Below are 141803 nucleotides of genomic sequence, written 5' to 3' on the forward strand. Positions count from 1 at the left end.
GCATTACCTGCTTGGTGGTACTGCTGCAAATCACAGCCTGACCTGGAAGAGCAGGGAATTCACCCAGTCCTCCCTCATGCCAAGGAGTGAGGACTGGTCCTGCGCAGGCTGACAGTGAGTACATGCAGATCTGCTCTTGCTGTCATTTACAGTTAATTTATTTTTAGATTTAAAAATGTTTTTATTTCTCATGCACACAGAATTGGCACTGCTTTTTTGGGTTGTAGCTGACTCCATTGTCTTCTCCAGTTATGCCTCCCCTGCAGTGCCGAAATGAAAAATTCCAGTTACATATTGTACAGGGGATGGGAGCTTGGAGGAACTGACTCATCTCAGTTATATTTGTCTCTCAAAAGGGAAGATCCTGGTTGAGGGTTGGTGAGGGAACAGCATCAGTTATCTCCCAGCCAGTACAGCAAATGTGACGCTGTTATCGGGGGTCCGCAGGGTACAGGTCTGAGTGCCCTCTGCAGAGGCACCAGGCATCCTTGCAGCATGAAGCTCCTTGTGTTGATCAGACAATCTGGGCAGCAGCGAATGGCATGGGTTGTGCTGTTCCTCAGAAAAATAAATGACTGTGGCTCCAGCGTGACAGAGGCCACAGTGTGCCCCCCCATGATGAAGGCCAAGCCTTGGTAGGTAATGAGCCCTGGCCCTGAAGACATTTCCCACCCACAGGGCTTCGCTGAGCCCTTGGAGGCGCTGGTGTTGGTCCTGACGTTGGTGTCCTGCTCCCTGCTCCTGGCCATGGGAGGCTGATGCAGGCAGGGCAGTGGCCCCTGTGGTCAGGGTGGGTCCTGCTCCAGTGAGCAGCAGCCACAGCCAATGGTGCCTGGTGGAACGTGGCTGCAGCCTTGCGGGACTCCCAGAACCCTCCTTTGTCAGTGATTTTGAGCATTTAGTCTGAACTATTTGCCAGGCAGAGTGTCCCAGCTGGAGCACAGTGCTTCCCTGGCACTGCCCGGGGAGGTGCTGCGCTGTCTGCCTGGGACAGACCTTGGGAGAGCACCGTGGGGCATGAGGAGAGGGCGGCTGAACAGGGAGGTCAGTGCTCCGCCAGGGTTTGTGCCATTCACCCTCATGCTGGGGCCATGATGAAGCAGAAAGGGAAGATGCCGCAGGTTCGCGATGCAGCAGCTCTTTGTGCAGGGAGAGAAAGCACAATTTGTGCTGTACGTGAGCTTCTGCACCACCCCCAGCTTGCTCTGCACAGAGGTGGTGCTTAAAACAACAGCCGGGACAGGGGGCCGGCCAGCCCCTCACCCCGAGCCAGGACACTGCTGCGTCAGCCGGCCTCCGTGCTTGGTGCCCGGTGCCGTGGCTCAGTGCGCGGCGTCGCTGTGTCCGTGGCCCCGCACAAACCTGCGCAGTGCCACAGCCGGGCTCTGCGATGCCGTGGGTCAGGGTTGCTGTGCCGGGAGCAGGCACTGCTGGAGGAGGCGTGAAGGAGCTGTGCTGCGCCACGGCCAAGGGCAGCTTTCCTCCCCTGGGCACCTGCGGGGTGCAGCTGCCCCCTGCACAGCCGCTGCACGTCACATCGGCGCTGTCATGTGCAGCCTGCCACATGGGCTCCTTGCGTGTCAGAAGGGAGCTGGGAGCATGCCGGGGGATGTGATAAGGCTCCAGCACGCGGTGGCGTGAGGACGGTTCTCCTGCGCCGTCCCAGCAGCTGCAGGAGCCGCTTCCACTTCCTGCCCGGCCCTGCCTGTGCTGCACCGCTCCGTGCTGTTCAGCAGCTGCCGCCCTCCATCCTGCTTCGTGATGAAAGGTGCTTTATAAGCGGAAGAACGTTATTATGATCAGGAGCAGTAATGTACAGTCAGGGCTGGTGACAGGGCTCATCCCAGCCCCAGCCTGGGGGTGGGTGGCAGCAGCGGGGGGAAGGATGTCCTCGGGGTGAGAACCCTTCCCTGCCGCCGGCCTGGGGGAGCTGCGGGGCTGAAACACGCAGGGGGTGTTTGCTGTGTTATTGCCGGCTAGCTCAGAGCAGTGCCTTCCCAGCAGCATGCTGACATCTGTGACCCTGACAGGGCCAAATCCCCTCTGCCAGTGGGGCTGGGGGCCTGGGGGAGGCTGGGCTGGTGGGGGTGCTGGGGGTGACCCCTGCTCTCCTGCGTGAGGTGGGGGTCCCTGCTCCAGTCACGCTAGAAAGCCCTTTGCAAGCAGAAGCGTCAGGTAAAGGGAAGGAAGCCCAGGCCTACAACTTGCATAGGAGCAAATCAAACTTGCAGTAAAGGCATTAATCCAGTGAGGCTGCAGACATGCCAGCATATTGAAGATAAGATTATTCAGGACATATTTACTGATTGGAACAGATCTCCTACACTGCCATATTGCATTTAGAAACCACCACAACCATGGAGACGTTTGAACAGAGGGAAAAATGAAGATTGTCTGCTTTTGTTTGTTTGTTTGTTTTTTTTTAGGTAGAAGAGAAGCTGCTTTTCTTTCAATCCTGTTCCTTTCAATCATAGACTACAGTTTGTGTCCTGTTGGGTTGCAATTATAATCTTTCAGATCAGACACATAATCATTGGGCTGGAGAGCAAAAAGTACCTGGGTAATGTGCTTAACAGAAATTAACCTGGTTACGTTCATACTCTATTGAAAATGAGAAAGTGCTGATGGTCAAAATCAATTCCTCCACAGCCAAATTACTGCAGGACTGGCTTAGGGTTTCAGCTAAATGCTCAACCCTCAAACAATGATCCTAATTGTATTGAATTAGGCTCCTGATCACATAGTTGAAATGATGGCAACGGTTTGTGTTTAATGCTAGTAGTGGGTGGTGGGCAAAATGGCAAATTCACCCCATTTCTCCCTGAGACTGCTCAGGGGTCCCGCTGGGTGTCCCTGGTCCCAGCCCTGCCGTGGGGCAGGCAGTGGGGTGGGGGGGATCCCACAGTTTTGCCAGATGAGGGACAATGGGTGAGCTTTGCCCAAGCCTTTCCTCTCCATGTTACACCCTATCAGTCCAGTATTGTAGCTCAGGCTGGGATGATAGGCTGGGGGATGCATGGGGGGGTTACTTGGGATTTGCAGCCCTAGGGGTGAGGGGAGGAAGCAGCAACATGTCCAGACACAGCTCCTGCCACTGCTGACCCCACACAGCCCACTGTGACCCCAAAGTGGCACACAGAAGGAATTTCATCGCTTCCTCCCAGAGCGATGTGCCCAAAGCCTCAGTCCTGCAGAGGTGACAGCCTGGGCACCCCGAGAAGCTCTTCCCTAGCCCCCTCCTTGCTGAAGATCACAGCCGTCCCTTGGGGGTGAGGTTTCTTTTGGAGACTTCTTAAGTGCCTGGAGAGCGGGGCAGCTCTCTGCAGTGCTTGTCAACTCCTGCCTGGTTACATCTTTTCCCTTAAAAGCCGGAACCTCACAGAGTTTCCTGGATGAGAGCAACTCGGTCATTAACTATGAATTTCAAATGAAGCAGATTTACAGTATATATCACAGAAATATGCTGCTGTGAGACAGCGGGCGAGCAGCCTGGGGTGCTCACCTCGGAGTTTCTCACTGTCCAGGCCCTGGCTGATGTGCAAGTTTGCCCCTGAGCATCACCCGCTGGCAAAAGATGCAGCAAAGATGCCCCTGAGCATCACCCGCTGGCCTTCACCACCCCGTGGCATGGGGCCATGCCCGTGTGCAGCCGATTCGGGAGGTGCCAGCCTGGTTCTCTGCGATGGGCCCTGCCGGTCCTGGTGGGCTGGGGATGTCTCTGAGGCCCCTCAAACCCAGCAGCAGCAGAGATTGATTGGTGGGGGCAGATGCTTCCCCAGGGGAATGTGACAAGTGGCAATTAATTAGCTGCCAATAACCAGGAAGGACGGGACCCGTGGTCCCCCTGTCGCGATTATGAGGGAGGAGGCTGGTGGGAAGCTGCCACGAGCTGGGCAGCATGGAGGCGACACCACTGGTCCTGGCACGAGTCACATCGACTCTGCAGCACTGTGGGGCCTAGGGCCTGCCCTGAACACCAGGGGTTTGCTCCCCTCCCTGCTGGGGCTGCTTCGCCCTCCATTCCACAGGAACCACTCCTGCTGTGGAGCACGAGCTGCAGCCCCTTGGGCAGATGCTGCAGATTCACCTCTTACTGCCGTGGGCAGTAGGCAAAACCAAACATACACCAAAATCTGCTTTTGGAATCACCCTTGCAGGAGGCTAAGCCCTGGCTGGCACTGAGGTGGCTTTGGAAACGTTCCCCAAGATCTCATTTTTGAGAAGCACCCCAAGGATTTGGGATCCTGAAGATCCTCATCTTCCCTCTGCCCTGGATGAAGCCCAAGCCTGGCCCCAGGGATCCTCTCTGCTGAGGGGCTGAGCCTGTGGCACCCTGTCCCAGAAAATGGGGCCCGTGGCAAGGGTGTCGTGCTGGGCGCGTCCCAAAGGACATACTGGGACGGACACATCCCCAGTGGGCAGTGAAGCAGGGGGTGCTGCAAGGGAGATGCCTCTCCAGGCACAGGGGGCTGGTAACATGACATTTTTCCCGATCGATGAAGATTTTGGTTTGTGAGTTATTAGCCCAGTGTCATAAACTATCTCAAAGCCGCAATGGTAAAATACTAAACCTCCATGTTTACCTCCTGTGCGTTGTTTTTAGTACCAAAGTCCCTCCAGTCACCTCTTCGATATTGCATTGGCCAAACTTAAATACAAATCACAAAGACAATGCTGTATTTTGGAGAATATTAGTCAATCTCTGCTGTTTTTCAGCACTTGATGGCATCCAAGACCACTCCTGTGGCATGAAACTGCCAGAGCTGTGGGGCAAACATCGACCTCATAGCGAGGCTTAGTGGGGACAGGGAAGCGCTGAGCGAGGACAGCGCCGCAAAAGCTCCTGGGGTGGCATCCAGGTCCCCTCAGGTGCTTTGGGTACCACTGCCCCTGATTTGTTGTTCTCCCCCTGCCCCCCACAGCAAACCAGGCAGGGTGGAGCAAGAAATTTCATTTTGATGCTTTTTTGCCACCACTGAGATTGAGCAATTCCAGTCTGAGTATCACTTTCTTGTAACCCCGCATTGAGCCCCCCCGTGTGGGAAGCACACTTTAGCTGTCATTAAATATTAAAGGACCGCCGGTGCTCGTAAACAGCAGGCACCTTACCCCCAAGCTGCGCTTCATCATCAATGCAGGGTGGGGACAGGGGCCAGATCTCCCCAGTGCTCCCAGTACACTGCCCTAGGTGCATATCCAGAGGTGCTGTGGGTCTGTGGGGTGCCCACTGCCAGCAGAGGGGCTATACCCCTCTTATCCCCATCCTCTTCCCAGTGTCCTGGGGAGCCCAGAGGTGCCAGGGTGTCTCCTGATCCCTCCCAGCCTCAATACTTCTCCTGCCAGCCACAGGTTTTCTTTTTAAAGATGCCTCTGCTGGCTCTTCCCAGTATTTTTGTCTCCTGGTTGCAGCCGCTGCATCCTCCCTCGTCATTAACTGGCTGGGTTGGGTTGCTCTGTGGTTTTCCCCTATCCCAGTGATCTCCCCCTCATTACCCACCAGAATAAACCTTTTAAAGAGGAAAAAATAACAGTAAAGGCTATTTCAGGCAGAGCCAGAGGGTTCCCCTCCGCAGCGCTGGGAGCTAGATCCAGGCAAAATTCCCAGCTGTAGGGAGGAACCTGCCTGGTTGCATTTGGGACCTGGGAGGGAGAAACGAACTGCAAGGACAGCAGAGGCCGGTCGGGGACATGTGAGCTTGCCCCAGCACACTGTGTGGCTTTGGGAAGGGAATGCTGGAAACCACGTCTGTAACCTAGGTGTGAAGCAATTAGGGCTGAAGTTTGCCAGCTTTTATGAAGGAAGTTCGGAGAGGAGTGATGGGGCCGCTGGCTGCCTTTTCCAGGGACACACGAGGTGTGCACTGCGGCCCACGGCAGAGCAGGGAGCAGCCCCCAGGGGGGCACACTGCGTTGTGGCACGGGGCTGTACGGGCACTGCTGCCCAGCACCTCTGCTAACAGGGCCCTGTCTGCAGCCCTGGGAAGGAGCTGGGGCACAGGCTGCTCTCCGGAGCTGCCCAGCAGCCTCCCAGCCCCGCTCGCAGACACTCCTTGCAGAGCAGCAGTTTTAAACACACGGTTTCCCGTCTCAGCACCTGGTTTTCAGCAACCCCCCATGCTGTTCAAAGCCAGAGGGGGAGAGGAAGCTGCCCCTGTGCGGGCCATGCCCTTCTCCACCTGCAGAGACCCCGCCAGGGCCAGCCTCTGCTGCCCACCCACGCCCCCAGCCATGCATGTCCTGCAGAGCCACCCCATGGACAGTGCAGGATTCAGAGGCCTGGGAAAACAAAATGGAAAACAAGTGAGAGCATTTCCAGAGCACAGAGCTGAGGTCCCCAGGCTCCCTGACCCCCAGCTGTTCCCTGTGGTCTCCCCAGCCACTGGAGGCATCTCCTAGCAGCAGGATGCAGGCTTGTGTCTGAGGCACTGCAGCACGGTCCTGCTACTACAAGGGGCTTTTTTTTTTTGTGGTTGCAGAGTTGGATTCTGCTCTGATGCAAACAGGTGCAGCTTATTGGATTTCTTCTGAGGGATGATTTTGGCCTCTAAAGTGTTAAGTGAGTGCTAAGCCTTATAAAATTACCCTTTCAGCTACTATTTCTGCACGAAAGGCTTTCAGCGACAAGATATGCCAAAGCATCTGATGAAGTAATATGTCTATTCTCATTTGTGACATTTATTATTAACAGGAAAAAAAAAAAAAGAAAAGAAAAAAAAAAAAAAAAAAACAGAAAGAACTCTTAATTGAAGGACTATTGTGCCGTGGTAACTGCTATTAAATTAATCTGATGCATTCCTTTCCACCCACACACTTTAAAACTTCCTGGTTATAATTAGAACCATTTAAAACCAATTTGACACTCCTTGGATGATGCAGTTCAGCTGCTTAATATGGTGAAGCTTTGGTGAAAGGAGCAGAGAGGGGCTGTGAGCAAGCTGGATTTGTTTGACTCTTGCAGAAAATCAAACCTGGGAGCTGTTTCTTGTGTGTGGGGAGGTTTTGTCCTTCAGGAAAATGCAAGCTCAGGTCTGATCTTCTCCAGTGCTTCAAGTCTCCCAGACCGTAACCTGTCTTAAATCTTCTGCAGTCATCCTGTAGGAAGTGCTCCTGTGAGAGTTGCTGAGAGCATCCTTTACCCCAGGCACCCATGGGTCCTCGGCAGGCTCGGCAGCACTGGTTTCTGCTGGGGGGATGCAAATTTTTCCTGCTGTTTTGGGAGGTACCTGGAGTGGTCACTTCCTCCTTTGTGCATGATAACAAATGCACCAAAACAGAAAACGCAGTGATGCAAAAACATTTGGTCATTTAACTGCAGGAGGCCTTAGAGGCATGCTGATAGCACGCACCTTGCACCAGCACTCTGCCCTCCTCAAACCCTTGGCCTGGGCCAGGAAGCCCTCAGAGGGTGCTAATCCCAGGCGGGAGTCAGGAGCCGCTCCCAGTGTGAGCCCTCTGGCTGTGCAGGAGCAGGGGCATCTCTGGTGGGAGAAAAACTGAGAAACCATGAGGCCAAGCCGACAACCAGTGCTGAGCCCCAGAGGGTGTCACTTCTGCAAATATGTTCCTGCTCTGCTGCCTTTATCTGTCATTCTTGTAACCACCTGGGTGGCATTTTGATGGTATCTGTGGGGCTGTGCACAGCGCTCCAGCACATCCCCGACCACCTCAAGGCAAAGCCAGTTCCTCTAACCAGCCCTGGAAGATCCCTTTAGTCACGGTATCTTTACTGTCACCTTCTGTTTCCTTCTCCATTTGGCTTTCAGTTTTGCGACATGTGTTAACCAGGACTGCATGCCGGATCCCAGCCCAGCCCCGCAGCTTCCTCGCATGCCGCTGGGACGATTTCCTCCTTCTGTGGTACCGGGCGCCCACCTTGTGCCGAGGGGTGCCGAGCCCCACACCTAAACTTCCTGTGCACCAACAGCTTAAATTCTCACATTTTGAGTGAAAGCAGCATTTTGTGCTCTGTGCCCTCTGTTGTTACATGTGTTTTTCCCGTCAGGAAGGGCCGTGATTGGAACCTCATGGGCTTGAGCACTGCCCCTGGCTTCCCTCTGCTGCAGCTCGGTTTTGGATCCCATGCCCAGCAGCTTCCCCGGTGTCCCCAGTGGTTCCCCAGTCCTCGTCTTCCATGTTCCACTCCTTGTTCCACTCGCTGCTGTCACAGCTTTCCCTGGGCTGTTTGAGCAAGTGCCCTATGGGCTTCTGCACTGACCACAGCTCCAAGCCCTCACTTGCTGGCCAGCCTTACTTGCCCTCCTTTGGTGCCAGTTCCCTTCCTTTCCATGACAGTACTTTTCCTTTAAATACACCTCATTGCTTTCCCTCTCACTAACATTTTACATCTCTCCCAGATGCCCTTAACTGTTCTCAGTTCATCCTCATTTCCTTGCTCCCTTTGCTGCCTACTTGGGACTTGGCACAATGGCATGAGGTGAAGATGTGTGCTTGCCTGGCTGAGACCCGTGCTGAGGGAGCTGGCAGGGAGCAGATCTGTCAGGAAAGACGAGCAGAAGATGTGTATTTGTTCATCCAAGTGGACCCCAGCTGCGGGGCAGGGCTCCTGGCTGGGACTGGCAATGAGGAGCTGCTGCCAACGGCCCATCTCCATAGGGCTGCTGCATGATGGGCTGGCGTCACTGCTTTTGTGTTTGTTTTTTGGTTTGTTTATTTTTTCTTTAAAAAAAAAAGTACTCTAATATTCTGGATTTTGATTTTTTTCCATCTTTCTGTCCTCTCCTTTCTGCTCTGGAGTGCGATCAACCCCCAAAATCAGAGTTTATTTATGTGTTTGTCTAATATGTGTTTTTTTTTCCTCTCTTGCTACTTCATAATTTTTTTCCCAACTTTGGAAGCACAACAGAGTGGCCAAAGGAAAAACAAAACGAGTATATTTCTGCTACCCTGTAACTTTGCAAAAATGCTGCGTGCTTGCGCTGCTGCTCTGCAGGAGGCGTAACAAGAACCAGTGGCTGCGAGCTCCGGCCAGACAGAGTAAAATTAGCAGGCAATGCCACGCTGCCAGGAGGAGGTGGGAGAGGGGGAAACAAATATGGCCCTGGAAGCTTTTGGAGCCCAAGGGGGCTTATGTGGAGGGGACTGAAGGGGAGGGGAGGGGAGTGCCTGGGGCAGTGTGCAGTAGGCAGAGCACCCCGGGGAGCATTGCACCCTCTGCACTCACCCCTCATGGGGCTGAGCTGAGCCTGAGGTGAGCAACAAGTCCCTGCTGAGCGGTTAAATGTGCTCGTTGAAACATCCCCACCTGTCAGCATTCGCTATCCCTCCTCCCTTCAGAACCAGAGCGTCTCCTGTTTCCTTCCAGGCCCAGGCTTTTCTGTGGTTTCCTGACGACGCCGGGAGGAGCGGGGCTTGCACGTGGCCCTCGCCGCAGTGGTGCCCGGACAATTTCCTGCTCCCGAGGTCCTGGAACGAGCTGCGCGTGGAGCAGCCACCCGGCCCGGCTCCTGGCCTGCTGCAGGCCGTGGGGACACCGTGTGCCTCCCCGCTGCTCCGGGCAGAGCTTTCGCCTGCCGCTCGCAAGCCGCCTCTTGGCAGGAGGTGTCGGCAGCGATCTGGGGTTGTCGACACGCCTGTGCCCACAGCTCTGTGCAGCCGGCAGCGCTGCTCCCACAGCCGTCCCTCTGTGTCCATATGTGCCTGTAAAACAGAATGAAGCACCTTGAATTGTGCTCTTCAGGAAAAAAAAAAAAAAAAGAGAGAGAGAGAAAAAAAAAAAAAAGTAATCCAGGCAACATTTTTAGGTGTAGAAAGCCAAGCATGGGGCTGCACTGGTCCCTGGTGCTTGCTGGGTGCCCTCTAAGTATTTCTGAGAAACATCACGGGCTGGACTATAATTCATGTACATAAGCATCCATTAAAGTAACTGTAGAGATCAGGACATGGACAAACGTGATTAAGGAATCGATGCTGCCAGATCAGAGGTCCTGGCAGAGGACTTGGCTCGAACTTGATTTAGGCATCAAAGGGGATAATTTGATAGAATAAAAAGCCAATGCTTATTAGCAGGAGAATGGTAATGAAGACACACGGGTCCTCGGGCCAGCACAGGGCTGGCACCACATCTGCTTTGATGGCAGCTTCTTCCAGACATCCTTGAATCAGCCATCCATGTGCACAGCTGTGATTTAGGAAGGCATCATCCAGCAGGCTCTTTGGGGACAGTACAGGGCTTGGTGCAACAGTTAGCACTGTTGTCGTGGCAGTAGCATCCTTTCGTGATGTGGCATAAGAACTTTTAAGAAAAAATATTTTTTTGAGCTGAGGGGTTGCTGGGCTCAGCTCCCCTACACCTGTTGAACAATGGACCCAGTGTGTACGAGTACATTAGGAGGAAATATCAACCTGGCAAGATATGAGCACAAAAGTAGGAGCAACAGAGAGTCGCTTCACTTGAAAGCTTGAAATGCTGAAAGCAGCTTCTTGATAAGTCAGCAAGCTGGGTGCAGATGTGGCAGCAGAAGCAGCGCAGGCATAGCACAACTCTAGCTTCCTTCCTGGGAATGGAAAAGAGGGGTTGGTTGAAATCAAGGGGGGTGTAACAAGGGACAAATCTCATTAAAGATCACTAGAGCCCTGTGTCCTGCAGGTTCAGAAATGAAGCCCAGGCCCGCAATGTGGAGCTGGCATGGTTTGGGGGATGATAAGGTGCAGCATAAAATACCTGGCACCTGAGCTGCCCCTAGGGCGGCACTGACAGGATGGAGGCAATTAGGGATTAATTAGCTGCAGGTGGTGGGAGGGGTGGCAGCTTGTGACTGTGGCTTTGCTGCACCTGAGCATCTCCCCAGAGATCTGGTGAAGGGGTGAAGGGGTGGAGGGGGGGGGGAGAGTTACTTGCTCCTGTGCTACAATATGCAGAGCCTGCTTTGAAAAATCTAAGTCTTGGAAAGCTGTTGTTGCTCCTTGGGGCTGTTGTGGTGTCAAAATTTCTGATGTACTGTCTGTACCATTCCCAGGGTGTCTAGCCCCTGGGACAACCAAGGGCTGGAAAGTAGCAAAAAGGTAAAATTTGGCCTGGCCTGGCCTGGCCTGGGGCTGCTGTTCACGCACTGCAGGAGGAATTGGGTTGTCCTCTGTGGTCTTGGGGCTGGCAGCTTTCAGGAGTCTCCATCCCTGTCATTGTTCCATATTGTGCTGGGGATAGGGTGGCTGCTGGCTAACCTTGCATTTACCTCTCTGGAAATACCTACAAGATCATTCAGCTAATCCACTTAGAAATAAATAAATAAACAACAAAGTATTTTCTTCTGAACTGTTTGGAAAAGGCTCCTGGCCAGATTTAAAAAGCCACTAAGGAACATTTCTAAGCAGAAAACAAATAAACAAAAAACCTTTCCCATTAAGAAGGGGGAGTGCTTTATTTTGAAACACTGGCATAATGTGTTTGACAGTTTTGACTTTTAAGATGATACTTCAGGAAACGGAATGAAACTTGCATAGCATTTTGATGTCACTCAATGTGCAGGTTTAGCTGAGAAGCTCTCGCTGGAGGAGCTGCCCATCTGCTGCTAGTATGTGGGGCCGTGGCGAAGCTGAGCTGCTCTGACGGCTTTGTCAGCTGTCCAAATGAAGGGGAGAGAAATATCATGGAACCCACTCATTTGTTTGAACAAACCTCCTGTACGGGAGCAGGCTGCTGGAAGGCAGGTTGGGCTTGTGGGGGCTCTGCGGCTTCCCGGCCTTTCATGAGTTACCCAAATTCTTTATTTTCGATGCAGCAGTCATTCAGCTTTCCCTGCCCTCCTGCTGCTCGGAGCCTGTGCATTGGCTTTCTTTGCTTGTCTGCTATGCAATTGTTCCTGCAGGCCTCATTTTTTCTTTCTGTCTTCCCTTTCTGCATTTCTTTAAATGCCAAACCTGGTTATTTTTCATGCTGGCAGGGCGTTGGTGGGAGCTGGAAAGCAGCAGCAAATCTTTTGGACGCTGTGGGGAGTAACTCTGTGACGTGCTTCAAGGGGAGGAACTTCCCCCCTTGCCTCCGTAGCTTGGCTGGTCCCAAAGGTTGTCACCCAGCACGGTGACACTTGAGCACTTAGTAGCCTGCTGTCAGCCCCCAGACCAATTATTTCTCTTCAGTTTTCTTGAGTTGGATTCTCTCCATCTGATCTATTGATTTAAATCTTAAGTGGGAGGGATAATGGTATTTTATTATTATTGTTATTTTTTTTAATTGTGCTGTGCTGGGAGATGAGGCAGGGGGTACGGCTGCTCGCTGCCCTGCCGCAGCTGGGGTGGGCACAGCTCAGGGCTCCTCGGGGAGGTTCAGCCTTCGCTGCAGCCCAGCAGCTGTGGGTTTGTGTCCCTGGCTGGAGGAGAGCAGGGCAGCGGTGGCAGTGGGACGTGCAGCCTGGCCACGGTAGGTTGTGAAGGTGTTTGCAGAGGTTGGATGAGCTCCTTCCCAGCGGGAGCCCATGCTGCACGTCCATAAATCCATCTCGTCCCACATGAGAGCAAAAGAAGCAAAACCTACACAGTGAACCTCTGTGTACCTTGGATCACTCTGGCATTAAATATATATGGATAGAAAATTAGCTTAATCAAGTCGAAGTAGAATCAATTAATATTTTAGTAAAAACGTCAAACTTCAGTTTAACACACTGGTTAAGTCTCAGCTGGAAAAACCACTGTGGTTCTCCACTGCTTTTTTTTTTTTTTTTTTCTTAAACCCAGGCTGGTTTCCATAGCCTCATCTCTGCCTGTGGGGGCTATTGAAGCAACCGACCTCCAGTGGGGTTGCTGGAGAGCATTAGATGCACACAGATCGCCGAGCTGTTTGCCCTTTATCTGAACAAATAATTAGTAGCGGTTTAAAAAGGCCCTTTCTCCCCCTCCCTGATCCCTTTTATAGGTACAATAATCAGATAAAATATTTCTGGAAGACTATTTACAAACTTCCCCATACCCATCAATCTTACCGTTAAGAAGGAACAGAGGAAGATATCTAACCTCAAGAAGCTGCTAATGCAACCAAGCTATTTAATGGTGGGGTAGATTTTTTTTTTTCCTGCTGCCATTACTATGGAATACATAATAACATCAATAATTAAATATAAATTGGATTTAATATTTTATGCTGGCGACATGTAATTTACACTCTACCCGAGAAATCAAAAGGTCATGTCTGAAGTAAAGGCAAGAAGTAGGGGGAGATGGACTCGTCCGTGAAATGAGTCCTACTGACTTCGTGACAGGCTCTAACCCTGGTGAAAGGGAGTCTCAAAAATTTCTCCAGGGAGGGAAATAAGAGCTCTGTTTCATCTAGAAAAGGAGAGCTACTGGTCTGATTGCTGTTAATGTGGGTTTTGCATGATTTTTCCTGTTTTCTTCAGTCCTGGATCTGATTGCTCTTGATCCAGTAATGTTCCTCTGCCCATGCTTGCTTCTACCCACCTGCCAGTGGCGATGGCACTAGGGCTGGGCTTTAAGGTGAGCATGTGCTTGTGGGACTGTCCCCATCACTGATGTCTTTGAGCCTCCTAGAAGAAACACTGTTCAGGAGTCCAAGAAAATGCATAAATTATTCCAGACTGGTCGTGCTATCACTGCATTGATTTTTGTGAGATTATAGCAGATTTCAATGGTGTGCCAGTGGAGCAGACTCCATTAATGGAGTAGTAATTCAGGAACTGCTCGATTTATTTCTGGAATGTTTGAAACATTTTCATTTTTTGTTTTTCCCCCCTTGGGTCAACCAACACCTCATCTAATTTTCACATTTGTACATGGGAGTTCGCATCAGCTCTGGGCCTCAGCAGCTCAGGCTCTTATTGCTGTTCATTTTACATCTGCAATTACTTAAAAGTAAGAAAAATCAAACATCCCTTAGGCAGATGTGGGGTCTTAGAGCTTTCCAGTCCCTGTTCTCCATCTCTTCCTTCATTCTCTGGGCTAGGAGGTGGCTGGCACTGTTGTGCCGTGTTTGCATCATGACGGCTCTCGTAATGAGACCACAGCAGCTGGGTGGGTGCTCCTCACGGCTCGAGCAAACCTCAGGCCTTCCTGGGGGCTGTGCACGGGGCTGTGCTGTGCTCAGGGAGCTGCAACATGGGGAGAGAACATCCCCGTCGTGGTCGGGATAAATTATTGCTCAAGATTGTGGGCAGGGAGGTTTGGGGTTTGTCTGAGCTGCCCAGAGCAGGTTTCTCTGCAAGTAGGGCTTCTGCTTTTTTAAAGGTTGTGCAATGCATCTGGGCAAAGCAATTCTTGATTCTTCTTCTTCTTCTCCCCAGAGTGGGTGAAGCTGCTGTGTGAGACAAGGAAGTCGTCAGAAACCAGCACAGATTGTGGCTGCTTTCAGTGTCTCACCTGGCACGAAGGTGGGGGAGGCAGGTAGTGCTGGGACGGGGCTGCCAGGGGCACTTTGGGATGGGGTCTGCAGGGAGAGAGGCAGCATGGGTTTCTGAGTTTTGATTGCTGTTTGCTTGATGTGAAAGATTGGGACCTGAAAAATAAAATCTGAACACTCGAGGAAAATAAATCCCTTTAGTGCACTGGGGGACAGTCGCAGGGAGCGGCTGGCTGAGTGTTGGCTGTTGCCTTTTCATGCTCGGTAGAGTTCAGGTGTCCTTTACGCTAGGGCAGGGCCAAGAGCGCGTGCATGAACACGTGCAGGCTTCGAGGGAAGGGTCTAGGGAGAGCGCGGCTGGGCGAGTACAGCCCACAGATGCATGGGCACCTGTGTGTGGCCCTTGCTGGCTGGGTGAAGGTGGCCAAGTCTGTCATGCCACCACTTGGCTTTCCCTGTTGGGGGCCTGAGATGCAATGCCAGGAAGGCCTGGATTTTATTTTGGGTATGTTTTGTCCGGATTTAGCTACTACCATTGAATCAATGAGAGGAGCATGTCCAGCAGAGTGTGCTGTGTGTAGCTGAGGTGGAAAAATCCTCCCTGATGCTTGTGTTAATTGAGCAAGTATTTTATTTTTATTTTATTTTATTTTATTTTATTTTATTTTATTTTATTTTATTTTATTTTATTTTATTATTTTATTTTATTTTATTTTATTTTATTTTATTTTATTTTATTTTATTTTATTTTATTTTATTTTATTTTATTTTATTTTATTTTATTTTTTATTTTTTGTCTCCATGGCCAAGTTAAATAAAAGCCTCTGATAGCTGACTTTCCAGACCCTCCAGGAGTTATAAACCCCCATTATAGTAGCTCAGAAGTGGGAATAAAATTACCTGTTTAATTTGGCAAGCTGCAGATGTGGCCAAAATGTCTCTGGCTTCTCATAGAGCCCTGCCAGAGAAAAGGACTTCAGAGAAGCCAAGCTCCAATGGAGGCATTTTGCAAACTGTGCGGGTGGGAGGGCTGGATCCTGCCTCCAGGCCTGGATCCACAGCCGTGGCTCGGTCTGCTCTGGCATTTTGCATCTCCCAGAGGGTGGTGGTCTCTGCCTTCAGGTGCGCTCCCGCCGGGCACAGCAGTTCCAGGACCTCATTGGATGCCACAGTCTGAGCCAAGCTGCCTCCAAGTACACTTGGGGCTGAGGTTTATAAGGTCATTCAGCTTTCAGCATCCTTTTATGAGTCTTTGGAGTCTACTTGGAAAAAGAGCTACTTGTTTTTTGTCTGGGCTAAATGGTTTTGATCAAAAATGTGGTCTTTTTTTTTTTTTTTTTTCTTTTAGTGCCTCTTTCCCTTGTACAACCCATGGTTCAGATCAGCACCTGCCCACTTGAGGAGGGAGGATCTAATGAATTCCAAAAGGATGCAACTGCACTTTTTTTTTTTTTCAAAGGGCTATGGTTTAGTTGCCTCCACGCTATTTTTTTTCTCCAAGTCAGCTATGGAAAATCCATATAAATGTCCCATTCTTGCAGCTCATGGTGCCCCTGAAAGTGAAAACACCTGGTTTCAAAGGGCAATCCTGACCCCAAATTGCTCTTAATAGCAGATTTTGATTTTATGTACACCATAATGCAACTTGGGGCCTTACTTGCTTGCCTGGCAATGGAAACACTAGTCTTTCCTGATGCTGTGGAGTGTGAGTTCAGCAAGGCGTTTGGTAGAGGAGGAAGCTTACTGGTGCAGGAGTAGCCAGCACGGCTGTGTCTGTTTGGCTTTCACTACGACAGCTGGCGAAGGGCATGAGATTGACTGGCAGGGTGTGTAGGTTTTTTGTGTGTTTGACTTCTGATTTTTGAGCTGGTTTTGAGAGGGGTCCTGGATGATCCCAGGTGCAGTAAAACATCTATATTTTCAAAGCAGTGGTGATGAGCTTGTCTGAGTGCAGGATTTGTCTTCCGCTGCCTTCTGCATGCATCAGCTTTGCTGCTGCTCAGTGGGGGAGCAGGAGGATCCCCCTGAAAGTTTGGTCCTTGGCCCCAAAACTTAGGAAACTGCGTTAGCAATCAGGCCCCTTTCCCACACGCCTCTGTCTCTTGTACAGGCTCCCCAGCTTTGAGGGGACATGACCATGACAAAGTCCATGGGGATAGGTCAGAAGAAATCTTAGACTAAAAATTTTTCCACTTTTAATGCATCAAAATCCAGAGGCATCTTGTGCCATTCCTGTTTTGAAGGGACAAGCAACTTTAATTCTTAAAAGATTAATACAGCAAAGTTGCAATACCATTGATATACTATTATTTTCCATCTTTATTCATCCCCAGATGCAGCACGAATGGCTCCCTTCAGGCCATTCATAATTGGAAAATGCTTTTAAGACCTTTAACAGTTGCATGCTCCATTTTGTAAGGTGCCTAGTTTATTGTCTGGAAGAGTTGCCCTGATGAATTACTTCACTAATGTTTTGCAAGGGACCAAACTGAGTGATTGATGGACAGGATTCAAGTCACTGATAGCCAGTCACTTAATCTACAATCAGTACTGTCCTGATCAATTTGAGAGGCAGCAAGCTCATGTGCGGCAGGGAAGAGATGTGAAGATTTACCTTCACTGCAGCAGCTATCAAAGGACTATTGCCCAGAGAAATAGGCAGCCAAAATCAGGGCCAGGTCATCTGTGGGAGTCAGTGAGATTAACCCCAGCTGAGGACCTGGATTGCCTCTTGCATTTAGCCTTAAGGATGCCCTACTATGCCTTTAGCTGTGCCAGCAGCACTGCTCTCTTTACCTGTTCCTCGTACTCTTCCCAATATCCATAACTGTCCTTGCCCCAGGTAAAGGCTTTTCTGTCACTTCTGGGAACTCCCCTTTGCTTTGCAATGAGTCCCTGTGTACAGCATTTTGTCTGCTCTGTTGCTGTGGAAAAATACCTGAGATGAGATGAGAGGGACAGGGTGCACATGCAGATCAAATGGATGGGCTCGTGCTCGTGCTGGTGGGTTTTCATGTTGGTTTTCGTAAGACCACATTACAGCGGTTTGGGGACAAATTCCATAACGCAGCACCAATGTTTTCTCTCATCTATTTTTAATCAAGCCTTGAAATCAGTTCAATTTTCCCAGAATCCTTTGGTATAAAAGCTAGTGTGTGGTGCTGGTGTAGGTGATGTGACAGCAGGCGTAGCCCAACCTCTCCGCTGCGGACAGATGGCAAGCCCCAGGGGCTATGGGGAGATGAGCGAGGTGCAAGCCTGCCCCAAATGCTGCTGCAGGAGGCATTTGGTGCCATAGAAGTAAATGCCATGACACTATCACAGTGCAGACACACATCCTGGAGGCTTTCTGATTTTGTTTAATTGTTCTTCCTCCACTGTAAAGGGAGACAGTCCCCCTGGCTGGGACTGCTCCCAACAAGAAAAGTTTAACAACTCATTGTTTCACCAAAGCAATCTTTTGAAACAGAAAGCAATTATAGCTAACGGCTCTAAGGTTTTACTTACCCAACTTGATTTGCCTTGTCACGTCCCATTAACTTCTAATTCAGCACTAATCCCTGCCCTGAAATATATAATGAAAGACATTCAAAATATATCAAAATGGCATTGGTATTGATTTATTAATGCTAGGGAATGCTGCCCTAATTGAATTTAGATCCAGGAAGTAAGTTAATGCAGCTGACAGTGATACAGGAATCCAATCTCCCCAGTGCACAGAATTATGACTTTTTTTCTCTCTTTGTTGTCAGTTGGATAAATAACAAATCAATTTAAATTTCAATGAGATTGCTAAAAACAAAGCAGCACCTGCCTGGGCTAATCACTCGGGCAGGGTTTCGGCTGCCAGTGAAGGTTAGGGAAGTTCAGAAGGGGATGAAGGACATCCACAGTTCTTGCTGGGGTTTCTTGGTGCTAAGCCCCTGGGGTCTGTGTTTCTTGCATGGGTCCGGTTTGGTGACTTTGTTAGTGAATACTGTTGGGACTGTAGGTAACTGCTGTTTTTCTAAGCCAGAGGACTTGAAGCCTTCTTCTTTAAAACCCACTTGGCAGGACGTTGTAGATGCTGACTACATGGACAGCAGCTGTGGGGCTGTGCCAGGGCAAAGTGGTCCCCATCCCTGGTGTATGGGATCATCTCTATGGTGGGCCTGCCCAGAAACTTTTTTTTTTTTTTTTTTTGGGGGGTGGGGGGAGAACAGTCAGATTTCCATGAGGCAGCAGGAGCTACCATTTGGTTTTGCCTCCTGGAGGTGCCGGAGGGGTCCTATGGTTATACCTCGAGTGTTCACTATCAACAACTGTGCTTGTCATTAATCACTGTCAGCTGTGTTCATTGACACTTGATTCCACTGCAGAATAAAAAAAAAGACATGAACAATTGTTGTTTATCATGCTTAGGATCGAGCAAAAAATATTGCCATACCTGTACACTCTGCTTTGCTGAGACCTGCAGTAACTGTGTGGCAGTTTGGGTGCTGACCTGGTGCCCAGGTGGCTCCTTGCTCCCTTCCCTGTGCTCTGGAGAAAGTGCTCTGCAGAGACCAGTTGTTCAGACTTTTTTTTTTTTTTCCCCTCCTCTACCTGGAGATAAATTTGGCACTTTGCTTCCCTCAGTATCCCTCACTTTTTGTAAAGGAGAAATACTCAGGGCTTGTGTTTGAAATCCAGCCCTGCTGGGGTTGGTATGGTCAAGAAGGCAGAGGAGCCTGAGTTAATTAAATCAACAACTAACAGTGGAGGTTACCCACAAAAGTGAACCTTGGTGCCCCTAAAACCACTGACCAGAGAATGGCTGGAAAAAAACAAAACCACAGTTGGAGTGAAATGGAAAAAGAATTCTTCAGCTCTATATCACTTCAGCTAGCCACAGGTATCAGAATATTAATTGCTCTTTGACTTGATTTTGTTGTGGGATTAAGGGCACATTGTGGCTTATGAAGATATTCTAGGAGCCACAAGGATGGATGCAAAATCCATCTGTTAAGCATTTCTTTGCCTGCTGAAATCCAGGGTGCTACTGCTGTAGCTCCAGCAAGAGCCTCCTGCTGCAGCCGCTCTCCTGTTGCAGCTGGCGCTGCTCTCCCGGGTTTGTGTTCCCCTCTGGCAGCTTGTAGTTCCTTGCCTCTGTGCAGGGAGATACAGTGTGAAGCATAACCTTCCCTAAGATTTAGGACACAGTATTGATCTGCTTGCCTTGCCTGCAGTGAAAACTCTCATTGGTGGCAGCTGCTGCAGGGTCATGCCGCCTCTCTTTATTCCCAGATGTGCAAATCCCTGGTGGATGGACCAGCATGGAAATCTGCAGGGAGGTACCTGTGGCTGGGAAGGTACCCATGGACTATAAAATGCATGGGACAGTTTGAGGCCAGGGTGAGTTACACAGTGGATTTTTAGCTCCCCTGCAGCAGCATGTCCCCACCTCCAGCACTGGCTGGTGCAGCCCACTGTGCCTTATGTCCCCATGCAGTGCTGGAAGACCTGTCCCTTCTCCTCGGGTGTCCCTGCCATGCTCTGCTTCATTCCAGCCACCCTGCAGAGAGGTGCTGATGGATGGACTCAGCCATCGCAGCCAGAGCATCACTCGGGCAGTGGGGAGGTTTCCTGAGGACAGAGCAGCACAAAGCTTACTGAGCTGGAAACCGAGCTGCCTGTGAAATGCCGATCGGATCCTTGCTCCTGTTGTCCTCCCCACAACCCCTCCCTGCTTTCCGCTCTCTCCCCTTTGTGCTCTGTTGCACCCGTCCTGGTGCTGTGCTTTGACCATTGCCTCTTGGTCCATGTTGTTGTGGGGAAAGGCAGAGGCAATGCTGCAGGTGGTGGTGCCCAGCCCCGCATGGGGCACTTGGGCAGAGGTGTTGTGGCTGGGACAGGATGGCTCTCCGTCCTGCGGCTGTGGCTGAGCTGACCTCTCCATTGGTGCTGGGTGCCCTGCGGCTGTGTTTTGCTCCCTCCCCATCAGCTCAGCACGTGGCCTGTCGTCACTGTGGCACTGAAAGAGTCGCTTGGTGAATTTTTCAGGCTCATAAATCCAGGAGATCAGAGCAGGGGAATCCAGTCCAGCCCATAAGTCACAGGACGTCAAATAAAACCGCGGACGTTAAAACTTTACTAGACTGAATAGTTTTAATTTCCGGGGTATAACAGCTGTTTTGACACTAATAGCAGATGAAAGCTGCGATTTCCTGGTCAGTCCAACCCCAGCCTGGACAGGACACAACCAGGAGCGCAGGCTGTTAACAATGCATCTTTTTATCCCCTGAAACTTGGATACGTTAACTTCAGAGATGTTAATTACAGCAGGAATTACCCGTGAAAGACCTTGCTCAGGAGCCTGAATGTTTGCAGGCGGCAATAACTCCCTGCACCCCCTCCCCCCTTTTTTTTTTTTTCCATAATGCTGATGAAATTAGTTTGGTGGGGGTTTGGAGGGTTTCTTTATTTTTTTTTTCTTTTTTCTTTTTTCTTTCCATTTAAAAAGCCAGCACACCCAGGGGCAGTGCAACCTGGGGCGTCCGCTGGCATGGCCGCTCAGCTGCCTGGGCTCTGCCACGGCGTGGTGCTGCAGGAGCTTGTGGCTGGGCTGCTGGGCCAGGGCTCTTTGAAAGAAATGGAAAATCTCCAGCCAAGCAAGCCAGTCCCCAGCCAAGCCTTATTTCCAGTCCATCCACTGCTTCGTTCTTTTCTCTGGGGTGGGGAGATCCTCCCAGGCCAGCAGGGTGATGAGAGGTGAAATGCCTTCCGGGAAGACGAGGCCAGCAGCAGAGGCCATATGGGGAAAGACGCCACTTACGGAAGTGGAAGAAGGGTTGAGGTGCTAAAGAAGAAGTAGGACACCAGCAAACCACCTTTTCTGGCTTTGTTTCAGAGTGCAACCCCGAACGGCAACTGTGTGGTGGGTGACAGCACAAAACTGTCCCTGGAGCATGGCGCAGCCGTGAGCCGCAGCGTGCGCTGAGCCGGCAGGGCTGGGGGAAGCGGTGGCTGGAGGATGGGTTTTGGGTTCACGATGGCCCTGTCCTGCCCTTGTCTTGCTCAGTAACCTCAGGCAATGCTTGGGGCCAGTTCCCCCATGCAATGGAGCAAGAAGCTCTTTGCAGAGGTCTTGGTGTGTTGGGGTGCCCACGCAAGCTGCTCTCGCTGTTCACACGTGCAAAAGGAGCTGCTGGGGACTGGGAAGCACCTGTGGGACTGGGGACTGGTATCTCAGGCTGGGAGCAAAGGGAGAAGTGGGGAAAGGTGACCTCATGGGGGGGGTGACCACTGCTGAGAATGGCCGCAGTATCACCGGGGGCAAAAGAGAAGTGAGGAGACATTATGCAGCTGTGAGAGCTGCCGAGACCTGGTCCCAGCACCGCAGTGCTTTGCCCCCTCCAGCAAACAGGGTGCAGGGTCTGGGACAGCCCTGGGGCTGGGCTGAAGCCATCCCATCCTGGGGGTGCTGACTTATAGTCCTGGGGCTTACCACTCAGCCTTCAGCCCTGCTGAATGAGCCTGATCGCTTTTTGTGGCCCAGGGGAGAGGGACATTCCTGCCCCTCTGTCGAGCAGTGGGAGAGATGGAGTAGAGGCATAGAAGTAGAGCTGTTGTCTAATTCTTTTTTTCTTCTTTGCTCTCCCATTGCTGCTGGATTTTCATGGTTGATATTTCCCCTGCAAGTCCCCTTGACTCAAAAATAGTACTTGCTGAGGATGCAAAGCAGAGGTGGTGATGTGCATCCATCTCCTCCTGAGCTGCCCTTTGCAAATGGTTCTTGGCATGGTAGCAGGTGTTGCTGTTTCACATCAAAATAATAATTAATGACGAGGGTCCTGCTAGCTCCTGGGAGAAGACTATGATATGGACCCTGAAGGGACTTGTGGTTCTTGAAGGTGAGGAAGAAAGCATTGGCCCAGACTGCACACACACTGCAGAACGGGACCATTTCTTCTGACTCTCATTGCTTTGGTGAATCAAGGAAATTCTCAGTGTGTATGAGCAGACTGACTGACATACCTGATTGTGTTTCATATGATACTACCTTGTTGTTGGAGTAACTTTGAAGCTGGTACTCTGCTAGTTGCTACTCTACCTTCACTTGTGGATGGAATCTGCTCTGAACCCCCTGATGCCAAAGGACATCTCCCTTAGTGAGCATGAGTCTGACCCCAGTTGCGTATGGCTTTGAGGCTCCAGGACAGAGGTGCCAGTGCTGGTCTGTACTCTGCAGAGCCGTGATGTCTCCCCCAGGAAGGATGACGATGTAAGATCCCAGCCCCCGAAAAATCAAGGGGGGTAAATGTGCTGATGAATGCACTAGCAGAATGGACCAGTGTTCAGCTTCACCATGCAGAGCTGCACTGGCTAAATTATCAGTGACTGTTAATTTAAGGTTATCTGTATGCTTGGATTACAATGACAGTCGTGTGCCTGAGAGGTGAAAAACGGAGCCACAGCATGGCATGGATGGACAGGACAGCAGTGGGGCTAGGGACAGAGGCAGGATAAGACTTTTGCCACTGCCTTGTGCGATTGCCTCATCCTCCTGGATGAGCCAAGTGTGGATGCTGGTGCCTGGTAAATAATTCCTGGGGATTTGGGGTGGTTTTAAGGTGTCAGGGTGATCCCTGGTACCATTTGGGCTGGGGCAGCCTCGTGCTACCCGTGCAGTAGTCCTTGTGGCTTCTGGGGGGCAGGGCAGGAGAGCCCAACTTGTCGTTTTTGTTTTGGTTTGGTTTTTAGGCATTAACATCTATGACTGGAGAGCCTCTGGAGAGCTCGGAGTGGAAAAGATTGTGTTCCTCATCCCAGCCCACCCCTTGCTTAATGAACGCATTAACAACAGGCCCCGGTTTATTTATATCAATTTCAAAATCTCCAAAGACGCTCCTATATATAAGCAGGGCATCAGATCCCATCCCTGTAATGGGTCATTAATGTATTTTAAGGGAGAGAGACGAGTTTGCATTGGCAGAGAAGAGGATTAAAAATGCTTTTATAGCAAAATGACCAAGAGTGCCTTTTTGATTGCCTCTAAATTCCCAGTGAATAAATGAATAATAGAAAAATAAATGAATAATAGATATATCAGCGGGCTGGATACTGTAATGCAAGGATAGTGAGTCCCCCTGTACCTCTGCCAGAACATTTGTTTAACAAGACAAACTGGGAAAGTCGATCCGGAAGGTGTGGGACGAGGCGGAGCTCCCCCGGCTGCCCCGCCGCAGGACGCGAGCTCCGGGCGCTCCGAGCAGCGGCTCCGGCGGCCGCCGGCCTCTGCTGGGCCCCGCTCCGCGCCGCAGGGCGGCCAAGGCCGGGCCGGGCCGGGCCGGGCAGGGCCAGGCAGGGCAGGGCCGGCACCGCCGCCCTCTCCCCTCCGCAGGCCTCGCCCCGGAGCAGCGCCGCGGGCCGGATTCCCCCCGGGCGAGGCCTGCGCGCCCCGGGGCTGCGCCGAGAGCCGCGGAGCCGCTTCGGGGCGGCGTGCGCTAGAGGGAGACAAAGCCCCGTGCTGCCGGGCCCCTGGCCGATGGGCGTCTGGGGCCCTCGGTGGCCACGGCCGGCAGCGGCTCGAGGCTCTGGGACGCCCGCTTGGGGCTGCCGGCGCCGTCCGCGGCCCAGCTCCTGGCCCAGCTCCCCGCCCGCCCGTCCCCGCCGCGGCTGCCCCGGTGCCCCGAGGGCTGAAGGCCCGGGGGATGAGGTTTCTGCGTGGGCTGTGGGAGGCAGTCCCGTGCAAGATGTTGTCCCTAAGTAACAGTCAATAACTGCTCCTTCCAGGGGATGCTCTTTCCCTGGAGTATAAGGGTTTTATTCTGAATAAATGTAAAGGGCATGGATGAGAACAAAAATATCTGTTTTCTCGCTGTAATCCGTCTCCACCTGACACTTCCCTCTGGTGCAGCAAGGCTGTTACCGCTTTATGAGCTATTTAACACTGATTGTGTGTAGATTGTGCAATTAAATGTCACTTTATCTATTTATACCTTACACCCACCTCCCCTACCCACCCCCCTTAAAAAAAAAATAATTACTCAAAGTTACTCAAGGGCATGGTGTTTGCCACCAGCCTTCCCTGCTGCATCTCTTAGGGATGCAGCTGCCCGAACAGCCTCGCACAAAGCACTCCTGGCCACTACCACCTCACCACTCCGAATGTGTGCATAAATGCAGCTTCAGCTAACAAAATGTGACATTGCTTTCTTGTCTTCAAGGGGTTACACTGATTTCTGCCAGCTGACGACTTCGCCTGATGACTGTATCCTTTACTGGTAGCCTTTACATCTTCCCACTGATAGGTTAACCAGAGCAGTATTTGTTGGAAGCACATTTCAGAGCATGCTTTTTGAGGTGTGAAGTGTGTCTGTGGAGATGTCCACCTGAAGAAAACACGGGCAGGCCCTCAGCCTTGCACATCTTCCAGGCCGTGAAAGAGGAGAGCTGGCATTAAGGAGCTGGTTTCACTGCTCCACGGTGTTTTTTCACCGTTGGGAAATGGTTCCTGTGCGAGCTCGGGGCAGCTGGGATGAGAGGGGTGTTGATGGAGCATGTGATGAGGCTCTCTCCACAGGCACGGCAGGATAGTGTTGGAAACATAATATTGGGAATACTTTGTAAAGCTTGAGCTGAGGAGGCTGAAGTGCTGGGGGGGGGGGCTGTGATTCAGGCAGCCAGGGACAAAATCCCCTCAGGCTCTCAGCTTTGGGGAAACTGTCCCAGCTGGTATTTTGTGCATCAGGGGCAGGGGATGTTTGCCCTGTGCTGTTCGTGGTGTGGCAGCGTGGAGAGGGCTGGGCCTGAGCCTCATGAGCTCAGGACCCAGCAACTGAGTCTGCTCTGAGAATGCCTCTCTGGAGTGCAGGATCAGTTTTGAGCCTCTACCTTGTCTGAGTGCTCTGCTTCAGTGCTTTGTTGTTGTTGTTGGTTGGTTGTTTTCTTGCCTTTTGGTCTATTTCTGCCCAGTAGAGAACACACTTTCTCTAACAGAGATTGCAGCATTGCCACCCTCCATGCTCAGCCACCCAGGGATAGCCATAATAAAATAAAATAAAATAAAACAAAGTCACCCAAAAAAATAAAATAAGCAGGCTTTTTTATTAGTATTTTGTTGTTGTTGTTAGCCACAGTTGAGTCTTTTCTGTTCATTTTTTTTCTACTCTTTGCCCATGACTGCGGGGCTGGACACTGGCTTTCACTTCTGAACCATCATTAGGATGCCCATTTGTCACCTGAGCTGGTGCCCATGGGGTCACAGCGGTTCTTGCATTCCCAGCCCTTCCAGTGCATCTTTTTTTTTTTGCAAAATCCTACTCTGCCAATTTAGGCATTGGGTTGCAGTGGCTCTGCTTAACTTGATGCAAACTCAGCGTTGCCACTGGTGCTTTGCTCATGCAAATAATTACAGCAACAAGCACATCTTCTGTGCTGCAGCGTCCGGGCAGGAGAGGTGGAAGATAGCACTTGGCAAGTTTTTGGGGGCAGGTTTTGCTGCCGTGCTTGATGGGTGCTGTAAGAGGGCTGGTGTGTGGGACATGGGGTTGGCACAGCAATTTTTGCTACTGACAGTAGAGTTTACCCCAGGTGTTAGATGCTGTCGCTGCATTTCTGCCAAGAATATCCTCTGCGGTTTATTTGAGGGCTGAAGGATGCAAATGAGCTCTTGCTTTAGTTTGTTTATTTGTTTAGAGCAATGGTCTGTCTTTTCTGGCTTCTAATTTGGACTCATCTGAGCAGTCTCATTTGTTTAGCAGGCCCATCTGTACCAAGACTCCAAAAAAATCCTTTTTTCTAGCACATTTTTCCTAGTCACTGAGATCACCCAGTGGAGCTCTCAGCTTCTGCATGCTCAGGGGCTGGCAAGTGGCGGCAGGGGAAGGCACTGGCTGCAGTGCCTCCACTGTCTTCTGCACCGGTACCCTGGCACCTGATGTCAGCGGTGATTTGTAGGACACAGAAAAATCCTATGAAAGCCCAGAGGCCCTGTGGCACACAAGCAGTCCCCCTGGCAGCTATCTGGTGAGAGGATAGGGGAGGGCAGTAGGAATAGGAACATCATTAAGACACCTCGTTGGTCACAGGCAAACACAGCACTCCCCAAAGCAGCCTGTCTCAACCACGCCATGTCCTTGTGCCCCTCTGGCCTTGTCCTCGGGACCCACCAAGCTGTGACATTCGCAGGTGCCATCCTGAAGCCTTTCCTGTCACTGATGTACTGGTGATAGCATCAGGGAGGGTTTACCTTGTGAATTTGAGTAATGATGAGGTTTAACTCTGTGTCTCTGTAGGAAAGAGCTCCTTCTCTGCACGACCTCGAAGTGTCACATTTCATTTCAAGAAAAAAAAAATCCCTGCATTAGGTTGGGGGAGAGGGAAGAAGGCCACAGTTTTTTTGTTTTCTTAATAGTTTGTCTGTATGCTTGATGAAATGGCTGTGTCATTAGAAACCACAGGTTCCCCACTGTTGACATTTCCATTAATGAAGAAATCATTTCTATTTGCAGGTCAAGAGCTGTGGTTTGCAACCAGTTACGCTAATGAAGACTGTGGCATGCCCAGCCTCATCTGGCTTTACACCAGCACCCGTGGAGAATTTGACCCACGCCACTGAGTGCTTTGCCCAATTAAATGGTGCGGCAGCGGGACCGGCGCTTCCCCGTTACCTCCTGGCAGAAAGGCTGCAGATTGCAGCTGGGTTTCTCACAGCACCTGAGCACCTGGTGCATCCTGAGCCATGCAGCTGGGCAGGCTGGCTTACTGGCCAGAAGCTGGCAGGGAGCTACTCTCGCTGTCCTGGATGAGATCCTCAGTGTGCCACCAAAGGAAGAACCTCTGGGGTAGGCTGAACCAAGGAAATAACAAAGTGCTGCCAAGTCTGCTTTTGAAGGGCTTCCCCTGGACTTTGTGGCCAGGAGGTGGCTGTGGCAGCCTCCTTGCTCACTTGGTGCTTGGCTTGCTGCGGCAGCTGCGTGACCCTGCCATGGCACTGGTGTGGAGCTGGGACACGGAGACCCTCCCCTGCTGCTCTTACCACCAGTGCAGCAGAGCACTTTGCCTGCAGGATGCCTTTGTGCTGGCCGTGCCATTCCTCTACAGGTGAGCTCTGTAGGTGGTTTCCTTTAAACATCCTGTGTGTGTTAGTGGCACAGGGAGACCTCCATCTGAACTCCAGCTAGGAATGAAAGTCAGCCTCATCCCAGTGATTTTAAAAGTTTGTTTTAGTATGTTGAGGACTGTTAAACCTCTTCTTCTTTGCTCCTCAGAGGTGAAGCAGAGCAAGCCAGAGCAGGTCCAGGAGCCTTCAGACCTCCCCTCGCAGGCAGCCCTGGTGCAACATTTCCCCAAACTGCCCAGATGTCCCTACGTGAAGCAAACCACAGCCTGGGAATTTGGATCTTAAATACTGTTGTGGCTGTGAAACCCTGGCTGTGGGGTGTCCTGCAGGGGAACGTGTGTGCCAGGGTGTGGATGGGTAAGTGGCAGCATCTGGCATCCTACATCAGTGACGTCTCCTCTGAGCATCATCCCAGCAGCGCCCTGATGCTGAGACCTGTCAGACCCTGGCTCATCCTAATGTCCCCTCAGCCCCTAAGGCACTGCTTTTCCTTGGCAGAAGCAGAGCAAAGCCTTGACCGTGCTGATAATTTCTTCTTCTGGTGAGTAATTTGGGGCAGATCCCTGGCCCCTTATGGGAAAATTTCTTCACACCACAGGGCTGTCAGTGGCTTGGGGGTGGGGAGGCTGGGAGAAAACTGGGGGGAGGAAACAGCTTTCTCTGTTATATCAGAGAATATAATTACGCAGCTTCCACCTCCATTTCTTAACGCAAAGGAGGAATGTGCAGTTATGTGATCACAGTTTGCTGCAGTGAATTATTTAGTCAGTCTGTCCCGGAGCATGTTGTTGAGGCTAATGTTGCTTGTACTAATGTAGGAAATCATTAAAGATCAATAAAGAAATCATTAGCAGTGTGACGCCCTTACCGAACCGCCTGAGCTACAGATATACCACTTAATCCGGCCATAAAAACGGCACCATGAGCTCATTTTAATGGGTGTCAGCAAGATTGATTGGCTGAGGGCAAAGGTTATAACAGCAATTTGGAAGCAGGACCGCTAATGCACTTGTAGCTCTTCGGTACACTTTAATGCAAGTTAAACAGAAAATGCCCTAGAAACCACATAGAGTCCTTTTGTGCAGATGGTTTAAAAGACTTTCAATGTAATGCAAGATTTAGGAATAGAAATAGCACAATAACACAGATGGATTTTACTTAGTTAAAGCAAAACAAGCCATAATGCCATGCATTTGTTCAATAGAGATGACTCCAAGCAGCCTCTAGCGGGTCTGCCAGCCGCAGGGGATTCTGAGCACTCCCTCAGTGGGGCTGGGACTCAGGGCTGCTGGGCTGGGCTCAGCCCCTGCTCCAGTCCCTGCTTTCTCAGCAGCATTAGGGTTTTGCTTGGTTTGCCTGGTGCTTCCCAAGGACATCTTTGGGCTTTTAGCTCTGATTGCCTTAAAGGCATTTGATTTTCCACAAGCGCTGGGAGCACCCAGGAGTTGCCCTGATTCTTTGGTGTGCTTTCACAGCTTTTGCCTTTTCCCAGATGAGAATTGGCCTGTGGGGTGACCATAGGTGGAGGGTGATTCCCTACCAGTCCCTCAGTTTCCTCATCTGAGAAATGTGAGGTGTTGAGCTGTGTCACCAGCGGGTCATTATAGCCCCTTATTGCATTGGGGAAACAGAACTGGGAGTCCTCCAGGCCTGATGCAAGGAGATGTTTTCTGGACAGGGCTGTCTCTTGAGCTAAATGCATGGCTACTTGATTCTGAAGAAATACTGAAGACTCAGAAAAAGTGGTATTTACATATCAAGGCTGCATCTTTCTACAATCCTGATGAAGGGCATTGGATTAAGTAGACAAATCCTAGCAATGGAGAGGGGAAATTGTGGTGGTACCAGAAGAATGCTAAAGCAATTAGTGGGCAGTGGTGCTGGGCTCCACTGTTAAATTCTGTGGTCACTCACATTTATTGAAACCCCATCCCAGCAAAGACACATCTGCTGTGACCTCCTCATACTTCATGCTGGCCACAGGAACACCACAGTGGTATCAAGAGCGATTCGAGGCATTAAGGAAAATTACTTATCACAAGACAGCATGCTCATGAAAAAACACATCCCAACTGACCAAACTTAGTGAGTCTGAAATAATGGGAGTGTGGTTTTTCTTTCCTCGCTCATCAGGTTTAAATTATTGGCGTTGGATGTAGGGATGAAGCCATCTGTTAATTATTCTTTTCATTACAGTTTTCCTCCTTCAGGGTGAGTGGCTGCTTTGGGAGATTCTGTGTCAGTCTGTGCTATACAGGGATAAGTCAAGGCTGTGATATTCCTAGGGATAAGGCTGTGGGTGATATTCCTGCTACAGTTGATCATAGCTGTATCAAACCCTCACTTCTGGGGCCAAATTTCACAGTAGAAATTTCACCTGAAACCTTCCCAGTGAGAATCCAATCCCATCATTTCCCTTGCTAATGTTAGCCATCTTCCACCCAAAGTCAGTGGGACAGCAGAATGCGGCACACTTAAAATCCCCCTGGCAGCAGCGTGAGGAAGAGCACAGCCCCTGCTTTCAGCCGTGTCGCAGAGCCCCGCTGCCCGGCAGCAACACAAGCTGTGGCTGCACTGCCTCCACCTGCAGGCGCTGCAGCGCTTGCAGCACGTGTCCACTGCAGGACACTTCTCCAGTCCCATCTGCCTGCGCCGTGACTGCTGCCGCTGCTTGCTGCGCCGTATTTCGAAGCATAGAACACTTAATTATAAATGGCATAACAATCCCTCGCTAATGAAGTACAGAGCCCTCGGATCCAGTGGATGCAGCTTGCATTAGCTGCTGGTCGCTCATGACGACTTAATGAAACACTCGTTATCTGCTACCAGACGGGAGAAAGGTTAGATCCCCATTTAATAAGTAATTCCTAATGAAGTTTGGGGATGGTAATCAAGGAAATGCACTAGTTGTGGTTTGAAGTGCTTATGAGATAGGGGTTTTCTTGGTGAATTATTCCTAAGGTGTTTGTGCTGCAGTGCCTGCAGCCACCCGTGTGAGCCCATTGCACGGGGCTCAGGGCCCAGCTCTCTGCCTGGGGAGGCTGCTTGTGTTTGCTGAGGGGAGATCCTACTTGCAGGGAGGCTTGCATCACCCCGACTGGGACTGGTCCTGAGAGAACAGGAGACTGGGGGCGGCCCTGGCTGTGGTCTAGTGGTGTGTGCCCAGAACTGCTTCACTTGGACTCAGAAAGCAGCGAGTTTGTCCTCACTGCAGTGGCATGGCTGGCCCTGCCAGGGCCAGGGGGCTGGCAGCAGAGGTGGCCCCCAGTGCCCACCCTTCCCTCTGCCAGCTCTGGCAGTGCAGCACTGTAAGCAGAGTGCCCAGGCTTGGTGTGCCTCTCAGTTTGTAAACCATCAAAAACTCTCATTTCAGCTTTGGTTTTGTTACCTTGTTTTGTAGTAGTGTTTTTTTGTTTGTTTGTTTGTTTGTTTGTTTGTTTTTCTTTTTCTTTTTTTCTTTTTCTGTTTCCAAGACAGGGCTGATTTGAGTTTTGTTCTTTCCCTCTGCCTGCAGAGCAGCCCAGCACGCTGGACCTGTGGTCTTGGAGCAGCGCAGCGGGTTGGGGTTCCCCTCCCCATGGCCACCACCCCCACCAGGCTGTTGCTGCCTGTGGCACCTTCACAGCCCTGCTACGTGCTGGGGAAGAGAGGAGCAAAGTGCTGAGAGATGGTAATTCAGCATAAATCCTCACTAGAAAGAAAGAAAAACCCCGGGTGGGGTTTGCAGTGCTGGCTTTTCTTCAACCCCAGAGAGCTGCAGGTGGAGGGGCACTGGAAGTCACATCTCCTTCCCCTCCTGCTGCCCCCTCGCAGCCGGCCCAGCACAGGAGGGGCTGCAAACAGCCCTGGGGCCACCGGCCACAAGCGACTTCCCCAGCGCAGCACAGACTTCTGCTTGGGGAGCGCAGCCGTGGCCACGGTGCGTGAGCTGCTGCGCCACAGCCCCCCCGGCACCGGAAGCTGCTGCGTGTTGTGTCTGCTGCATCGCTGAGAAAAGGCAATTTCATGACTTCATGCAGTGGCTCTGTCTGCTGGGGGGGGAAATGCCCTCCTCCGCTTCCTCCTGGCTGTGAGTGATGGCAGGCGACGGTGAAGGGTCCGCCTGCATTGAGGAGGCCCAGCCCCGGGGTCCTGTGTGCAGCCTGGGCCTGTCCTGGGGATGCTCCCTGTCCTGCAGCAGCCTCTCTGCCGCCCTCACCGTGGCCCGGTTTGGGGGCAGAAATGGTGAAAAGCCATCCCCGAGCCAACCTGGCTGCTCAACACCAGTGCTTCCCCGGAGAGATGCCTCCGGCGAGGGCTGGGGCTCCCTGCAGCCCTCCTCATCATAGCAACTGCATTTACAGCCAGAGGGCTGGGACGCCTGTCGGGGTCAGCCTGGCTCTCGCCAGGGAGCAGACGCAGCGGGCGTGAGCCTGAGTCCCAGCCGGCCCCTGTGCAGCAGTTATCTGGGTCACAGATAAGGTGACTTCTGGCCCATGTCTCTGTGTCACCACAGGGTTCCTGCTAAGTTCAAAAGTGTCTGCGGGCAGCACAGACTGCCGGGTTTCAAATCCTTTCGAGCCGTGCAGAGCCCAAGCCATGGTCCCTGTGCTTGCATGGTGCCTGGTCCCTGAACCTCTTCGACAGTGCCCCCAAAATCCCGCTGCAGCACCCCTGAAGTGCCACCGGGTTTGCTCGTCCGTCCCTGCCAAGGGGACAGTGCAAGCAAAGCACAGAGTGCTTGCAGTGAAGGGTTTGGATTTCTCTCTAACTTGGAGAGACATCCTGAGGGGAAGTAGATTCAGTACGATAAGGTTTTACTTTCTAAATTAAAACGTGAGAAAAAATTGAGCCTGAAATGAAGCATTTCCTCCCAAACCAAATGCAGACCTTGTTTTATTTTTTCCCCCTTTCTGATCCATTTTGTTGGGTTTGGACTGTTATATTTTCTCCTGCAGCTCTCAGTAATGCCCAGGAGCATTTTTCCTGGACGAGGACAATCCATTCTTCTGGGAGTGCCCCTGCTCATGGCCAGATCCACACCCTGCACATTAGCAACGTGATCAGCTGTGGTCAAGGGACATCCCTGTGTGCTGCTACAGAAATGCCTCCCTGCCTCTGCAGGAGAGGTTTCTTCAGTGTTGGAAACTTCTCCGCCCTTCATTTCTAGTAGTGGAAGCATTTGGGATGCATTCTTGAACCTGGAGCAAGAATCCAGTGCCTGTTTGCTGCCTCTGCCCTGGCTCGGTGCTGGAGTCACCCGCTGCTCGTTGCCCGCTGCTGAGAGCTGTTGGCAGCACGAAGACATCTATGCCCTGTTCCCCAGACTGCTGGTGCATCTCAAACATGAATGAAATGTGGTTTTGTGATTTTTATTCTTTTTCCTCCCAGGTTGAGTCACCTGCAGAGGCCATTTGAAAATGATTCAGAACAAATTACAAGAATTCAGAACTTCAATCTCAGAGCAGTTTCGTTTCACGAGGAGACCTGACGCCTGCAGGGAGGTGCAACCCCCCCCCCCAAGCCGTGTCTGCTCTCCCTGCACACGTCAGCAGCGCTTGCTGAAGCCTCTGTGACCCCACCATTGCCTTGGTGCTGACATTTCCCGTGGGGAGAGCTGCCTCCTGGTTCTCGGCGTTCCTCCTTTGTGGCCAAACACCCCTTGGTCCCACTCAGGATCTGGAGCCGAGGGAGTTTGGAGGACCTCGCATTGCACACATGATGACATTGAGAGACCCAGAAATGTGTATTTTCACATGGAAAAGTGCCACTTCAAAAGCACGAGCTACTCCAGGTTAGGGCAACCCCAGGTTTATAAAGATGCTGCTAACCCACAATGAACAGGGGATGTGTGCTGGGCTGTGCCTCAGTTTCCCCCATTGCTAGGACAACTGCAGAAGAGGCGTACAACTTCAGGACAGAGAGAAAGGCCTTTTGAAGTGCCCACCAGCCTCGGACCCGCTCAGCTCCCTGCAGCATCAGGGACAGAGCTGGGCTTCTCTGGGGCCACCTGGGTTCCTCCTCCTGGGGGGCTAACCCGGGGCCAGGCTTCCAGGGCCCCTCCCAGGGGACAGGGTTGCGGCTGCTCAAACTCTACAGACACCTGCAGGCCATAGAGCTGCCCAGGGCCCCCTCGAGGTTCCCCTTCAGGCCAGAAGTGCCCTCGGTGCCACTCCCGCCCTCCCCAGCCCCAACACAATTTTAGATAAGAAATTGTGGCTTTTGTTTGTTCGTTTTTCTTTTCTGGAGGCAGGGGCCTCTTTTCTTGTTGGAGGGAAAAGGAGAAAAAACAAACAAACAAACACAAAACTCTTTGGAGCTTTGTCCTCCTAAAAGATCTGACCTTGATCCTCTGTGCAGGAGGCAATTGGGCTCTGGGTCCTCTGAGGCAGAGGCACTCACTGCCACTGCTGGGGTTGTGGGTTTTTTTATTTTTTTTTTTTATTTTTTGTTGTTTTTTTTGGTCACCCCCCGCTTGCTCTGCCTGTGACTCACCCGGCACAGCGATGACACCAGTCCCTCAGTTTAGAGAAACCGCACGTCTGAAGAAGTTTCCCACGGCTGCTCTTTAAATAGGCCCCAGAAGCCGTGGATTGACCACGCCGCCGCTCGCGCTCTGCTTCCCCGGCCGCCTTCCCCTTCCCTTCTTCTTCCCTTCCCCTTCCCTTCCCCATCCCTTCCCCACCTGCAGCAGCTCCGTGCGGGGGCGCAGGGCTGAGGTCGGGGCACGCAGGCCCCCTCCTGCCGGCGAGCCCGCTCCTGCCACCTGTCCCGCCAAGCCACCTGGGCGCAGAAGGTGAATCTCAAGTGTGTGCCTGGGGGGCATTGGTACCCCCAGCAGCCCCAGCAGGTCCCCCAAGGCCCCCGGCCCCTCGCAGGGCACCGGTGTGGGGCTGAGGGGCCCCGGGCAGGGCTGCACAGTGACCCCACATGCTGAGAACTGTCTGTGAGCCCCCCAGCATCGCAGCGCTCTGCTGGGCTCCACTGTCCTGCCAGGACAGGGGCAGCTTGGGGAAGGGCTGATGGGCCCTAGGGGGGGGGGATCGTGTGTGGTCAGCCTCTGGGGTGTCACAGCTTATATGGTGTCCCAGGAAAAGGGTAGGAAAAGGACAAGGGGAAAGGAAAAGAAGAAAGAAACTTTCCTCATGCTGGCTGCAGTGAGATGACAACAGTAATATTAATCACAATTTAAGCCACAGATGACTTGACTTGTATTTACAGAAGGTGAAATTTGGAAGACTGTGGCCAAGTGCCCCCATCCTGCTGCAAACAGGTCTCTACCTTCAGCGTCACTGTGTCCTGGTCACTGCTCAGCAGGGATGATCCTTGTACCGGGCACATCCCTGTGAGCTGGCAGGAGCCAGCCAAAGTTCCACTGCCTTGGCATCCCCCAGCTGACAAGACCTAGGTCCCACTGCTTTATCTGCAGCTGGAGGATGCTCCTCAGGTTTGAATCACCTCCTGCATGTGTTGGTGAGTCTCCATCGCTGTCAGCAGGCTTGCTGCTACTTTATACCAGGGCAAGTGGCAGGGATTTGATGATTGCTTTCCCCAGTGCCAAGTGAAGGAGTCTGCAGAAGCCCGCGGCCAAACAGCTCGTGCTGCACTCAGGTGCCACGCAGGAGGGCTGTGTGCTCCGTGCTGGGATGTGGCACAGCTGGTGGTGGGGTTGCCTGTCCTGGGCAGCAGCAACTTTCCACCCGCTCTGAAACATGGGGCCAGCCAAGGCAAATGTCGCCAGCCTTCTGGGCACGTTCCTGCTTTCCTGCAAAGTGACAAAAGGCTCAGAGCGCCCGAGCTGTGTCTCTCTGCACTCACACCGGAGGCCCTGGGGCTCCCCAGCATAGGTGGAGTTGGGTCCTGTGGCTCTGCAGATTCAGAGCAGTGAGGGGGCAGGCTGGGGGGAGACGGGCCAGGCTGGCATTGCTCCCTGCTCCCGTTACCAGCCCGTCTTCCCTTGGAGCTGCACATCTCCCAGGCTTTGGGCTCAGAGTTTTGGCCCTTCCTCTTTTCCACCCTGTTCTGTGTCAGTGGAGGATTAAGTGCAGATTTGCTACAGATGTGATAAAGAGAAACATCTGATGGAGGAGGGTGGGAGGGAGGACAGGAAAAGAAAAAAAGCAAGAAACAGAGGCAATGATGTTATTTTGTTTAGGAAAAGGAGTGTTGTGTGAATGGGAACAAAACGCTGTGGTTTGAATCCTTTTAATTTTATCCCTGCTCTTTAAGCCATTAGCCCTTTTGGTTTGAATCTATTCTCTCTGGAGGAAAGCAAGTAACTTGGTAGTAGTCCTAATAAAGATTTTTGTCTTTAAAGGTGCTTTGGGGTTGGAAGTTGAGTGGGTGCACCAGGTGGGTGCAGGCAGCTGGGCTGGGCTGTTGTACTGGGTCTGGCTGGAATGTTAACTTTCCCTGCAGCAGCCCATAAAAAACAAAAACAAACAAACAAACAAACAAACAAACAAAACATTTCACAGGAGTGCAATTGGTCTTAAAAACCTCCTTTGAGTGACTATGTTGGGAGCGATATTCTCACCTGCCCCCCAGTGAGCTGTCCCTGGGAGCAGAGGTGTGAGGGAAGGAGGCCAGGGTGACAAGAATTGATTGCGAAGGGTCTGAGAGGCAGCTTCAAACTTGAACTACACACCCAGCGAGCACCTGTGGGCTCCCATAGAGTCTGCAGCTTTTTAGGGTGTAAAAAAATCATTTTCAGCTTCTGTCTGTTTTGTGTCTATCGCACGTGCACAGCGGTGGCTGTGTTTCTGCCCCAGGTGAGTGCCTGAGGCCCAGCGCCGGGCCGTGTTGGTGAGAAGGGCTCTGCTGGGGGCATGACACTGCCCTGGGGCTGCGGTCACTTCCACTGCCACCGGCAGGGCCCTAGCGGGGCCTGCAGGTGTGAATGAATTTTATGTGACTTTTTTAAATTACTTGAGCTATAGCTATTTTTTTTTTAACTTAACAAAAATAACTTCTGTTCTTAGTTTAAAAACAGAGGTGAAACTTTCTACTTAAAAGTGAAAGAAATTGGGATGGAGGTTTTGTATGTGGGGTAAAAAACAAAATCAAACTACAACCCATGCATTTTTCTAAATGAACTATTTTCAGCTAAAAGTTTTTAATGAGAGAAAAGATTTGTATCTTGTTTAGGGAAATGCTCTGTAAATGCAGGTAATAACTCCCACTAGAACGCTTACAAATTTTGTTCAAATCCAAAATTATATGTATATATGTATCATAAGTAGGGTCCTGGTGTCTCCCCCAGATCTCTTTTTGACAATTCTGTAACAATATTGATGTGTTTTCTACTAGCTGTGACTGTACAACATCAAAGAACTTCTGAGCACTTTGCCTTTTGATTTAGTAGTGGATTTTGAGAGTACAACAGGATGAACGCCGTGTGTGTTTGGGGGTCCCCTCTCTACTGTATCCTTGATGCCCTTCAGGGTGTTCAGGGGCTGTGATTCCCACCTGCTCCCTGCAGCTGTGAAGCCTGGGCTCATTACCCGTGCATTTTGCACAGGGCTGCCTGTCTCAGGGCAGTACAGGAGGTTGGTGCCACAGGAAGGTGGGTGCGCAGCCCCCTCAGAGGGTGCCTTCACCTAACAGCTCCACTGAGCTCCTCCCTGGGTGATGATGTGTCAAGTCTTGGCTTGTTTCCATTCTCCTTTCTTCTCTTCTTCCTCCTTTCTTTTCTTTCTTTCATTCTTTTTTTCCAAGGTGGAAAACATCTTTGAATCCACCGCTACCCACAGGCTGTGGGGTTAATACTCATTTTTCTAACTGCTTCAGAAGTTGCCTGGTAACAAACTGCAGCCCGCACTTGCTCTCCTGTGCTGCCCGCTCACAAGGGCAGGGCAGCAGCAGCTGGCTGTGAAACGCAACCCGCCACGTCCTTTGGGGAACTGGGGTTCTTGGTAGGGTACAACCAGGAGGCTGACCCTCCTGGTGGCCCCTGCCTTCATTCAAGCCCCAAATGCACGTGGGAGGAGCAGAACGGAGATGCAGAGGGATCGCTGCTCTTCTCCTTCCTCTCAGGCGCCGGGTCAGCTGGCCAGCCTTGCCCTGTGGCTTCGCGTTTTGGTAAGCAGCTGTTTTTATCAAAAAGGCACTGGGGCTGGATCAATAAAGAGCTGCCCTTTCCACCAGTGTTTGCAGACTTATACGATGCCAAATCCCAAGCGGAACCTTTTTACCACTGGCTGAAGTGTCTGGATCCATATGACACACGTGAGCCTTTGAACCCGACACCTCCCCATGTCTCCAGCTCTGCATTTGAAGCACGACATGGTCACGCAGCTGCTTCACTGCTAGCAAAGCTGTGCTCTCCCTGGGGGTGTGTGTGTGGGTGTTGGTGTTGGGTTTGGGAGTGTGTGTGTGCAGCACCTTTGGGCTCATTTTATCCCTAATTTAGACCTCGTGTGTCCCACCATATTGATGCAAACAGGGCACATGGTGTGCCTGCATATCAGCAAGCACAGTGGGGCACAGACCTTGGGACTTCTCCCATGGTCCTGGCCTCCTCCATGCTGGGGAACTTGGATTTACTCCTGGTTTGATCATTGCTGAAGGGAGATCTGTTAAGTGAGAATCCACCAGCAACTGTCTTGGTTTCCTTGGCTTCTGCAGAAAACTTCTTGGATAATGTATGCTCCGAGACCACAGACCAGACACAAAAATTTGCGTTGTTTGCCATAAATTATTTGTTTTTGCATCACTATTTGTGAGAGCAGCAGTTAAAATGGAAGGGTGATTTTGTATGTTCCCATTGGCATTTCAGAATGGGTAGATTTCTGAAAAATCAAAAAGGAAAGGGAGCTTCTTTGTGTTCTGTAGACAAATTGAGGTTTGGCATATTTTTAGATTCTCTGTTCCTCTGTGGGGCTGGATGCATCGCCAGAGGAAGCAGCCCCGAAATGCCCATGGCCTTTAGGTGCTGCCAAGCCCAAGGCATGGCTAGTGAGTTGGAGCCCACATTGGAGATTGGAGCCAGAACTAACTCCAATCCTACTGAAATTAACATGATTTTTTATTTATTTATTTATTTATTTATTCATTTGGGGCTATGACTTAGTAGCTGAAGTGGCTTTGCCATCACCTGGGAGTGTGATTCCTTCTGAATCTAAAAGCTTCCCCCTCGGGGGGGTCTCGTCCCCCTCCAAGTCACCCAAAACACCCTCTGTTGCAACTCTGCTGCTCAGCTCCTAATTTCCACTTTGCTTTTCCTTGAAGTTACTGATGTTTGGCCTCACAGCTGCACCTGTGGGGGGCCTGTTGGCCACAGCACTTTTTTGCTCACTCCCAGCAATGCACAAGGGCTGGGGCTTGTGTGGGCTGGGGCACACAGCAGGATGGGGCCGTGGTTGCCAGCTGGCCCTAGGGCTGGTGTGATTCTGCTGTGCATTGCACGCTCTGACAGCCTCGGGGTCCCACAGGAGCAGGAAGGAGCACAGCCAGCACAGCCTGTCCCTCTCGCCCTGTCTGGCACTTCCCTAGAGCCCCTCCAGGCTCCAGAGATCTCCAGGTGGGCACAGTCTGTGCTCTGCAGAAGCACCAAGTTTCCCAGTGCTGCCTCTGCCTTGCAGTCCCTTCCTAAATTTGTATTATGTATTTCTGTTATTTTTGTTTGTTTCCTTTTCCCCTTTACCCCAGGGCTGTGGTTACTTCCGTGGACAATCTCCTGGACCGCAGCAGATTCCCTCTGCCTGCAGCTCTTGGGATGCTTCTGCCATCACCAGAGGCAGCTCAGCACTGCCCCAGTGCCCTGCAGCTGCTGCAGGGGCACCCGCAGCTCCAGAGCCTGGGTGCTTTCCTTTGCCCCCATCAGACACACAGGGAAAAGAAGGCAGCAGAGATGGGAGTGATCGCATGGCAAGCCTCTGCTCCGTGCAGCAGGGATCATTCCCCTGGCGCCAGGTTCATAATGCCAGCATTGTGCCGCTCGGCCACAGCCGCGTGGCAGCACACTGCTGCGGGCAGAGGTCTGGGCAGCAAGCACGGGGGTGCGCAGAGCACCCTGGCGCCAGCAAGGCAGTGCCGGGGTGAAGGCTGCACACAGCCTCAACTTGTTTCCTGGGCCTGGTAGGTTTTATGGAGGCAATCACATGCCTCGTTTCCCAGGGCTTTAGCCAGAGCCAGCACAGGCTGGGTGAGGCAAGGAGATGCTGGGGCCGGGATGTGCTGTCAGCGTTGGCGGCTCAGGCAAGTGAGTCCTGCCTTGGCGGGGCACAGCCGTCAGCCCAGGGGGCTGGAGGGGGCCATGAGATGCACCGCAGTTTCAGGACATGGGGGTGAGGCGCTAACAGGTATTTTGGCTAAAATACAGCATGCCAAAATGATGTGGCACATTGCAGATGTGCAGAGCTTTGAACTGTTAAGGACATGTATTTATTTGCTTTCAGCCATCTTCCCAAATTAATATATGTTTTAATCCCCACTGTCCGGTCTCAGTTTCCCACATATACCATCAAACCACCATCCCACCTCCCTTCCTTGCAAATAATGACTCTGGGAAACACCATGCGTACTGCAGTGGCTCTTCCCATGGACCAAACTGGCAGGTGCTAACACCCTGAGCTCTTGCTTTTCTCGGGTGCCTGGATGCTGGTGCTCAGGCTGCACTCGTGTGCACAGCAGATGCTGGACCCTTTGCCCTGCACCTTGGGAGCAGAGTGTGGCTTTGACCTTCCCAGAGGCCAGCATTCGTGGCACAGGGCACAGTGGGCAGCTGCAGACAGGCGCGGTTTTAGCTGCACCAAAGAGGAAGTCATTGAGCTGCAAAGCCCCTTTCAAGCGAGCACACAAAAGCGTGTGCACTTACAACAACCTGTTAGCACCAGTGAATGTCAGTTATTTCCGAGTAACAGCATTTTCTGAGGGTAAAAGCACTGGGTTTGCTAACCCAGAAATGCCTTGCTATTCCTGAGGCTTGCAGCAGTGACAGCAGTGGCTCTGGTTGCCATACCCACACTTTGTTTGGGAAGGTGCAACTGCAGCTGGGCTTGCTTGATGGTGGGGCTGTGTTTGCAGGGAGGGCAATAAAGGCTCAGTGGCTATCTGTGGTAACATGGCTAACAAAACAAAACAAAACAAAACAAAAAGACACGTTTTTGTAAACAGATAAACAGATGTAATAGAGCAAAAATTTAATGTGGGTTTTGTCCTAAAATTGCTCTGGAGCCTCTTAGAACTTTGGGGAGGAATTTTGGATTTCCATGAGTACTGGCAAGCAAGCAGAGTAAGTCATTTGGGATGTTCATTACCCTCACGTGGATGCAAATAAACGTGTGTAATGAAGTGTGATGCCTGAGCTCATTGTTAATCTTCTGGACACATGCTGTGAGCACGGTGTAGGTGCCGTGTATAGATAACACATGGAATACCCATCAGTTTGTAGACCACATAATAAACCCTTACCTCTGAAGGAGCAAATTGGAGTGTTTAGATGTAAAGATACACTTGTGGAAAAAAAGTGCTGATTCAGAAGGGCTGAAGGAGAAATTTTATGATAGAAGCTGATTTTGTGGATTGCATGAGGACAACGGCCAAGTCCACAAGCCCTAGCTGTGCCAAAGGGGCTTGGTACCACGTCTGTGGGGTTGGTACAGCCATGATTTAAGGAACATGAGGCGGTGGGAGGGTGACCAAGAGGAGAAGCCCCATCCAGAGCCTCCTCCAGTTAGCAAAGCTGAAGGATGTTTGCTCAGCTCAGCGGAATCAGAGCTCCAATCAATCTGGCACCTTATAGTGGGGAGGGTGCAGACACCTTAAAAGTACTTCCCCCTCCTCTTCAGTGTGATTCTTCTCCCTTGATGCTAGTGGGACTTAAGCCAGATAGGAGGTGAAACTTCCACACATTTCTCTGTATGGAAGGAGATGCAAAAAAAAACCAAAAAGGGCCTGAAACCTCTGAACATCACCCAAGTGGACATGCTGTGCTGCTGAGCTAGGCAGGGATGGTGAGTAGGGTACTGTTCCCCTGCTCCCTTCTGGGCTGTGCTGGGGATTGGGGGCTGCATCCCCCTGCTGCTGGGTACCTAGAGGGAGCAACGCCGCTGCTCCAGTGGAAACAGCTTCATTGCCCATAACTCACATCCTAGGGCTGAAGCTGTGGTCACAGGTGGGTATCTGGCAAGGAGAGACAAGGCGATGCTGTTTGATAGCATAGACACAGCTCTTTGTGGTGCTAGGGCTTGCATCAGGTGTTTTCCAGGCTGGGCTGCTTTCCTCTTGTACTGGTATTTGCACATCGTCTGCCACCTCCAGGAGTCTGAAAACAGTTTTTCCCACTCTCTGCTTAAAAGTAGAAAACGGGCTGGTTTTCAGTTGCAGCAAATATAAGCAGCTTTTTTTTTCTTTTTTTTTCTTTTTTTTCTTTTTTTTTCTTTTTTTTCTTTTTTTTTCTTTTTTTTTCTTTTTTTCTTTTTTTTTCCTTTTTTTTCTTTTTTTTTCTTTTTTTTTTCTTTTTTTTCTTTTTTTTTCTTTTTTTCTTTTTTTTTCTTTTTTTTTTCTTTTTTTTTCTTTTTTTTTCTTTTTTTTCTTTTTTTTTCTTTTTTTTTTCTTTTTTTTTTCTTTTTTTTTCTTTTTTTTTTTTTCCTCCCCAGCCTGTAATAATGCTGCAGGAATCTGTAATGCCTTGGATGATAGCATCTTCAAACATCTGACTGTCAACATCCATCGGATGAAAAACTCAACTGACAGCAGCAAGTGGCAAGAGGAGATGAGTGCCAAACTATAAATACCTTGAAATTGTACTCGCATGCCCTGATGCTCAGCCAGACCCACTGCCTTCTTCTTGTCCTCCTGCTCCTCCTCCTCACTGGCCTTTCCCAGGAGTGATGGTGGTAGGTCCCTCCTCTGCAGAGAGCAATGTTTCTTCTACTGTATGTGCTTCATATTTCTACTTAATACTAATTCACATAAAATCCCTGTGAAGAACCACCCATCTACACATATGGAAACAGTCTCAGCACACAGTACCAATAATCCGTAAGGGCTGAAATTCAGAAAGTCGTGTACAGCTAAAAATTAGGATACAGAGAAGTGGTGTATGTGTGAGAAAAGGCAGTTAAAAGGAAAAAAGCACTGAATGTAAATGGGTTATTATTTCAATCACCCAATTAGAAATCTACAGACTCTTCTCCATTTCTTCTAAGGCAACGTTATAATTAATTAAAGAAAAATGTCTCTGCGCTCCTCTGCTCCGCTCCCGTCTGTCACTCACCAGCGAGTCCGAGTGAGTTGCACAGGCCTCCCATGAACCAACAAATACAAACCATAAAATTATTAAGAAAAAAAGTCAAAGCCACAGCGATATCGCCAGGCCCATTGACGCCACGGATCAGGTGACGCTGCTCTCCCACCCAGCGGATGCCGAGCTGGCGGCTCTGCTGAGCCGACCACAGAACCACGAGCGAGCCAGAGGCTACCTGCACCGCCGGCGGGGTTTTCCTCTTCCTCCCCCTTGCTGCTGCCTCTCCCATCCCTCCACCTCCTCCTGCCTGCCTCCAGCTCCTAAGGGGGAGCCGAGCTGCGGGACGAGGGGATGGCTTCCAACAGCATCTTCGACTCCTTCACCACCTACTCCTCCACTTTCCTGCGCGGTGAGTACAGATCGGGCTGCCTCATTCCACGGTGGCAGGAAATGCTGTTGGGTTTTGCATTTATTTAGTTATTTTTTAAAGAAGCAAGCCAGCAGCAGGCTGTGATGCAGTTTTGCTGGCACATCTCTTCTCACTGCTCCTCGCCACGGTTTTCTGTTGGGTCTGCAATGCTTTGATCCATCGCTGTCCTTGTGTAGGACTGGTGTGTGATTTCCTCCCAGTAGTTCTTTTCCTTTTTCCCATGTGGTTTTGTTGCCAGCCGTGCTGGGAAGGGTCAGTGTGGTCATTGCAGAGGGTCAGGACTGACTTGTGCTGGGACTTACTTGATGTTTTTTCTACTGTCCAAGTTGTTACCTGGGCATTGGGTGTTGTGGGCTGGATGCTGTGCAGGTACAGCAGGAGGTAACCTGCAGGGGGAGTAAAAATCTGCAGAAGTGTAAAGAAATTACTTCTAGGGAGAAGCTGCTCTGCAGGTGGAAAAGGGCTTGTGGGGAGGTTAGAGCTGCATTCAGGCTTAGACTTTTGTATGTTTACTTCTATGTAAAAGTATAAATGTGAATACACACAGCAACTGTACATAGTGCTTCACCAATTATGTAATTTCCTTGGAAAATGGATTTATTCAACCTGTTCTTACTGCCATGGCCTCTCTGCAAACCCTGGGACATAGTGGCTTCATTCCTTGTCTGCCTCAGGACAGGCACGTTGTCTGCTCAGTGCCTGCTTCTCTCTGGGTTTCTCCTCTGCAGGGTCCCAGCTCCCAGCCAGCAGTGCCTGCTCCCAGGTGTGGCACTGGGAGGAGCAGAATTGCAAACTGCCACTGTCTGTCACTTTTTCAGGCCATTGGTGCATGTCATGTTTTATGACATGCGGTGCATGTGTGCGAGCACAGAGACACCCTGAATGATTTATGTTGCAAAGGGATCTTTCTTCAAGAAGGGGGATAGGGCCTGTAATTCCTGCCGGCTGCAGTGTGCTGGTCCCTGTCTCTTCATTGCACACTGGTGGCTGCAATGCCTTCAAAATGCTTCTCACAAGAGCATACGTACTTTGCAGGTAAGCTGCATGACATGAGCCAGGTGATTTGGCCTGTCCTTGTTTCTGCAGGCTGCAAGCGGTACAGCTCTAAGGCATATGATGACACCTTTTTGGGAAGAAGCTTGGTGCTTGCTAACGAGTTGGGCAGAGCTCTGCGAACTGCTGCCGTCTCCCTTCCTGGTTTTGCAGCTGCAGTTAGGGAGCGTCAGCCGAAGCCTGAGCTGATCACAGCTGTAAAGACTCAGGTCCTGAACCCAAATGGATAGGGGCAGGGTGATCCTAAATTGAGCCCTACTTCAGGGGCAAAATAGAGCAGGCTGCAATTCTTTGGGGCTTTGCAACTGCATGACCAGAAATGGATTAGCCATAGTTTTTTGCCTATTTCTGAGAATGCAAAGGTTATGTGTACTTTTGAGGCAGATTGATGGTGTCAACTCTCATTGCTGTACCTGGGGGCTTTGAATTTTCTTCTGAACAGAGGACGTTGGATAGGGAGCAGAAGCCAGAGCTGGTTTGGGGTATGGGAGTGTGAAGCTGGGTTGGCTCCCCTGACCCCAGCATGGCTGCACCGTGCCAGAGGACAGGGAGAACAGGCAAAATATGCATGGTTGTCGTAATGCCCTCTGCTCAGGGACGGTGGCATTACAAATGTGTCTTTTGTACTCCATGGAGCTAATTAAAGGCAGTTCCATGGCAAGGAAATAAGAGAAGTTTATAAAAAACATTTGCATGGTTCTTTTTAATCTATACTTCAGCCTCCACAAGGCAGATGAAGAAATGCCGGAGTTTAACTGTGTTTGCTCATTTAAAAATAAAAAGAGAGTGAGAAACAGAAATATCACGTCTCGTATGCAATTTCCATACAAATAGGAACTCATAAAAGCAATAAACATCTTTGTTTCAGACATAATTTTTATTAAACGGGGGAGAATTAAATGATTGCTCCAAGGGTGGAATATGGCCAAATGGTGAAACATTTGTTTAGTATTAGGACAAGAAATCCTTGTTTTCTTTACGGAGCTCAGTGTGTCTTCTGCACAGCTTTGCGCACAGCTAGATTTGGGTGAGTACAGTAAAACATTCATGAATGTTCATTTAAATTCTTCATGGCTTTTTTGGATTCAACTGTATTCATATTTTTTGTTTGTTTTTCTGGGCATAACCATGAAAATGGATGTTTGTTTGCACAAACATTTAAGGAATGAAACAAAAAATCCCAAAGGTATTCACTAGTTAGTCTGGAAACCCTTTTTTTAATAGAAAAAGTATTTTTCATCTCTCCAATGGGGTAGCTGAAGAAGTGCCACATGGTAGAGCTGCACCAATCGCCAGTCAAAGGAGTGAGGAGGAACTGCTCATATTCACAGCTGAGTAAAAGATATGGTAGAAGCTCAAATGAATTTGCTTTGAGTCCATGGCTTTTTGGATATAAACCCCGTGTTTTGTAGGGAGAGCAGCTCCATGGGGCAAAGAACTGTCAACAACATGTGGTTCAGCCGATGTTCCTCATGCCCAAAGCAGGCACAGCTCCTTATGATGCTGGTGGTAAAGAATTATGATTTTTGCTCAGCAGATCAGCTCCTGGTTCCGACCATGCCCTCCTGGGACCTCATGAGTCACCACCCTGGTGGCAGCAGGTTGCTGCAAAGTTGTCAGGCCACTCATGTCACATTAGCCCGTTGTTAGTGATGGCTGTCGGGACAGGAAGGCTCAGCGAAGACCTCTGCTTTCTTCACAGCCACCACTGCTGCTTCAGTAGAAAACGGCTCCGTTTGCAGAACTCTCTGGCGGTGGCTGGGCTGTGACACCGTGGCGGGGCCACGATGGGTGACCGGGGCTGCCAGCACTTGGCTGCGGGTCGTGAGGGGCTTGGTGCTGGGGCGAGCCCTGCCGAGGCCTGCTGGCAGCGGCATGGGCGACTTGTCTCCAGAGCTCAGAGCGCCCATGTTTTGTGTTTTCCCTTTGCCTTTGTAAATCTAAGAGCACGAGGGAACAGCTCCTGAACCAGCACTGTGCTCCCCAGTGAAACAACAAAACTGTGCTATCTTGTTTTTGCATCTTTCTCCGTCATGTTGGTGTCCTTGTGGGCAGCTGCCCTCTCCTTGCCTTGCTGGTGGCTTGACCGGTTTTCTGAAATCCCACTGAGAAAATTGGCTGCCCCAAAAGGGAAGAAATGAGCCACATTCCCACAGGGCACCATCCCCGAAATGCAGCGGCTCACACAGACGAGTTAACTTCTGTCTCCAGGGGTGGCCAGTGGGAGCTCTGCCTGCTCTCCTGCTGCTGGGGGGGGGAGGAAACATTGTGGCCACAGGTGTCAAAGGTGTTGCTGGTCACCTTTGGCTTCTGAAACTGGGTGAGGATGACAGCCCCCGTGCAGTCAGAGGCTATATTTCTTCTCTATCAGGCCGATGCCGTCCGCATGTTGCCAGCAGCCTCAGGGAGCCCACGAGCACAGGTTACTCAGAGGTTTCACCATGACTGGCTGCAGTGGCTGTGCCCTCAGGGCACCTTTCCCTGTGCCCCCAGGCCCCGTACAGCCCCTTGCCGTCCTCTCCCTTCCTCCTTCCCTCTACAGCTCTCGCCAAGTGCAGCAGGTCCGCTGCTCCTTCCAGAACCACTTTTCTTCTCGTCTTTTTGTCATGGACCACACATGTTTTTATAAAATGACCGGCTCACCTCACGTGCTTGGCAATGTCCCCGTCTCTCCCTGGGCAGAGGTTTCTTTTTCCAACCTTCCCATAACTCGCCACCTCAGGATTTCCCCTCAGCAAACTGCCTTTTAATGGCTTTCTGTGTTTCTTCCTAACCACAGAAAACTGTAACCCTGGCAATGTTTCCAGCAGTTTTTCCTTGTCCTGCCTCACCACGCTGTGGGCAATGCCTCTGGCCGAGGCTGGCATGAGCAGGCACCACACATCCCCACGTACGGGTAGTGGCAGCACTGAGCTTTGCAGCTGAGTTTCTCTAAATGCAGGTGCTGTGTCTCATCCTGCAGCACTCAAGGAGATTTTTTCTTGTTTCAAACATGAGAGCAAATGCAGTTCTCCCCAGCACGATGGCAGTGTGCACCAGAGGTCTGCAGCAGGGGTGGGAGGCAGGAGAACAGGGGCTGTACCTGCCCGTGGCTGGGCACCAAGTGCGGCCGTGTCTGCGGGTGGGAGAAGCAGGGCAAAAAATCTGGATGCTGGGGAGGGGGGAAGGGATGCTATGCAGGCCAGCCCACAGACACGTGTTTTGGTGTTAGGCTAATTTATAATGGGTAAAATCGGTGGGTCTCGGCACTATGCTTTCGCTTAGAGTGCTGAGGAAAGCTGGTGGTGATTTTGGACAGAGAGCTGGTGATTTGGGTGCACTGGAGCAGTGTCAGAGCAATGCTGGCTATCTAGGCAGGGATGCTTGCACACCTTTGAACACTGCACACCTGTGAGCTCTCCAGTGATCACAGCTCAGCTGGAGCCTGCTCTCACCCAGTGCCTACCTATGCATGCACAAAGCCCGGCTCAGGGCCCCCCAGCGCCCTGAGGGTGCAGAGTGGGGGAGCCCGAGTGCTGCACTGCACTGCCCCTGCCCTGCACGCACACACTCACACGTGCTAGGGGCCTGGTGTGCTGCAGCATGTGGCCACAAGGTCTGCTTTTTCTCCATTCATCCTCCCTTCGTTGGGATGGCTTGTGTGCGTGAGTTTGACGGCTCCTGATCAACTGTCAGTGGCTTTGCCTTTTCCAAGGGCACCCTGCTGACTCGTGGCATGTCTTTTTTTTTTTTTTAATATATTTGTGTGTGTATGTTTTGGGGGGGACAACAGTGAATATAAATTCATTGTCTCTCATCACCTTGTTATGATCTAATAGGGGTAGAGAGACAGTGGCGCTTCCCTTTACTAAGCACTTTAATTCATGATGATTTCTTAGACTTGATCTGCTCTGATATGTTGTCAGTGTTTGTGGTCCACTGTTTTGGCCATGTACAGTTTAGGAAACAAAGAATGAGCTGTGTGCTTGCAGGCTCAGATCCACACATGGTTGGCATTAGGAGCAAGAATGTGACTTCCCATCTGAAGCAACGAGCCTGAGCCACGGACCACACCATAAATATTCCCCAAACAAGGCTGATCAACAGAAGGGAGAACATTCAAAAACCTGCCAGTACGTCCTCAGCGCCCGCCTGGCGGGACATCCCCCAGCAGCGTTGGGGCGGTGGCAAGGAGGGTATGGGGCTCAGCCACAAGGATCCATGTTTCTTTGTCCTCCTGTTACGTGGGGCATTCACACCCTATTTTTTCTCATGGGTACGTCCAGGGTGGGAAGAAATGTCATTGCTGGGTCGTTAGCTGCAACCTGCTGAAAATGGACTCTCCTGCATTGAGCTGCCATGCAAGCAGACCAGGGTCCAGCAGGCTGAGCTGTGCCCTCGTGGTTTCCTGAAGCACCCGACCTGCCTGCTGCAGTGCCCCAGCCGTCCTGGCACACGGTGCTTCTCAGAGGGGCGCTTTCATTTTCTTTGGCCTTGGTGCTTTATCCCTGACATGCTGGGGATGGAGCAGGCGCAGCGGCTTGGGCTGAATCAGCACTCCAGACCCTTTCATCCTGGAGTCCCAGCAGCCTGTGCACAGAAGTCCCTTTGAAGCCTGGCCACCAGTTCACTCAGGGTTTCTTGGTGTGTTGTTTTTTGTTGTTTTTTTTTTTTTTTTTTTTCTTTTTAGAGCTCACCCCAGTTTTGCACATTTCCTGTCCTGTGCAGAAAGCAACGACCAGTACTGAGAGCAAATGGAGCAGGGCAAGTGCTGCCGTGCAGTCCCTTGCCATGGAAATCGTGCTGCATGCCAGAGCAAATGCGCTTTCAAGGAAGACCTGGTTGGCTTTAAGAGCTTCAGCTTTAATTCTTGTCCCAAAAGAACACTATCCTTGCCCTGAGAGCAGCACCCGGGGTAGTGGTGTAGGGTGGGATGGAAAAAGGAGCAAAACCCAGCTATAAATGTGGTAACTTTCCCCCTCCTCCCCCCCCCCCCAAATTATACACAGGCTGTTGGTGTTTGCTGCAGCAGAGGGAAGCATCACAGACACTTCAGGCTTTTGGGCTGCAAATGCAAACTGTCCTCTGCCCTGCAGCCTCCATATTCATCCTGACCATGCCTACTCCATCCCTGGCTCCTGTGATCGCCCAGACCCAGCTTGTTAATTGCTCTGATTTACCTGTGTGAGAGCAGTGGGCAGGACACAGCATCAATACACTGGGTGCTCTACAGACCCTGGTGATGCTGCGGGGCTCTGATAGTCTAAATCGACACCAAAGCTGGCTGTGACCATGGTCTGCAGCAGGACTGAGACCCACGTGTAGGTCCCCAGGGTGCTAGGCACAGCTTTTGAGCACAGCATCCTCCTCCTTGGCTCTTCCCTTTCTAAAAATGCTTTTCTTTTTTTTTCTTTTTTTTTCTTTTTTTCCTTTTTTTTTTTTTTTTTTCAAGAAAGTGGGACAGTCAATGCGTCTGCAATCTGGGGGTATTTTCCATAACATAAACATATTAAAAAGAAAAAGAAAAGGGAAAATAAAAAGAAACAATGTTTTTCCATTCCCACTGGAAGAAGCAAGTGCCTTTGGAACATGAGGAACGTATTACTCAAGCTATTGTAAAATAAAATATAAAAACAACCAAAATAGGAGAAGGCAGAGTTGAGTTTTTGTTGTTGTTGTTGTGTTGTTGTTTTTTCAAAGAAAATGAAGGATTGAGTTGGGAAGGGAGATGCTGAAAACGTGCTTTTTTCAACAGCCTCTGTTATGCAGGAGGGCCCTGCAGGAGGCCTGACCTTTGCCTCTGGGACAGCCACAACCAGGACAAGAGGGACATGAAATGCTGGAAAAAGAGGGTCCAGGGTCTGTGCGTCCATTTGGGGAGGCGAAGGCTGGGAAGGGACCTCCTGGCACTGCATTATTGCCCTGGGGAGAAGCAGCCCAGGAGGGATTTGTGTCTCCGAGGTGCCAGCAGCTTTGTAGCAGCACCGTGGGGCAGCAGGCATGCGGCCTGGCACCCTCCACGCCTGCTCAGGCCTCCACCCGTGCCTCGTGCCACACCGGGGCTGGAGCTCATCACTGCCAGCGGCCACGCACCCGGAGCCAGGGGACACCGCGTGCTGGGGGCTGCCCAGGAGACAGCCACACTGTGGGAGCGGGGCCGGTTCTGCCCCTGATGGTGGGACTGGGGGGTCTGGGGCTGCTTTTTGTCAGTCAGTGTGTGTGTTTGTCTGCTATATTGGGATGCGATTTCACAACTCAGCATGGTTTTTGTTAAAATAACTTCTAAAAAATCAAAACAAAATGGTAGGAATGATGTTAGCAGCACAGCCCTGGACGAAAGTCTGCTCTGGCTTCTCGCACCCTCTGCACCTCCTGGTCCCTGGCCAGGGCTCGGTCTGGCATGGGGACAGGCAGACAGGCTCAGGGTGTCGCAGACTTGCCGTGGGGCAGTGGGGAGCATGCGGGCGGGTCGGTCCCGTACCGATACACCAAGTCGTGGCTGGGCTCTGCTGGAGGCTTCCTGGCGGGCTCCGAGAGCAGCCCTGGTCTCTCTGCACAGAGTCAACAGCATGAGTGTTAGTGTCTGCTGAATGGGCGTTGGTTAAATGGTGCTTGGTTTGTGGTTTGCAACTGCAGAGGTTCATGCAGCAATGATAACTTTGTAATGAAGGGGAGTTCTGGGGATGAAAACTTCAGCAAGCAACCGAGGCATTGGCTTTCTGATCTCTGCAGCGAGCACATGATTATTGCTGGGAGAGGTGTGTTTCCTAAGGAGAAATGCAGCCTGTGCACACCTCCCATCCAGCCTGCTGCTGGTAGCATGATTGCTACACGAATGTCCCCAGCCGTAGCTTGATGCTTGATTTCTTTCCTGATAAGGAGCCAAGAAGCAGGGGAGGAAGCCACACTCATTACAAATATTAAAAACTACTGCCAGAGTTGCCTACTTCCATTCCTGTTCAGACACTGTGTGTCCCGGTGCCATCTGCCCATTTGTGAACCCATGGCTCTGCTGGAGTTAATGGGACCATTTGAGTGAAATTATATGCACATGCCTTGATGTCTGCGGAATCAGCCTGTCTCACCCAGACACCGATTTCTGCCTTGTGCTACTGCAGGGAGATGCAGGAGATCATTTATTGGTGCAGCAAGGACGTCTCTTGTTCAGCAAAGGCAAGTGCATGAGAATTGAAGATAAATGCTTGAGCTTGGTCTGGAGCAGCAGCTTGGGCTGGGTGCAGGGAGATGCACTGAGGTGTGCAGAAAAGCTGCAGAGGCTGTTTCTTCGCAGCCTGGCAGACATTAAACACCAGACATGGGCTTTGCTGTTCCCTTTAAACTCAAAGCATATGCATGGAGATAATTTCAGGACAGAGCACAATGCCATGGTTTCAGTGACTTGAAGTCAGGAATAAACTACTTAGTGGGATTTGAGAAAGGCTGTGCCATTTTCCCTCATTAGGAGAGAGAGAGAAAATGCTGCCCGGAGAATGTAAAGAATAAATCTCATGTTCTGTTCCAAGATTAAGCCTTGTTCTGCAGCTCCTTTGTACCATGGCTGCATTTTACTGGCCACTTTTGTGCCCAATTACATTGAACCCTGTAATTAAACACCTCCTTTTATTAGTCCTGGGTCAGTTTGGAAAATCTCACTGCATGGGCAAGCCCACCATTTTTTCCATAAACTCAGCACAACTGCCAGGCTAGGGAGCAGCAGCCCCAGCCCTGGTTCCTCATCCCTGCACCCAGTGGCAGGGCGCCCACCAGCTCCTTGGCCCCGGTGCTGCTGGGCTGGGTCCCTGGCGAGGCGCTGGCTGTGAGGATTCATCTGGCACCGTCCCCCTCTGCCTGCCCTGGAGGTGTCTGTGTCCCCACATCAAAGCCTCTTATCCCTCCAACCTTTGGTGTTACACTGTCATTAAAAATCCTGTGCACGTGCTTTAAACTCTCCCTACCTCCACAGCTAATAGGGGCCTCTAAGTGGCAAAGCATGTCAGCTCCTAATTTACTCCACATTAATGCTGTGCGTTTGCTTTTGCACCTTGAGCTGGGCACAGAGCTTCCCTTCCCTTGTATTTTTTCCAAAATGTCATGGTTCTGCTCCTTATTAGCTTTGCTTTCCTGGCTTTCCCCTCGCATAGCTGAGTACAGTGGCCCCTGGGATCACAAGCAGGGGCTTAAACCACTCTTCCAAGTGCTAGGGCAGCTGAAATCCATTGTCACTTGCTTTCTCATGTAGTTTTGGGCACTTTAGGTCTGCTGAATTTGGTGTCAGGATTGTGGAGGTGTTTCATGACATACAAGAGATGGAGAAGGTGTTGGGGAGACATCAGTGTGCAACAGAGTTAACGTGTCGCTGGGAACCAGACCTGTCCACTTCAGTCCTGAGTCCTTCCATCCTGCAACTCTCCCCATTGCCTTCCTCCCTTGGGTGATGGAGGCCAGTAGGGTAATAGATATGAATGAAGTAGTTCCTGGTCAGCCCCCGATTCAGCTAACTTTTCCAAGACCAGGCTGTGGTAGCTGAAACCCACTGACATACATTTTTCTGCTATCATTGCAAAGGCTCATTCCTGCTGTGATGCCAGAGTTCTTTGTAATTTATTCTGAGACAACATTACAGGATATTATTAACATGCAAAAATGCTGTTCAAATTATTAGAAGGGGATTAGGTTTTTATGGGAAGACCACAAACGTCTCTCATGCAGCAATCTTGTAGAGCACTGGGAGTCCAGAGGTGTACCTGCTCACTCCCTCTCCTGCAGCAGCTTTTTGCGCAGCTCCTGGGGACAAGGAGCTGCTCTGGCCCTGCCCTGTGATGGTGGGATGGACTGGGATCCACAGCACTGAAGCTTTTTGTCTGTGGTGGGACAAGCAGGTCTACGATGCTGGCCCCCCAGCCCCTCCATCCTGGCTGCCCCTTCACAGGAGGGATTGGATGGGAAAGGCAGTGCTAGGATTTCTCCTGTATTGACACACTCTTTGGTGGAGGAGGGATACTAGCCAAGCCCTTGAGGTAGCTATTTTTTATTAATTTCGAACCTCTTTCTACCCTGAGAGTCAGCAAGTGCTATTTAAACTGACACCCTGCAGAAACCACAGCTCGGGCGCTTGGTGTCCCTGTCTCACCCTGAGTCAGAGGAGGTGAAATACCCTCATCACCTGCATAGAGCAGGTGCGTTGGGGTATGCTTCCGAGATGGGGGAGTCACAGTTTGTCTCCCCAGCATTTGAATGGAGACCTCCCGCCACCCATCCCCAGCCATCACACGGCCGCTGCAGTTTTACTGTGTGGCTGCATTTTGGCAGGAGAGAGGATCCTGACTGCTGAGAGATCAAAAGACCCCGTCCCATGAAAATCCGTTCCTGCTGACATAAATGGAGGTCGAGAGTGCTCGCTGTTGGCAGGACTGGCTCATGTGTGCGCGTATTTTATCGGCACGGTGGATTGAAATGTCAAGGAGTCAAGGATGTGAGGCTGCCGGGGCTCACAGTATTTTCCTTGAAGGAGCACCATGGCCAGGGCCTGATGGAAACGGGGGCTCCTCAATGCCAGATGCGGGATGCACACGTGGCACTGGGGTGGGTTGTGGTGCCGGGGGCTGCCAGGGCTGGGAGAAGCACTGTTATCGCTGCTCTGCAGATGGGGGAACCGAAGCACTTGCTGGAGCCCATGAGCAACTTGTCCAGAGTCCTTGGGGAAGGCTGCGGTGGAGCTGCGAATTGAACCCAGACATCTTGCTTCCCCCGCCAATGCCTTCTCCCAGAGCCCACGCTTCCTGCCAGTGATGGCCCTCTGTTCAGTTTTAGGAGAAAATGTAAAAATATTCTCCAAAACCACATGATCTCTTCCAGTTTTGGAGGTTCAGGCAGTCCCTTCAGCCAGACACAGAACGGCTCAGACCCGAGGAAACAGCTGAGGTTGCATTTCACAGATAAGATCCCCCCTCTCCCCGCAGAGCTGGCTGCTCATGCTAGACTGAAAGCCACTACCATGTTGTCTGGACAAGTTCTCCATTTCTCTCGGCTCCAGCCCTAACCTGCTGCTGAACTGCTTCACTTCCCAGCCCGTGGCCTCGGCTGGGGTGGGAGCCTGCTGGTGGTGTCAGACAGCTGACCCCGGCAGACAGGCACCTCCTGGTTGCATACAAACTTTTATAAGAAACTTCTGCAAAAATGAGCTCATGCAGCACGAGGCTTGCAGGGCTGGGGGGTTGGAGGGAGCAGGCAGGCGTGGTTCCCTTCCCAGCATGCTGGAGATGGATGAGCAGCAAAAAGGACTCAACAACGTTCTCTACATAACATTGCATTTGATTTGTCAGAGTTCATAGCCAGAAACCAGAAAAGTACCTTCCATGTAGTTTTTAACCTGTGACTAATTCCTTAAAATCCAGGGGATTTGTTCTCTGCCTACATGGATGCTAAAGTGCAAGGTGAATTCACAGTCTGAGCCCTCTTTGGGGTTTTCTGTAGCTACTCTACCGCTATGAGACTTACCATCCAGGGATGCTGGTTGCCAATGAGAGTCTTTACAGAATGGCAAATATGACAAGAGAACATTTGCACCGGAAAAAATAATCCGAGGAAGGAGCAGAAGCAACCCTAATCCAGACTCCATCTAGTCAAAGCTGCCTGACCGCAGCTCTGCTGTGACATCGTGGTGATAGTGCATTGCCGAGAGTTATTCATAGAAGTGAAACTAGTGAATAATTGCAAAAAGCAAACCAGCCTGGAAAAAAATGGTGTGGGCCCAAAGGACAACTTGCAACTGGAACCAGAGGCTCGTTTTCTCAGAATTACTTTACCATAGGTTGGTCACTGACAGCAGTTTGAGGTTGCTCTGTGTCACTGGTGGAGAACCTTCACTGTTTCTTTGGCTGATTGCCATGGAGTCTGGCAGATAAGGCACAAGTCAGGGATCAGTCCCATGGGAATGTTACACAACTTGTAAAGGACAAGCTGGTCCTAGCCTGGGACCTTGTTTTCTGTGGGGAAAAAAAAAAAAAAAAAAAAAAAAGCCAATCAGTTGCATTGACAGAAATGTCCAGGGTGCAATTACAACCCTGGCATTGCAAAAGGGATGCAAGCCAGCCTGAATCTCATTTGTATCATCTGCCTTGAGCTATAAGGTAGAGTTATAGCTGTGTTTGCCGGCGATTTCATGGCTTAATTTGTAACTGGTGTGATCCTCAGGGAATGGCTGTTGAGTCCCATTGACAGGGCTACACACAGTATCTCCTCGCATGCTCTGATGTGTCCCCAGAGGCAACTTTACTCTCCAGTGTGAGTTTTGGGGTGGGATGGGCCCCATGGCCTCAGCACCCCGTGGGAGGAGACCTTGCCAGCACTACTGGTCCCCAGAAATTCCGGGGTTCTGGGCAAGCTGCTTGAGTCACAGCCCATGTGAGGTGGACCTGGGGCAATGACTGAATGCAGAGACCTGGGATCTGCCCACAGGGCTCAGCTGGCAGCCACTGCTGGCTGTTTGCTCATGCTTCACCCAAGCAGCATTGCAATGGGCTGGAGAAATGTATTGCCGCCCTTCTGTCCATGTTCCCCCAGCCGTGTATGATGCTGCTCGGTGCACACATTGCAGCTTCTTTGGGCTCCATCGCCACAATCTGTCCCATGCTTCCTGTCCCTCACCCTCTTTTTCCTCCCTTTAAATGCCAGTTTTGGGAGCTTTGCTAGACGGTTGTCTTGCTGGAGAACAAATACCACCCTGCTCTGCAAACTCATCTGCCTGCAGACAAGTGGGGAAATCCCTCATGTGGATGAAAGCTGCTGAATTAGGCTAGCTGGCAGACCACATATTTATAAAGCATCTCCTGTGATGTGCCTCCCTTCCCAGCTGCCAGCTGTGCATCTACCAGGGCTTTGCCCAACCCAGGCAGAAGTCAGGTAATTCTCCGCTGGAAAGGAGAGTGGAGAAATAAGATGGGCTGAGGCAGGAGAGCAGGAGGTCTCACCGTGGCACGGAGGTGGCTCTCCCAGTGAGGCACCACAGGCTGAGGTTTGGGGGGCACTCTTCGTCTTCAACACGAGGATGTTCCAGGAAGGGCTTCAGAAATTCAGCAAAGCTGCTGTGGGGAATCTCTGCTGCCCTGTGGTCAGCCAGCATGAGGTGGCAAGACCCCACCGTTCTCTTTGGAGCAAGCTACTGGTGATGCACAAGGCCAGTCTGTCGGCCTTGGAAAGCCAGTCTGTCAGCTGCCTGGTTAAGGGGCTCTTGAGTCAACGGGGTGCCCTTGGGGAGTGCAGGGTGGGTTCCCGTTGCAATGCTGATGTTCTGCAGGGAAGTTAAATGGTTGAGGTGTGTTTGCACTTGCCTATAAAACTGGTTTTGTTGAGATGTGGCACTAAGAGGCTCTATTAGACCTGAAAAGGAAACTGGAGCTCCAGCTGGTGCCAGTTCCAGCTGCAAGATGCTGTCAGTCCCCTCCTGCCCTCACCGGGCAGACAAGCACCCATTTCTGTTCCTGTCTCCAAGGCGTAGTTGCGGCCATTGCAGCAATATCTAAATCTACAGCCACAGTTTGCTACAAGCCCGGTGCCTTTCGCAGCGATATTAGGTGAGAGTGGGAGAACATGAGCACTTCCCAGCATTCACTTTCTCTCTGTTCGTGTTTGACTTCCCCAAATGCGCGGCTCCAGCTGCTGGAGCACAGCACAGCAGTGTTCAGGGCACTGCGAACATTTCACCCAGCTGGCACGCGGGCACACAGCCTGGCCGCTGCTTTGGTGTGCATGAATGACCCTTCCCAGAGGCTCCGTGTGCAAATCTCAGCCTGCCACAGGAGCACTGTGCACCCATTTGATACCCAGCATCACAGCAACATTTGGGGCCAGACTCATGGGAGCCTCACTGAAAAATGTTCTTTGGGAAACATCATTACACATTGAGTCACCACATGGAGATAAGTGATGGGGCAGGTTTGCCAAAGCATGGCTACTTTCTGAGACAAGAAAGTGCCTTCCAGAGCCTGTTCGTGTTGTGGGAGAGCTGCTTTGCCTGGCACGTGCAGCAGGGTTTCCCTGCACACTGCAGCTGTGTGGGTGCAGGGCTGCCAGCGCCCCAGCCCTAGGCCTGGGAGCCCTTCCGTGACAGCAGCTCCTCAGAGCGCCTCTCCTCGAGCTTAGAAATCATACTGTGTTTTTTTACATCGACCCCGTTGTACTTTTCTTGTCGTCATGTGCCTTTCAGTTCCTCTTTCCACCATCCAGACATTTCCCCTTTTTCTTTCCTTTGGAATTTTTTTTTATTTCTCCCCATGTCGCATTTTGGGTTTTGAAGGGTCTGGCACCAGCCCAGGCTCTGGCAGCACCTGAGGCCCTGTGCACGGTTGTGGCCTGGGCAGTGCCTGGGGCCCGGAGGCTGGAGGCTGCTCCCTTCTCTCCTGGTTTGGGCTGCCTAGGCTCTGAGAGAGGTCCATGCCGCATCCCAGGTGCCCTGTGAAAGACTCGGCAGGACTTCAGCCACCTGCCTGCCAAGGTGGGAGCGGGCACCGCGGGGGTGTCTCCATGGAAGATGAGTCCTCACCCCCATAGGGTCTGGCAAGAGGCATTGCACCCCTCTAGACTCCTCAGAAACCCCCAAAGAGACAGAAACTCCACAAACCTTAATAACTCAGGAAAAAAAAGCACTGTGTTTCTAGTTGTTATCCACCTTGGGCATTTTTTTGGAGGAGATGGGATGTCCTTAGGTGCTCCATAACCTTTGCATGAATAGTTCCTTTTCTCTGCATAAACATTCTTAAAGGAGCATCGGGCTTTCATTCTCCACTTACTTCAACCATCGTACTTCTCTGTTCACTTGTTTAAATCAAGCATAAAGCTCTAACTGTTCTTTGAATATTTATGACTAGTTTTTATCTCATGCCATGCATACAAAACATACTTGATTTCTTTCCTAAAAGTTTTTTCAAGTGCAAAGTTTTAAAAACATGTGGCTTTTATTGCAGGCAGGAATGAATAACAGCATTCCACCAGTAACCACATTAAATGGAACAGTAATATTCATATGCGTAAGGGCAAAAGCTGCCTTGTTTCCTATTTGCAGTTGAACTCTGAAATTAATTAAGAACTAAAAGGATCTGACAGTCATTAGGATCTTTTAAAAAGGAGTGGAAGTGGCAGATGGGACCCATGCTCCAAAAAGCTCGGCTGTGCTATCAATAGCACAGAGGATGTAAGCCCTGAATATGCTCTTAATTGTTGCCGTTGTGAGGAGAGGAGAATCACAGTGCTGAACAATGAAGAATGGCACTTTCGTGACTTCAGAACCACAGGATTCACGTCAATAGCACTCGTGCTCCTAAGTCACTTTGCAGCTTTTGAAAATCCCCTCCCATCATGCTGCACAGAGCGGAGGACGCCCGCAAAAGTCTGGTGCCAGGGGAGCCATGCGTTCTGGTTCTCATTGCATGCGGTGTGTAGTGCTGAGAATACCTCAGGAGCAGCGGCATTGCCCGTGATTCACCCCAGTGCGTGCCCCTGGGGCTCAGTTCTCTGGTTCCTGAGTGGCCAAGGATGTGTATGTGGGTGCACATGCATGTGGAGAGTCTTCCTGGGGATGCTGATTTAAGTAAGGACTGGTATATAATGCACTGGTGTAAAATGGGGAGAAATGGGAGGACAGGCAAGCCCCAAAGTTGTAAGGAGAGAATGCAACCACTCCTCCAACTGTGGTCTTTCTAGTCCTTCAAATGGTGAAAGAAACCTGGCCCCAGGCAGCCAGGTAGGAATCTCATGTTGATTTTCCTGGGTGGCAGCATTTCATGCCAGGATCCAACACTTTTGCTGGAGTCTTCCTCCTGCTCTGGCTGCTCCATGCAACGATCCTGGACACAAGGCTCCAGAGCTGCTTATGAAGACAGTGAGGTGGAGCTGGGCAGCTGTGGCTCCCATGGGGTTAATGGATGCCCTGGCTCAAATATTGATGTCAAATTGCAGCTCTTGCCTTGTGAGCGGGTGCTGAGATAGGTTTTCCTCCCTTCTCTATGGGTGTCACCCAGCCCCAGGGCATACTGGCCACAGAGCAGTGTCTGGTGCAGCGCTGCTGGAGTCACCAGCAGGACAGTCTCACAGCAGGTCCCTCGCCCAAGTACAGGCTTCCCAGTGAGTTATGTCTGGGGCAGGCACTGTTTTTTGCGCGCGCACACACACACACACACACCAGTTTCCCTATATTTCTTCCCCTGAGTGCCACAACTTCCCTCCTGCAGGAGCCTCTGACTGCGGCTCACATAATTGCCTCGTGAGAGCCTGTTTTGTCTGTGACACTCAGGGGTTAAAAATTGTCACCATCGTGCACCCCATTGGACCTAGCATCTGTTGTTTGATTTATGAATGAATAGCACGCTCCCTCCCTGCATGCTGCTCTCACATCCCCTTCCCTTAACTACAAAATAGATCCAGACACCCGCATGGCCCTACTGAGCACTGTGCTCCTGAGACAGTTTGTGATGAATTTTTAATAGAAAGCTTCCTATAAGCCTCTGCACTTACTTCCTTGCTGTTGAAGCAAGTGGCTCTGCTGCTAAATAACAGCTCAAATGAATTAAAAACTACAGAGGAGACTGTAAGGGAACTAATCCCAGCAAGTAATGATTTAAAGAGCTGCTGACCTCCCTGCAAATGTGAACAGTAGCTTCAAAGTATTTGAAAAGAGGCCCATGCAAATCCATGGTCTTATACCACATTAACCTTCCCTGGAGTGAGCAGGGGCTGGAGGAATACTCCCCAAGTGTCGATATTTCCTGGTTTGCGGAGGAACAGAGTGGTGTGCGCTTCGTTCCTCTCTCTCCATTTCCAGCGCAGCTTCCAGGGCAGTTGCTGTCCCGTTTGGCTCTGTGCTGCAAAGGGAAAGGGCAGGGGCTGGCAGCTGAAAGCCTGGTGTTTCACTCGGACATGAGTGCCTAACTTTACCCTCCATCACCTGGAGCAGGAGCCCCTCTTTGAGACTGAGGGATAATTCAAACGAAAGATAATTCCTGTCAGGCTCAGAGCTTGCTGGTTCCAAGGGTCCCTGTAGCTCTGGGACACATTTTCTTGCTTGAACACCTCTTTGCTGGAACAGATGCTGAGTTGCTTTGCTGGGCTTTGCATGTCTTGGGATGACCAGCCAATCTGAAGTTGGGGGAAGTCTGATTTACCGCTGCTCGATGTTTTAGGTTGCATTTTGTGTTGCTGCAAGGCAGTGGCCAGCTTTGTACCTATGCAATGGGGAAGTGCAGGGCCACAAAATAATGCAACAGGTTATGGGAGTGAGCTTGCCTCCCATTGCTCAGAAGTAAAAAAAAAGTCAGTGTGGGGGATCAGAGGGTGCTGGTGTGAGTAGTTTTTGGGGTGGCTGCAGGGGAGGGGCAGGACATGGTATGCTTCACACCTGGAAATACCCAGCTTGGGTGACTGACTCCAGGTATTTTGGGGAGGCATTTATATGGTACCTTGAGGACACTTAGACGATGCAATTAGGTGCCCTTTTGAGCATGTTGTTACCAGTATAAAAAGGGGTTCGAGCAATTCATGGACATCAGGGCTGCAAATGGACACTGACATAAGGCAGGAATGTGCCTCCATCATACCTGAAGGCGGAGGTAATAGCAGGAGTGTGGGCTACGGAAATCATCCAGGTTTGTGCCCTCTCTCTAAATAGCATCACCTCTCCTCACCAAAGGATGATTTGGGTTAGACGAAAAAGATTTGCATAAAGCGTAATGAAAAGCAAGAGCCTCCTGGGGAGGACAGTGCTGTGTGGCCACAGTGCTTACAGAGTCCCGGTGCGGAGCAGCTCGTCAGCACACAGCAGCTGGACAAATGCCTGAGGACGGGCTGCTCCTGCCCACCAGCATGCCCCCAGCTGGGCACTGCCGGGCCCGGGCCCGCCTGTGCTGGGGGACACCAGCTCCTCCAAACAAGCGCCCAAAACCCGTGAATGGGTTTGATGTGCTCCATGGCAGGTGCTCAGTCCCTCCCTGGCTGCAGTAAATGGATTATATTCTCACTTCGCGGCATCTATAAACAGGAGAAGAACTTGTCACCTCTACTGGTGGGGAGCAGGCTGGGAAGAAGGGGGCCGAGGTGCTGTGTCACTGCCCATGCTCTGCAGGAATGTCAGGTTTTAGGGAGAGACACTTAAAAGGCAAGTTCCCAGCAGGACTTTAAAGAAAATAAAAAATAAAAAATAAAAATAAAAAGACAGGAAAAGGAGGAAATGTAAAGCCAGTAAACCTAGAAATGAGCATCGTGCCGCGGGGAGGCAGCTCTGTCCCACCGAGACCCCCCACACCGTCCCGTCCCAGCCCGGTGCTCCGTCTGAGAGCAGCCGGGCGGGGGGGGGGGGGGGGGGGGGCGCAACACGGGAGCCCCGGGGCCGCGCCTCCCTCTCCGTCGGGGAGAACCCGCGCAGCGGGGAAGAACCGAGACCGAAATCACATCGGGGGCGGGGGGGGGGGGGCAGCAGGACGACGTCAGCAGCCGCGGCGGGGCTCTGCGACGCCAGAGCAGCGCCGGGCCCCCCGCCCAGCCTCGGCACGGCCCCGGTCCGGGGCGGCAGCGGCCCGGGCAGCCCCGTCGCGCCCGCCCCGTCGCGGAGCCGCCGCGCGGAGCCGCGGCGCCCACCGGCGGCCGTGCGCCCGCACTGCAGCGCTGCCCGCGCCCCGCCGCGCAGGCGTGCCGTGCCCGCCCCCTGCACAACCCCTCCGTGCCATCCCCGAGGGTACCAGGGGGACGGCGGGGATCGAGCCCCGGCCGGCCCCGGCGGGAGGCCACGACAAGCCCGGCCCGCCCGCAGCGCTGCCCAGGGCTCCGCGCCCAGCGGGGGCAGCCGCTTTCTGCGTGCGTCTCCCTCGCTGCTACACGGGGGCAAAAAATAGCAGTGAACGCGGCGGCCCCGCGGCCCGGCGAGCTTTCCCCTAAAAAGGGCAGGATCGCAGCGCCTCCGCGCAGGGAGCCGCCAGGAGACGCCCGGCACGCGGGGGTCGGCGGCCGCCCCCCCGGGCCGGCTCGGGGCCGGTGCTGTCCCTGGCACCGGTGCGGCTTCCGCGGGGCCGGAGCAGCTTCCCTCTGTGCCCCGGTTACCAACGGGGCACCGCCGCGAGGGAACCTCCGCTCCTCTCTCCTTTGTCCCTATTAAATTATGTCTTTGTTCGCTTATTTTGACACACGCAGATTTTGTCTTTCGGTCGTGTCCCCGGCTCGGCTCTTGCCGGCAGCGGAAGGGGAGCCCGGCCCGAGCTCCTCCGCGCCCGGCGGCTTGCGGGGGAAAATGTTTCGGCAGTTCGAGGCGGAATTCGTCAAAATAAGAATTTGCTTTCTTTTAGTTTTAAGGGAAACCGTGTTGCTCGCAGCGCGGAGCCGGGCCGGCTGCGCTCCGCCGCCAGCCCCGACGTGCAGTGCCGGCCCCGAACCTGCGGGAAGCCGCTGAGCCCCCCCGCGCCGCTCGGGCCCGACCGCGGAGCGCGGAGCTCGTCCCCGCCGCGACCCAGCCGGGCCGCGGGGCAAAGCAATCCCCGCCGCGCCCCTCCGCCGCTGCCCCCCGCCCGCCCCCGGCGCGGCTCGCCTCGCGGCGCGGCGTTTCCGCGGGCAGCCGCAGAGAGCCCGACGCCTTCGTTTTGTTCCTGCAGAACCAGCCGCTTCGCCACGAGTTTTCTCGCCAACGATTCCGGCCGGGGCCGCCGGCCGTGCCCAGACCCGCAGCCCCCGCAGAGCGGCCGGGGCCGCCGGGCACCGCGGGCGCCCCGGGACCGCCCGAGGCTGGGGCGGCTTCCAGCTTTGGGGGGCCGGAAAGCGGAGGCCGGGGAGCCGCGGCTTGCAGCGCGGTTTGCGGGGAGAGCCGCCCCTCGGCGTGAGCCGGCGGGGCCCAGCGGCGCGGCCTCGGCTCCCCCCGTCCCGCGGTGACCGAGCCGCGCCGGGGGTCGCGGGCGGCGGCACCGGGAGCGCTCCGCGGCGGGGAGAGGAACGGGCCTCGCTGCCTGCCGCGCCACACGGCCACGGCGGCGCCTCCGGCCCCAGCCCGGCCCCACCGCCCCCCAAAAACCCCCGGCGGCGGCGGCGGCGAGAAGCTGCCGGGGCCCCGACGTGCGCCCTGCCGGCCCGGCCGGCCCGGTGGGGCGGGGCTCCGCGGGGACACGCCCGCCTCGAGGAAGGCCCCGCCCCTTTGGCGGAGTCACCGCCCCTTTTCTGTGTGACCACGCCCCCGTGCCCCCCAGGAGCCGGCGGGCGGGCGGGGACGAGGCCCCTCGCGGCCGCCCCATTGGCGCGGCGCCCCGTCCTTCAGGCGCGGCCCGCCCCCCCGGGGCCGGCAGTAAATACGGTACCGGGCGGCGCGGCTGGCACTGGGGAGCTGCTTTCGGGGCCGCCCGGCGGAGGGGACCCGCCTGCAGCCGAGCGCGCCCGGCCGCGACGTGGCTGTGCCGGGGCTCCGCGCCGCCTTTCCCCGGGCGGGGCGGGCGGGACCGCAGCGAGGCCTCCGGAGACGCGCCCCGGAGCCGGGCGGGAGGAGCAGCCCCCCCGCGCCGCTCGCCCCGGGCCGCCCCGCCGAGCACGGAAATCTGCTGGGACGGAGCGAGGCGGCGCGGGCCCCGACTGCCGCTGCCCGAGCCGCCCGCGGGGAGCGCCCCCGCCGCGCCCCGCCGCCCCGCCGCGCCCCCCCGCGGGAGCCCCGCCGCAGCCGAGCGGTGGGCGCCGGGCCTCGCCGGGCCCCTCTTCGTCCCCCCCGGCCGCGGCGGTTCCCTGACGCCCGCTGTTGTGATGCGTATTCCCGTAGACCCGAGCACCAGCAGGCGCTTCACACCCCCCTCCACGGCATTCCCCTGCGGTAAGATGGGAGAGAACAGCGGGGCGCTGGGGGCCGCCGCACCGGGCGCCCGGGCGCGACCCGAGGTGCGCTCCGTCGTGGATGTACTGGCCGACCACGCCGGAGAGCTGGTGCGCACCGACAGCCCCAACTTCTTGTGCTCTGTGCTGCCGTCCCACTGGAGGTGCAACAAGACGCTGCCCGTCGCCTTCAAGGTAAGCCGGGAGCTCCGGGGACGGCTGCGGGGCGCCGGGTTCCGCTACCCCCCTCCTGCCCTCCGTTCCGACCCGCTCGCCTCTCTCCCTCCGCCCCTTTCATTTTGACTCGCTCCTGACATCACCTTCACGAGAACCTCTTTTATTATTTTTAATCAAGTCTCCGCATTGCCCTGCGGTCACCGCATCTTAGATATTCCGTACAGTTAGGAGCTCTCAGGCAACTTTGAAGTTTAATGAGACTGGAGGTTAATTACCTTCCCGAGAGAGGGAGGCAGGGAAGGGAGATCTAATCTGCAAGAAGAAAGCGAGGAGCTGGAGCGCCGGCACCGGGTTGCACTGCCCGGGCCGCGTGTGCCTCCCCACGGCTCCGCTCCCGCGGGACGGGACGGGGCGGCCCGACGGGGTGCACCGGGACGGGCGGCCCCGCTGCGCGACCGGTGCTGGTGCCGGGGGAACGGGGCCAAGGCGAAAAAAGCGAAAAGAGCAGCGGGAGGAGAGGCAGGGGAATCGGGAGGGGTTGGAGAGCAGGGCCGGGCTCCGGGCAGCCCGGCGAGGCGGGGAGGTTTTTACAAACCGAGTCCCGCTGCCGTGCGCTATCGCCGGGAGCGCGGGGCGCCGCTCCGCGGACCGGGGCCGCTTCGCCGCCCGCCGGTCGCTTCTCCCCTCGGCGGCCGCTCCGGGACCCCGGGCGCAGCCGCCCCGCGCTCGGCAGCGAGTTTCTCCCGAACCGAACAAAACAAATCCGCAAAGCCGCGGTTCGCCCCGGCCGGAGCCGTGCGGCGGACAGACCCCCGGCACGTGGAAGCCCCTCGCTACTTCTTACGCCCCCGTTTTAGCTCATTTTCTCCTTCCCCGTCCATTTTTTAGCGTGTAGGTTTTTTTCGTTGTTGTTTTGCTGTTTATTTGTTTTTCTTCTCGGGGACTCGGATTGCTTTTGGTTTTGGTTTATCTTTGAGGGGGCTTGAGGGGAGTGAAACCGTAGGGCAGGTTAGCTCAGACCGCAGTTAAACTCAGCCTAAAATCCTTTTGTCCTGCCCTAGGTTGTAGCCCTTGGAGATGTGCCTGATGGGACGGTGGTAACGGTGATGGCAGGGAATGATGAAAACTACTCTGCAGAGCTCCGCAATGCCTCCGCCGTGATGAAAAACCAAGTAGCAAGATTTAACGATCTCAGATTTGTTGGGAGAAGCGGCAGGGGTAGGTATCGGCCAGGAAATGGTTGGCCTTCTTATTTGGCTTTTATTTTCTATAAGAAAAAAAAAAGTTTGTTGTACTGTAACGGTATATGTCTTGTGAGCCAATGGAGGTGGTTTTGCTGCTGCGGGCTGGGCTTGTCGGGCAGGGAGGAAACCTCCAGCACCGAAGTGGTTTTTGAGTGGGCCGTGGGCAGTGGGGCAGTTGGAGGGATGTGGCAGCATCCCCGGCTGCTCCCTGCAGAGCAGATCTAGTGGCGGCTTTGCTCCGCTCCTCCCTGGGGTTTTTCTCTGCTGAGACATCAGGCACAGATGGTGCAGGAAAAGAAACCTTGTTGTAAAACCAATGTGGTGTTGTAATGCAGCCCCTCTCAGGTGCATGGGTTTCACTCAGAAGTGTACATGCATGAACTGGTAGGCAGCCCCAGCCCAAGTACTTCTAAATTTATGGAGAGTCTTCTCAGTGAGATAAGGCAGACAGGTGACTGCTGGAGCCTGGGTCCCCTCTGCAGGTGGATGTACTTGGGGTCTGATGAGGCAATAATCTGCCTTTCTGTTAGCTGTTAAAGGGTGCAAATCAAATGTTTGAAGTTCTTATTAGAAGAATAATTCCGTGCTCTGCATGGAGTAGATGCGGTGAGTAGGGTTGCAGAGAGATTCATTCAAATTGCTGTGGGCAGTACCACTGCCAGGGACACAGGAACTGGGGCAGTTGCAGGTGTGAGTGCCTTCTGGGGAAGATGCATTTTTTTTTCCCTATGCTTGCTGCACGGGAAACTAGAACAGAAATTTTACCTTCTGTCTCTAGAGACTGGCTCTGTCATTTATCCTTAAACCGATCACAGTACTGGCTTTTTGGAAACAAATCATCAAAGAAATTAGTCCCTGCTACCTGAGAAAAGCAGAACAAATCCCCTGAAAATACTGAGAGCCAGTGGGTGTTGAGAGGAGATCCCAGTGTGCCCTTCACTTCTGCACGATTCCTCACAGCCGCATTTCACCTAAATTTCAAGTAATATAAATAGAATTTCAGCATTTCATCGCCAATAAACACTACGGACTAAACCACTTAATTGTTAATTTAAATTAAAAAAAAAAAAAAAAACTATTTTAAATGGACATATGATAGCATTTTCTCAGTCTTTGAATGTACACATACAGTGTCAGATGTATTGTGACTTCTCTGCATTAATTAAAAGCAGTGATGTTAGGAATTATTTGCATGTAATAACTGTTTACTTGTTCCTCTTTATGAAACTTGAATAGTTTACATTCTTTCATACATTTCCTTTTTCCTGTTGGCTCCTTCTCCAAATTGCAGTTTCTTTAAAACTCTCCACTTAACTGGTTGCAGGTTGATGGATGGAAAATGTTTTTCTTTTATGAATTAAGCTTTCATTTCTGTAATCAATTATTCTCTTAGGCTCTTTTCTTTGTTTTTTCATTTTCCTTACACAAATTTCCAAACTGAATGCAACCCAATCTCAACTTGACTCTTGAATTCATTATTAACTTTCCTCCTCTGCAATCCCGAGCTCTGAATTAACAGTAGTTTACAGTCTACTGAAAGTGGCTGGGTGAATTGTCTCCTTCCTCCAGCAGAGTCCTGGTAAATGCTCATTACAGCAGTGGAAACACCTCTGTTGCCTCTAGCAGGCTTTGGAGCCAGCAAGAAGTTTTAACTCAAGTGCGGATTTCTTTACCTACTCTTACGGGCTGAGGCTTTGTAGTGTCTGCACAGACCTAACTCCAGCAAGGCTCCCTGGTGCTGTGTGAAAGAGGCACAGTGGGGTTTTCTTGCAGCTTGAAGCGTGTGCTTAGTTCTCTGTGCATGGCTGTGCTTTCTCAGCAAGGGGCTACTTGAGGCATATCTAGTGCTAAAAATTCAGTTTAAACGATTTTTAATCTTAACGTCCAGCGTTGGTTTTGTTAATTCTGGTGGAAATCTGAATTTGTTGCAGAACATTTTGTTGGAACAGAGTTCTGTGTGTGTAAAGTTTGTGTAAATACGTGGTGTGTAGATGTGTGCTTGTAAACACGCACAGCCTGTGTCCACCGACTAACAGCAAGTCAATGTGCCTGAGCTGCAGGAGAATCACAACCAGCGAGGCTCTTGTTTTGAAAACAGGAGCTGAAGTGGTTCAGAGCCGGCCACTTCTGTTCCTATCGTGTGGGTCACCCAGCACTGTGAGCCGCCCGGGGGCGGGGGAAAAAGCAGGTTCTTACCTCCCCCTCTCCAAAATTACCATCCCCCTGTGCAGGACGAAGGGAGGGGAAAAGGGCCGGGTCCCCGGCTTCGCTCGAATAAAGATTTCTGCTCATATTTCAGCATATAAAATGAAAGCCAAGGGCAAGGGGATGCAGCAGTGTGCGCTGCTCTCCCGGCCAGGGAACGTCCCCACGGAGCATCTCTCGGAGCTGCCCGGACCCCCCGAGGGAGCCGGGCTCCTTCTCGAGCCGCCGGCGAGCGGCTTCTGCCGCCCAGGCGCTGGGGCCGGGGAGCGGTGGGAATGAGAAACCACAGCCCGGCTTCCCGAGAAGGCGGGAAATGAGTAAAAATGGTGCTGAGTAATAATCGTCATTTTCAACTCATGGGAGGATTTTTGAGAGCTGTTAGAGACGCAAAATGTCACGGCCGGCTCGGCTCTGCAGCCGTGCTCCCTGCGCAGAGGTGTTTGTATCTGCGGGGAGCAGGGAGTGAAACCGAAAGGCAGGGGAATTGTCGCTTGGAAAAGAACAATAATTAAAATTAAAAAAATAAATAAATAAAAATCACACCTAGTGGGAAGTAGCAGTGCTGAGCATGGAGCTGCGAGCTCGGCTCAGCCCTCGCTGCGTGCCCGGGGTGCTCCCCGCGCTGCCTGCTCCCACCGCGCTGCACTCACACGCGAACAAAAGGGCTCTCTCCCATTGCCTTCCTTCCCGTGAAATAGCTTCCTAAATAATTTCTTCTAATAATCCTCATCTGTGCACTCGGTTTCTGCAGACATTTTGCTAACAACTACTCTGCTTGTGTCGGCCGTTTTTGTGTGAACGCAGTCCCCGGGAGCCTCCGCGCTCTGCAGGCTGTGGCAGTGTGGCTCTTTGGTGCAGGTCGGCAGCCGGGCTGCTTCCTTGGGGGTTACATTTTCATTTAGGGGGGTAAAAAAACAAACAGAAAAAACCTCCTTGTGTAGAGAATGAGCTGAAGGTTTGTGCACCGTTTGGGCTTATTTTGAAAGCTGAAGTAGGGCATGGATTGGTTTCTGGCTTTCACAAATCCTTCTTGCCGTCCGCTTTAAAGCCAGCCTTACTCCCCACCCCCCAACACTCCCGTAGAGAAACTTCCCACCTGAGATAACTGCTCAGTGTTCTCTGCAGGAGATTAATTTATTTTTCTATTTATTCTTTTTTTTTCTTTTCCTGTCTAGCTGTATAAATACCACTGATTTTTACTATGAGCACTCTTAGATCCACCCTTATAGATGGTGGTTGGGATCTGGAAAGCCCTAATCCTGGGAAGAGGGAGAGGAGTCTGTTTCTTGCTCCCGGTGGAGCTGTTTGTGAGTGAAGCGAAGGCTGGAGGAGCTCGTGGGTGATTGCGCAGGCACTTCAGGGCGATTTCTGCTGGGTTTTCTGCCTCCGAAATACCGCCTGCCTTCGAAATCCCGCGGCGATTGCTCTTGGGGGATCGGCTGGCGCGGTTCCCTTGCGCGCACATGCAGCAGCCCCGTTACCCGCGGAACTCCCGAACGCTGCGGGGCTGCCCCGGGAGGGGGCGGGAGAGCCGAGGCCCTTTCAGGAGGAGCCGGCGCTGCCGAGCCCTGCGCCTGGCGATGGTGTCCCCGACCCGCCAGCAACGGGCAGGGGTCGGGGAGCGGGGGCCGGGCCGGGGGCGTGCTGCTGCTGCCGCTTCTCTCTCTGCACGGGGAGAAAATGCCCTCTGCGATGCCAGAAGCGTTTGGGGGCTGCAAATGGAAACGTGTTCTGCCAAAAAATGTCACTGTTGTGCTCTCGCAAATTATGGGTTTGGAGAGCTTTTTACCGCCTACCTCCCTGCCCCCCACTTTTTTCCCCCAATAATTAAAAAAGTGAAAAGCTCAGTGCGTCAAAAGCATCACTAAAAGCCCACCATGATGATGTAAGAAATCTTTTTTTCTGGCAGTGTGTTCCTGCTCTCTATTTGGGGCTGGGGGAATGAGAACAGAAGGACAGTCCCCCCAGTCCATGGGGCCACGTGTGTGGTGGCCAGTCCTGGTGCACAAAGCTGGACATATTTGGTGCAGGCTTTGCAGCTTCCAGTTTCTGCTGCAGCCTGGCATAAGCACATGTGGGCTGTGTGCCGCAGGTGCCCCCATGGCCAAGAGCCCCATGTAGCTCCCCTCCAAACCTACCTCTGCAGGGCCACAGCCACCAGTTTTACCCAGCAAATGCCATCATCCATCACATCTAAACTGATGTGATCTTGCCTGATTTTTCCTCTAGGAGTATTCCATGGGTGCCAGGACCCAAATATGGCCCTTGCGGAGAGGATCCAGTGTGCAGTGCTGCATTTTGGGGCTGGATTCCCATGGGAAAAAGGGAAATGTCCAAACAGGGAGGCAATGGGAAGCTGCTGTGATATTGGGATAGGGGAGGGGAAGGGGGACAAGTGACTTTTCTGTCCATGAAGGTTCAGGCTCCTGCTCTGAACCAGGCCCAAGTCTGTCTTCACTGCAGCCAGCTGAACCCCAGCGGGAGGTGGCTGAGCTTTGTCTCGACAATAATGTCTCATAAAGTTAACTGATATGTGTGCTGGAGTTTGGTGTATGCAGATGTTTGTGTCTGAGTTTTCTCCAGCAGGAGCAATTTACTCTCAAAGGAGTTGAACATATGTGAATATCCTCTTTTTCTCTCCCCCCCCCTTCCCTTAGGAAAAAGCTTTACCCTGACGATCACAGTGTTCACCAACCCCACTCAAGTTGCTACCTATCACCGAGCCATTAAAGTGACTGTAGACGGACCCCGGGAGCCACGAAGTAAGTTATGTTTTATTTGGCTGCTGAGCAGTGGGGGGGTGCCACAGGGGGCTGAACTTTCCCTGGCCACGCGGGTGAAGGATGCCTCTGCAGCCGGGACAGCTGCCTTTCGCAGCACACAGAGCAAAGATGATGGTGTGGTCAGGCAAACCCCAGGAGTGTGCCCGGATTGTCTTCATTTTCTTTTTCTCCATGGAGCACCACACGTGTCCTGCCTGCTGCTTGTTCCCTCTTGCTGTGCTCTGTGTCCCCCAAGGTCTGTGCGGTTCTCCTGCCCTGCTCCTCGTGGCACTTGGGATGCAGTAGAAATGACAAAGGCTCAATCCTGGGGGTGTGCAAGGCATTTTTGGGGTGGGGGGAGTTATGAAGCTGGAGATGCTGTGCCCTGCTTCAGAGGCTGAATTTCTGATTAATAACATGTTTGCAGGTTTCCCCTGCTCTGTGCTTCTATTTGCCTGTCTGTCCACATGGGCCCAGGAGAGCTTGCAGGGTACCTTCCCCTTCTGTTTGTTGGCAGTTTCACTTTCAGGTTGTCAAAGCCTCTGGCTGGCAGTGGTCACTGATGGAGGCTGCATTGCTTGAGAAAACCAAGCAGACGATTCAATTACAGAACTATCTTTCTGTTGTGATCAAGAAGGGTCTTCTGGATATTGCAGGGCTGGCAGTGTCTCTGCAATGGCAGCTGCAGACTGGCTGCACTCAGTTGATTTTTGGAGTTGGGGTGGCTTAAGTTCATCTTGGAGTGCCTCTCCTATGATCAGAGGAGACTGGGGAAATGCTCCAATAATGTCAGCAGGAGGATTGTCCCTCTTCCTTGAGTACTTGCTTGTCAGGACCCCTGTGAGGTGGGGTCCCAGGACCTCGTTCCCAGCCCTCTGTTGCTGTCCTTCTGCTCCAGCTCTGCCTTCCTGCATGCTCAGCACCACCCTGGGCACTATAAAGCAGAGTTTGTTCACTTAGCATGTAAAGCTGTCAGTGCCCAAATTTAAGGGAAACAGTTTGATCCTTCTAAATATGCTTTAGAAAATATTTTCTGTTGATGCTGTCGCTGGGCCATCGGCACCCCTTGATGTCAGGCCAGGTCAAGGCTGTTACCTCTGCAAGACAGTTTTATTTGCCTTGTTTTTTGTTGATTCTTTTTGTCCCCTTTTTATTTTTTTTATTTTTTTCCCCTTTTTTTTTTAAATGTTGGAGCTTGGGGTGTTAGAGACTTTATATAAGCCCATTGGGCTGCTGGTCTGGAGTGCTTGTTTGCAGAGATAGTACCTAGGCAGTGCAATGCTGTGTTGTGTTTTTTTTTAGTGTTTTGTTTTTTAAACCATAAGCATAAGGCATGTCCCTGTTACAGTGCTGTGGCAGTGGAGAGCAACATGGGTCATGGTGGGCACTGCAAACACCTGGGAATGGGCAATCTAGGCTGGGAGGCAGAAAGCAGGCAGGGTTTGGGCAGGGAGTTGCACAACTGTTCCATGTCAGGAATAGAAACCAGGTCTCCTGACTCCTGGCTCAGCCCCTTGTCTGCTGCATCAGATCGCCTTTCTAATAATAATAATCATCATCATCATCACCATCATAGGGAATATATAAATAATAATACAAGGCAAGATAGTTACTACTCTTAGCGTTTGGTTTGCTCTGACTTCACCAACGCTCAGTACTTGCCAAAACCTAGCTGAATCATACCCACTCCTCCTTTTGAATTTCAACACGATGGTTGATCATTACTGATCTTTAATTTAAACTTTCTGATACGGAGGCACAGGATTTGTAGCTAGGCAGGGAGCTGTGGGTTTGAGCCATGGACACTCTTGGCCTTGGTGCAGTGCCTTCATTTTGCACAATTAGCTAAAACCTGAGGATGGGGCAGCTGGCCCTGACTCTTGCTTGGTTTGCCTGGGGGATGCCGTCCTGGCGTGCAAGGTCAGCAGTTTGCTGTTTTGTTTTGTTTTGTTTTTTCTGATTTGTGTACCTCACAATGTTTGTGCTGAAGATTTGGGCTCTTTAAAGAGCTCTGTGTAGTATTTATTTGTTGCTTATTTCCTTGTCTTGTGTGGATCCTAAAAGTCAATCTTTTTTCCTCATCCCTGTACTACCAACCGCCCTCCACCCCCGAAATCCTATGAATTACTGATCTGAAGAGTTTAAACCTAAGCTGTAGTTTTTCTGCTATTTGCAGATGGTCATAGGTTTGTTGGCTGCAAAGGTCATATTTGTAAGCCCTGGGTCAAACTGGGAATTCACTCATGTCTTGTGAAAATACAGTCTTACACTGTATGGGAAAAGTTTTTTTTGTTTTTAAAGTTCTCTCCTTTGTCATACTTCATTGGTTTTCATTTTCTAATTAACCTGAAATTTAAAAAAATAAAATTACATTTGTCCCGTCCTTTCCCTGCACTCCTGTCCCTGCAGAAATCCTGGCTGTAGAACGATGCTGGCCCACCTGGTCATGGAAACCAAAGGTGGTTTTCCTGGGTAACCAGCCACTGGGTGGCTCTCTGGGATAGCACCCCTGCGTGCACCCGGCACCTGCTGGGAAGGGAGCTGGAAAGGCTCCAGTAACAACCATCTCTGTCCATGCACACCAGCTCATGCTCTCCTCCACTGCTTGGTTTTGGGAGGTGAGAACCACCAGCAGGACTTGCAGTTATTTTTATACATGCATGGATATTACATAGGTGCATTTATAGATGTAAATATATACATAAAAATATTTTTTCCCCTTCTTGGCTGCCCTGTTGCAAATGAGAAGGATGTGGTGCATAGCGGCTCCTCTTGTGCAGGACTGGTGTTGGCTGGTGCTGGAGGCTGGACACGGCTGGGGAGGGGCTGGTGTGATCGTGCGGAAAAGCATCCTTCATACGGAAAGAATTGGCCATTTGTCTTGGTATCCTGGGAAAGCCCTGGGCATCATCTTCTCAGATGCGGTGAAATTCCTCCAGCAAACGTTCTCGTGGGGTTTTTGGCCAGAAACGCGGCTCTGTTCCACGCCCCACCTCTGAGCTTCCCATTCATCTTCCACCCCTGTCCCATCACTTCATCTCAGCCCTTGAGCAAGTCTTTTAACTAAAGCTTTGCCCAGAAAACATCTGAGGAGTTTGAAATCAAGTTGAGTTGGGTGAGAAACTGCAGGGAACCGGGTTGCAGCCAGAGCCCATTGCGGGGCCAGTGGTTAAAACCCGGATGGGGAGACTGGGAGAGCCAGACCGATGTGTTGAAGACACCCAGATGTGCTTGTTTGGAGGACCCATGGTGAAACTGTGGGTCACAGCCCACAGCAAAGTGAAGAGTAGGGTCAGGCTGTGCACAGGGCTGGTAGCAGCAGTGGCTTTGGTCAAGTGCTCATGTTGGCTGTGGTTCATGAGCATCTCCTGCATCATCCATGATGCAGGCTTGCTCCCAAGTGCCCTGCTCACTCATTCCTTTTTTTTTTTTTTTTTTTTTTTTTTTTTGCTCTGCTTCATTGTGGGTTAGATCTGGAGAGATCAAGGACACTCTTTCAAGTTGACACCTTAGCTCTAAACAAATGGTGCATTGGGTGCCAAGTGTTGACATACTTCGTACAAACAGGAAGTAATAAAATATCTGAACTTCCTGTGGAATTTCCTTCTCCCCCCTCCTTTCTCTGCAGCTCTTTATTTAGCAAAAACCTGACTTAGTTGAGCTGCAATCCTTGTGCAGTCTCTCGCATCCACGCCTGCTTGCAAAATAATCCACAGAAGGCAGAACACAGAAAAATGAATAGCTGGAAGCTATGCAGTAATGTTTAGTCTATGCCTGGGTAAATGAGAGCATCTCCAGGGCCTCCCCCCTCACACCTACCTGTTGGGTGCCTTCCCCTTCCTTTCCTACAGCTCTTCCCTCTTGCCTTCTGTCACTTCTTGTCAACCCTTTTCACTTGCTGTCCTCCTCCCAGCTCACCCCTTGCAGCAATAGTTGCTTTTTGTCCCATCTCCTGAGAACTCTTGTGCAAAGTCCTTCTTTTTTCCTTCAGTGTCTTTAACTTGCTCTGACTTTTCCTGCTGCTGTTCAGCTTTCCTTAACCTCCCCGTATAAAGTCCTTTAGCTCTTAACCCCTTGTTTCTTGTTTCCACCCTGTCCCTGCTGTCCTGGCCGCTCTGAGGAGCAAAGGGCACCCACAGCAGATGTGATCACCCATCCATAACCCTTGTGGGGTTGCATGTAAATATCCAGCTGTGTTCACTGGGGGTGAAAAACACCCCTCTGGCTGTGAGTGGGTGTCGAGCCCTGAGCATGGGTGCTGTGGAGGTGGGCAAGGTGCAGGGCAGCTGTGCCAGGATGTCCAGAGCCCTCTCTGCTCATATGGTGAGGACCTAGACTGCTTGGAGGATAAGGTCTGTTCCTGAGGTTTGGTGCTGGCCAAGCTGTACACAGCTGGCTTTTTCCCCTGTCACTGCCCCAGCAGAAAAGCATGTGGAAGAGGGAGCAGGCGTGGGGCTGAGGTGCCAGCACAGACCCACTTGCTTTTACACTTCTGTCCTGAACGAGTGATGGAAAGGAGGATGAGGGCAGGAGGGGCTGTACCTTGGTTTTCCATGGCTGAGGAGCGGGATGGCAGCGGGGTTCCTGCCTTCCCCCCTCCCTGGTCAACTGACAGGCCATGGCTAGGAGCAGCAAAGCAAGCGCACATGGTTGGTGGGGGCCACTGGGCAGCGAGTTGGTGTCTGTTGCTTGTTTTGGGTGCATGCGTTGGAGACTTGGTGCTTTTGGTCATGTCCCTGCTTGGTGTGACCACAGTAAGCATGTCCCTGTGCTGCGCAGTGTCTGCTGGGCTTGGAGTGGGAGGGGACAGATGATCAGTGCCAGGCTCACCTCCACCTAGCAAAAACATTTAGACTCCTGCTCCCCACCACGTTGACCCTGCAGGGACTTCCTGGCTGGGCCTATCCTGTACAGGCACGAGGTGTCCCCTCCTTGGCCACCTTTCCAAAAGGCTCCTTCCTCACATCCACTGGAAACACGTGCTGGGAGCAGCGCCCCTGCCACGGGTGCAGTGTGTGGCCGTGGTTCTGCTGTGCCCCGAGCACCCGCTCCCCCCTCGCACAGCACGTAGCTGGCGGGTGGAAAGGCTTCTCACCTCCCACGTTTCTGAGTTGTTTCCAAGAACCACTGGTTTCTGCTTTGATATTTTTAAGAGCCTCGGCTGGGTGAGGGTTTCCCTCTCCGCCTGTCCCCTGCGTGTGATGTCAGTCCAAGCTGCAGCACAGCCACGCATTCTCAGCAGGGAAGTCAAGAGCGTGGGGTCTGCAGAGGGTAGCAAGCCTCCTTCCTGCAGATGGGAACACTGTTCCTGTGCAAGGTGTTAATGGGAGAGAGAAGAAAGACTAACTGGTAATGCCAGGTTACCTCAAGACCCTCTCTAAAAGCATTTCTTCCAGCACCGCCTGCACTGCCCAGGTGGCAGCTGAGGAAGAGAAAGGGTTGTATCAGCATTTACTTGAGATGATGCATACCTTGCTGTGGCTTCTCTATCCACCTTGAAGCTGCACTGATAAAAAAAAAAAAAAAAAAAAAAAAAACAGCGCCCTGAACCACCCCGTCCTGCGCTGGACCCGCCAGCCTGGACACACCTCGGCTCCACTGCCCACACCCCAATCTCGCCGCCTCCATCTCGGTTCTCATCCCACGCCCAGCGCCTCTCTGGCCCCGGCACCTCAAACATCGGCGCCTCCACAAACCACCCTGGAAAAGCTGCTTTCTTGCTTTTATTTATTTTTAAGGTGTGTCTGAATCGATTTTCTTGAATTCTGAGGGTTCTGTTTTTTTTTATTCTATTCTCAGTGGATGCTCCAGATTGAAGCAGAGAGAAAGAGGGTACACAGGGTTGTGCTAGTGAGGAAAGCGATTCCCCCCAGAACTCCCCGTCCTCGTGGCTCCCAATGAATCTGAGATTTACAGCTAGAAACAGCAAAACTTGAAAACCTGTTCTATGCAGGGAAGGGAAAAGAAGTGCAATATTTCACCCCGCTAGTCAGAATAAGCTCTGTAGAGATCCCAGTATGATGGTAGCAACTAGAAATCACCAGGTATCTGCTATAAGATGGTGCTGTCCTAATCTGAGCCTCCATTCCTGCCAAAATTGACCTGCAGGCTTAGGGCAGGGGGCTGTGAGGCTGAGCACCTAGGGTTTTGCATTTGCTGTTGGTTGTATTGGGAGGTTTCAATACTTCAGTTTGTGTGGTTGTGGGGCAGAGTTGGTCAATGTGTCCCTGCAGCAAGCAGTCTCTGTTCAGCACCGGGTTCGACCCCAAAACCAACTCCACTCCTTGAGCACCTCTGTAGCCCCAGGCACGGTGGGGATTTATTTATTTGAAGATGAAGGCAGTTTGCCCAGACCTGAGGCTGTGCTGCACGGCAGCTGGGTGAGGCCGAAGAGCTGAGTCAGCCCGTCCGTGCTCTCCAGCGTCTGGGGCTGACGTGAGGACTGTTGGTGGCGGGGTCTTCCTCAGGGCCCCCCAGTGGTGCAACTTGCCAGGCTTGTGTTGGCTTTTTCTAGGATATGGCCATCCTGTGCAAAACTGATTCCTTTACCTGCATCATGGTTTCATGCCTTAATGGCTTAAATGCCATAAAAAATACAAAAGTGTGTTTAATATATTGTGGAGTTGGTTATTTACTTGCTGACTTCTGGTTTATAATATATCTGGCCAGATTTCTGACTCCATAGTAATTGTAGCAGACAGCACCTCTGTAGGACTTCCCTCACCTGCACCATTTGGGGAAAAAAAAAAAAAAAAAAAAAAGAGAAAGATAAAGCAGAAACATTCTGATTACCTCTGAGAAATTTGGCTGTATGGGGGTTGTACTATGAAGTTAAATGGTCCATGCATTTGCTCCTCACATCCTGGCCCCACTGTAAGGTGTGCTTCAGAGAAGGAAATTGCTGGCAGTATCGGGAGAGGAAGAGCTGCTACCGGCAAGCGGGGCGATGCTGGGCGCCTGCCTGTGGGGACGCAGTTCTGCCGCCTGCCAGCCCAGCGGTGGTTTTGGAAGGATGATTTCAGGATGTTTTGTTGCGTGGACCTGCGCTGCACAGGGATTTGCATAAATCCACACCACGCTTCCTCCGCAAGGGAAAAAGTGTCAGTTGTCTCATGGTTTCGAAGCAAAATGAGATGCGAGGGGGACCCGTAGGGCAGTGCTGTGGGGAGGCTCAGGGAGATGTTGCAGCCCCTGGCTCCGTGAACCTGGGTGGCGGAATAAAACCTGTGGTGTTCCCATGCCTGTGACACGGGGTGCCAGGATCTGCTGCATAGTGGACATGGTGTGCGTTAGCAAGGAACAGCTAAAACCAGCTGGGGAGTAGAGAGGAGAGGAATGTAGCCAAGCAGGGTGACAGGGCGGAGGCAAAAAAGGAGTAAGGACAAAGTGATCCTCTATCGCAATCTTACTGTGGGCAGTCTTGGGACCCCGTGGTCTGCAGCTTGCCCAGGGCCATGGCAGTGACGCCCCACGTTTGCTGTGCCTTTTGTCCTCAGAGATGTGATTTTGTCTGGAAAGCCCTTGGAGAAGAGATAATAAATTATTACAGGGTCTATTGCTTTTCTGCTCGAATTCATACCAGGACTTGGGCTGCGTTGTGCCAGGATTATATGGTTTCAGATCTTTATCTTGGCAGAAAGGGTTTCTCAGGGGGGATACATGAAACTTGCCTTTGAGATATTTCTGTAATTAAAACCAGGATTGTTGCTTAAGTGCTCCCGTGGGGTGATAGTTTGGGGTATTATTAGGGTCTTTTGTTTTTTTCCCCTGCTTGTCCTAAGCTAGATATAAATAAACAAATGTTTCCCAGTCTGTCCGGGAACTATTTAAAAAAAAAAAAAAAACAAAAAAAAACAACAACTGTAAATAAATCAAACCAACAAGATCATTTAAATAAATGACCTCACCACTTCCTGGACAGTCACTTGTTGATTGTAAAATTGCTATCATTTTTTATAATTTAGAGTGCAGTGCTTAAACTAGGGTGATTTCCCACTTCTTAAGACCTGTCCCCTTCCCTAGAGAGCAGAGGAGGAAATCCTGAGTGACAGTTTCTTGCTTCCGTTATTAACTGTTTGCTCTGGATACACTTCAGCTTGCGAGATGAGCCCTCACAGAAGCCCAGCAGCTGCTCCCTGCACTGGCCCCTGGCCCAGCGGTGGTGCGGCCCTGGGCATGCCGGGCAGCCACTGGAGAGCTCCCTGGCCTCTGTTCCTGCTCTGCCACACAGATCCTGCCCCCCTGGAGGCTCCTACCTGGAGGAGCAGAAGGGTCTTTGAACAGGGCATGAGATCTTCAGAGTGTCATGAAACAAAGCACGCGTGTGAAATCCTCAGAAAAATGCAGCATATCCTAATGTTTTAGTTCTACTGCTGTTTTCTTATATTGTCCCTTAAAGCTGTCATCATGGGGCACTTGCATGGAGGGCGCCTCCTGCACGGAGACCAGCCTGCTCCATCCCACCCTTCCATGTCCTGTTTGCTCTTTGAATGGAGAAAAATGAAAAGCCAGTGTTGGTTGGGATGATGGCAGGGCCTTGGTACCGTCACTGCACCTTCCATTCCTGCCCCATCCACCAGGTCCCTTCAATTTTCCCTGGTGCCCTGTTCGCCAGGGGCCAGGCAGGAGGTCAGGGCTGGGGCCAGGGCTGAATCCGCACAGCTCAGGTGTGGGACTCTGAGTTCACGCGGGAGTCCTTGCAAATCAGTACTTGCTGTGAAGCAGGGTTTCTCTGTGTTTATTCCCATCTCTAATGTGTTTTGATCCCAGCGGGTGAATTTGAACCCTTTGGTATCTGCTGAGACCATCCAGGGCATTGTTTTCTTGCAGAGGCAGTTTGGGACTGCTGTTGATACATGCATCACAAGCAATTATGTTAAACTACCTCCTCCTCTAATTTCTTATAGGTACTGCTATCCAGTTAACCCCTTCTGAGCAGAGACAATGTGTAGGGGGAGTGAGGGTTTGGCTCTGGGATGGCAAAAATTACTCGGGAAGAAAAGCAGATGGGCTCCGGGTTTTGGCAGGCCAGGCTGTGCAAGCCTCCAGCCCCACTCACCCCTCGGCTGGGTACAGAGCTGTTCCCCGGTTGCCAGGGGCTCACGGAACCTTCCTCAGCAAGAGCAAAGTTTGCTTGGCCATGCCCAAAGCAGTGGGTTCACATTGCCTGGTCCTTTGGTGTTACAGTTTAAGGCTGTAATCCCAGCGTTGAAAGAAGTATTAACAGAGCAACCAAAATTATATGGGCTCCAGTAAATTCATTCCTCTAATTATTTTATTTGGTGCATATGCTAAGTTCCACCTCTGCTTTTATAATCACCCAGTGTATCACAACTTCAAAATCATTTCACTTAAAAATGATCAGTATTTTCTAAGCAAAGCAGTATTGGGAGTCAGAAAAGGGAAGTTATTTTTGCTTGCATTGTACAAAGAATCTTTGTTGAAATTGGTTGCAACACCTCCTGCTTTTGAATGCTTTGGAAAACCCCAGGGCATGATTCTCAGCTGAGTAGGAGAGCACACCTGATCCTGGTCTGGCTTTGGACAAAAAAAAAAAATAAATCAGAATTGTAGACAAGACATTGATATTGTATTTAGAAGAGATTAAACTGGAGCAAAAGTATCCTCTGGTGGATGTGGCACATCTGGAGAATGAAGTATCATTGAAGGCTACTTCCAGAAGGATGTCAGTGGTGTTTTGGTCTTGGGTGCAGGGGCAAGTTGTGTCAGCTGCTGTAAAAATAAATAGCAAAAGAAATTTCTGCTGAATCCAATGGGTGAACCAAGCAAGTGCAAAGGGATGAGATGGGACAGCATGCAGGTGCCAGGACACCCTTCCTCCCCCCAAAAAATGAGTATTTGTGACAAGGCTGTTGGCAAGCTTTGGTTCTTCACAAGGGGTGTCCCAGCAATTTGTCCTGTATCTTATTTTATCTGTTTGTAAAGTGAATCTAATAACCTGGCGTGTAGTGGGTGACGTGGGAGCACGATGTGTATGTGGAAGCTTCTGTTGGTGAGAATTTGTTGAACTGCAGCTAGAACTGCATCTTGCAGGTTTATTGACGCATTGCAGCCCCACTCCCCTTGGGCAGGATTTGCAAGCTCAGGAGGACAGTGCAAAGGGTCGCAGACTGAAAGAGAGAAAAAAGTCAATGCTAAAAGGCAAGTTTCGTTTCAGGGAAGACAACAGCTAAAGGACCAGAACTATCAAACAAAACCACAAGATCACATCAGATATCAAGGCAGGACACATCTCGTTTCTCCCTCCCGAAAGAGCTTATCAGTGCAACCAATCACTTTAATGATGTGGTGGAGGGAGGAAGAAGATTTGACTCAGAATGAGATGAAATTTAGTTCCTAAGACCCTGCTCTTCTGCTGCCGGAGACTAGTCACCTGTTCTGCAATCAGCCAGAGATAAATCATATCCTGCAGCGGAAGGTGCTTAGACATGATTTTGCATTATTTTATCTTACTCTTTCCAGTGAATCTATGCGCTGTAGTAGGAGAGGGGAGGGAGAAGCAGCAAGCAAAGAGGGGCTCCGGTGCCTCCAAGCCGTAACACCAAGGATGACAACAGTGGGAAGGTGCCAGCAGCCGAGAGCTGTGCCTGCTTGCTGGGGCTGCTGTTGCTCTCCCAGCTGCACGCCTCCCAAAAGCATGTGTGGAGCAGGCAGCTCAGCGGCACGGAGAGGTGAGCCTGTGCGTGATCCCACTGCTTTGGCTCTGGAGAAGCAGCGTTGTACAGAGGCCTAGGGGTGCCATGCCGGCAGCATTGCTCTGGGACTCTCACTTACAGCATTGCGCTCTGAGTGCTGGTAAAGCTTGGTAGGAGCTGTACTTATCTGACATACCAGCTGGTTTCTGGAGATGAAACTCAGTCCTGGGATTGGAGGATATTACTATTCTAATGCCAGGGCTTCACTCCAGCTCTGTCCTAGGGTAAACGGGAAACACGGTGCTCAGCATCCTCAACCTTGGGAAAGTTTGGATCTGACCTGGGTTGTGCTGAGTTACTGAGAGCACAGGACTGTCTGGCAAAAGCTCCTATATCCAGTTGTCTGCTGTATGGCCCCACAACATCAGGTGCATCTCGTGTTTGTCAGCTGTAACAGCATATTCCTTGCATGGGTTTGAACCCAGCAGATGGTCCTCCCTGTCCAGGGCAGAATATCCTAACCCGGGTTGCCCAAAGGAATTTGATGTGCTTGCCCTAATGGAACAGGTTATTAGATGGGAAAAACCAGCTATACTGGTACCATGCAGGTCCCATTTCAAGCTGTTAGATAGCAGGTATTAACTCACTGCCTGTTGTAAATTGGCATAAATCCACTGATCTACCTAGTGACAGCTAATATATATGTGCACTTGAAAATCTGATCTCAGACTAGACTGAGGCAATACCAGCTGGATGTGCTTGAGATGTGTCTGCTTCCTCCCAAGTGCCCAGCCTTGAAATCGTTGAATCAGGGTTTTTGCCTAATTCCATGAGAACTGGATCACAGCCCATAATTGAATTTTGCCTTCCTGGAAATGGGAGGAAATGCAGCAAAGCCAGTGAGGCTGGTGGGTTTTGCACCCTCTTATGAAAGCTGCTGTATTTCCTACAGATGTGCACTGATCTGCGAGTTTGTGACGTGTGAAATTTTCAGATCTTCAGTCAAAACCTTTAAAAACCTCCTAATTGACTCTGAAGTCTCAGAGCCAGATTTTCAAGGGTATTTAAGGATGGAAAAATACAGGAAAGCACTTGTGGGGTTTTTCAGCAAGGCACAAGCAGGCTAAATGCTTAAACCTAATGATTTTTACCCAGTTTGTTGTTGAGACTCCCACCAACTTTACTTGCGCTTTGAAGTGCTTTAATTGTCCTTCAAATCTAGAAAGACGCAGTCTTCCTGCTGAAACCCTGGGTATGGGGAGCCCATGTTCCTCAGGATCTGTGCTGAAGCCGCATCAAAATTTGGATGCGAAGTTCCTTTCAATTGGAACGTGGGCCACAGCTCTTGCATTGCAGGAGGTGTTGGAACTGCTACCCGAGATTTCTTTTTAAATATCTGAGTTAATGCCCTGCTTTGTTTTCCTTCCAGAGGGATGAGTTTTTGGGTCTGCTGGTGTAATAAAAGGCTAGAAGTACAATAGGATTTATCAGAAGCTGCCTGCTTGCATAGCCTCTCACCACAGGGTGGACAGGGAGAGAGGCAGAGGCAAGCAAAGTCAAGGGACTAACCCACAAGTGAGAGGAGATTAAGGGCTTGCAAACCAGCTAATCAATACCAGCCTGCATATAATGAACATCTCTCCCACTGCTGTAGCTTCAGACAGTAAAAACCTACTGTAAATGCAACATATCTCTGTGCTTCCTGCCAGCTGGCCGGGAGCCAGCGTATTTCCTTCAAAAAGAGGGATATTTATTTTCATCCTTTTAGAGGCAGCCAATTCATCTCAGACCACCACCAGCTAAAAAAGCTTTATAAATTAGCAGCCTTTTTAAAATTCTCTCCCCCACCCCCTTAAATATTATTTTCCTTTCGTTGTTCGTCAGTGTAAATCCTCTGCCAGAACATGCGAGCCGAGGCGCATTGCGACACACTCGCCTTTCTCTCAAAGCTGGAGAAAGACAGTAGCGGTAGTGTCTCACGAAAGCCAGGGGAAACCAAAGCAAAGACTCGCCGTGACTGATTCTCTTTCCAAATGGCGTAAGCAGGCTAACTTCAAACATGTGAATAATGAGTTATCTGTGCTTGACTTTGTTCGGCAGCAGAAGAGACAGTTCCTTCTAACACTTTCTTCCTTTCCTCCTGCTCCCTCCTGTGAACTTCTTTGCTTTCAGAAGCGGGCTGAAGTAGCGCTGGCACTTGCCAGCTGCTGCTGCTCTCTGTAGCTCAGCAGAGCTCTCCATCCTCTGCAGAGGCGTCGTGCTGGAGTCCTTTCCAGCTGCTGGTGCCGTGAGCAGTCCGGCTCCGCTGCCCTGCCCTCCCTCGGTGGCCATGGGGCTCCACCACTTGCTTCTTGGCTGGGCATTTCCCAAGGTGCTTGAGCTGGAGGTGGGGTTCCCAGGAAGACCTGAGGGTCATCCTGCATTGCTGGTGTGCAGAGATGAAACCACCCAACCATCTGTTGTAAGGGACAGGCCCAATGTTCCTGTAACACAGGCCTTTCACATGTGGCTTGTTTCTGGAGAACGTGCTGGGACTTGATAGTCTAGCCGAGGCTCAGACCAGAAAAAAATTCAATGCACTGTAGAGGATTGGTGTGTCTCTCTGAAGTACCTATTTTGAGGGCTACAAGAGAGATTTGAAAGCTATTTTGTGCATTGAGATGGAGTTTTATCCACTGGTGATTGCTTTCTTGTGGTCTGTTTTCATGGATGTGTAGTAACTAAGCCATTAGGCTGTGCATGGCATGGCTGCACAGTTGATCCGGGTGTACTTCTCAGCTGGGCTGCTAGGGTTTGAGCAGCACCGTGGGAGAAGGATGGTGGGAGCTGGCAGCTGTGACAAGCCCTGCTTTGAAGGGGGACATGCTAGGGACCCTGTGGCTGCTGATGGCTCATCTCAAGCTGCTGTGGCATAATCATAACCAAGGCACTGTGCCCCAGCCCACACTACCATCTCCTGGTTCTTGTCTCCTCCTCTGTGGAGCTCAGGAAATGATCTGCAAATGCGTGTGTTAATAAACACACACATACACACACACAGCCCTGAGCTGAAACGCTCTGCATTTCCTTTGCTCCATCTTGCCGCCAGTGCTTCGCAGCAAGACGCCTGGGGAGGGCCAAGCCACTTCCCACCATCTGCTCTCCCTTCCTTTGGTAGCACGGGGTTATGGCAGGGGACAGGGATGAACGTGACACCCGAACCCCGACCTGCCGAGGGCAGAGAGCGTGCTGTGCCAGCTCCCTGCCTCTCTCTGCCGTGACTCCATCTGTGCCTACGCACAGATAAACCAGGGGCCAGGACCCCAGGCGCCCCAGGGGGCTTTACAAGTTGCCCTAGCATCTGTACTGGGCCAAATCAAATTTGCAAGCTCTTGGAATCTGGTATCATTCAAGTCATGAAGTTTCTGGAGCCCCTTTCTACCTCTGGTCAACATTATACGCTGTACCTAAGAAATCCGGGGAAATAATCTGCTCTTGTTGAGCGCTGTAGACACCCCCTACAGCCTAGAAGCCCCATCCTGGCTTCCATTTCAGAAGCCATGTCAAGTTGCACACTCTTAGAAGGATGAGCAGGGTCTGTCTGGGTTTTGAAAAGTTTTAATGCAGAAAGCCTGTCTTTAAATCTTAGCTTTAAGGACCTGAGCTTCATTGCAGCAGGAAACACCCAAAACTTCCAGTATGCATCTTATTACTGGTTTAAAGTGTAAAAAGCTCATTGTCTCTTCCAGCAGGGAAGTGCTCAGTGGGACTGTTTGTTTGCTATGCTGATACAGGTCGTGTTCTTATCCCAGGAGCTGAGGTGATCTGTCAAAATATACATCTTGTCATACTGAATATCAGAGTTGACTGACTTGGAAACTTGACCTACCTTCAAAACCCACATTCCATTGACAAGAAGTGTCCAAGGTCAGCAGCTGCCATAGAGTTATAACCATAAGGCTATTGTTTCCATGAGCACTGACCTGTGCAAGTTGGTGCTAGTGCAGCCGGCTGCATGGCCATGGAGAGCAGGAAGCCGCGCGATGGAGCAAGGTGCTTGCACTGGGGCAAATGCAACACAAAGTTTCCAACACAACAGCAGGTTTTGTACCCAAAAATTCACTGTTCAGGGTGATGAAGACTTCTCAGACAGATTTCTGGGGCTGAGGTCTGCAGCTGTTTGAAGTCGATTGAAAATCCACCCACTGACTTTGTGAGGCTTTGAGTCAGTCCTTGGGTTAAGCTAGAAACCACCTTCCTTTTCTCTAAGGTACGAGCTATTGTTCATTTGACAGCATTGGTTTCCTCTGCATGACAGCTGTGGGTAGATGGGGAAGGGCCTTTAATGAAGCCAACCACTGCAGAAATTAAAAAACTCAGGTTGTTCTGATGAAAGAAACCCATTAATAGCAATTCTCTCTTGCGTGACAAAGTCTGACGTCCCTAGCTCTCAGTGACAAGCAGCAGGAAGTCCTGGGGAGACAGCCTGTACCAAACAGGGTTGGTAGTCCGCAGAGCTGGTGGTTTTTAACTCGTTTGTTTCCTCATTTCGTATAGCTCAGTGCTGCCCAGCCCCAGCTCTGTTGATGGAGTTATGACACTGCCAGTGCAAGCTGGAGATGGTCTGGGAGAGCCAGGAAGGGTCCTGGCCTCACTCCTCTGCTCTGGGTTTCACTCCTAAATGAGACCCATTCTTTGCTTTGACTTAGTTTGCATCAAGTTTTCTACTTTCTTTTTGTAGGAACAGTCCTAGGTTTGAGGGTGGGGGTTGCTGGTAGTTGCTGCGTCTGCCCACAGACCATCCCCTTTCAAGGGTTGTGAATACAGTACTGGTATTTACTTGAGGCCTAAAAACCCTGTGGGTTTGTGCCTGTGTTCAGGCAGTGCAGGGACCGGAGCAACCACAGTGCAGCATAGTACAGCCACATGAAGCCCTTGGTTAGGCTGCATAGCTGAGTAATCTTTAAAAGCATTATCAACATAGACATCACTTGATTTATTTTTCAATATTTTCTCTGTCACATGCTAAACACTACTGCAGGATTGGGTTTCAACTGAGACAGAGGTAGGGACATTTCCATTAAATTTCTGTATGACTTGGTCTTCGCAGTCCTTTTAGATTCTCTGCTAAGCCCTACCTGAGAAAACTGTTAAAGGAAAAACTTAAACTTTTTTTTTTTTTCTTGTATGTTCAAACATATATTGAAATAATAAAATGTGGGCCAAAACAAGACACCTCACTGCACACGCATTGCCCCTTGGGGAAAACACAAACACCATGTGAGTTGCTGCTTGTGTGTCTCTGAAGGCCCTCAGATAAGACAGAGATACCTGAGGTCTAGGGGCTCACAAAGATTAGAAGAGATCTTTTATGGTGTTGATTTGAGGTTTCCTTGGTTTACTTCACACAGCAGGGAAAATTCATTTTCAAAATACCATTGGGTTTTGCTTTCTACTGGGAGTCCTTTTGCAGCAAGTTCTGCTTGCTGGCATCGGCATGTTCTTGTTGGGGCTGCAGTTTTGCTTGGGAGCAGCCTGGGGACAGTGGAGCTTGGGGCTGGTGCAGCCTCGCAGGGTGCTGGGGTGCAGTGGAGTGGCCCTCCCGCAGTCACAGCTGTGCCCTCCCGGCTGAGCCACCCGGCACCTCCATGAGCAGCCTGGGAGCGTGGCCCCAGCACGAGAGCCAAGCAGAGGCAAGATCAGAAGATACCAGACGCCAGGTTTAAGGAGGGGAAGTCTGGGGACTTTCTGTGACTTTGCTATAAACTGACACCGAGCTCACACTAAGCAGATGTGAGGGGGGAGGGTTGGGGGGGGGGGGCATGCAAGCAAGAGGTGGCTGTGTTTTGTGCCTCTCAAGTGCGGCAGCATCGCTGTTTTCTAAAAGCCACGGAGATCTCAGCTGGGTGGGTGCCGGGCCATAGAGCTGGTTCTAGTAAGGTGCAGCTCTCAGGAGAGCCTCCCATTTCCTTCCCAGCCCCTCTCTGGCCTCCCTGCCAGCCTGCACACCTCTGGTGCCCTGAGCTCTGTGCTCGGCTATGCCAGGATCAGGTGTTTGCCACCTCGTGGAGGTACTTTTGTGACTGGCACAAAGAGCCAGGGGCACTGCATGGCTGCCTGGCTGCGGCAGGTGAAGAACAAGGGAAACCCAAGGGCTGAACCCAGCACTGGTTCAGAATGTAAAGCTGAGGCAGCTCCAGCCTCGCTGGAGGCCCTCCAGCTTTGTGCGGGTGTAACTGAGACTGGAATCCGGCCCAGAGAGAGTGAAGCCGTTCAGTGATGATTAATATAGTAAAATGCGAAAGTTATGTATCAAGTGTATTTCATGCGCCTCTTGCCTCAGGCCAATTAGCATAAATTTAATAATTATTGCCCTGTTCCAGCAGCTGCTACCTAAGAAGCTGGGAGTGTTTTACAAATGCTCATTAGTTGCTGCCCTGCCTCAGGGAGGTAGGTGAATAGTCTCCCCGTTTCACAGGCTTAGGAGAAGAGGAGTGGAGAAGCAAAGTGACACATCAGAGGTGCAGTACCGTGGGGGGCTGTTCCCAGGCCCCTGCAGCCCCCTTGGCTCTGGCCACGTAGGCTGGGCAGGGGACTGCAGAAAGACAAGAGTTTGCCCTGGATGCCATGAGCAAATGCTGTAGAAAATATTTAAAATGCAACATTTCCCTTGCTGGTTCCAAGGCCACAGCTGTGGCAGGAGAGAGGCCTTCTCCCACCTCGTGTGTGTGTCCCCTCTCTCGTTGGGAGCAGGTGAGGAGGGCGCAGACTGGTGGCTCAGGAATGGCCCACGGAGCCTCTCCAGGCCCCCACCGCATATCACAGGCCGCCTCGAGGACCAGGGCTGCTGTGCTGACACTGTGCTTACCAGAACACTCTAGCCAAAGGGGAGCCGCTCAGACACCAGCTTCTCTTATCATGTTCCAGGGCACAGACAAAAGCTGGAAGACCAAACCAAACCCTTCGCTGACCGCTATGGGGAGCTGGAACGGCTGCGCCAGTCCATGAGAGTCACCCCGACGACACCCAGCCCTCGTGGAACTCTCAGCACCCCAAGCCACTTCGGGTCACAGGCCCAGACTCCAATACAAGGTACCAGCCGCGCACCACCCTGGCGTCATGCAGCCGGGACAGCCGCAGGGCTCAGGGGTCGAGCCAGGGGTGGGTGGGACGGGGATCTCACCACCAGAAGCTTTCTTGCACCCGCTGAGTAAGCAGATTACAATTATGCTGAATTGTAAACCCAGGTGATTTCACTGAGCGCACCATTAGGTATGGGGTCTGAGGTAAAACTGAGGAGTTCCAATAGGAATGCAAGGGAGAGCTAGGCATGCTTTGAATTTGGTAGCTTCTTTGATATGAAGGCACCCGCACAGACAGTTAAGCATCAGCAAGAAAAGGGTGTATTATACTTTACATGGTAATCCAAGTGGTTTCTTATCTTGTTGCATTGTGTTTATGCCAAGTCTGGTGATCCATCACCTAACTCCAGCATAATTCCCCACATGTATGCACACCTGCATGGGCGCACGCGTGTGTGCACACACAGGCTTTGCTCTTCCCATATTTGCAATCAGCATAGCTGAGCCCTCGGGCACTCCCCGTGAGTCTGCATTGGCGCTTGTTGCCAGGACAGTGGTAGGAACTGCCACTAGTCCTTTGGAGAGTTACCTGTGAGAGGTCAGTCTGCTAATCCCCTGAGTTTGAATTTCATCCCCAAAATAGGCATTGCATTTGAAAATATCCAGCTGCCTTGCAACTCCCAGCTTGCTGCACTTCTCAGCAACACCAGACACTACTGTGATGTATTAAGAGAGTCTGTTCTCCCACCTGCACATTGCCAATGATCCTTTTCCATGCATTTTTAATCTTGGTGTTGTTTTCCTTTGAAAATCAGCAGAACTACTAACAGAAACTTAACAGATATTAATTAAGCAGGCTGTAGTTTGAGTTTTGGTGAAAAATTGTGCCTCTTGGAAGGTTTTGGGCTAAAACGTTTCAAAAGCTTTTATGCTGTGTTTTCAGAAGTGACGCAGATGTTTGAAAACCTCAATGTCATTGGCAAAGGAGGGTGTCTCAGGCACAAAAACATGTTTGAAAATGTTACCAAACTGTAAAAGCTACCACACTCCTCCCAACCCAAAATTACAGCGAAAGCTTAATTTATTTCTCATTGAAATGCAAATCTTTATGCTTGGAATTTTCATTGATATTAGCACAGTTTATGAGAAGAACATGGGCATTTTGTGTAGGATCATCATTTGATTTTTCTTTTTTAAAAGGAGAGAGAGAGTTTTATAGGCTCGACTCATTGGCTGTACAATAAAAAGAGTCTTGGAAGGGGGGAATGCATATTTTAAATTAGCACAGTCCCCTGTAGTGCCAGAAACCCAAAGTGTGTCATTTGGAGCAAAGAGTCAGGTGATGACACAAATTCAAAAAGAAAAATGAAACTGGCCACAAGTTACCGCCCATGCCAAATTCCCAAATGTCAAGTGACAGCAGGAGTGGAGACACACAAAATTAGCCATCTAAAATCATTCCTGCGGAGTAAATCCAAAGTACCAGGAATGCTGCAAAATGCAGTTTGTGCACGGTCTGCTCTTGGCTCTGTTGTTTCCAAGTTGGAGGAACTGTCTTAAAATTACTGTGGGTTCTTACCAGCGTAACTGGGAGCAGAATCAACTTAGTAACTTTAATCCCAACTGTGTCCTTTTGACACAACTCTAACTATAACCAATAATAATAATAATAATAAAACCCTTTCTCTCTCTCACACACAGCTTATTCACAAAGATCGTAATTTTTACCCAAGCAAGTGGAGCCTGACGCATGCCAAGAATAACACGAGAGTTAACAGGCCTGTAATTCTCACGACTTGGCACATTCTTAGGTAACACACATGAGAAGCCGATTAGCAAAAGCATAACGAGATACTGGTTAGGAGGGACGAACGAGGCAGGCTGGAGTTCACCCATCCCCACTGCCCCTCACCTGGGTTCTTCAAGCCTTAACTTCCTCAGTGTCCTCACACCCCCGTGCGGGGGGGGAAGCAGCTGTCCCTCCGTCAACCAACTTGCTGGTGTTGGTTGGCCTCCCAGTTCTGCTGACCCAGTGGTTTGCATGAGTGCTTCCTAATCCACTTCTGGCAAAACCTGACCAGTGAGCTGGGATGCCCAGAAACAGCCTCAGCCACCAAAGGGGGAGTCAGGCACCGCAGCTCCTTGAGCTCAGCGCCTGGAGTTTTTTCTTTGTAGCAGAAAGTAGGAGATAGGATTCCTCTCTCAGAGGAATTAGGGTCCTTTGGAGATTCATTTGCTCTGGATGTATCCGATCTTTCCTCCCCAGGAGTGAAGGCCATGTGGCCATAGTGGAGATCACAGCAAGGACAGTGGTGTAAATGAGGAATCTGGCCCTCAGCCATTTGCAAGAATTTCAGTAAAGCAGCGCCTGGAGGTTATAAATAGCCCCCATGTAAAATGATCATCCTGAGGTTAAATGGTCTCAAACCAAAAACCTCCTGGTAAGAGAAAACCAATCGTTTCTGAAGTGCATGCCAGGAAGCACAGGAGGAGAGTGTGCTCTGCTCCAGCCGAGCGGGTCAGATTCTGCTCTTGCACTGGTTTCCCACTGCCCAGTGCGAATTTACTGCAGTGGCTCTAGTCTCACCTTACCCCTTGCAGATGAGCAGAGAATCAGTATCTTCCCATGCCTGTCTGCAAATGGGACAGACGTTTTCAGCCTTGCGCATGCCAGATTTGATAGCCATTTCCACTGCTCTGGAAGAGAAAATGAGTGATCTGAGCGCAGCTGTGGTGAGAATGGGCAGGTGGGACAGGCATACCCACAGCCAGCATCAGCTGGCACTCCTTCCCTGGCTGCAGCAGAGCAGAGCCATTTGTCTCCATTGAGGATTTGGCCTAATACTTCTCCAGTGAGGTCTGGAAAATCTGAGGTTTTGAAATCCCGGCTCTCCCATCTCTGCAGCGAGATACCAAGCTGTCATTAGGATGGCTTGAAATGGTTCCTTATTATGGGGCACGCGATGCCAGAGCCTTGCGTGCTTACTTCATTGTGAGTTTTGTCTTCTAGTTTTAAAAAAAAAATCAAGGAGCTCTCAAAAGTGAAGCAAGATGTTAAAGAAACTTGCTTCTGCGCGCTTTTGGCTGCTTCTAAGGGCCCCCTTGCTCTGGGGAAGTGGGACGGTGACAGACACACATCCTCCTGGGGAGAGCCAAGATGCTCCCAGCAGCCCCCTATTCTCTGCGCAATGCCTCATCCTTGCCCATGTTTCAGCAGTGGTTCATGCTGAACCGTTTTATTCCCATTGCAACAGAGGAGGACCGCCCACGCAGCCGGCTCCTGTGTTCTAGCTTTGCGGTGGAAACATCTTCAATCACTCAAAAGCAATTGTGTGCATTGTCCAGCAACATGTAGGGGCCTTGTGTACATGAGGACAATTGCAAAGTGATTTTAAATTTGATCTACTCAGTAACAGAGCAAGCTGTTTTGATTAATGCACTTAACATCCCCTTGCACACTCTTCATATTGCTCCAGCGAAACCAAATTCCCTTGACTTCACAGGGAGAACAGTAAACGCTGGATCCTTTTGCTTCTCCCAGCCTTAGTGTCTGCTAAACAGTTTTGGAGACATTGTACTGGTGAAGAGCTTTCAGATCTCCTGATCTGGAAACAGCTCAGCTTTAACCAGTTTCATTTGCAATCCATTACTTAAAGCCAGTGCAACGTTTTTAACATAGGCCACTCATCAGCAGAATGCTTCACCATATGCATTTAAAGTAAAATCTCTCTCTCTCCTTTTCTTTTTAAATATACATTTTAGAAGTATTATATTACTTTTAAGAAGCCTCTTGGCATAGGCAGCAAGTGCCCTATTGTTTCCGAAATGCAACGTGGCTGCTCTGAGGTTAAGTCCTGAATTATGGGCCCAGCAAATACCCTGAATTGCTGCTTCCTAATCCCTGTCCAGATCGACTTATGGTTTCTTTAAAATATCCGTTTCTTAATGGATAAAAACATTCTACCATGGGCAGAGGCTAAATTGTTTCCAAAGGAAGCTAGGCAAGCATTAGTGGGAAGAAAACATATTGTGGGATTCAGCTTCAGCCTCAAAGGAAGGAACGTGCTTAAGATGGGTTTCCTGCCTCCTCTCAGCCTCTGAATGCTTCTGTGCCTGTCTTCAAACTGCTTTTCTCCTCCTCTCAATTGCATTTGCCCGCTGTGCAATGGCTATTCCTTAAATGAATTTGTCAGGTAATGGTCAAAGATGAAACACAGGCCAGCACTGGTCGGGAGCTGAGGTGCTGCTGGTGGAAATGGAAGGCAGGTGCACAGCAGGACCAGCTGGCCTTGCCCTGGGCTCCAGGGCAGCTGCTCTGCCTCCAGCAGGGGTTCAGGCTGCACCGAGCCCCGCAGGGGCAGCACCGGGCTGGGCTGCGGCGCGGGAGCGGCGGAGCAGGGCGGGCACCCGGGCGCCTCTCGCCCACCGCTGCCGAGCTGCAGTGGGTTTCCCATGGCAGGCCGGCCTGGCCCGAACCTGCTCAGCAGGCAAGGTGGTCTAGCTGCAGGCTGGGTTGTAAATTCAGCTACTTCCTTTTATGTAGTCAGGGCTTGTTAATTTTTTTTAATACCCTTTGAATACAGGTAAAGAGCAAAGCGCGGGCAGGCCAGAGGCAGTGCCTGCAGTAAGGCAGCGCTCCCTGTGCAGCCCGCCCACCCGCGCAGTTAGCACCGTTAGCTCGCTCCTCGTCTGTGCGGGACCCAGCAGCGGGGACTGAGGCTGAGGCAGCGCGTGCCGGGCAGGGCGTGGGGCAGAGCCGGGCTCGGGGATGGTGAGGAGAAGTGAGGGGCCTGGTGGGAGGGGAAGCTGGAAGAGCGTGGCTTGTTTAGTCTAGCAAAAGGCAGGCTGGGAGCGGAGCTGATTGCTCTGTGTAAATACATCCAGGGCATAAACATCAGGGATGGAGAAGAGCTAATGTAAGCTATGAAGGACAGTGCTGGCACAGGAGATGGGGCTGAACTGGCCCTGAAGCGTTAGAAGTGGGGTCCTCCCCAGAAGGGCAGGACGGGTGCAAAGAATGTCTGGGGCAGGGTAAAAGCATGGACCTTGAAGGCTTTGCCGAGGAGGCTGCGATGCAGTGTGTGGGTCAGTGAGCCAGGAGCACCCGGGGCAGCCCTGCTTCCAGCCCTGCTCTCCTGCAGAGTCTGGGGGCTGCTGCCCAGCGTATTTGGGGCCCAACTGAAAGTGCCAGGGCAGGACCGAGGAGAGCATCGTTGGCTGGTTTGTGATGCTCCTGCGGTAGGTTTGGGGGCTGGGTCTGTCTGTACAGCAGCACACTGTATTTGAAGAGAATGAGAAAACTGAGTAGCAAACGTGCTCAGCGATTTTGAGGTGGTGCTTGGCGATGCTGTGATAAGCGACATGTGTGTTGTTGTGTTTTGGTTTGGGTTTTTTTTTCAGGCTCTGCAGAGGAAGTACTAGCACCCAGTTTGTGAGCCGGTTATATCAGATACAGAACAATTGCTCCATGGGTGTGTAACAACGGATGCTGTTCACACCCTCATTTTTTTTCAACACCTTTCCCCTCCCCCAAAATAAATTTTGCTCTATTTTTCGTGGGGCAGGAGGAAGGGGCTGTTTCTTTTTTAGTTATCTCTGACTGTGAAACGAATGAACTTGTTCACATATGTGACAGAGGCGTGAGAGCGTGCCTGCGTGCGTGGGTGGGGAGGAGAGCAGCGCCTTTTCTAGAGATGAGCTGGGTCTTCAGAGATTGAATGCATCTTGTGCACCTTCCCTTACAGAGCAGATTCTCTTCGTCTTTGGCCACCTGCCTCTTCATGCTCCCAGATGGAGCCGCTATGATCAGGGGAAGGAAGCAGAGAGGAAGAGAGGTCAGAAAAATGCCGAAAACAACTTAGAGGTCCAAGCATCACAGAAACTAGTAGAGAAAGGATAGCAGAAGGTATATACAGAGAGAGAATTTCTGTCCCCACTCCGTCTTGCATATGCATGCATATTATATACATAAGCATAAAGTATCATTAGTGTTTACATTGTTGTCAATCATCATGGCATAAGACAGGAAAGGAGGTTTCTTTCCCCCGGGCTAGATTTTTCATGACAATTTTGCAAGGCACGTATATGTATATAAATAAAACGGTGATATATGGCCAGGCTGCAGATATTTATATATTCTATATACATAGAGAGTTCTGTACTATCGAGTTCCTTTTAAATTTCCTTTATTCTCTCTGTGTTCCACATGCTATATGTATTTGTGTGTTTTGTATAGTATACACACAAGCTTAGGGTTATTGCTGACTTATTGAATAAGCCACTGCATGTTCTCCACATCTCTAAAACGGGGATCAGAGAGTAGTATCTGGGTTGATGTGGAATTGCTCACTGCACATCCCTGATCCACGCATCACTGCACATCCCCAGCTAATCTGATGATCTTCTCATACATTGGGCCTCATCGATGTGCTCTGTGCACGTGCCCTGGGTGAGCTTTGTCATTTAGTTGTCCCTTGGAGCTGTTTCCATGATGTGGCACTAAAGAGGTCCTGACGTAGCTTTTCTTGCCCTTCTCCAGACAGAACACACATTTTCTGGGTTAAGAGGCAGTGGAAGCTCTCACTGATCCGATGGGCTGTACGCACTTCGGTGCCGCTGGTCTCTAAAACCACTTGCAGGGTGCATTGCCTCGGCTCCACGAGGGTTTCTGGGGACTCTGAGCAGACCCACCAGTTCTGACCCAGCATGGGCACAGGAACCCATTTCAGCCCATCCAAGAGAGCTCCCAAACCTAGGAAGGTCTTAAGGGAGGAGGCTGAACACATCCAGACCCACTCTGTGGTCTCCAAGCCAGCCTCCCCACCTCCACGCTCGCTGCCAGCCTGCACCGCCCTGCGCAGCTCCGCCATGAACCTGTCGAGCTCTGCTCCCATCGCCCAGGCGCTCAGATGCAGCTTTGCCTTTTTCTTCCTGCTGTTCAGCCAAGAAAAGGCCCGTATCGCCTCTGAGGTGAAAATAAAGCTGCTGTGTCACTTGAGCACAGTTGTTTTATCTGGAAAGAGGCTGAGCAGCTTTGAAAGTCTATTTCTATCAGACTCTGCAAGTGGGTGCACAAGGGGGCGTGGGGGTCCTCAAAAAGTGCAGATTGCAGCTGCACAATTAAGTACTGGGGTGTGTCCTGGCCTCGGGGTCCCCTGGGCAGCACGGCCCTAACAAGGAGACAGTGGCATTACTAATCAGGGCTCTGACCTTTACATGGCTTTTATTTAATACACATTCCACACTTCCCCAAACTCCTATCCAAAACATTGACATTTCCGCTGATAGATTGGGTCAGATTTTGGAGTAGTTGGGGGGGCTCAATTCACTCTTACAATGGTTAAATTCTTACAGCTAAATGGGCTTATTCAGTTAGTGCAGCAGCTGGTGTGATTTCGAGAAGAAAATAAACATTTCCTTCAAATATTTTGATTGGCAACTGGACAACCGAAATACTCAAGCTCAGATTGCCAGGGTCCAAAAAAGCAAATGGGGGTTGGACGGCGAACAAGCAAGGCAAACCGTAGTAAATCCTCCGAGGCAGCGCTACCACGCAGATTGTGCTGGCGAAGCGCTGCGAAGGAGGCAGCGAGATGCGATTTTCGAGTGCGCTGCCGGCTGTGACCTCAAAGGGAGCGCGGGGCCCAAAGGTGCAACTTCACCGGCTCCCCGGGCATCCGCTTAGTGCCTCGCTCGCTCCGGACTGCCGCTCGGGAGCTGGCTGAGCCTAACAGAGGGCTGCTTTGTTGCCGAGCTGGGTGGTTGCGGCGGGGATTCAACGTTTTGCCCTGGCCTCGCCGGGGCTGTCCCAGAGCCCCCCGCTGTCCTTCCGCAGCGCGGCCCTCCTCGGACCCGGGGCAGGAGGCCGGCAGCCGGGCGGAGCCGGGCTCCCCGCCGCCAGGGCCCGGGGACGGAGCTCGGCACCCGTCGCCCGGCCCCGCCGGGGCTTCCCCCCCAGCGCCCGGGCGGCGGCGAGCCCGGCGCGGCCGCGGCTCCCTCTGCTGGCGCCTCCCGCCGCCGGCTCGGGGCCGCTGCCCCCTGCTGGAGGCGAGACGGGCCCGGCCGGGCCCCCCGGGGACGGGACGGGACGGGACGGGACGGGACGGGACGGGACGGGACGGGACGGGACGGGACGGGACGGGACGGGACGGGAGCATCCATCCCCGCGTGCTCCCGGCGGCGCAGGAACGGGGCTGGCGGCCGGTTACCGCTGCCTGACTTCAACAGGGACGGCCAGCGCCCCACAAACGGCGGGGGAACAGAATAGACAAGTGGGGTTGGGGTTGTTTTTTGTTTGTTTGTTTTAGCCTCGGATTGGTGGGGGAAGACCGGGGCTTTGTTCTGGGAGAGCCCTCAAGCCCGAGGCCCGGTGTAGATGAAAGCGCAGCCCAGCGGTGCTGCGCGGGTGCCTCACATCTGCAGCACGCGGGGCTGGGGGGAGGCGAGCTGCCGAGGAGCCGAGTCCAAAGCCCGGCACCCGCAGAGCTCAGCCGCTGCCTGCCGCTGTGCTCAGGCCATAGCTGGAGAGTTTCTAGCCTGCTGGTATCGCTGTGCTTTGCTCTCTATGCATGCAGCCTGCAATTATCACTCTCAGAAGCTTGTGTCTAAATTAGTAGCAAATACCAATTGCCAAATGTTGCACATTCAGTCCAATAAAACATAGCCTTTAAAAAAACCCTTTGAGCATGTTATAGAGGAAAAGGGAAATGTGCCCTGAGCATTTGTGTTTTATTTCAATTTACATTTTTCTGGACTATTATATAAGGGCACATTAAAGCTAACAAAGGAGCACAGTCTGATCACTCAATATCGTCCGCTGCTCCGGGGAAGGTGCTGAGCAGCACCCTGGGGTTTTGGGGCTGGGGATGGTGAATTTGGAGCCTGCTGTCTCTGTGTGTGTAGCAAAACAGTCTTGCCCTTTTCCTGCAGTGACCAGGCTGCATGCTTGTAAGGAGGTATTCAGAAGATGGTATTTTTTGAGTCTTTCCCAAGTTCAGCTGGGATTTTTGTTCTGTGGTCCTACCCTATTCTTGCTGAAGCTCAGGGCTCTGCTCAATTTGCTTCTTGCAGCAACTCTTCAAACCTCACCTCGCAGCACCTGACAGCAGTGCTGGTGCCACTTTTGCAGTAGCATGGCTTTGGGATGGGGCCGAGTGTCCTGCTGGCAAGCTGAGATGTGAAATAAGGTTGGTTTGCTCAGCTCTGAGCGTTTTCCGCAGTGTAGCTCTTTTCCAGCCAGCCCAAGCATGCTACCCCTCCACATAGCACCCAGGATGGATGGAGCCGCGGGTGTGTGCATGCGGTTCATGACAGCTTTGAGCTGCTCCTCTCTTATCTCACACCAAAGCCGCAGCCACATTCACAAACCAGGTGCTCCCCTGCCTTTCTCCTCCATGGAGCCTGCGTGGGAAGGCAGGCGCTGCCGATCGCCCGCAAACGGCTGGAGGGGAGGGTGGCGCCTCCCCTCCACTGCTCCCCTGCTGCAGGACTCACCTGGACCAGAAAGGGGCTTCAGGTCAGATCCCCTCCCTGTCTGCTCCTCCAGAGCATGTCCTTAGTTAGCTAGAAGGGATTAGCTCAGGTGTTTTTTTTTTTCCTGGGGAAATGCTGCAGGGACTGGTACACCAGCGCTGAGAATTTTAAAATGCTTTGGCATAATAAATATATATATAATACACATCCCTATCCATACACAGCTAATATGCAATCATATATCTCTGTGTGTCTCTGTATATACACACACATATGTAAAAATAACAAGTGCTTCTATCATATTCATCTCACACATTTTCTTGTTCGGAGTTGATTCAAAACCCAGCCTATGTGACAGACAACCAACAACTAATAGCCTTTCTGGCTAGGTTTGCTCTTTAGAGCTAGGCAAGCTTTTATGTGTTAGCTCTGAGCATCAAAAATATTCTCATGTGCTGCAGAGTCTGGCACAGCAGAATTTTCCCCGTACTTTGGAGCAGTGTGTCTCATCCTGCAGAGCGTGGGGAAGAGGAGGGCCTGCAGAAAAGTCTCTGAGGCCAGATGACATCCTGCTACCAAAGCAGAAAGGTGCAACATCCCTGCCTTTAGCGAGGGAAAATAGTCTTAGCAGTAAAGAGAAAGCCACCTCCAGCCAGCCAAGAGCTCTGAGCACAGTACGTCAGCCAAGAACTTTGGACTGGAACTGTTCTTTCTAGAGATTTTTGTTTTATGGGTGGTGTTAAAAGGCTGAGAAAGGCACAGTAGTAGCCATTTATAGCCATGCCCTCCTTCATAACTAGCGCCAGAGCTTAATGTGAGCTACTGAGGTCCAGAGGACAGGGGTTTTGCATCTCTGCTGGGAGAGCACAGCTCATTTCTCTTTGCTTCCCACAGAGGACAGGACCCAACAGCACCAGGCAGAGGTCCTGTCCAGATAAAAGCTGGCTGCAACCCACTTGACATTTATACCCCTAAGGAAAAGCACAGGGGCTCCATCATCTGTGGGAGCTGGGTAACATCCCCACCACACTGACCCAAGCGTCCCTTCCCCCAGTAGAGGAAAGCCTGAATTTCTCACTCTCTTTATCCTCTTGGAAGGAGAAAAATACACAGAGAAAAGCAAGCAGAGGGGTATTGTGGCTCCTAGCTTGGGAGTTTTCAGCTGTGTGTTTATCAGCTCCATCCCCTGATGGTATCAGCACGAACAGGCCACCCACAGGAAGGCTTAGCAGCCTGGTCTGGACTCCAGCTTTTCCTCTCTGTCTCCGTGTGTGCGTGTATATACACCACCGACTATCTCAGGGACCAGCCGTCTGGGGCCTGCATCCATTTATTTACTACACAGCTGATGTAATGGCTAAACATTTTTTTCTGTGTTTATGGGGTGTTTTTTTTTAATCTGCCAGAGACGAATAGACCCCTAGAGAAGTCAGCTTAATTGTGTCCCTTCTTGGATAGGAAACAACAAATTTTAGGACAGGAAATGGGAACAAATTAAACAAAATGGTTTTAGGATTTTTGTATTTAAGTTTCCCAGCTCTCTTCCCTGGCAGATCTTAGAGATGTTTTTCCCTCTGACTTTTATTCCTTGGGCAGGGGATGACCCAGGCCACAGGACAACCTCTACAAGCCACCAGGAGAGTGCTCTAACCACCCGCTTTCTTCTCCCAACCCCGCAGGCACATCAGACCTGAGCCCCTTCTCAGACCCCCGGCAGTTTGACCGCTCCTTCCCGACGCTGCCAGCCCTCACCGAGACCAGGTTCTCCGACCCACGGATGCATTACCCCGGCGCCATGTCCGCTGCCTTCCCCTACACCGCAACGCCCTCTGCGACGGGCATTGGGGGCATCAGCATGACCAGCATGCCCACCACCACGCGCTTTCACCACACCTACCTGCCGCCCCCTTACCCCGGCTCCACGCAGAACCAAAGCGGACCCTTCCAGGCCAACCCCTCTCCCTACCACTTGTACTACGGCACATCTTCGGGCTCTTACCAGTTCTCCATGGTGGCAGGTGGCGAGCGCTCGCCCACCCGCATGCTCTCGTCTTGTACAAGTGCTTCAGCGGGGAACAACTTAATGAATCCCAACCTGGGCAATCAGAATGACGGCGTCGATGCAGACGGGAGCCACAGTAACTCACCGACCACCATGACGACTACAGGGAGGATGGATGAGTCGGTCTGGAGACCCTACTAGGAGGAACGCAGCTGGGCACCCACCACTTTAACTTAATTGGCCACCGTCATGTTACTCCTTTTGGTAGTGAATGCAGCAAAATGAGACCTAGGGAAAAGGTAAACCAAAGTCTCCCAACCCAAAAGAAAACCAGGATCCTCTACATGGAAGCAGGGCAAACGTCAAGCGAAGATGAACCAGGACCTATGTTACATTTCAAGATAAGCGTCCACAAAGCTTGAATTTGTCGCTTGATGTGGTTCCTTTCATTTGTTTTTAATATGTGGATTGTACATAGGAAAGAAAAAAGATGTGTGGAATCAGATATTTGTTTATTGCAGAACACTTCTCAGTCATCTCACTCTCATCCCCATCCCCACACAAAGCATTCAAAAGTTAAGAAAACCTTGTCCTTCTGCAAAACGTTTTAGAGAAGAGAAAGGACCAGGAAATCATCTGAACCATCTCTCTGCCAGTGCAGAAAGACTGAACTGAAAAAAAAAAAAAAAGAAAAAAAAAAAAAAAGAAAAAAACCTTTGTCTCCTCTCAGTCCCTCCCCACCAGTTTAAGGCTCCTGACTACCAAAGATCCGTGGGACAATGCCAGAGCCACATGCCGCACGTGAGAGTCTGGTTTACAGCACAGCTGTGGGTTCTCGGGAATGCACGGAGGCTGCGCATTCCTCGTGGGTCAGACGGCATCAGCCATGTGAACAAGAGCTGTGATGTGATTATTATTATTCTTTGTTGACGACAGAGGTTGTATTGTTCATTTTTGTCATTGTCGTCATTTTTAAAACAGTAACGTGGCTGATTCTGTGCCTGACAGACCCTCCCCTTTCCTGTATGTTTACATATGAGATGTACTTTTTATGAGATGTGTTTTGTTGTGTTTGCTCTTTTGTCCTGACCTCACCATTCAATTCTTTGCCCCTCTTTAGCAAATCTCAGTGATGGTATCTGAAGCGAAGGCAGTGTTCAGGACAATTCAAGGTGTGTGAGATGCACTTCCAAGCAAGCGTGTTACCTGCAGAGTGACTCAGAAACCTTTGGCATGACCCTGCCATTGGTCTCTGGGTCTTCCTTTCATTCTCTCTGAGTGGCTATACATGCAGCTGGTGGCAAAAGCATCATATTTCTGTTATGATTCTTTCCTGTGTTTTCACCCAGAGTGGATTGACACATGATGACTTTTTTCTATTTAGAAACAACTTACACTTGGCAGTTCATGCTGAACGCTCTAACTGAGATTTGGAGAAAGGAGCAGTTTCTACGCAGTCCCTTTGGTGGTGGGAAGATTGTGAAGCAATGTTACCTGACATTTTCCAACCCCTTACCCTCCCTTCCGTTCTCCCAAGTGACCTAGAGCGCTGATATCTTGCTGTAGATGAATAAGCTGAAGAGCAGGCCCTTAAAGCTACCACTGGTGCACTGTTAGCTGGTTGGATTGTGTGGCATCTGGAGGAACCAGGTCCCTCAGGCACCGTGCAGACACAGCCTCATAGCTGGTACCAACGAGGCTGTGACCTGAATGAGACTGCACCAGGTGGCAGCAGGCAGCTGGAGAGGTGGCGGGGCTTCCCCCAGGCCGAGCTGGTGGCCTGGCCCCAACGCACGCCGCAGGGTTAAGCCGCCTTCCACCGGCTGGCCAGGCTTTCTGCTGGTGTGCAAACTGGGGCTGGGTTCTGGGCTCCCTGTGCCACAGGGCTGGTGGCACGTGGGCAGGATCCTAGGAGCGTTGGGGGGTGAGCTGCACCCCACTGCCCTGCAGCAAGGGCACAGGACAGCCCCCAGACTCCATTGCTACCAGTGGCCTGCACCAGCTCATATTTTTTCCACGTGTAGGAAAATTTAAACCCTCCAGCTGACCTCCCAGTTCCTTCTGTCTATTTTATGTCATTATACCTATCACCAAATCTCAGTTGTAGCTTGTCAGCAGTCAGTCGAGATACAGAGTATTGTAATTGCACTACCATGTAACGACTGGAGCAAGACATCCTGGCTTAGTTGGAAAGCTGCGATGACCACTCATGAGTTAAACAAGCAACAAGAGGAACAACTTTTTTAAATAGAAAATTTTAAAAGCTCTACCCCAGCAAAACTGCAACATTTACTTCCTTAGAAACAGGGAGCACCTCTCCAGTGCTTTCCAGCTGTAGAAACTGGACCGCAGCAGCAGCCTGTGTTTTGATGCATTTATGTTTATCATCCAACCACGCCACTGATTGAAAGCACAAAGAAAACAAGGCATTTGTAGTACTAGGTTAATTTAAGACTGTTCATAATGATTTTTTTTAAATGGCAACAATGTTATTTTTATGACATATTGTCATATGAAGGTGTAAATATATGCACCTCTATTGTATGCAAATGGTCACAAGACAGGCCAATGTTTTTTGCTTTGCACTATAATTTGCTTTTTTTAAAAAATGCACAATCGCTTGTACAGTAAAACCCCTTTGTCTGGCTCAAAGAATATTTAACTATAAAATCTAATTTTTGGTCTTATTTGTTATAATAATATAATTCTTAAATGTGTTGAAGGATCCGATTCTTAATAATGCTTCTAATACTTGTATGTGCAGGGTAAAATGACAACAACCAACTAAGGCGTTGAGAACAGAGACATTTGTAGATAAAGAAGGCTAAAGTTGTTGGTTTTTTTAATGGTGTCTTACAATGGACATTAAAAAAAATGCTAGTGATACCAAATAATGTGGTTATTTGTGTAATATACCAGCCCTACTTGAAGGTAATGCCCTATATTTAACATGTAGCCCATCTTTTTAACCTGTAGCACTTGTCACTGGGGTGGGGGGAGGCGGGGAGGGAGGGAGAGGATGGGGAGGGTCTGCTGCTGTTGAAGTCGTTTGAAGAAGCTCTGGCTGGTGACATCTCCGCCGTGCCAGCTTCTGAGAGCAGTCGGGCTCCTTTTTGTTGGCCAGGCTTGTGAACGGGTGGGACAGAGTTGGTACGAAGCCACAGCACAGTGGTCAGTTCTGCTTTTCTATTATCGGTGTCAATGTTCTTATCCAATGTACATGATTATATTGTCAGGCCTTCGTGTAATCATTTTAATGACTTTCCATGTGGAATAATAAACGTACGGTTACAAGTCCCCCCGTGCCTCCTGCCTGCTGACTCCTTGCCCGCAGCTCTGCAGGTCCCAGGCGCTGCATTCCGCTGGGAAGGGCCCGGCCCCTGGCCCAGCACCCCAGGGCCGCTGCCTGGGCTGGTGGCCACGGCCACAGTTTGGCCTGAGCGGGCGCAGTGAGTGGCCCTGGGTGCCTCAGAACTCAGGCACATGCCCACAGGCTCTGGCCAGCTTTCGACTCTCCTGAAATCCATAAAAAAGACTCCTGCAGCCTTCTGCAAGACCAGACTGGGCCCTGACCTGGAGAGCTTGGCAGGCGTTTCATTCCCAGCAAAGTTTAAATATCTCCCAGGACCCGGTCCTGTCACCACACTAAGGACTTCAGCCCTTTGTCCCTGTTCTCCACGGGCCTGGGCCCCTGCCCAGGTATAGCTGTTATTTGCAGGATATTTCCATGCCAAACTGATCCACACTTTACTCACGGCCTCAGTGAGTGATGCAACGGAAAGAGAGAAGGGGGAAAGGAAAAAACAGAAGGATGAAGAAGGGCTTTGTTGGACAATGCTGCCGCACACCCCAGTGCTCACTGGGGCACCTGTTGAAAAAGGCTTTGGGGGGACAGAACGGCTTTAGAGCCGGTGCCTGTCCAGGGCCAGGGCTCCCCTTCCAGACGCTGCTGGGCTCACCCAGCACAGGGAGGACGCAGCAGCAGCTGAAACAAGGACCGGAGGCACATGCAACTCTGAGAGCTGGCGATGTTAAACTTACCCAACACCTGAAGGCCAGATGGGTGTTATTTTTATACAGGCCACCTACCAAGCACAGGGTTCAGAGAGCTACAGATGCTGGGGCCGCATCTTGCCCAGGTTTTTCACCACCATAGTGACTTCACAGGGAAGGCTGCGCCCAGAGAAGCTACAGTGGGGTCTGGCCGAGCTGAGCGCCTCACGGCTGCTGCTGGTGAAGGGGTCGGCTGAGCACTGGGGCAGAGCGCGGTGCCGTGAAGCAGCTGCAGCATAAACATTTTTTTAATTTTTTAAACATTTGTGATTTTTCTTTCACAAATTAAGACAGGGGAGGATGGGGGATGACACAGGACACACATCACTGAGGCTTTGGTTTTGAACGTTCAGATATTGAACTGAGCAGAGTTTGTGCTAAAAAAATATTGTAAGAAAAATGAAGACCATTTCCTTTGAGAACAAAGCTAACAAAAGTCTCAGTTACACCAAAATTGTATTGTATTCTCTTTCCAGACCAAGCTCTAAACCCAGTCTCTCTTTTAATAACAGTTTTGTCTCCAAACTGCCCATCTTAGAAATAATCTTTGCACTGCCAAAAGGTTTATAGGCTACCCAGGGCACGTGGGATGGAGCTTGCCTTGGTGCAACGCTTACAAGGCCGTGGGACCTTGCCTTTCCCTCATCCCAGCGTTAGCGAGCTGCCGGTGGGCAGCACCATGAGGACACAGTCCTGCCCCTCCAAAACAGTGGGGCCAGGTACTCGTGTGAGGTGCCCATTGCCCTGTCTGCAGCCCCAGAACCCCGAACGTCAAACCCTGCCGAATGCTCCTGCTCTGACACAGCTTCTGTCTGCATCTGCAGGCGGATAATCCTGCTGCAGCGGATGGGGGCTGCTGGTGTTCTTCCTGAATACAGCCTATTTAGAAGCTAAATGGTAGAAAACATGGAAAATTCATTAGGGTGTCTGGGAAAGTGTTAGGTTACACATCATTCACTTCTATTTACTCAGTGGGACTTCATGCTTTGGGGGAGATACACATTTATACATGTATTTTATATGTATGGGCTGTTTTTATTGATTTTTTGTTCTGTTGTTGTTGTTGTTGTTGTTTTGTTTTGTTTTATTTGTTTGTGTGTTTGTTTTTTTTCCTCTCTCTGTTTGGTTCCCAGACAGACACACATGTGAGCCCTTCACTTCTCACAGGCTCTTCAAACCACGAGGCAGCTCCTGCCACGACAGTCCAGCATTCACTCCCTCCCCAAAACAGAGCTGCAGCTGCAGCCCTGCCCATGTGCTGCCCCACTTGCACACATGTGCCACTACTCACCCCCCCTGCCAGTACAGCGCTGATGCTCAGCATCTCTCAGAGGCAGCCAGTGCCTTTGCCATCTACTTGGAAAAGTCAGGAGCTGCTAAACCAAGGCCATAAAGGGCAAAATGCAGCCACGCCAGGACCTGCTGGCAGCAAGCCCCGTCTGGCTGCTGCCGCGGTGCTGGCTGTTAGGAGGCTTGGCGAAGATGGGAGCTGGGAGAAGAGCAAGAGGGGGCTGGCTGGGTCACTGCCCAAACAATAAAAATACGAGAAAAAAACAATCCCTCATTCCTGATCACTCAGAACTTCTCAAGATTGGTGAAATACAAAAACAACCCCATAAAAACTTTGTACTGGGGTCACAAGAGTTGTTTTGTTCAGCTGGAGCCAGGATGTTTCATTTTTCAGGTCCACTAACCCCTCTGCTGAGCTGTCTCTCCCCAGTCTTGGTCAGTTCTGAAGCCGCCATCCAGCCCCCATGCCCCAACCAGAACTTGTTCAGCTAAATGCAGTCCTGAATCAACCCATATACTGCAGACTCTCTATTTCAAATAAAAACAACAAAAAACCGCAACCGTCTGTGTTTTCCTATAAATAGGACTCTAACAACAAATCCCCACTGTTTGGCCATGCCATGACTCCTGCTTTACCTGATGCCTGCTTGTTCCTGGTCGGGACAGCCCAGACAGCATAGAGGGAAGAAGGAGAAGGCATCACAGTATGTAAAACTGCCCCCATCCTGATGCTTGTGGCTCCCCATCATATCATAGAATGGCTTGGGTTGGAAGGGACCTTAAAGATCATTCAGTTCCAAACCCCCCTGCAGGGTTGCCAGATCAGGTTGCTCAGGGCCTCATCTAACCTGGCCTTGAACACCCCCAGGGTTGGGGCCACCACAACCTCTCTGGGTGAGGGGAGACAAGGTCAGGGTCTTTCCCAGTGCCTAATTTAAACCCGGGTCCCTGGATCCCCGTCAGCCTCCTTGAATCCCTCCCACCCCGCAGGGATGCTGCCAACACAGGGCCGTGTCACTGGGGCACGCATCCCGCTGGCAGCCTGAACCCGCAGGCTGGTGCTTGGTGGCTGCACCCAGCAGCCTGCGTAGGAGCAAGCACCGCTTGTGTGGCAGCCACACAAAGCAGAGAAACCACATCTTGAAATTCCCCTGAAGCACACAATGTGCCGTTCTGCACGAGAGCTGTAACTTAATCACAGATACTACTTTTTATTTAAGTCATGCAAATAAAATCAACTGTGTAACTGTTAATTCCCTGACAGTAGCAGGGTGAGATGCAGGGAAGGTGTTTTCTTGTGTAGAGAGGTTGGGTTGGGCTGGGAGATCAGAGGAGTCTAAATTAAAATGCACTCTTACGCTGCAAGTATCTATTCTTGGCTTAGCCTACAGAGTCTGAAAGTGATGGCAGCGACACGGCTCTGGGATGCTGGCTCGCTGCATCAAGCGCCTCCCACCGCCATCAGACACCAGGCAATGAAAGCAGCTCGACTTCAAACGGAGACCAAGGACTCATTAACCCTGCAGTCGCGTTAGATGGGGTGATACCAGGCTTTAATTAGGACAGCCAAGGTGAGCACAGGCGACGAGGTTGCAGGAGCGTGTGTGTGTGTGTGTGTGTGTGCGCGCGCACGGCGCCGTTTTGACGCAGCCTCCAGGTGAATGCCTGTGGGCATGCACCTGCCTGCGTGGGCAGGGTGCACACGCGTGACGGGACATGTGCGCGTGGCGGGGGACGCGCGCCCGGCGGCACCCACCACCTCCCGCCACCTCCTGCCACCTCCCGCCAGCCCTGCTCAGGTTCACCCGTCTGCTCAGCTCCTCGCAGGGATGTGCTGCTCCACCAGGGATGCACTGCACTGAGAGGGCAGGATCCGGCCTTTGGGAGCTGTCTAGGTGCATCGCTTCCCTGCTCCAGACCAGAGATGCTCAGGTGGAGAGCGGTGGGATCACAGGGCTGCTGCCCCAAGCTCCCGCACACAGCACAGCAATGCCTATGACCCAGCAAGACAGGAGGAGTGAGGAAATGCCAATGGCCTTTTTGAGCTGGATAAAACAAATCCTGACTCTGTGCGTTCAGTGCTGAGCAGCCAAGGACCAGGTCAGGCTCCCCACCACCACTCACCACTCCAGCCCTTCTCCAGCTCCCATCCAGACTCTGGCTCAGCTCCAGGAGGAATATTTCACACTAGTGTTACCAGGCAGCATATTTCCTTTCCATTCTAGTGACTTGCAAAGCCCCCTGGGTCCCTGAGAACACATATATCTAATTCTTTAAGATGGGTGTAAAAGCCCTTGGCAGCACTGGGTTTGGCTGTGGGGAGGGGAGCTGGCGGTGGCACGGAGCAGGGCTGCCCGCAGGGCCAGCGGCCCCGGAGCCATCCCCGGGGGCAGCTGCAGCCCTGTCCCCGCCTTGGCAGGTTTTGCTGTTTGTCTTTGCAGCCAGTGGGTTTATTACAGCTGGGAACACCCAGGTTTTTTTTTGCTGTCTGCCATGAAATCGATACAGTAATTTCATTTCTCAGTCATAAATGAAATGAGCTGTAAAGTAAAGTTGGGTGTTTAAGCCAGAGTGAAAGAATGAATTGTTCTAATGGGGGACGTTAATGAGGGGATTAAACATGCCTGTGAAACCCGGGGGTCACCAGGCCGCTCCTGTTGTCCCATCGGGCACTTTTTGGGCTCCCCCCCCCCCCTTCATGCCAGCTTGGAGCTGTGTGGTCCAGCCCCCACTATCCCACCTGGGTGGGCGCCTGCAGCCCCCTGCACGCCCCCAGCACAGTGGCGGGGGCCAGTGGTGCTGATGGGGGGCCAGCACCAGGCATCGGCTGCAGCCCCGCTGCGTGCACCAGCATCCTCAGCACCATGACGCCTCACTTCAATGAGCAGGTAGACAAAGCAAAAAGGGGAAAAAGTAGAAATGAGAAGTTTCTTAACAGTAGCAAAAAAAAAAACTTTCAGCTGACCCAAAGCAACTGGTTTTCCACACAGATTTCTTTTGCGGGGGGAGAGAAGGAATAAAAGCGTAGCAAGCGTGCAGAGATTTCCATGCCTACCAGGGCCAGACCATTTCCAACAGGTTAAATGCCTTCCCCAGGGTAAGAAAGTCCAATGCTTGCCGGCCCCTCGGTGCCCAACCGCTCCTGCCAAGCTTGATGCTAAGGACAGCATTTGGCCTTTGTGCCCCTGAAGCAGTCAGAGCAGCCTCGGGACTCGTCCCTGTCTGAGTACACGGAGACACCCCCCCCCCCCATCCCTCCCTGGTCATCACCCCCACACACTTCATCTTCTATTTTTCAGTAAAATGCAACCGAGCACTGATCCAGGTAGGGCAAGAGAGGACTTTGATAAGTCCAAAAATATGAGTGCCGTATTATCTTTAAACCATTAAAGAAATAACACAGCTAAAGCCCTACTGGGCAATGAGAAACTTTAGCCAAGTTCCCCAAGCCAGCCCCCTGGTTCAGTTGTATTCCCTTGGAAATCCTTGCAAAGAAAAACACAGGGCATGAAAAATTTGGTTTTCATTAAAACCTCGAATGTGAGGGGTTCTGTAGCTTTCAATGGGGCTTTGATTCCTATAGATGATGGAATGTTTTCAGAACATTTAAAAAATGTTCTCCACCTTTCTATCTTATATCTGCAGAAAACTGCGCTGGCAGATTTTTTACCCCTGCCCATGCAATAGCACTGGTGTGTATTGAATGCACATGCAAACTATTGCCTTTATTTACTTTGAGGTTTCATATAAAAATACAAAGATATTTTCTTGTGGCTTTGGAACCAGAGGAGATAATCCTCCAAAGGGGCTGCAGGGCCAGGGGAGAAGAAATGTGTGGAAAATGCTGGAAGAATTTTCTTAAAGGTGTTTTTTTGTTGTTGTTGTTGTTGTTGTTGTTTTCTTCATTCATTGTGAGAAACCAGGGTGTCTTAAAGGCACTTGTGTGCCTTGCTGAGCACCATCGACAGGGAGGAGAGAGGCACCTCATGGGTTTGGGGTGGCTTTGTGCTTTTGCTTGCATGAAGATAAGAAAAAAACTTTTTATGTATGTGTGATCCACACTTGGCATCTCCGTGTCATGCTGGGCACGCAGCAGCAAGGCGAGGCGAGGACCCAGCCCTGCTTGTGCCAAAACGCAGCGCCGCGGTGCAGGCCGGTGGCTGGTTCAACCAGCCGGGCTGGCTGGTCGGCGGCCGTTGCACCGGGAGCCACACCGCGCTCCCTGCTCCCCGCTCCCTATCTCTTCCTTTTCTTCCCCTCCCCTCCGCCAGCTCACCTGCTGCTGTGCATTAAAGCCTCATCTCAATTACACCAGTCATTAGTCGCCGCCCAAGAAAGGGCCACCCAGTCTGCAGTGGCGGGCTGCCATCACGGCCGCCGATGGCGTGGGTGCCGGCCCCACAGCTCCCGCCGCCCCGTGCCCAGGGCCGGCGATGCCGCAGGCAGCTCCACGGCTGGGCCGAGCCACGCAGCGCAGCCCAGGGATCACCTGCAGGGCTCCACTTTTATCAGTGATCTGTCCCAGAGGGATGAGAGGGAGCCAAGCGACTTGAATAAACCCAAACAAACCTCGTGCACGTTGCAGAGGCAAGGCCTGCAAAACCCTGAGGATGCCTCAGCTCCAGCACAGACACAGCAGCACCGGTCAGCAGCCAGGGGTGCCGCTGCCCCTCACACCCTGCATGGCGGCAGGGCCGGTGTGAGTGCAGCTGATCCAGGGGCTGCCTACATCAGCTCCGTGCCCACCTGCAGGGCTTCTCCCAGGCGGCAGGCAGGGACAGGCCCACTCTGCCTGCGGGCCGCTGCCGGCAGTGGTACAGCAGAGGTGGGAGCATTGCAGGGCAGGGGTCCCCTGTGCTCCCCGGCCATGCTGGGGCCGAGGGCTCCTGGCTACCGCAGCTCGCTGCCACGCTGCTCGGCACCACACCACTGAGGCCGGGAGGCGGAGGAGAGCCGCGCACGTGTGCCTGCCTGCCACAGCTCACGTAGGCAGGAGGTGCTGCTGACCTCGGCTGCCTCCTCGCTGCAGCAGGAGGATGGCAGTGCCTGTGCGTGACCTGGACAGGAGCTGCACATCCTCATCCCGGGCCCTGGCCCTGCAGCAGAGCTGGCAGCCGAGCCCAGCCTGGTCACAGTTCAGCCACCTCGAAGGTCACCATGGCTGTGCCTCGTTTTAGGACGTGTATGGCTTCATCCTGCCCCCACCACTCTCTGAGAGCTTTATATGCCAAGAAGCTATGAGCAACAAGTGGCCAAATAAAAGCTACCCTGCTCCTACCTACCACAAGAAATAAAAACATGATTAATTTTTTTTATATATAATGAACTTTTAATAAATTTTACCCTTGCTCTAGGAGTACAGTTACTGCCTCTGCAGCTGTCACTTCAACGCTGTGCATAAGGAGGTAATAAAACACCCTCTCAGAGCCTTTAAACACTTGATGGCTCTGGGTCCACATGGCAACAGCAAGGACCCCCACAGACGGCATGCTAATTACCATGCAGGGGTGTGCAGGGTTAAGAACCAAAGAGCTTTCACCTCTGCAGCACCCCGCTGGCCCGGGCTACAGCCCTGGAGGAGGTGGATGCTGGTTTTGGTGAGGTCGAGCCCCAGGTGCAGCCTCAGGGCCTGGGACCAAGCCCTCCCGGGCACAGGGAGGGGGACGCAGCCAGGCCAGTGGGCACCATGCCCCGTCAGCATCTGTGAGCTCGTCAGGTCCCTGGCACAGCTTGGAACAAGCTGAAATTATTCAAGGAAAATGTCAAAGGCCCCTCTATAACCCAGCACGCAGCAGTGTTGATCTGTGCCTTGATGAGCTCTAGCACTTTGCCCAGAAGGAAAAAATGCTTATTAGATTAAAATCCAGCCCCTCTTCATGAATCCTCTCCCTCTTCCCAAACCCAATCATTTTAAAAGGTAGAAGTGAAAAAAAAAGGGGGGGGGAGAGTAGCTTTAAAGAGACTTACCCGTTAACAGGAGATACTTTGGCCTTCTGTAACTTTACAAATAAACTTTGCTTTAAAAGTTTGACTTGTGGCACAGTTTTGGCAAATTCAGACCCCTTAAATACACCATTTCCTGCATTCTTGATTGCTATCTGAAGGCTTGTGAAAATATACAGGTGGATTGAAAAACTTTAACTGTTTACTCCCCACCCTCACCCTCTGATTTGGAAAGCTGCTGCTGTTGCACGGAACTCAGCCCTGCTCAGGACGGGGCCAGCACTGCTGGCTGGTACCCAAATCTCCACCACAGCACTGGATCACCGCATCTGGCACTCGCGGGGCAGCAAGGGGAGATGCTTGGGACAGGCGTAGGGTAAAAGAAGAACTGGGGCTAAAGCAAAGGCCTGGAAATCAGGCCCAGCTGCCCTCTACCTGTCTGTCTGTGCTGCCAAAAGCCTGAGGATGGGAGGGACAGACAGGCTGCAACGTCCTGTGTCACTGAATGCCGGGCTTGATTTGCTTTTCCATGAAATCGCCTCTCACCACAGCTGGTTCAAAGAATGCCTGCAGAAGCCTTGAGAGGTTCTCCCTGCACAATTGTAAAGGAATTGTTATTCTTGGTTTAAAAAAGAAGAAGAAGAAGAAGCACAAACATAGTAATTTATGGGATGCTGGGCTTGCATCCACTGGTCCTGGCAGCCCTGGAGTGCAGTGGCACCCGCCGGGGTGAACTCCCCCTGGAGCCACCTGGCCCTTCCCCTTGGGGTAGAGCAGCAGGGACAAGTGCCAGCCCCAAAGCCCACCATGTCCCCAGCAGCCCCTGTGCGGAGGAGCAAACCACCTGCATGGAGCACCAACCAACCTGTCTTGCTCCCTGTTAGAAGCTCATTTTTAGGACAGTTCCCTGACCCTTTGGCTGTGGCCAGCCACCCAGCAGGGCTTTGCTCAGTAAGGAATAGCCAGCCTTTCCCTTTCCAGCATCAGCATCATTGTGGGAGAGCGAGGCTTGGCCCTAATCCTGTTAGTTCCTAGTTATTTCCTCTCCGTCCACTGCTCGAGCATTAACAGGGCTCTTCCAAAACCACCGGGGCTATTGGCATCAGCTCTCCCCCTCGGTTGGCCGTGGCTGAGGGGTGCAGATGCGAGGGAGCTGCCTTAGCGGGGGGCCCAGCCCACCCAAGGGTGCCCGGGGATGGAGCAGGGGCTGGGGTGAGCAGCGCTTTTTAGAAACGGGCGCCGTGCTGCTCGTGCAGTTGTCCTGGCATGTTTCACCAGCACCGTCTGGCTTCTAAAGGAAACAAACCCCTGCAAATACAGCGAGCACTGAGATTTCAATCAAAAAAAAAAAAAAAAAAAAAGGAATCAAGGAAGCCTTTCCCCCACCCCCGCCCTCTCCTGGACAAACAGCGTTTCTCAGCCCACATTCAATACCTAATTTCTTTCTGCCACATCAAGATACTATGGATCTGAATCAGCTGTTTTTACAAGAGAGGATTTTTTTTTTTTTCTCTTTTGCATTTGCCAACAAAAGTATTAATAGTTTCAGCTCTGGAGATGAAAAACGAGAGGCTGGAGAAAACACAGCCCAACTCCCAGGTGTGGAGCTGTGGGGAATCTGTGTGCTGCCCAGAGCTGGTGCTTTGGAGAGGGCAAGGAGAAGCCAGGAGCTGCAAGTCCAGGTTAATTTCCACCAAAACAGAGAATAAACACCAGCAATTTTGCTGGCCCCAGGCAGCCTGCATATGGCCAAGGAGTATTCCTGTGCAGCTCCCCAAGCTCATCTGTAAAGTAAAACAAACAGGGGCTCAAATAAAATAATAATAAAAAAATCTGAATTGAAAATGCCAGCCAAGACCTTTTGTATAAAGGGGACCCCAGGAGCTGCAAATATGCAGGTCCTCTGGTTTTCTTCGTTCCGCATCTCCCTACCCGGGCTGGGGGCTGCAGCAGGGGCAGGACCTGGCTCTGGTTCTGCACAGCTTGGACGAGCCTTTCCCTCACAGGCATGCAAAGGAGCGAGGTACTGAGCAGGCCTTTCTCTCCTACCTGCTCAGGCTGCAGGATTGCATAAAGACAAATTTTGCTGCACAGCAGCCTGACTCCAGCACACGTAACGAAGGTCCTTGTCAGCCTTGTGCTGGCACAAAGAGTTGTGCAAGGATTAAAACTCACTCCTGATCCCACCCGCTGATGCTGGACAGAAACCAGAGCCTTTCTCCTCATTCAAGTCTCTCATTTCCAGTGCGCCAGGCTGGTCCATTCTTTCCTCCCAGGCGCATCATGCCATTGCCGGTGGCATGCTTTTGCTCCACTCAGCAGCAGCAAGTTAGGGCCATCAGCTGGCAGAGCTTGATGGCAGTTTTGCAGTTGAGTGGCTTGCAAAGGCTGAGTTCACTTTCCATGGCACACATGGGAATTTATTTGTGAAGGAGCTGTGCTTGGGGACTGCATCACGGAATCAGCGTGTTGGACAAGGACCTGCCCAAGGAGCCCCCATCCGGAGCAGGCGAGGTGCTGGTTACTGGGCTCTGCCTCTCCCTCCCATTTGGGCAAACATCACCAGGGTCTGCTGCATGCCTGGGAGCACGGTACAATAAGGTTTAAGTTGCCAAAACCACAAGGGAAATAAGCATCTGTTTAAAAAAAGAAAAGGGGGAAAAAAAAAAAAAAAACAAAAAAAAAAAAGAAAAAAAGAAAAAAAAAAAAACCAGAAGTCACAACACTGATGCTTTGGTCTGGGATTTTTGAGCTGGGGCAAATCTGAGCCAGCGTTGTCTCTGTACCAGAAACAAACCTTGGGTCAAGCCCAAGCAAAAGGAGGAAATTCCAGTCCCTTTCATTTTATTTGCCACTGTAGAAAGATGCTGAAGGTGCCCAGAAATACATATTTCAGAAACACACTTTGCAGTGGCTCAGCTACACAGGAATAATGCTTCTGCGCAAGAAGCGTTTGGGCTGGGCACTGCTTCTGCAGCTTTTTTCCTGCACACATGGGCTGTAACCTTGGCCTTCCACAAAAACAGGGGCAGGAATGCTGGCAGCACCTGGGCAGCTGCAAGCTGCTATGGGGCAGATGTTGCCAGCGGGGCCAGCAGAGCCTTCCCAGAGCAGCAAGTGCCTCGCACAAGGGCAGGCACCAGCCCAGCAGCAGGAGGGGCCCGGGGACATGGTGGCTTCAGGGGTCCCTTTGTGCAGCTGCAGAGCCACCGGCCTCATAGAGGAGCTCTTCCCTGGCGTGCTGCAGCCAGGACAGCTGGCGAGGGAGGGATTGCTAACCTCCGTGGGGCCTGCGGGCTCCCTGGGGAGGAAGGAGCATTCGCCTCTCCTGCCTCAGCCTACGCTCGCACGAGGCTGCCTTTGCTTTGCAGAGGCCAGCTGGGACCGTGCTGTCAGCCCGCTGGGTATGCAGCCAGTTCCATGGCTTTGGCTTGGAGGAAGCCCACAGAGAGCTGCTGCTGAACAGAGCTCCGCAGGACCCTCCTGCTGGCAGAGCGGCGTCTGCGACGTGCCAGAGCTGTGTGGGTCCCTTCCGAGCAAGACAGTACGGCTGGGCTTGGGCTCTCCCTTCTGGGGAGTGAAACTAGCTCCACTGAATGAGGCAGACAGCAGCCCCAAGCTGCTGCGAATACCCACATCAAGTGAAAACTACTGGGAATTAAAGAGCTCACCATCACATGGCTCATCCCTCCCAATTCACCTGAATGCCCCATGCTGTGAGCACTTTTACTGACTCCCGGGTACAGGTTCAATCCAAGCCACTGATGCAAACACCCTGTGTCAGCAGCCTCGTCCAGCAAGTTAGCATGGAAAAATATAACGCCCGTGGAAGCACTCACACAAAATTAACAAGCACTCCTGCTGCTGCTCATCACACTGAAGCACCCCAAAGGCACCAGTTCCCAGCACAGTGATTACCTACTCCAGAGCCTTCCTCAGTTGCAGGATGATCTCTGGACCCTCATGAGACCCACAGGAGGGAAGATGAGAACTCACCAAAAGCCCAACTCAGCTGTAGTGCTGCCCAGACCAAAGTGAACCCTGGAGTCGAGCTGGAGAATCAGAGACCCTGGCACTGCTCCTGCATGGCACCACCTGGCCCTGTCCCACAGCACCTCCCGACACCCTGTCCCTGTCCCACATCTCCTCAGCACCAGTTGGGTGGAAAGTAGGGCTTTGGTCTCCCACAGGATTCCCCCGGCCTTGCCGGCCCAAGAGGGAGCTGAGTGGGCGTCCCAGGGGCGGCTGGGCTGCCCTCACTGGTGTGCAGTGGAAGCACGGCCAGGACATGGCCATGAGCGGTGGGTGGTGATGGGAGCCTGGACACGCTGCACAGCTCTGTAGCTCTGCCCTGGCTGCATCCCACCTGATGCCGGCGGCAGGCTCTGCACTCCCAGCCGCTGCCAGAGCTGGGGCCAGGGCCGGTGCCCCCGAGGCTGAGAGGAGCTGGAGCTCTCCGCAGCGCAGGGCTCGCACCCCTGGTCCAGGGCAGATGCTGGCCTCGGGCTGAGAAGCGAGAGGCAGCGCAGCACAGATGAAAAGCACAGGGGAGTGTTTCAGAGTGATGGACAGTACCAGGGGAGAGGACAAGCAGATGCGAGCCTGCCCCAAATCGGCCTCGTCAAGGCTGGGGTGAGGATGGGGAAGGTGTGAGCCCAGATCCAAGCTCTGCCCCAGACTTATGGAATGGCCTCAGGCAACTGCTTTCATCTTGCTGTCTCTGTAAAACTGGGTTAAACGCTCCCCTCTTTCCTCCTTGTTTGTTTAGACTGTGAGCCTGCCAGAGTGAGGGCTGCCTCCCTGGTCCTCCCATGGCCAGCATCGAGGCCAAGCTGCTCCAGATCCTGTTTGACCTGAGAGCCAGCAGGCTCAGGCATCCCAGCTCAGCGCATCCACTCATTGCACACCTCTGGGAATATCCCAGAAACCCAGCCTTACCTCTAGAAGTCAGTACAAATTCAGAGTAGATTCTAGCCCTGGAGTTACAAAACCTGGAATGAAATAAGGGCATCAAAATAGTGCTCCTTTTCTCCATTGGTAGTCATCAGCCCCTCCTTACTCCATCTCCAAGGGAAAGCAGAGGAAGTCTCAGAGCCCCTTTGTCCACGTTGGAGAGCTGGGACAAGGAGCCGAGGGCAGGAGCTGTTCCCTTTGGGGCCCAGACCCTAGGGGCCATGTCGATGCTTTTATTGCACATGCCATGCCTTGTCTACCCTGTCCCCCAGCACAGGGATGGGGTAGGAGGAGAGCCACCGCATGGCTCACCACCCTCCCCGGGTGCTCTGCTGGGGTTTGCAGGGACAAGACACAAGCACACCCATCTCGGCAGGTGCTTCACTGCAGACTGGGGAGAGGACCCGGGTTATTAACGCAAGCACTGAAGGGGAGAGAGGAGGAAAAAAAGGAACCTGAACTAAAACCACACCATACTTGTTTATGGGAATGGTTTACACTGACCACAGGAAATACTGCACATGTCCGGGCAACCCTCCCGGCCAGCCTCCGCGGAGCCACTACCTCGGTGCAGGCAGAGCTTGGGCAGGAGCCTCTGGGGTCAGAGGCTCAGTCAGAGCTGCAGGCCAGCTCTGGCCTGGCCTGCAGCTCAGGAGGCAGTGCCATGTCTGTCCTCGAGGACACCTGGGGCAGCGCTGGATGCATGGAGAGAGCAGGGGCTGCACACATACACCCGGGCACAGAGCGTTTCCTTTTCTCCTCCTCTCTCTGAAAAAAAAGCAGTACCAGAGCTTTCAGAGGTCACCACTGTGTGCAACAACATTTATCAGGACTTCTGCTTGGAGAGGCCCCTACCTGCTCCAAGTGCCACCGTTTCAGAGCTAAACAGCGTGGTTCACATCAACCTGCAGGGGCAACCCTGCACGGGGGCCTGGTGTGGTCCCGAGCTCCCCACCAGCCAGCCCGGCCGCCGCCGGCAGCCACACAGCCCCAACCAGCGCCGCCGCCGCGCCGAGCCAGCAGACCCGGGCACTCTGACTCATGGCGCGGAGCCGTCCCCGGCCCCGGCCCGCAGAGAAAGTCGGAGGCGAGAGCTGCGGCCGGCGATGGGGGAGCAGAGGCCAAACTCCCCAGGCAAATGTCCCGTCTTGGAGCAGCGCGAGCTGATTGTGCAATAACACCCCTGTGCGAGCGGGGCTTTGAAATGCAAAGGCAGAAAGATCTGTTACGTTCATGTAGTGCTGTTGTGGTCTAAGTCAAACAAAGTACACAATATAAATTGGCTGCAATTGCTAATCAGCAGGCAGATTCAGACCAAGAGGCATCTCGCATGTAAATCATATTTACCACTAATTAAATGCACAAAGAAGTTTTTTCCAGGCATTCAAGGTTGCTTCTGCAGAGTTTGAACACCCACACATGCACACACCCATCGCCTCTGCAAAACGACAACTTTTTTGCGCACAAAGCAGTTCATTTCCATGCGCGTGGATTAGGCAAGCACTTGCCGAGATGACATTCCCATGTTCCCATCCCTGCTCCTGTAAAGGTGCATGGGCTGAGCAGCAGCAGCATCCGGACCCACCGGGAGCTTGTTGCTCCCCAGGCACCCAGGTGGCTCCCAGGGTTCAGCCTCACATCCACCTCAGGGCATTTACATGGCAACAGCACCATTTCAGCCCATTTCCAAGTTCAATGGAGATGGGAGAGGTCTCAAGCTGCTACAGGGTCTGTGAAAACATCTGGTTTGAGGGGGGGAGGCCAAAGAAGTTCCATCTCCCCAGGGAAAAACCCAATCCCCGGTCCACCTTCCCAGGGAAAATCCCAATCCCTGAGGTCCAACCGTTGGTTCCAGCTGATCTGCTAGCCACTTGACATGTGTACCATCAGGCACTTGCACCAACAGCCATAGGAGAAAGTCATGTGCCACGCCAGTGTAGGTATGCTACATGAACCAGGCAGAGGTAGCTCAGCACCAGGTATATTGGGTATCAGCTGAATGCCAAGGTGGGTGCTGGAGAGACATTAGCAAAATGCAGCCTTTTTTTCCCTGACCAGTTTTGGGGCTGCCATGAGATGACATGGGCAACGGGCTTCTACAGTCCCCCTCTTAGGTGTTTACACCTGAGGGACGTGCCCACTTGCCCTGTCCGGCTGATGTCCCAGGCCTTGTGTGTGAGCAGCAGGCAGCATCACAGGCCGTGCTCTGCTGCCGCAAAGCTGCACACCAGTCGGGAGCCTGGCTGCAAGCTAATGAGATAATTTGGCAGAGGAAAGCTTGGGGTCAACAAACAATTGGGTGGTGTGCTGTCATGCACTAGGGTTTGTGAGGCAGCCAGCCTGCAGGACAGAACAGCAAGTGTTGCCTTTAATGGGTGATGAATATAAATCATCTGCTAAACATACCTGAAACTACAGTGACTTCAGAACGAGGAGGAGGTGATGACAGTGAAACCGAGCTGGCCTTTTCCTCGATCTCTTCCCGGAGCGGCTTTAGCGGCAGAGACCTGCTCCATGGCTTAGCTGAATGTGGGCTCTATGGGCAGGGCAGCAAGGTCGGCCTAGGAGGAACCGCAGAGCGGCAGCACACAGGGACATCACCAGCTGCAGTCCCTGGCTGCGTGCAGTGCATGAACCCCAGCTCCCCCATCTGCACCGAGCAGCATGGCCAAGCACACCCCAAAATCCTGATGCCTCTATTCAGGAGCCGCAGCACAAGGTGCTCCAGCAGCGGGGGGCTCCAGTGCTTTGAGGAGCAGGGTCACTCACGAGCATCATCTGCGTTTGCAAGCAAGGCTTTAATCTGAGCTACCCGGCACGCCTGTGAGCAATCATCATGCCGCAAGGATGTCGGCACGCACTGGCCCTCGCACAGGACACATTTGGATCGCATTATACCGGGGGTGTCAGCAGAAGGCATGGTGGTGAATGCTTCAAGGCCCAGAGCCGTGGACAGAAAGACATTCCAGCTGCTTTCTGACACAGCAGAGACTCGTGTACGTGTCACGTGCAATTAGAGGAATGATCAAATATATGTCAAGGCACTGGGAATTAAACTCCTAATTCAGTGCAGCACTAGTCCCTGAGAGGATCAGGCAGCAAGTCTGCAAACCCGCAGAAAGAAGAGCTTTCCATGTGGCGCAGTGTTAGGCAGCGAAAGCAGCTGTCAGGGCTGAGGACGGGAGGGCTCAGGAAGCGTGGAGCTACTGGCTCGGGTGGGCTGCAGGCAGCGGCTGGCAGCAGCTTCCCCACAGCAGTGGGAGAGGTGCAGCAAGCGAAGGCTCGAGCTGGCCCTGCCGTTCCTCTGCTCTGGCCCCTCGTGGCGGCAGAGCCACACAGATGGCACCGAGACACCTCTGTCCGCGCTGAGCACACAGGCTGCCCCAGTGCAGATCCCCACCAGCACCTTTCCCCCGCAGGGACACGCTGCCACCAGCTGCAAACCAGCCCCTTGCCCTGCCGCCTCCTCCCCACAGCTGCAGCGTGCTCAGGCCCCGGGCGCAAACCTCCTCTGGGACGGGCAGCCTCGCTCCATCCTCCCATATGCAGCGGCTGCATCCAGGGCTGCCCAGGCGTGAGCGGCCTCGCCAGAAGGGCGCATTTGTGAAGGCAGGCTGTGAGGGGGGGCAGAGGGAAACAGCCCTTGCGCAAGAAGGCAGGCGCTGCTGCGAGCTCGGCGGGACGGCTCCAGGGAGTAATTCCACCCCACGGTGATGGAGAGGGGCGGGGGGACAACGTGGCATTTAGCAGCCGGGTTTTCAAAGCCCACTCCACCCAAGGGAAATGCAGGGGACGTTCAGACGGCAGACAGCAACGGAGGGCCATGTTTCACAACTGCAAATGGCTCGTGCCCCCCACCACCCACGTTTGGGGCGTGTTTGAAATCTAGATGTCGACTTTGTATCTCCTGCTCATCTCCAGTTGAAACATTCCTTCTTGTTTACTGGTCCTCTCCCAGTCACAGGATCCCAGTTGAGCGAAGGAGCCTTCATTTCCTAGGGACATCTTGCATTCATTAGGACATGTTGTTATTGACTTACAAGGCTGCTAATTCTCAAGGTCCAATTTAGCCCTCAAAACCACTAACATGTGTGCTGGGGAGTTGCTACATTGCTGTGACCAGCCAAGCGCTGTTCGCCAACAAAGCAAAGCCGGGCACAAAGGAAGCCTCCATTTAAAGCCATCTCCTCCGTCTCCTGGCGCGGCAGAGGTTTGGCTCCTCTCCTCTGGTGCTCAGGAGCTTCAGCCCTGCATGCTGTGTGGCAACGACTCTGCTGGGGCTTGGAGGGCGACGAGGCTGGCAGATGAGCTCGAGCATCTGACCTCTGCACATGGGAACGGACGTCAGGAAGGGGAAGCCGTGGTGCCAGGAACGCCAGCAGGGCCCCAGTGGGGGACCAGGACTCCCGGCCCCCAGCACACTGGGGAAACGCACGTAGGCTCCTGCCTGAGGAGCAGAGCGACAGCCTCGGGGCTGGGGGAGCACAGGCTCCCGGGGCTGGTGCCCAGCAGGCTCTGCACCAAGAAGCAGCGCAGCCAGGCGCCTGCTTCGGGGTGAATTCAAGTGGTTTAAGAAGTTGCCTCAGCCGCAGATGAACTGTGGCAACTGACCACGGGCTCCTTGTCTGGTCCCAGCATTAAGTAAAACAGCCTTGCTTAACTCCCCATCTCAGGGTACTTCTCCCTACCTGTGGTACCCAGGTAGCCAACAGGGAGGGGCAGGTTCCTAAATTGCCTCCTAGCAGCCCCACTGACTATATATAGTGAGCCCTAGCTCTTAACTTGAGCCCCTCAGGGCACTGACTCACCGACAGAGGTGGATTAAAGTTGGGTGGCTGAAGCAATTACAGCCCCCAGCTGCCAGCCCCACCCCAGCCGGGAAGCTGCAGCCCCCACAGCGGCGATGGCTGAACCACACTTGAAGCAATGCCTGAACCACCGTGTTTACAGGCTGCTGAATGAAAGCAGCGCTGGGGTGCTCCAGGGAGACAGCCCACAGCCGCCACAGGCTCCATGGCGCGATGGCGGCTGATTGCGCCCGGCGGGGCACGCAGCCCGGGGCCTCCGCCGCGGGATCTGCAGCAGCCGGCACAGGGGGCAGCAGGGACACAGTTGATGCACCTGGGGAAGAAGCCGCTCTTGGAAAAGCCCTTTTGACTTTCGCTGGCCAACGAGAAGCTAAGAGCATGGACAAAGTTAAAGAAAAAAGCATGAGACTGAACCTATGGCCTCCGGTCCATCGCTGAGCTGGTCCCAACCCCATTGCTTCCTCTCCCCAGGAAAGGGGAGGTTTGTAAGCACCACAAGACACCCCTTCTCTGGGCATACAGAGCTTGGCATGGGACCAGGAGCTGGGGCCACCAGCACAGGGATACCTGAGAAAGGTACTTGCTGACAGCTCACTCATTGCTCCAAGGCTGAGGTGCTGTAGAGGTCTCTTCTGGAGGAGGGGGTCTAGGAACAGAGTTCCCCCCCAAAAAATCCACCCTGCAAAGCCCGTTTTGGGCACCAGCTGGCTGCATCTCCTGGGACGGTGCCTGGTGCCAGGCCGACGGCAGCCAGGCCCCAGGCATTTCGCCAGCATTGCCCACAGGCTGGGCCCAGCCTTCCCCAGCTGGGCCTGTCCCAGCACACACCGGTCAAGCAAAGCCCGTGCACTTATTGCTGCCTTTCCAGGCAGCTCCTTGAGCAGAGCAAAGAGGCAACAGCAGCCAGGAATTGCATTAGCCCCCTGAGGTGTTTCCACAACGCACAGAAGCAGGAAAGCTGCTCACCATATATATATCTGCACACACACAGGAGCTGCTCGAGTCACTCAAGCAGAGGGATAGCAGCCCAGTCAAGCACAGGGGCCCAAACCACCAAAAAGATTCGTAGGTTTGTAACATAAGGCCCAGAGGCAATCCAAACTGCTGCTCCGGTGGGAAGAGAAAGGGCTGGAAGGGAGCAGAGGTGGCCAAAGCTGTCAAAGGCAAGTGACAAAATCCTAGAATCACATTAAGGTTGGAAAAGACCTGCAAGATCACCTGGTCCAACCATTCCCCTACCACCAGTATCACCCATGTCCCTAAGTACCACCTCCTACTTTTCCTTAAACACCCCCAGGGACGGTGATGTTGTTAACACCCAGCAGGCTGACACAGCCCCAGGGCATGGTGCAGAACCAGGAGGTGCTCCAGGCCCATGAGAGGTCGAGGTGTCTTCACGTGCCACTATACCCATGCTAATCCACCCTAGCTGCAGGTGAGGTGCCATGCTGATGCAACTCCGTCTCCTGCAGGCTTGGCAAGTACTGCTTCGGGCAGCACATCCTCGGGCAGCAAAGCGAGCAGGACCACCTTGCTTCAGACACGCTGTGCCCAGGAAAGGGCTCCTTGGACAGCATGGCCAACGGAAACCACAGGGGTGCTGCATTCCCTTTGGAAATCAGACACTGCGAGGACTTTGGGAAGGGACTGCACTTAAGAGCCCACTGCAAGAACCAAGTCCTGGGAAATCCAGCCTTGGGCTCCTTTGAAAAATTGATTCTCAGGTCATGGTTGAATGACTTGAATTCATTACCATACATTTAAAAAATGCAGATGAAGAAGAGCCTGGGACCGATACACCTTGCTACAGGCAGGCATAAGGCAACCTAATAATTAAAGGCTTCAAGTATTTCTTCCCAGGTTCAAGTCATCACTTAACTGCCCGTCAGACGACTTTGTCCTCAGAGGAAGCTGGCCCTGGCCACTGCTCTTGGAGTGGCTGTTCAACATAAAAGTGATATCGGACCAAACCAGTGAAGCACCTGCTGATTAATGCTGGCATGAGACATGCCATCACAGGGCCCATGACCTTAAAAGTCATCTAAAGAAGTTATCCATGTTAAATGATCAGGAAAGTCTTTGATTGCACTAACAATCTGCCTCTATCATTGGGTAAACAACCCCAAACGTTTTCAGCAAGCAACATGTGTCGCCAAACACAGAAGCCCTGCTGCACGCAGAGGCTGGGCTGCTCCCAAAGCACTGTGCATCTTCAGATGGCCTCCCAACACGCTGCCGTGAACAGCACCAAACCGTGCAAGGCCTTAAAGCAAGAGCTGAAAAATCCAAGCAGATCATTTCCTCCTGGACATATTTGGGAATGTATTTATTTTATATCTTGTGAAAAAATTCCAGGATGTAAGTGAGAAGCCAAGAATGAGGGGAAAAAAAAAAAAGGAGGGGAGGGGGGAAAGAAAGAAAACAAATTTGAACCGGGAATGTTTTACGTGCAGTATTAAATCTCCAGCACACAATGAATCACGCAGTTCTTGGTCTAACAAGAAGGACTCCAGAAAGTCTGTAGTATGAAGGAGTCACTGGAGACTCTAAGAAATATGACAAGCTCAGTCCAAAGTGCACAAAAGAAGTGTGTGTTTTTTGTGTTTTTGTTTTTTTTTTTTTTTTGTGTGTGTGTGTATTTTTTTTTTTTGAGTAAGAAAGAAAGAAAAGAAAAAATTAATGGTAAGAAAAATTCTCTGAAATTACAGTCCTACAACAGCTCCATTTGTATAATCCTTCTCATACCCAGAAGCACTACAAAACTGCAGTGCTCAACGAGACTAGAAACAGTTGACAATAAAACAAGGACAATATGTATTTGAACTTTTGTTCAGATCTCAGACATGTGTTTATGGTGGGACAAGCACATAGGTGAGTGAATGTGCCCACATGCAAGTATGTGCATACAAATCACAGAGAAACAGCGCTGGAGCCCAGGGAGCCGCCGAACCTGTTCCCTTGCCCAAGGCGCGCTCGTGTTTACATAGACAAACATCTGTCTGAGCGCTGTAACATGTCCTTCACCCCCAGTGGTGGCGGCTCCCCAGCCTGCTGAGACTACCCTGGCCTCTGCTGCAAAGCCAGAGACGGTGGGAAAATCTGCACCTTGTGTCCTCTCTTTTGGACATCATCTTCCCTCCTCAGCTCCTGTTTGCGCAGGGGGGATTTGTGCTTCTTCCCGCTACTCGTTTCTCTAGACAATACATGATGTCCCTTCACGTATCCTGCTTGAGGCTCCCAATGTCTGCCTCCTCTCTGTGAAATTCCAGAAATAGCCACTTACCTTTGAGGTTTGACCTTACAGCCTCCAGCCCTGACTTCTCAGCTGAGGCAGACGTGCACAGGACAGCACAGCAACCAAAGTGGTGCAGAACCACCCAGAAAAAACCCTGGGGAAAGCCTCTGTTCTCCTGAGGCTCCAGCACAGCCTCTCCCAACGTCTTCCCATGTGTGGTTTGAGCTGAGCAAGGCAGGAGCCAGGTTCCTCTTTTTAAGGCTGGCAATCCTAAGGGATAGATCTGAAGGAAGGTCCTGTGCAGCTGTGTGACTGATTTAGGTCTGCAGATGGGGTACGTGCATTCAGCCAAAAGCTCCCCAAGATGAGATGCACGAGAGCTCCAGGGGTGATGCTCAGTGTGCACAAAGGCAGAGCAGCCTCTGGCAGCTGCACAGCCAGCAGGAGAGGCAGGAGAGGCTGTACAGAGACCTGGCCGTGCTGCAGCAGCAGACCCCTTGTCCACAGTTCCACCAAGACCCCCACCAAGACGTTGCTTTGCCCACCACCCAAAGGCTGCACCGTGGCAGTTTCCCAGTCCCAGGACAGAGCTGCATTTCTTACCAAACCTGTCCAGACTGCTGCTGCCCAGCTTGGGACCTGGCTACCCTTTGGGCATCTACAGCAAAGCCATGGTTCTGCAAAGAGAAATCCCCCCCAACAGGGAGCATGTGCATGCACAGGTGGGTTCCAGCTTCCCTTTGTGTCTGCGACAGGGAGTAGCCAAACTCCACAAGGAAATTGCCCACACATACTGGCCAGGGTGAGTCCAAAACCTCTGGCCTCTCTTAGTCAAAAGTAGCAATGTCAACAGCAGAATGTCCTGCCTTGCCCAGTCACTCCAGGCTCCAACTGGAGCAATTAAACTAACATGTGGAAGGAGGAATGCAAGAGTCAGCAAGCAAGCGGGGCTGGTGGAAGAGCCTCCAGGAAGGAGCGGGGCTGCCTTTTTTTCAGTTGAACAACAGGCTGCAGGAAGCAAAAGATCAACCTGTCAGCTTGGCTCAGCCCAGCCATCAGTCTGTTACTTCACAAGCAGTGAAACACTTTTGTGGTTTTGCTCCATTACCACCATTGCAGGGCCTTTCTGGAGAGCTCACTTGCTTCTCGAAGCAACTTTGATGCAGGATGAATACAATAAAAATGGGGGAGGGGTAGAAAACTCACCCCATGGGCATGCACAAGCACAGCAAACTCGTTCCTTGGCCTTTCATCTGCCTTAATAACATGCTTTCTGTGGCATCTATAGAAACCTGCTAATAGCAAAGAATATGAGCTAAATGTGTATCTAACTTCTTCACATATTAATGGCTGTGAAGGAGCCTGGGGAGCACAAAGTGAGGACAGTTACCCGGCCAGAGAGCAGCCGAGAGTCTCTGAGCATCTGCTGTGGTTAACAAAAGTGGCCACACCATTTAAGCAGCAAGGGCACCAACCTGAGAGAGCTGGGGTAACTCCTGGCTCCCCCACCCTCACCCTACCTGTCCCATCTATTGCCGGCAGTGAGGAACCACCCCGGCATCCAGCCGTGCTTCAGGTTCCTCTGTGGGAAGCCAATGGGCACAGGCCAAGGAGACGCCTTGTGGAGTGAGATGGCCCTCGAAATACCACGGTCAGAGGCACTTGTCCAGATGTCCTGCTGGGCACCCATCAACCTCCAGCGTTCCGCACCCAATGCACGAGGCGGGATCCTCCCCGCGGTGCCGCTGGACAAAACACCACAAACTTCCCAGAGAAACCCACAGCCTCGCGTGGGGTCCTGCCTGTGCGGGCACCTCTGAGTTCAGTCTTCAGAGCATCCCTGCGCTCCCCTCACAGCTGAGGACACCCAGCGCCTGGAGGACAGCCCAGGAAACCAGCGCCCACCCGGACGGCCCCCGCAGCGCCTCCGAGGCCACCTCTGACCCGCACCCGCGCCCCGGGGATGCGGCACGGGAGGGAACAGGAGGCCCCCCCGGCCCCTGCACGCCCCCGGCTGTCAGGAGGGGCCAGGCCGCGGCCCCGCGGCCCCTTCCCGGCCTCCTTCCCCTGCCCTGCCCCGCTCGGGCCGGGCCGCGGTTCCCGGGCCGAGGCCGCCCCCTGCCGGCCCCGCGCGGGGCGCTGCGGGCTCCACCGCGCCTCGGCCCCGCCGGCAGCCGCTCCAAGCTGCAGGCGTTTCGACAGCTTCCCAGTCCGAGAAGCACAGTGGGACACGGGGCCGGCCGGTCCCCACAGCTGCTGAACCACCAGCAGAGAGTTTTCGCCTTGCCTCATTTGCCTCCTGCATTTCCCTACGGACCTAACGCCGCTTGGATCTCACGCGGACACAAAGAAGCTTGTGGAAGCTCCAAGAAGAGCTTTTCACTCCCCATCTGCCACCATGTGCCCTAGACCCTTCTGGGGGTCCTCTCCCACCTCTGAGACTGAAGCAGATGCTGCCTTCAGCACCGTTTTTGGAAGAGCCAATGCACACAGGAACAGAGCCCCAGACTGATCCCAAAGCAAAACTGGCTGCAGAACCAGTGGTCTCTGACGAGATCCACACCTGGTGTATGCAGGTCGCAGGGAGCAAGACTGATGCTGTGCAGTAGGGGGGAAAAAAAGGCCCTTGACAGAAAAGCTGAAGTACAAACATGCTTTCCAGGGCCTTGAGGACCCATTTTGCATAGAGAGGATGAAGCAGAACTTCATGGCCAGAAGCAGACCCAGCAGTCCTGATCCCCTGAGACACATACCACTTGCTCAGAGCAGGCGCTGAGAGGCGAGGATTGTGCGCTTCTGCGCTAACGCCATGCCAGGAAGGGCTTAGCAGGTCTCCAGTCTATCAGCAGGGCAGCAAACATTGAAGATTTTATTTTTTGAAGCCAAAAAATAAATAAATAAATAAATAAATAAAAGCCGACCTTATTTGCATAGCCAATAATGAGGCTTCCTTTTCTGAAAAGGTCCAAGGGAGCAATGCATATGCCCTGATGGGGAGCGAAGGAGCAAAGCCATCTCTGGAAGGCAACAGCAGCTCTGAAGGCTCTTGCCTCGCTGAGGTTTTCATTAAAAGCTGCTGATCTGAACTCCTAGATGCAGCATTTGTCTCCTCAAAGCCTTGGCTTTGTCTGGGTGTTAGTGTCAGATGCAGAAGTTCTCCTGGGTCCAAGTGGGTCCTGCTTTGCCCTCTGTGCACACCAGCCTCCCCTCGGCACAGCATGTGACAGGACAGAAAAGCGCAGCCCTGAGGGGCAGCATGCGGCCGGAGCGGCAGGCAGTCTCCCTGCAGAAGGGCAGCTTTAAGTTGGTGATGCTGGGGAGACATCAAAACAAGAAAATCAAACGGAAGATTATTCAGAGAATCATTTCAATGCCTGGAGGAAGAGAGTGGGCAGAGCAAAGCCACTGAAACTGGCAGGACTGAGTGAGTGGTTTGCAGGTTGGGGCTGTTTTCAGGAAGGCTTTGGCCAGACGTGATGAGATGCCCCATGCCCCTGCTTTCCTCTCAGCCCAGCCTGTGCTCTGCATGGCACAAGGTGACAGCCCCCAGGGGCAGCCCGAGCCCTGTGCTCCAACACAGACACCGTGGCAGGTTCTCTCACCTACCCAGCCAGGAAGGTGGTTTCACAGAGATGGCAAAGACCTTCCGTCAAACAGCTGCATCTGCAGAGCAACATTTGGCACACTGAGGCAGGTTCTCTCTCTTCCACTGCCACTACTGATGGGAGTTGCAGGAATAAGCAATGCTGATGGGAAAACAGCCTGTGGCATGGAGAGGGCAAAGATGTCTGGCTGTTCTGCCACAGCCCTCTCAGGTGGTAACCGGCCTTCTCCTCTGCAGACCCCTCTGCTCCCTCCTGGTTGGCTGCTCAGCTGGAAGGAGCAGCCTTGCCAGACTGGTGCTGTGAAGATGACATGAGAAAAAAACAAGTCTCCCATGAAAACTCACTCAGGAAGGCGCCTGGCAGACGATGTGATGTACTGACACATTCTGCAGAGCCAAGTGTTTATACTGAAGTGAACTCTGTACAGATATGCACTCTAGGCTGGGCAGAGATCAGGATCACAGCAAGGGTGTAAATAAGATCATGAATGTAGCACTGATTCCAGTTTGCCCACTAACAACGCTCCCAGTCACTTAAGGAAACATTCCCAGGAATCATTCCCATTTGCTATCTAGCAATTCAGGCTGCGTTTTTCTCCTCTGTTAAACCAACGCTCCCGATAAAGCAAGGAGCCTTCCAGCCACTGTCTTAATGTAAGGATACAGGAAAAAAAAAACCCTCACCTTTCGCTGCCTGTTCCAACCAGACGGGGGGCCAAATCAGGAATCCTGGGGAATCAGGATTCCTGGATTCCTTCCTAGACCTGTTAACGCCAGGAGAGGCACTCCACCCTCCACATGCAAAGGGGGTCCCTGACATGCACCCACACTCCACCAGAACGGGTGCATTTGTAAGGTCAGCTCCCTGTGGGCGTACAATCAATCTTGGAAGCAGTGTGATCACGGCAGGACAGCACTGCAGCTGGGTTGTTTAACCTCCATACAGCATCCCCCAGATACTGCTTCACCCTTTCAGGTCAGGTCACAGCGGGGGACCTCTGCTCCCGGCTGCGCTGCACGCTGCAGACACGCGCTCGGTGACTCACAGAAGGGCACCCGGAGTCAGCAGCAGAGCCAGCTACAGCGCCTGTGAGCAAGTAACCTGGAGGGACCCCCAACGAAGCTGTGAAGCTCAGCTATTCTTGGGAACCAGTCACAACTTGCCTTGGTTTCAAGGCCTTCTCTTATCTTTTGCAGCAACTTGGGCTCATTGTGAAATCTTACCACTGAAGATGTTAACAGCCAAGATTTATGGCTTCTGTAGTTTCCCTTTAATAGCTTCAGCTGGGGAAGCGCTGGCGAAGGATGAAAGATGCTGGTACGGGATGGATGTCAGGAGAAGACTTCAAAGACTTCCAATACATTGAGTCGCGTTATGATACTCAGGATCCTTCTCTTACAACCATCCAACACTTTCAGGAGCCTCTCCCTCCTTAAGCACAGGCTTAACCATTTGGACCCAGAGTCAAGCACCTGCGTCTCCTCTCTAGAGGCTCACAGGCAGGATTCTGCCCCCAAGGAGCCCCTGTTCACTTGCTCCCAGCAAGTTTACCATCACCTACAGCACATTTTGAGTGGTACCTTCCCCCTTACCCCAGACTTCCCTAAATCCTTCACCTTCCCAAAGATGCTATGAAATGCCGACTGGTTCAGACCAATGCAGTAACCACTGCAAAATCCAGCCTGCAGCAGGAAGTTTCATGGGAAAGAGCAGCAAATTCTGCTGTAATGAGTTACAGAATAACTACCCATAGGGAAAGTTTCATCTGGAGGGGAAGGACAGAGTGAGTCTGAGAAGGGATTTTGCACACTAATAACTGTGGGTTGCATTGCCCTGTGGGCTAGTTGCACTGTGAGAAAGTTTGCTCGTGTGCATCTTTCACTGCCCACTAGTATGAAAGGATCCTAGACTAACTGAACTGGTCTGTCACACGTTGTGACTGCAGGGCAGGTAGCTGGGACCCAGGAACAATCTCCATCCTGCAAGTGTGCAAAATTTCTTTCTTCAACAGATTAGCACAGAACTCACCCACTGATCAGAGCAGCATTATTCCACAGTCTTGCTATGGCAAATCTTACTGCATGGTTGATTCTGGTTCAAAGTCCAGAAACATTCTGATGATAGTTAGAAATCCCTTGAAAAAAATCTCATGCTGAATACTTCAAACCTGTCAACCCCTCGCATGATGCCTGCAGTAAACGCGCATGTGCTGCAGTGTATCTGATTCCTAGGCAAGTGGGTGCAGCAAGACAAAGAGCCAACCACTGCCTTAATAAAAACACAAACTACAGGAACTCCCAGTCCCCATAAGAAATATTGCCTGAGGAAATTAAAATTAAGAAGTAGCTGAAGCAGCATATGCCTGCCTACACCTTAAACCCACATATACAAGCAGGAGTTGTAATAACTCTCAGCATTCTCCTGCCCTGTGTCCCTGTGACCTTGCATGGTGTATCCTGGCTTCACATGCTCATTTGTCACAGGTAATGCCACCCTGCATGCAAACAGCATTTTACATTGTCCTGGTCCCTGAGTAACAAAAAAAAGAAAGCACAAGCTTCATCATACGGGTCTATTTCAAACACATCCAAAGCAGGAGCCCATGGATACAGATCATCCCAGCCAGATCAAATGAAAAAATTCAGCTACAAGCCACAGAATCAGTATGAATGCTAACACAGCTTTGTTACACCAATGTAACTTCATTCTCAGTGAGCCAGCAAAGCAAATAAACAGAAGTCATTGTGACCAGAAGAGCTAACAGAAGCCGGTTTCCCTGTGGCACATGCCCTTGTCCTCAAGCACCCCTCTCTGCTGCAGCAACCTCAGCTCTCTTCGCCCCACAGCCTGCTGACACCAGGCAGGGTGCAGCAGTGCCGTAACTCATCTGGAGCTCTGCTTGTGCTTAGGCCAGCTCTGCTGCCAGTGCCAATACAGCAGCTGAGCTCTGCCCTTCCTTGTATCTCACAGAGACATGACTGTCCAGGATAACTTCAAGTTTCCTCACTGGTATCTACAGATGGAAAGCACTACTAAAATATTTTAATGGAAATCACTCCCTTTTTATGAAAGCAAAAAGGAGACAGCACAAAAGGAAAACAGCTTGCTGAAAAGAGGCAAGAAATTAACCCAGGTCCCCTCGCATCAAGTCCAGGGAACTATTGTTAAGACCACAGTTCTTACACAATTTACTCTACAAGAAATTTGTCCCAGAAACAACCTCCAAAGATCCTACAGCTGCAGAGTAACAGCTCAACTTAGCTCACAGGGTCCAGTTCCACAGCTTTACGAGGCAGCAAATTGTTCAGGAAGAAGATAGGGGCCTTTACCTTTTGCCTGGCATCCCACATAGCAGCAGGAACATTCAGCAGTGTAAGTTCTCCTTGGAAAGCTATTCACACAGCACAAGTACAGAGCAACTGGGCCTCTGGGAGAAGGCTGCAAGTTGGGGCTCACTGCTACCAGGCACTAAGCTGACTGCAGCCGGCTGCCTTGTCAGGAGGCTGCAAATGGGCTGCTCCAAATTAAAACCAGGAGCCAGCCGCAGCCATGCTCCACATCCAGGTATAGCATCACACAGAAAAGGCCGCAGCAGGAGTATGGAGCTAAAGGAGCAACGAGAGCAGAAGCTGTCACAGACTGATGAAACTTAACACTGTGAACAAGCAGGGACAGTCAAGACTGTTAGGTTTAGGTGCTGGGCAAAAGTCGGACCAACAAGCTTCCCATTTCCAGTTTACATCACTTAAATTTTGAGAGAATAAAAAAAGGTAAAAAGAACAGCTACCTGCACCTGGGTTCTGCTCTCACTCTGACCACCAGCATCTTTTAAGATACTGATCAAAGATTTCTGAAAACCACAGTCCTGTATTACTAACGGGCACATCAGAAGTTAGGACTGGAACAGGACTCAAATGGACACCAAGACAGAGAACCCTGCTGCCCAGCTCTGCCTTGCAGGCAACTCTCTCAGGTAACTAAGCTTCCTCCTTAGCAAAGCAGCAAACCTGCTGCCTTGGAGTGTTCTACTATTAACAGCAGCTTCTTCAGCTTCTTAGAATCAGCTTTTTAATCACACATCACTTATAACTTTGCCACATTCGACATCTAGAGCTCAACACTGGAAAAGGGTTCTCCTCTACCCTGCATCCTCTGGTACATTCTACCAATGCATGGACTGAAAAGGTCATTTTAACCAGAATAAAAGAGCCTTATCACTTTAATCAGACTCTTTAAAATAAGAATTCCATGTGCAAACTGACAAAGTCATTCTCCTAGGTCCTGCCAAGCCCTTTGCCGTAGGCAAAGGAGCTGAGACATCCCTTAGCATCAATTTTGTTTGTTTATTTATAAAGTTCACATGTTTGATCTTTGTTTAGCAACTGTTTTCATCTCTCTGTCCAGTGGTAAGAACACAGCAGTTCTTCTCTTGAGTCAAAGAATCATGAGTTCTCTTTTTCCGGCTCTGGAAACCATCCAGCATCAGCTCTGAGCGCTCACAAGAAGTTTAGCAAGACCAAATGTTGAGAGAAAGACCACGTACCTCCACGTATCTGCAGAGAGAAAGACCACGTACCTCCAGACCTTTCATTTTTCTCCCACACAGTTAAAAGATGGGCAGCTCTTTAAGTCATCTTAAGTTTATTATGTTTCAGAAGTTATTTATCGTGACAAATGTATTACTTTTCCTGATCTCTGGTTAATTTCGAACATAGCAAACACGAACCCAGGTTGCTCAGCCACGATACACTTGTGGTAATCTCAGCAAAATACTAACCCAGGCTGAAGAGCTTCGTTACTGCCAGTGTTAGTGAATTTATTTATTTATTTATTTATTTACCATTAAACTGCATTCAGTCTCACACTATACCTACTGAGTACAGTAGACCACCACAAAACCAAGCATTTGGATGCGAGCTATTCAGCAGTTCCAGGTGAATCTTGCTGTTGCAGAGAAAATTCACCAAAGTAAAGCCCTGGAGCAGCAGTTCCCAAAGACTTGCGATCAGAATGTCTGTCAGCTTCTCACAGACCATTCACCTTTCGTTAACACTATCCCCTGCTTCACGTAAGCCATAAAAACTCTCGTTGGCATCATGGACCACCTGCGATTCACAGAGAGGAGTTTGGGAACCGCTACAGTTAAACATACTCTTGATTAATGAGTCACTAAATCCACCCTTTCTCCTGGAGACTTACAGAGACAGCAAAAATGTTTAGACATTCAGCTCATACTTAGCTTTCATTGTAATGGGTGTCCAAAAGCCTTCAGGCAACTGAAATGAGTTCCTTTTCTATCCCACTGAATACAAAGGTTTGTCCACTTTTCTTTTTCCTTCCATAAAAATCTCAACTGCACTCTGACAAATTGATTATACCAGCAGGCTCTCCTTGGCCTTTTAGCTACTGTATTTTGCTGCTGTTTATAAGAAAACCGATTTGAGGAAGTAATTAGAAAATCATTTCTGGATTTTCCACACCATAACTAGTAGTACGGAAACTTTTGGAAAACAGTCTGTTCTAGCCTCTTTGCAATAAAAAATGGAGTTTGAATACATGTAAAGTGTGCTCGTTGCTGAAGGAATAAACATAGACAAATCAGATCTTCTGAAATGCAAGCACCACCCCTGCATAAAATACGGAGCTACACTAACAAAATCAGGAAACCGTGTGGCCAGTTAGGTTGGAAAAAATGCTTATTTCTAGCTAATTTCTAGGAACTTCAGTGAAACATCACAAAAATAAGGTGATGAGCATATAAAACAGTATTTCCATACAAGATGCCAATACTTCAAGGCCAATGCCATTAAAAAAAAAAAAAAAAAAAAAAAAGAAAAGATGAACCAGCACTTATGATCTCCAGATCTTCATGTGGCTTGGCTGCCAATTGTGCAATCAATTGTGGATACCCCATCCCTGGAGGTGTTCAAGGCCAGGTTGGATGGGGCTTTGGCCAACCAGATCTAGCGGGTGGCGTCCCTGCCTAAGCCAGGGGGTTAGAACTAGATGATCTTTGAGGTCCCTTCCAACACAAGCCATTTTGTGATTAAGCTCAGTCAAAATAGGCCAGAGTACAAACAAGAAGAAAAACATTACTCAAATATAACTGGGGTCTAGCTAAAGCCTGTTGACGTTGGAAGAGGCGGCACAGGAGAGGAAGAAGAGGAGTGACAAAGCACAATAGTCACTGCAGTACAGATTCCACTTGTCTCAGTCCTTGCAACTGAGCCCAACAGGTACTGACTGCTTTCACAATTACTACATATCATAATTTAGGTGGTTCAAATTCTAAACCACTGGAGTTCATTGCAAGAGATTTCCAGACTAATTCTCCTAGGGAACACACCAATACTTTTGGAGAGATAAGCCAGAGCTACGAAACCTAGATTCACATCAAGTTCATAATTATTTGGATGAGAGCCGTCCTTGAGAACAGGGAGAATGCAGTGGTCAGAGATAGACATGAAACGTTCAGCCTCACCTAGCTCCCCTCAAGTTCTCCCCATTGCTCACAGACAGCAGCTACACAGAACTGTTTGGGAATGGGCTCCATAGCTTTCACTGAAGCCAAAATCCATCCATTTCTTGCTAGGACATCCAGTAAGAACCTTCCGCACCAGCCTGGGTACCTGAAATGCCTTAAAACAACATCTAGCAAAAAATAGAAAGGTTATCAGCTGGATGAAAGCAGCACTTGCAGCAAATTTTAATTATATAAAATATTTATTGTACATCCTAGGACGATTGTTTGTGCTCTTCAGGACAAACACCATCTTCGTAGCTGAACACCATTCCCTTTCTGTACGCTCTTCACACAAACAGCATGTTACCTTGCTTTACAGTCCACACGATTGCATTTTGTGGAACTATGTGACCAAACCGAAACAAGGTAACTGGAAATCTCATTGCAAAACCCAGCTCTGATCACAGACCTCCTGGTCAGTAAAATAATACAGGGATACAAGCATGTAATCCTACCCAGGGTTTAATTGCTGGATTTCCTACTCCTTCGAGCACAGCCATTGCTTTCCTGCACACGCTCGAACCCAGATGATAGCATCCCAGATTACAGGCTCCAGGAACGTCTTCTGGATTCCACACATTTCCTTTCAAAAACAAAATGAGACCCAAGATGCACCTCAAACACTCACAAGACAGACAAGAGATTGACATGATAACGCTTAGGAAGTTTTCTTCAAAACTTCCACTAGCAGCTGGTGGTCTCTGCCCTGGAGACCTAATACCTACTTACACTCAGATTAAAAGCAGGGGTGTATGGTGTTTACCACAACTAGTTTAGACATACTTACAAGCTAAAGACAGTGAGGAACCAGGGCTGAAACTCAGAATAAGAGCACCAAAATCCACAATCCAAGATTTCTGTAGAGACGTGAATTCAGTCTCGACTCTTGAAATGCCTAGTTTTAGTGGATTATTTGGGTGTAAACAAGTTTAAAAATATATATATTTTTGGATGTATTTTTAATCAAATTTTCCAGTTTAACTTTGAGTATCTAGTGTTCTGGAGAAAAACAAGCTATCAGAATGTATATTCTTAAGTGTTTATACTTAAGAATGTGGAAACCTGAAAGGGGGATCAGAGGGGAACACAAACCTTTCCAAAGTTTCTGTAGGATAATTTAATGTTTTTCAACTTGTTCTGTTCCTTTGTTACGGGGCATTACAGCTAGTAATAACATAAAAAACCAGCATGTATTCTGCCTTAAGTAAAAACAGAAGGCCAAAAATTGAGAGTATAATTAACTATAAACTTATCCTGAAGTTTAGCACACCACATTCATGTCATAGCTTACACATACAGGAACTTAGTCTTCAAAAACAATAGAAAATCTGCTTGGTAGTGAAAATATAATTTTATTTTTAACAATAGCTGCCAGCAGTATACTGGTATATCTGTAAAAGACGTTCAAGAGAGTGAAAGACATAAGCAAACTACAATAAATTGTATCAACTCTTCAAGTATTTCTGCAAACAATGCTCCAATTCTTGATATCTTGTCTTGGGAGTCTCTATATCCTATTCTGCTCCACTCTTCTCCCATCCTCACACCTCCTCCCTCCAGAAACAAAATGTAATAGTGGCACAGGTTCTGAGGCAGATTACATATTTTTCACTTGGAATAAAGCTTTCTTCTGAAGATATTAATTGGATGTGTTCAGATAGTATTCTGAGTGGCAAAGAGTAAAAAAAAAGTTGACTGTACTTAGCCACTTTTTGTTCTACATTAAGATAGGCATCAGTGGGTTTGGCTCAGGCATCTTCAATTTATTCATGTCTGTGTTCCTTTGATATGAAATGCTAATTTGCTACTTTAGCATAAAAACTTGATTACATCTCTCTTCTTATCATGGAACTGCACGCAACTCTCAATCAGTTTAGACATGCCCATTGCGGAAAAAACACCAATTTTATGGGAAAATGCAAACGTACAAGCTACATGGCTGTGACTGTCAATGAGGGACATTTACAGAGACCAGCAGTGAACAGTAAATGGATAGGAAAGTTCTGGAGTGCATGCAACTGTTTCAGAAGTTCGCATGCCTCTTGTTCAACAGGCAGCTGGGTACACATAAGAAATCTCTTCAAGCAATAAAGCTTTGTTAAGAAAAAAAATCATGCACATTCTATAGTCTGGTCTCCCACACAAAACCGGGGTGAAGATGATGGATTTTCCCTTTATGTTCAGGAAACAGAAGTCACCTGTTTTAATGGAAAATTAAGAATATTTCAGCTTGAGAATAGAGCAAGTTATTCAGCATGCTAATACATGCAACCAACTTGCAAACTGGAATGCCTACTTGAAAGGGTAACTGCTGTTTTTAAATTGTAGAAGGGGCTAGAAGCATCATTTTAAATTTAAACAGGGGGTAGATTAATTGCTGTTTGATGAAATTAAAAATGCATTTAAAGATCAGATTGTAAACAAGTTGACAGAAGTCAAGAATTTACATAGTTATGAAAGGGCTTTTTTAATTAATGTGGGGCTGGTGATTGGGGCCAGATGAAAGTGCTCTACCCACACCAGACGCTAAGGCTTTTACACACCACCCTAGCTATACTGTGCTGCTCCGAAAAGATCACCTACAAAGGTGAAAGCAGCTCACCCTCCATTAGATTCCTGGACTCTGCTGAAGCCAGCAAGAGGCTGGCCAGCTTCTGCCACAACACAATAAAGCTGTGCAATAGGAAGCCAGAAAGTAATCAATTCCTTTCACGTTGGACAGTTAACAGCTATCATATGGTAATCGCCTTAGAAATTACTAACCTGGCCCTCATTTGAATTACACCTATAAGGGAAAGGCTCTAACACTCAACACTACATTGTACTGAGATAAAAAATACATTACTTACAGCAAGAGCTTCAACTTTGTTTACAAGCTTTCAGACACAATCATTAAAATATTTAATGCTGAATATAATGTATTACAAGTGTTTGAAGATTGCCTAAAAAGTAGAGAGAATATATTACCTACACAAGACAACATGTCTGGTGTTTCAACAAGTTAAGTATTTGTGTGCATTGATATGCAGGCAGCACACACACTAGAGAACTGCATGAAAGCATTTTCATGTTCATATGCACAGAGTTGTCTGGTGTATTGAAGCGTGCACACGACGGCTAATTTGCTTTCATAAAGAGCAAGGCCTGATTACTACAACCTCAGACAGCTTCTAAGGGCCATCATGATATAGGTTTTAAAGCAGGGTTAAAAATTTAACAAAACTATGCCCACAATTACATTGCTTCCTATACTGTTTTTAAAGGTTAACTACAGGATGGCAAGGAGCACCAAAATAATGAAGGCTTTTTTTTCTTGTTTATTTTGTTTGTTTGTTTGTTTTAAACCTCTATATATCATTAAAAAAAAAAACTTTTCTCTAACAAAAGAACATGTCATTCCTTTTTCTAGATGCCACGTATCAAAGACTGAACCCCTACAAAGGATTAGTATGGCTGAGAAACTTTATTCAGGATGAGAATGTGATGTTAGAATACAGTAATTATTAAAAGGCTACAATTAATTCTTCCTAACCAGGTCACCCTGCAGAACTTACTTTCTGTGCCTCAACACTCCTGTAGTAAGTTATAATAGGGTCTAGATGTATCTACGGTTGTCTTAGAAAGACATGTAACAGGATTGTTAATTGCCTTTATATTGCAATTCTAGTTCTAGGAAGGCAAGACAAGGCACCACAAGCCATGTATACAAATACAGATCTTTTACTCTAGTTTTTCTATGTCAAGCTAACATCATGGGTATATAAAGTAGCAAAAGCAGGATGCTTAGAAAAGTCAGGCTGGTTTTCATAAAACCAGTGCTTACCAAAAAAAAATAGTGTATAAAAGTGTTTATGTGAGCATTTTTATGTTATTGCATAATGTTAAATATTCCAAGAACAACCTAACAGGAATAGCACTTTCCAGCTTCTAAAATCAGTTAAATATAAAAGTATCTTTACAAAAAAAATAGGTATAAGTCTAGCTTTCTTTGGAGTTGTTTATGATGGCCTTTTAAAAAATAACCTAGCAATTTATTTCATGCATCAAAATTTCTTAAACAAGAAAACTATTCACCTGGTTTAGAAATATTTGAAAATTGATTTTAAAAAAATGCAGTGCTATTCCTCAGTGTTGCTGTAAAAAGATTATGTATAGTAGTGCAATGATTACGATTATGCAAAGTTGCAATCCAGGTACACAGACAAGCAATCAGGATAAATTCAATGTACGGACTCATTTCCACGCACCATTTCTTTACAAGAGAAATTAATAAGTTTCCTTTCAAAAAAGAAAAAGGAATACTATAATTTAAGGCAAATGTTATCTTTAAAGGTCACTTTAGCTTTCTTCAGGAAAAAAAAATAGCTTAAGAAAGTTCCCAGAAAGTTCCAACTTTAACGGCTGTCAGTGTTCAGTTTTATATCACTAATCATTGCACTGCTATTCACCATATACAGTAGCTACCTATCAACTATGACACTAATGTTTACATGTTTTGTTTACGACAAAGATTTAAGTAAATATCACCAGGAAGACCTATACAGAATAAAGGCTCTTAACTACCAAAAAGAAAGCCACTTGCAATTTTTAAGGTGAACAGATGGCAAGCATCCAATTCTTTTGGTTTCATGATGTTAAAGGGCATCCTGACAGTTATTCGCTGCAACTCAGAACTTGGGGCAAGTGTAAGCTGATGTGTTTTGTGTTTTTTGTTTTTTTTTTTTTTTTTTAAATCTCAAACTCTTGAAGACATAGCTAAATGCTAGCTCTGAACTGTGAGCTTCTGGCTATAGTGCATAAGCCTAGATTCAAACTTCCTGATGTTTGAGGTCATTCAAATCCAAGTTTCACATCTGAGTCCATTCTCAGCCATCACTGTGATTGCAAATCCAAGAGAAATGTGTGTGTGTGATTTGTTTTTAAAAAGCCAAATATTCCACACATGGCTTTTCTGGGTAAGTTCCCTTCTATATGCAAAGAGGATAGACGAACAGGTACAGGTCAATGTGTTGTAGATACGACAACTGTGTATAAATCTTCTGGAAAAGCAATAAATTCCAAAATACATAAATATTCCTGGTACCATATAGCAAGACAGTATCCTAGACCATTTCATAGACAGGGATCAAATGTTTGCAAGGAAAAGTAGCAGGGGCAAGGTAACTCTTCTTGCTAAAGAATCCAGAGTTATCCCAGTGCAACATTAACATAACTGAGTTAATGATATTCAGACTTGCTATGAAAAGAGGTAAGGAAAAACAAGGCTATAATTAAGTCTGCAAACTTTAGGTAATTACTGTACCTGGTCTATCCACCATTAACTTTGAATAACTGCAAGTTCATGCAAAAAAAATGCTATCTTATATGGAAAGAGCAGTCTGTTAGAAGCATTGTTATGGAATATGTAAGAAGTCATCTCTTTTGCAAGTGTTGTTTACTTAGTGAGTCTCTTGGCTACATCACTGTAAGCTATTTCAATTTCTTTGTCTCCAGGACAGGTATTGGTGAATTCATCCCTGCTATAAGCATTTGTCAGGTATCTCCAAATCCCTGTCATTTCCTTGGGAATCTCAAAGTTGCGGTATTTTTTGGCCACCACCTAGAACAATAACAAAAAAAGATAAATGTATACATTTCAGCATAAACAACTTTTCCATCCCTCATCACTCTCTTGCTATGTAACCCTTCCAACATGCTCAGAGTCACTTCTCAATTCTGTAGAACCTGCCCCTCTGGGATATGCCTGGACCTGGCAGCATACTGCCTCACATAGTCTTTAATTTGTCCTCTCCAAAGTAAATACTTCCGCATCCAGGCAAAAGCTTAATCTGTGGCTCCATCTGCAGTACAAAACTGACAAAGATCATTGGAGTGAGTGAAAAGAAGCCAACCCATGACTACATAGGCACATCTTCACTCCCACAGTTTTCCTGTGCTACTTCCTCCTTTCTACACCTCTGAACTGGCTTTTTTTTTTCCTTTTACTTCCTGCATCGAGGTATTTACACTATTACTGTTAGAGCAGTTTTCCCTACCTGTATAAGAAGAGGACATGCACTTCAACATTACCTGGTCACACGACATTCAATTTCCTTCTTCTACCTCATTCGTTTACATATTGCAACTTCCTCCTGTGACCATATTGGTCAGCACAGTAAAACAGGATTTAGCTTGTCCCATTGTATCATCTACTACCTGACTTGTCTATTGGTTTACACCTTCATAGAATTCAGCTGCTCTACTCCTAAAGCCTTTGTGAACAGTACCTTCACATACTGTTAATATTGCAGTTACATTTACATGGGAGCATGGTTGAAATGAATTGGACTCCAGAATGTCATAAGACTATAAGCATTTTTTTCCTTAGTTGTCATGTAACTACATACAAGTCATTTACCTTGACAATGTGTAGTTTGGGTAGCAGGTTGCAGTCTGCTAGTGTCATCTCATTGCCATCCAAAAACTTGCGAGTAGAAATTGTAATATCTTCCATGCTATTCTCATCTATTTCATCAGGAAGAGGAGAGTTCAGATACTCATCCAGTTTCTGGAGGGTTTTCAAGAGGCCACGTTCTAAGGCTATTGAAGAAGGAATAGCTTTAAGAACAAAAAGAAAGCCAAACCACAGCAAGCAAATTTCAAAGCAAATTAACATTTGGGATATTGATACTGGTACCAGACCTGAAATACAAAATCCACATCACTGTGGTACCCAGAAGAGATTATACAATGAAGGATTTCTAATCCTTGCACAATTTTGGGGACAACACCTCTGCTGGAACTGCAATTGCAGTCACTTGAAACACTAGTAACAATGAAACAGAACTAGAGTCTCTTAAATATCACACTGATACAGGTTATCTCAAAGGTAGTTTATATAGGAGCTTGCACTAATTTGTAGCACTGTAAGACTATTCACAAATGTTTATTTTTGGATTAAAAAGTGGCTTATGTCAGTTTCTTAAGACTCTTCCTAACTGGCTTAAATTGTAGTTAGAATTAAGTTAAGCTACATAATCTGTTTAATGTCACATGCTCAGCTAAGAGGCACAACTAAGCATGCAGACTACCCAGGTTTTTGAAACACAGCAGCAGAGGGCAGCATAACCCATAAAAACAAAAAATATTTCTCATTAAGAATATTTGCAAATATTTTGGAGCTCTCTGACTGAAATAGAGCAGAAAGGCATTCTGATTCCCTGAATGAAGTTTTCCCCTCAAACTACATTGACCATAAAAGATTTGTACTGAATGACTTTAAGTCCTAATTGCACATTCTTTAACTCTTATTAACCTCGCACCTTCCATCTCCTATGTTCTCTCCACATTGAAGTGTCTTAATTCTTCACATAAACTGACATAAACTAAGCTCAATTCATCAGCGTGAATAGGAGCACTCAGTCACAGAAAGGTCAAATATCAAGCGTGCAGTAAGGCCTCATCAACTGGACTGGAACTCGGTCACTGCATGGAATTTGGTTCTGGATGTTAAAATCATTACTACTTAGTTCAAGACTTTTGAATGGCTGTTGCAGAGAGAAATTTCAGTGTTAGGGACTTGTACAACACATGCACACCCTATTAAAATATCCTGCTTGTAAGAAAAGTGGACGGAACGGTTCTTTTTAAAACAAGCTTTAAGAGACTTGAAGGGGTGCAAGAATGGAGTGAAGTCCTTCTCCCACCCATTCTCCTCTGCCATACACAGAAGGACATGCTTAGTATAAGGGTCTAAGAGGAGACACAGAAGCATGTAATGAGCTTTAAAGTTCTTCATGTTTCCATCCTTTCCCAGTCTTACTGGGAAATAAACCATTTTATCTTGAAGAGTGAGACCTTTCACATAGCTCTGAACAACACAGGAATATAATAATGCAAGTACGGCTATCAGCCCTCCAGTGACATACCTTCGTTAGCCTCTGGTCTAGAGTTTTTTATAAATGCAGAAAATTTGGCAAATATATCCATTCCAGCAGTG

The 141803-nt window shown here is 50.9% G+C and overlaps 2 protein-coding genes across 2 annotated transcripts in view; one reads left to right on the top strand and one right to left on the bottom strand.

The window, feature by feature from the left end:
* Window positions 1–42806: 42806 nt before the first annotated feature.
* Window positions 42807–102384, top strand: RUNX3 (RUNX family transcription factor 3). Its single transcript, XM_082777646.1, has 6 exons — window positions 42807–42967; window positions 63789–64033; window positions 65077–65233; window positions 70122–70226; window positions 87788–87952; window positions 99093–102384. Exons 1-6 carry the CDS (start codon window positions 42910–42912, stop codon window positions 99614–99616), a joined length of 1254 nt encoding a protein of 417 aa, XP_082633772.1. The 5' UTR covers window positions 42807–42909; the 3' UTR covers window positions 99617–102384.
* A 32777-nt stretch (window positions 102385–135161) lies between these two features.
* CLIC4 (chloride intracellular channel 4) overlaps window positions 135162–141803 on the bottom strand; it is a 29202-nt gene continuing 22560 nt past the window's right edge. Inside the window, exons 4-6 of the mRNA XM_082777417.1 lie at window positions 141733–141803; window positions 140223–140404; window positions 135162–139424 (exon numbers count right to left, since the gene is read on the bottom strand). The exon at window positions 141733–141803 is cut by the window's right edge and continues 36 nt beyond it. Coding sequence (XP_082633543.1) covers window positions 139260–139424; window positions 140223–140404; window positions 141733–141803 — 418 coding nt within the window. The 3' untranslated portion in view covers window positions 135162–139259. The remainder of the gene's footprint in view (window positions 139425–140222; window positions 140405–141732) is intronic.

This window comes from Aythya marila, assembly GCF_965140915.1.
Source record: "Aythya marila genome assembly, chromosome: 22".
Lineage (NCBI taxonomy): Eukaryota > Metazoa > Chordata > Aves > Anseriformes > Anatidae > Aythya > Aythya marila.

Bases quoted from the DNA above. Each gene is read 5' to 3' on its own strand.
- RUNX3 (XM_082777646.1), top strand. From the start codon at position 42,910: ATGGCTTCCAACAGCATCTTCGACTCCTTCACCACCTACTCCTCCACT. The intron at 64,034-65,076 runs GTAAGCCGGGAG...GTCCTGCCCTAG, and splicing joins CGCTGCCCGTCGCCTTCAAG to GTTGTAGCCCTTGGAGATGT. The intron at 65,234-70,121 runs GTAGGTATCGGC...CCCTTCCCTTAG, and splicing joins TGTTGGGAGAAGCGGCAGGG to GAAAAAGCTTTACCCTGACG.